The sequence below is a fragment of the Rhinoderma darwinii genome, chromosome 3 (assembly GCF_050947455.1).
Source record: "Rhinoderma darwinii isolate aRhiDar2 chromosome 3, aRhiDar2.hap1, whole genome shotgun sequence".
Taxonomy (NCBI): Eukaryota; Metazoa; Chordata; class Amphibia; order Anura; family Rhinodermatidae; genus Rhinoderma; species Rhinoderma darwinii.
In genome coordinates this window covers 429657622-429801800 of record NC_134689.1, presented here as the reverse complement: position 1 = coordinate 429801800, position 144179 = coordinate 429657622, and the positions used below count along the sequence as shown (strand labels likewise).

General features: G+C 43.0%; 3 protein-coding genes across 4 annotated transcripts in view; 1 reads left to right on the top strand and 2 right to left on the bottom strand.

Annotated features, from left to right (window-relative positions):
* Window positions 1-68184: 68184 nt before the first annotated feature.
* On the bottom strand, window positions 68185-70919 carry LOC142750772 (olfactory receptor 6N1-like). The gene is given in 3 exon segments (XM_075859749.1): window positions 68185-68847; window positions 68850-69113; window positions 70905-70919. Coding segments are annotated over 3 exon segments (942 nt in total).
* A 19100-nt stretch (window positions 70920-90019) lies between these two features.
* On the top strand, window positions 90020-140358 carry LOC142750296 (NACHT, LRR and PYD domains-containing protein 1-like). 2 transcript variants are annotated; one of them, XM_075859288.1, is made up of 15 exons: window positions 90020-90158; window positions 93617-93947; window positions 95975-96016; window positions 98766-99062; window positions 101011-101319; window positions 101413-101469; window positions 102649-102762; window positions 121671-121759; window positions 123827-123873; window positions 126759-126991; window positions 130504-130772; window positions 131555-131683; window positions 138389-138518; window positions 138600-138650; window positions 139776-140358. In XM_075859288.1, the coding sequence occupies exons 2-15, from the start codon at window positions 93671-93673 to the stop codon at window positions 140063-140065; spliced, it is 2334 nt and encodes a 777-aa protein (XP_075715403.1). In that variant the 5' UTR covers window positions 90020-90158; window positions 93617-93670; the 3' UTR covers window positions 140066-140358. The 2 variants fall into 2 exon arrangements, with proteins under 2 accessions (XP_075715403.1, XP_075715404.1); XM_075859289.1 differs by lacking the exon at window positions 131555-131683.
* A 3699-nt stretch (window positions 140359-144057) lies between these two features.
* LOC142750771 (olfactory receptor 1500-like) overlaps window positions 144058-144179 on the bottom strand; it is a 1369-nt gene continuing 1247 nt past the window's right edge. The window contains exon 2 of the mRNA XM_075859748.1: window positions 144058-144179. This exon is cut by the window's right edge and continues 36 nt beyond it. Within this exon, the coding sequence (XP_075715863.1) occupies window positions 144058-144179 (122 nt within the window).

The following is a 144179-nucleotide window of genomic DNA, read 5'->3' as shown; positions in this document are numbered from 1 at the left end:
GATCGGACGTCAATTATCAGTACGACACCGGCCAAACATCTATGAATTATTATTTATTTACCGCATTATTATACCCACTTATTATGCCCTGATGTTTTCCGCGCACATTATAAACTGAAATACCAGTGAAACCCCAAACAGAAATACTGCCAAGCAAAATCTGCGCTCCAAAAGCCAAATGGCGCTCCCTCCCTTCTGAGACCTGCAGCGTGCCCAAACAGCAGTTTACACCCACATATATGGCATCGCCATACCTGGGAGAACACGCTTAACGTTTTATGAGGTATTTGTCTTCAGGGGCACAAACTGGGCACAACATATTATGCACTAAAATGGCGTATCAGTGGAAAATCGCAATATTCACACCATCCGCTGTGCATTAACCCCTTTGCGCACTATGATTTAATAGCACGTCATGGTGCGGGGGTGATGTATGGAGTCGGCTAAATAAATACCAAAATTATCGACCACATGTTTTCACTAACATAAAATACAACATGTCACGAATAGAGATGAGCGAACTTATGAAAAGTTCGGTTCGGCTGGTTCGCCGAATTTCATGAAAAAGTTCGATTCGGACCGAACTAGTTCTGACCGAACCTGTAATTCAAGAAAGCCCCTAAAAATCGTGTATAACACTGTTTAAAAGCCCTAGAAGCCCTGTATAACACTCTTAGGTCACCCATGAGTGTATCCAAGTACTTTTGAGCTGTCTTTAAGGCAAAGTTAGTGTCAAAGTTACGCCAACATGTATGGCTATAGGAAAACGGATGGGACACTGTGATAACTAACAGAAACCACTGCACTTGTGCATGTTGTATGCTTAATGCATTGTTAAAAAAGGTACAAAAATTAACCATTTTTGGCGGCAGATGTCTGCCAGGGTTCATACATATAAGGTGGTAAAAGAAGAAGCAATGGCTTTTGACAAGCTCTCAAAAAATGTACCCTTTATGGTGGCAGATGCCTGCCGGGGTTCATCCATACATGGATGTAAAAGCAACAAGCAATGGCTTTTGAGTGGAAGCCCTCCAAAAATGTACCCTTTTTATTGGCAGATGCCTGCCGGGGTTCTTCCATACATGGATGTAAAAGCAACAAGCAATGGCTTTTCACAAGCCCTCCAAAAATGTACCCTTTTTATTGGCAGATGCCTGCTGGGGTTCATCCAAACATGGATGTAAAAGCAACAAGCAATGGCTTTTCACAAGCCCTCCAAAAATGTACCCTTTTTATTGGCAGATGCCTGCCGAGGTTCATCCATACATGGATGTAAAAGCAACAAGCAATGGCTTTTCACAAGCCCTCCAGGCCTGCTTGTAGCAGACGGCAGTGGAGGTGTATTGGTGGTAGTAGAGGTAGCCAACGGACAGCAAGGGTGGTGGTAGTAGTAGTAGCAGCACATTAAAACAGACTGGACAGTCACAGACAAAGCCCTGTGGTGGGGCAGGCCTGCTTGTAGCAGACGGCAGTGGAGGTGTATTGGTGGTAGTAGAGGTAGCCAACGGACAGCAAAGGTGGTAGTAGTAGTAGTAGCAGCACATTAAAACAGACTGGACAGTCACAGACAAAGCCCTGTGGTGGGGCAGGCCTGCTTGTAGCAGACGGCAGTGGAGGTGTATTGGTGGTAGTAGAGGTAGCCAACGGACAGCAAGGGTGGTGGTAGTAGTAGTAGCAGCACATTAAAACAGACTGGACAGTCACAGACAAAGCCCTGTGGTGGGGCAGGCCTGCTTGTAGCAGACGGCAGTGGAGGTGTATTGGTGGTAGAAGAGGTAGCCAACAGACAGCAAGGGTGGTAGTAGTAGTAGTAGCAGCACATTAAAACAGACTGGACAGTCACAGACAAAGCCCTGTGGTGGGGCAGGCCTGCTTGTAGCAGACGGCAGTGGAGGTGTATTGGTGGTAGTAGAGGTAGCCAACGGACAGCAAGGGTGGTAGTAGTAGTAGCAGCACATTAAAACAGACTGGACAGTCACAGGACAAAGCCCTGTGGTGGGGCAGGCCTGCTTGTAGCAGACGGCAGTGGAGGTGTATTGGAGGTAGTAGAGGTAGCCAACGGACAGCAAGCGTGGTGGTAGTAGTAATAGTAGCAGCACATTAAAACAGACTAGACAGTCACAGGGCAAAGCCCTGTGGTGGGGCTGGCCTCAGGCCTGCTTGTAGCAGACGGCAGTGGAGGTGTATTGGTGGTAGAAGAGGTAGCCAACGGACAGCAAGGGTGGTAGTAGTAGTAGTAGCAGCACATTAAAACAGACTGGACAGTCACAGGACAAAGCCCTGTGGTGGGGCAGGCCTGCTTGTAGCAGACGGCAGTGGAGGTGTATTGGTGGTAGTAGAGGTAGCCAACGGACAGCAAGGGTGGTAGTAGCAGTAGCAGCACATTAAAACAGACTGGACAGTCACAGGACAAAGCCCTGTGGTGGGGCTGGCCTCAGGCCTGCTTGTAGCAGACGGCAGTGGAGGTGTATTTGTGGTAGTAGAGGTAGCCAACGGACAGCACGGGTGGTGGTGGTAGTAGTAGCAGTAGCAGCACATTAAAACAGACTGGACAGTCACAGACAAAGCCCTGTGGTGGGGCAGGCCTGCTTGTAGCAGACGGCAGTGGAGGTGTATTGGTGGTAGTAGAGGTAGCCAACGGACAGCAAGGGTGGTAGTAGTAGTAGCAGCACATTAAAACAGACTGGACAGTCACAGACAAAGCCCTGTGGTGGGGCTGGCCTCAGGCCTGCTTGTTGTAGACGGCAGTGGAGGTGTATTGGTGATAGTAGAGGTAGCCAACGGACAGCAAGGGTGGTGGTAGTAGTAGTAGCAGCACATTAAAAGAGACTGGAGGGGGGGCGTGGCTTGGCGCACTGGAGAGCGGACGCACCTAAAGAGAGCTCCAGGCCAGGTCCGTGAATAACGGGAGATTACACCACTGAAATGGGGAAAGCTAAGACCCGCAGCTCCCTCAAATACTCACAGACACCGGGCACGTCGGACGTACCCATCCGCAACTTTTTTCAGCCGCTCCAGGAGCTGGCAGATCCGGACGAAGAGGGCGCCGGGTTCGTAGGCCTGCAGGCGCCATCTTGCCCGGAATATGAGAAAGAGGCGGAGGCGCCTCATCCGGAAATGGAGCCAAGCCTGGGGACAACCTCAGTGGAGGGTGAGTCGGACCAGGGCCCCTGCCCGGACGATCAGCCCTCAGATAGGGGGGAAGGAGAGCGGAGTCAACGCCATCACCAGCCCACGGGACAGCGAGACTGGGCAGTGGCGGTTACAGCTCCTCAGCCGCAGGACCACGTGGCAACCTCCCCTGCACATTTCCTGGTACAGCATATATCGCCTTCTCCTCCTGTTAGTCCAGCGCACTCCCCGATACGCCCAGGAGATGCCGACAGAGTCCTGAGCCCACCGGCGAAGAAATCACTGTCTACACCTAAACCAAGCCCCTTACCAGGCATTAGTAGAGAGAGGGGCTTTTCAGGTGTGGAGGCAGACCCCTTACCTGGCAGGGAGCCGGGTCGCGATCACCATGGTCACTGGCCACCTAAAATGGCCGTGGGAGCGAGATCCATGCAGGGGCTGCCCCCTCCTGATGAAGCAGCGCTTACCCTGAGGGGACACCCGGAGCTACAAGCACTACTTACCCTCCTACCCACAAAGAACGACATGTCTCTATTAGCTGCAGACCTTAAAGCAGCTTGGCGTCAGGATCTTCAAAGAGTACAAGGTGAGGTCACGACGCTACATGCCCGAGTAGACGACTTGGAGGAGTTTAAAAGCCATATCTCGCAATCCGTACAGGAGTTGGAAAGAGTCACTGAGACTCAAGCTGCGCAACAACGATTTCTGGCATCACAACAAGACGATTTGGAGAATAGAAATCGAAGGAATAACATACGAGTCCGCGGCCTTCCAGAAGCGACACGCACGGCTGACCTCCTTCCCACCCTTAGAGGAATCTTCAATGGCCTTATGAAGAAACCTGTGGAGTCCCACATCGAAATTGATCGAGCCCACCGAGCACTCAGAGCTCGCAGCAATGATCCCAGCAGACCCCGGGAAGTAATTTGCCGTATCCATTACTTCGCAGTCAAAGAGGAAATTATGCAGCAAGCAAGAGCTCTTACGACCATTGATTTAGATGGAGCAACGATCTCACTGTTTCCAGATCTCTCGCGGCGAACCCTGCGACAAAGAGCAATTTTGAAACCATTATTATCAGTTCTCCAGTCCCGGAACATTCCTTACAGATGGGGATTTCCTTTTGCTCTCCATGTAAAATGGGGAAACACGATGGCAAGCCTTGCGGTACCGGAAGAGCTTCCTACGTTTTTACAAGAATTAGAACTGCCGCGGATGTCCCTCCCGGCCTGGGAAGGCTTCCTTCGAGAGCCATCGGGCACGTCGTCTTCTGAGGATCTGAGGATTGCTCCTGAGCGACCATCATCGCCGAGACCACAGCGCCTGCGTCGCAGACCTGCCACTCCGCCGAGACGACCCCGCGATCGCTGACCCCTCACTTCCGCTACTTTATCAGCTTCCAGTGGGTGAATATGCTACGGTGATGTGATTGCATATTTATACCAATGTTTTTCTTTCTCCTTAAATGTCATTTGCATTCTCCTGTTTCATATGTTACTGTTTGACTTATAGGGTTAGACCTGGCCCTTCGGAGGGAATACTTGTTCTCTGGTCTAGTCTTCTGTGACCCCCCCCCCCCATAGGGTCTAAACTAGTTTACTAGTAAAGAATTAGCGCGAGTGTGCTTCACTGATAGATTATCCTGGTGACAGTATCTACTGTCGCTTATTTTTGTTCCTTTTCCTCACCTCTCCTTTTACCTTGCCCTTTTTGTTCCATTACTTTACCTTCCTATATTTTTTATTTTTTGTTTATTTTTGAAGAGACAGACATGGTTTAGGGTGCTCGCTTCTTAACAGGATGGCTGATATCAATGTGGCCTCGTTTAATGTACAGGGGTTCAATGTCCCCCAGAAGAGGTCACAAGTTCTTTATGCAATGCACAAGCAGAAAGCACATATTGTGTGCCTACAAGAAACCCACTTCCACACAGACCATTTTCCTGACATGAAGAACAGATATAAGGCCTCATTCACACGGCAGGGTTTCCCGGCCGGGTGCCGGCCGTTCATAAATCGGCCGGCACCCGGCTGCATTAGGAATAATAGACTCCTAATGGGGCTATTCACACGGCCGATTTTTTGACGGCCGGGAAAACCGCCCGTCAAAAAATAGGACATGCTCTATTTTCGCCCGGGTACCCGGCCGCCCGGCTCCCATAGAAGTCTATGGGGCCGGGTAATACCCGGCCATCACCGGGATGTGTCCCGAGTGACGGCCGGGTTTTCCGGCTCTTGCGCTCTATCTCCTCCTCCTCACAGCGCAGAGTGCATGTGAGGAGGAGGAGTTGATGCCATTCTGACGAATGGCATCGCTGTACACGGTGTGGCAGGGCCGGGGTGTACAGCAGGTGGAAGGGAGCGCTGCGCTGGCTCCCTTCTCCTGCTTGTTAAAAGCACCCTGGCTCGGCGACACCTTCGATGGCGCCGCTAGTAGTAGTAGCAGCAGCAGCTGCTGCTGCGGCTGCTGCTACTACTGCAGCGACGCCACTATAGCAGAGCGGGGAGGTATCTGCTATGTGCTAGCCGCACTTAGCTCCTTGAAGGAGCGGAATCCCCGTGTGTTCGGGGATTCCGCTCCTGGACAGAGCGCTTGATGTCTCTGTCCATATCTGGGCAGTGACATCAGGGGAAACTCCAGAAGCGGAATCCCCGAACACATGGGGATTCCCCTTCAGGAGTTGCCGATGATGTCACTGTCCGGATCTGCCCGGCCCGGCACGGATGCATAACTTTATGCAAACCGGCCGGGCAGAATGGCCGATTTTACCGGCCGCCACTCGGGCTCGGACGCGACCCGGTCGTGTGAATCCCGCCTTATACATCCATGTATCATAGTACTAATCCAGAGGGTAAAACAAAAGGGGTCTCCATTTTTATTCACAAATCTCTCCCCCACAAAGTCCTTGAGGTCCAAACGGATCCCGACGCACGTTTCCTCTTCCTTACCTGTGAGATGGGGGAGCAAATATACACGATTGCGAGTTTATATGCCCCAAATATAAATCAGGTTGCATTTTTAATTAAGACACTAGAAGCACTGCATGTCTTCAAGAAAGGGAGCCTGCTTTTATGCGGTGACTTTAACATACCCCTTAACACATCCTGGGACACCTCATCTGGGAGATCTAGCATTGCACATAATAAGATGAATAAGATCAAAAAACTCTTCCATGACATGCAGCTCTGCGATGTATGGAGATTGGCGCACCCGTCGGACAGGGACTACACCTTCTTTTCCCATGTTCATAACTCTTATAGTAGGATTGACTACATTTTGTCAAACCATAGTTTGCTTCCTCAAATTACCTCGTCACGTATTGGGAATATTTTGTAGTCGGATCATGCACCTGTCTTCTGTGCGATCACCTTACTCCCCAAACAGAGGGGTTCTTTCACATGGAGGCTCAATGAGTCACTCCTACAAGACCCCTTATGTAAGCTTGATCTTGAGAGAGCAGTGACGCACTTTGAACAGGATCATGCTGACGATTCTACCTCCCCGCCAATTAAATGGGAAGCACTCAAATGCGTGTTGAGAGGGATCCTTATAAAGCATGAAGCGCGAATCAAAAAAGAGGCGAGCGCTAAACTCATCTCCCTGCTTGCCGAACTGCACGCGCAGGAAACCCAACATAAACGTACACTGCAGGCAGATGCACTACAAAAATTACTCCTAAAAAGACAGGAAATTCAGCATTTGCTCAATAAAAAATATGCTCGCTTGCGCCAAATATTTTCCCGCTCCATGTATGAATGGGGAAATAAACCCGGAAGAACATTGGCCCTAGCGCTTAAAAACCGAATGTCAGCCTCCTATATCCCTTCGATCAAAGATGAGGCGGGGGTAGCAGTACATACCTCGGAAAGAATAGCACAAGCTTTCCTGCAGTATTATAGAGCATTGTACAACCTCCCCGCTCCGACGGAACCCCAGAGCCCATTTGGGGAACCTCGCTCACTGACGAAGTACGTGCTGGACACAGCTCTTCCCACATTGGCCACTGCAGATATTGAGCTATTAGAGTCCCCCTTTACATTAGAGGAATTAACGACTGTAATTAAACAGTTGCCAATGGCTAAGAGCCCGGGTCCAGACGGGTTCACAGCAGCTTTTTATATGTCTCTGTCCGACGGGATTTCTCCAACATTGTAACGTTCCTTACAGGCGCTGTCTGGAGGGGCGCTGACACCACCTGAGTTTTTACTAGCTCATATCACCGTTATTCCCAAAGAGGGCAAGGATCCACAATCGTGCACTAGCTACCGACCTATCTCCTTGATAAACACAGACGCAAAAATATACGCAAAACTCTTGGCGAATAGATTGGGAGGCCTGCTGGGATCCCTAGTCCACCCGGATCAGGTTGGCTTTGTCCCCACCAGAGAGGCCCGAGGCAACACTCTGAAATCTTTCTCTCTTATAGACCATGCAAAACGGACTTCACTCCCCTGCATGTTGCTCTCACTTGATGCTGAGAAGGCCTTTGACCGAGTGGACTGGGGATTTATGTGGAAGACTCTGGAGCAGATTGGAGTAGGCCCATCCATGCTGCAAAGTATAAAAGCGCTGTATTCGGGTCCGCAAGCTAGGGTCAGGATAAACGGTCAGCTATCCTCTACTTTTAAAATAAACAACGGTACCAGACAGGGCTGCCCCCTATCTCCCCTTCTCTATGCCTTAACCATGGAGCATCTTCTACAGGCGATTAGGCGTAACCCGGACATCAGCGGCATACCGGTCGGGGCACATCACGTCAAATGCTCCGCTTTCGCAGACGATGTACTGGTATACATCACGCAACCTCGTATCTCCCTGCCGGTATTGATGTCCACTATTGAGGAATATAGCCGACATAGCAATTTTAAGAGCAACCTCACTAAGAGCACGGCGTTGAAGGTATCTCTTGATAGCAGCACCCTACAAGACTTGCAGTCCTCTTTTGGCTTTACCTGGCAACCCAGGGCGATTAAATACCTGGGTATAATGATACCCTCGGACATAACACAAACATATGCCATGAACTATGTTCCCCTCTTACAAATTATAAGACGAGACTTGAACACATGGGAGGGAAAGTGGCTGTCCTGGCTAGGGAGAATCCATGTCTTGAAAATGAATGTACTACCCCGCTTACTGTACTTATATCAAACGCTACCCTGTACCCCTCTGTTGTGGAAATCCATCGCTCAAAATATATTAGACTGAAATTTATACGAGTCCCAACAGACTCTCAAGGCCAGACTCCATTAGTCAGTATCCTAATTAGGATATTTCACCGATATATATCGAGAGAGGAGAAGAAAACACACAGACACGCTGAAATGTTCAAAATGCTCCTCTGAAGGATTTATTACCAAACTCAAACTGTTAAACTGAAATTCAGAAGGGGTGTAGGCTTGAGGTAAACCAATCAGAGACAATGTAACAATATTTGTTATTCAGTAAAAAGCATATCATAACGTACATCCCAGATACATCATTATAATTCTTCACACATTAGGTTTACAGGTTTCTTATCTCTCTTTTGGACTGAATGTCCTCGTGGAGATGGGGGGAGACCTTCCCTCACGCATACTTGCCATCCTCCCATCTCACTCCCTGTCCATCTTCGCATGGGAACCAAGGTCAAAGATAAAACATACGAAATCAACATTAATTGTATTAACCCTTTCACGACCAAGGACGAAAATGCACGTCCTGGTCGGCTGCTAATTCCCGCACCAGGACTTGCATTTTCGTCCGCATTTCAAACTGTCACTCTGTGTAAACACAGAGTGACAGACGCGCGCTGACAGCTGTCCTAGACAGCTGAGACATCAGTCTCGCCGGACAGCAGACCATCGCCGCTGCTTTCGGCAGTTAACCCCTTAAGTGCGGCGACGGATTGCCGTCGCCACATTTAAGTGGTTTGAAGCACATCGGCAGCCCCCACGAAGTGATCTTGGGGGCTACCGATGCTTGTCATGGCAATCGGAAGTCAAATAATGTACGGAAGCCTCCGGCCGTTCCTCCTCTGCTTCCTGTCAGTGTGACAGTCACGTCACAATGACAGTTAGAGTACATTACACTACGTGTGTAGTGTAATGTACTCTAGCAGCGATCAAAGCTGCAAGTCTCAATGTCCCCTAGTGGGACAAGTAAAAAAAGTAAAAAAAAGTAATAAAAATGTTTTAAAAAAAGTGTAAAAATAACAGTTAGAAGTGATATAAACACAAAATGCTTTTTTTCCTATAATAAGACTTTTATTATAGAAAAAAAATCAACACGTTAAAAAAGTGACGACCCCAACTATAAAACTGTAATGTTATTTTCCCCGCATGATGAACACTCCCAAAAAAATCAATAAAAAACGACGACAGAATCACAATTTTTTTGGTCACCACCGCTCCCTTAATAAAGAATAAAAAGTGATCAAAAAGTCGCATGTACCCGAAAATAGTACCAATAAAAACTTCTATCCGTCCCGCAAAACACAAGCCCTTACACAGCTTTTTTGACTAAAAAATAAAAAAATGATGGCTCTCAGAATATGGTGACACAGAAAATTATTATTTTTATAAATAAGTCATTTTATTGTGCAAACGCTAAAAAAAAGGACCAAACCTATATGCATCTGGTATCGCCGTAATCGTACCGACCCGCAGAATAAAGTAAAAATGTCATTTAAAGCGTACGGTGAGCGCCGCAAAAAGAAAACCTAAAAAACGGTGTCAGAATTCCTGATAAAAAAAAAAATCACACGTACCCCAAAATGGTACCAATGAAAACTACAGATTGTCCCGCAACAAATAAGCCCTCACATGACTCCGGTGGTGAAAAAATAAAAAAAGTTCTGGCTCTCAGAATATAGCGATGCAAAATGTGCAGTGTCCAAAAGTGGATAAGATCAGGCGCCATTTATCAGTGCAACACCGGCCACTTATCTATGAAATATTATTTATTTACCCCATTATTATACCCTCTTATTATGCCCTGATGTTCTCCGCACAGATTACACATGCCCCCACATTATAAACTGAAATACCAGCGAAACCCCAAACAGAAAAACTACCAAGCAAAATCTGCGCTCCAAAAGCAAAATGGCGCTCCCTCCTTTCTGAGCCCTGCAGCGTGCTCAAGCAGCAGTTTGCGCCCACACATATGGCGTCGCCATACCCGAGAGAACCCGCCTAACGTTTTATGAGGTATTTGTCTTCTGTGGCACAAACTGGGCACAACATATTATGCACTAAAATGGCGTATCGGTAGAAAATTGCAATTTTCACTTTGAACCATCCGCTGTGCATTAACCCCTTTGCGCACTATGACTTAATTGCCCGTCATGGTGCGGCGGTTGATGTATGGAGCCGGCTTACGCTGCGGGTGTCGGCTGTGTATTACAGCAGGCCCCCTCGGTACTAACGGACAGGTACAGCGATCGCGCTGTTACAGAAGCCTGTAAGAATAACAATATACTGCAATACATTAGTATTGCAGTGTATTGTACCAGCGATCCAATGATCGCTGGATCAAGTCCCCTAAGGGGATTGATTAATAAAATGTGTAGAAGAATTATAGTTATTAGTAGTGAGAATTATTTTTTTTTAAAGTTAAAAAAACAAAACACCTTTTCGCATTTTTCTTCTAAAGTAATGTAAAAAAATTGACAAAATTGGTATCGCTACGTCCGGAAAAGTCCGAACTATTACAATATACCATTATTTAATTTGCACAGTGAACACCTTAAAAAAATGTAATAATTGAAACCGCCAAAATCGCAGTTTTTTTTTTTTGTCACCTTCGCTCTAAAAAAAAAATGTAATACAACTTTTGAATCACTTTTTATGTACCAAAAAATGGTACCAATAAAAACTGCAGCTCCTCCCGCAAGAAATAAGCCCTCACACCGCTCTATTGATGGAAAAATAAAAAAGTTATGGCTCTTGGAAAGCGGGGAGTGAAAATCTAAAATATGAAAGCAAAAAATGGATCAGTCCTGAAAGGGTTAATTCATTTCTAATGAAAAAACGTATGACCCCATTTGGGGTATTTCCGTACTCGGGAGAAATTGCTTTATAAAAAATGGTTGTTTTTTTTCCTCCTTTATCCCTTGTGAAAATGAGAATATTAAACATTTTAGTGGAAAAAATGTTGATATTAATTTTCGCGCCCTAATTCTAATAAACTCTGCAAAAGACCCGTGGGGTGTAAATGCTAACTATACCCCTAGAAAAATTCCTTGAAGGTTTTTCAAAAATGGTGTCACTTTTGGTGGGTTTCCACTGTTTTGGTCCCTCCAGTGCATTGCAAATGCGACATTGCACCAAAAACCATTCCAGCAAAATCAAAAATCCAAATGGCGCTCCTTCCCTTCTGAGCCCTGCTGTGGGTCCAAACAGCAGTTTATTACCACATATGGGGTATTGTCGTAATCGGGAGACATTGCTTTACAAATGTTGGGGTGCATTTTCTTCGTTATTCCTTGTAAATAATAAAAATTTCTATGTTGTTTCAGAAAAAAAGTACATTTTAATTTTTACAGACTAATTCCAATATATTTAGCGAAAAACCTGTGTGGTCAAAATGCTAACTATACCCCTAGATAAATACCTTAAGGGGTCTAGTTTTTGAAATGGGGTCATTTATGGGGAGTTTCTATCGTTCTGGCAGCTCAAAGCTTCTCCAAATGTACAGTGGGGCCTAAAACATTTTCAAGCAAAATATGAGACCTGAATGCCTCCGGTTGCTCCCTTCCTTTGGGGCCCTGCCGTGTGTCCAAACAACGCATTAGGGCCACAATGTGGGTATTTTTGAAAACAGGAGAAAGAGGGTGATAGATTTTGGGGTGTGATTCTTCATTTTCATGTTCGCTTTACAAAGAAATCGTTCTTCAAACTGATACTTTTATGAAAAAAGTGAAATAATTTTTTTTTTCACCTGATATGCATTAAATTTAGCAAAAAACTGTGGGGTGAAAATACTTACTATACCCCTAAATAAATACCTTATGGGGTCTAGTTTTCTAAATGGGGTCGTTTATGGGGAGTTTCTATCGTTCTGGCAGCTCAAAGCCTCTCCAAATGTACAGTGGGGCCTAAAACATTTTCAAGCAAAATATGAGTCCTGAAAGCCTCCGGTTGCTCCCTTCCTTTTGGGCCCTGCCGTGTGTCCAGGCAGCGCATTAGGGCCACAATGTGGGTATTTTTGAAAACAGGAGAAACAGAGTGATAGATTTTGGGGTGTGTTTCTTCATTCTCATGTTTGCTTTACAAAGAAATCGGTCTTCAAACTGATACTTTTATGAAAAAAGTGAAATAATTTTTTTTTTCACCTGATATGCATTAAATTTTGCAAAAAACTGTGGGGTGAAAATACTTACTATACCCCCAAGTAAATACCTTATGGGGTCTAGTTTTCTAAATGGGGTCGTTTATGGGGAGCTTCTATCGTTCTAGCAGCTCAAAGCCTCTCCAAATGTACAGTGCGGCCTAAAACATTTTCAAGCAAAATATGAGTCCTGAAAGCCTCCGGTTGCTTCCTTCCTTTTGGGCCCTGCCGTGTGTCCATGCAGCGCATTAGGGCCACAATGTGGGAATTTTTGAAAACAGGAGAAACAGGGTGATAGAGTTTGTGGTGTGTTTCTTAATTCTCATGTTCACTTTACAAAGAAATCGGTCTTCAAACTGATACTTTTATGAAAAAAGTGAAATAATTTTTTTTTCCACCTGTTATGCATTAAATTTAGCAGAAAACTGTGGGGTAAAAATACTTACTATACCCCCAAGTAAATACCTTATGGGGTCTAGTTTTCTAAATGGGGTCGTTTATGGGGAGCTTCTATCGTTCTAGCAGCTCAAAGCCTCTCCAAATGTACAGTGCGGCCTAAAACATTTTCAAGCAAAATATGAGTCCTGAAAGCCTCCGGTTGCTTCCTTCCTTTTGGGCCCTGCCGTGTGTCCATGCAGCGCATTAGGGCCACAATGTGGGAATTTTTGAAAACAGGAGAAACAGGGTGATAGAGTTTGTGGTGTGTTTCTTAATTCTCATGTTCACTTTACAAAGAAATCGGTCTTCAAACTGATACTTTTATGAAAAAAGTGAAATAATTTTTTTTTCCACCTGTTATGCATTAAATTTAGCAGAAAACTGTGGGGTAAAAATACTTACTATACCCCTAAATAAATACCTTATGGGGTCTAGTTTTCTAAATGGGGTCGTTTATGGGGAGTTTCTATCGTTCTGGCAGCTCAAAGCCTCTCCAAATGTACAGTGGGGCCTAAAACATTTTCAAGCAAAATATGAGTCCTGAAAGCCTTTGGTTGCTCCCTTCCTTTTGGGCCCTGCCGTGTGTCCAGGCAGCGCATTAGGGCCACAATGTGGGTATTTTTGAAAACAGGAGAAACAGGGTGATAGATTTTGGGGTGTGTTTCTTCATTTTCATGGTCGCTTTACAAAGAAATTGGTCTTCAAACTGATACTTTTATGAAAAAAAGTGAAATTATTTTTTTTTTCACCTGCTATGTATTCAATTTAGCAAAAAACTGTGGGGTCAAAATACTTACTATACCCCTAGGTAAATACCTTTCTAGTTTTCTAAATGGGGTCATTTGTGGGGGTTTCCATCACTCTGAGACCTATGAGCCTCTGAAAACCTGGCTTGGTGCAGGAAAACAAAATGTACTTCAAAATTTATAAAATGATTTTTCAATTTGTAAGTCCTCTAAATTGCTGAAAATTTATTTTATTTTTTCAAAAGTGCTGCCAAAATAGAGTAAAGAGATAGAAATATATATTTAATTAAAAAAATTGTACTCTATGTGTGTACATATGTGACATATTGCAGTTAAAAATAGGGGAAAATGGTAATTTTTACAAAATTTCTTCCATTTTTCTATTTTTTTATTAATTTCCGCAAATCGTATCAGTCTACTTTTACCACTAAAATAAAGTACAACATGTGACGAAAAAACAATGTCAGAATTACTTGGATATACAAAACTTTCACAGAGTTATTCTCTGATAAAGTCAGACATACCAGATTTGACAAATCTGGCTTGGTCATTAAGGTACAAACATGCCTGGTCATTAAGGAGTTAAAGGAACAATGACTTTTCTATTTACTACAAAAGAACCAAGATGGGAACTCCAGACAAGATGGGAACTCCAGACAAGATGGGAACTCCAGACAAGATGGGAACTCCAGACAAGATGGGAACTCCAGACAAGATTGGAACTCCAGACAAGATGGCTGCTGCACGAAACTAAATCATTTAAACATTATCATCACTTTCACATAATACATATCTTAGTAATTCGGCCTCCTGCTTGATAATTCACAATGTAATTTCATACAGAGAATATAAGCAAATAAATCATCCTTCACACCTCCTAAGACGCTATTTCAAGATTTTACCCGTTAGTGACCGACCCATCGTGTTTCTACGTCGGTCACTAACGGGCCTTATTCCGATGCCATAGACTTTTTACGTCGCGGCATCGGAATAAGTTTACAGAGCAGGGAACTGTCAAATCTCCCTGCTCTCAGCTGCTAGAGGCAGCTGAGGGCTGGGGGCGTCCCTGCTCTGCCGGGTGAGATCGATATTAGTATCGATCTCACACGTTTAACCCCTCAGATGCGGTGCTCAATAGCGAGCACCGCATCTGAGTGGTTTTGGAGAGAGGGAGGTAGCTCCCTCTCTCTCCCACCGACACCCGGCGATAAGATCGCCGAGTGTCTGTGTCTGTAATGGCAGCCGGGGGTCTAATAAAGGCCCCCAGGCTGCCTGGAGTGAATGCCTGCTAGATCATGCCGCAGGCATGACCTAGCAGATGCCTGTCCGTGTTAAACGGACAGGCAGTAATACACTGCAATACAAAAGTATTTCAGTGTATTATAAATGCGATCGCAGAATCGCATATTATAGTCCCCTAGTGGGACTAGTAAAAAAGTGAAAAAAAATTAAAAACCCAGCTTTTCCCCTTACAAAATGCTTTACTATTAAAAAAACAAAATAAAGTTACACATATTTGGTATTGCCGCGTCCGTAACGACCCCGACTATAAATCTATTACATTATTTAACCCGCACGATGAACGCCGTAAAAAAAATAATAAAAAACTATGGAAAAATTGCTGTTTTCTGTGAATACTGACTTTAAAAAAATGTAATAAAAAGTGATCAAAAAGTCGCATCTACTCCAAAATGGTACCAATAAAAACTATAAGTCGTCCCGCAAAAAAAAGCCCTCATACAACCGCATCGGCGAAAAAATAAAAACGTTACGGCTCTTCAAATATGGAGACACAAAAACAAATAATTTTGAAAAAAAAGCGTTTTTACTGTGTAAAAGTAGTAAAACATACAAAAACGATACAAATTTGGTATTGTTGCAATCGTAACAACCCGCTGAATAAAGTTATTGTATTATTTATACCACACGGTAAACGGCGTAGATTTAGGACGCAAAAAAGAGTGGCGAAATTTCAGATTTTTTTCTATTCCCCCCCAAAAAAAACTTAATAAAAGTTAATCAATAAATAATATGTACCTAAAAATGGTGCTATTAAAAAATACAACTTGTCCCGCAAAAAACAAGACCTTATACAGCCATGTCGACGCAAAAATAAGAAGGTTATAGCTCTTGGAATGCGACGATAGAAAATACGTAAAAAATAGCTTGGTCATTAAGGTCCAAAATAGGCTGGTCATTAAGGGGTTAAATGTTTGCTTTAAGAAATTTGTCTGGGCTTCGAGAGGGCCAAGGGTGGCACGCCACATCCTGGTACAACGGAAAAATAATGGGGGGTTGGCTTTACCGGATTGCTTCTTCTATTACATGGCTGCAACCTTGGCGAGGTTACTTGACATCGCTTATACCCCATCGGACAAGAGGTGGATACAGTTAGAAGCAGCCCAGATGAAACTACCATTGATCTCCCTTCCTTGGGCGCCTAGGCCACCAGGCAGTAGGAGGGCATCCAAGTCCTTACCTATGGTAGTAGGGGAGCTATTGCGTACCCTGGACAGGTACCTCGCCAGGACTGGCCTGTTCTCTAGAAATGGGCCGTTGACGCCAGTAGTAGGGAACAAGGATTTCGCTCCGGGATTGCAGCCATCCATTTTGGGTAGACTAGGAGGTGATGGGGACTTAGGTGTCCCGTTTAAAAATGTGATGGTATCGGGTCAACTAAGACAGTATGAAGATTTGGTCACAGTAGACGCCAGGTCCTTACGGTCGAAGTGGGACTATCTTCAGCTGCAGCACTATTTTAGCAAAAATAAACACTCCCTACATCTGTCCAGGGAATTGACCCCTTTCGAGTCTCTGGTCTCCTCGTACTCCGTAGCGTCGAGACCGATAGCGCTGGTTTATGCTCTTTTACTGGAATAGAAGAGGGTATCCAAACCTTCCTATGCCCGAAGTTGGGAAAAAGAACTGGGGGCATCTATTCCACCCGTTGACTGGTATAGGGCATTTACTTTATGCCATAAATTCTCAATCTCATGCAAAGCGCAAGAAACTAACTTTAAAATCCTGTCTCGGTGGTATAAGGTGCCGGCAGTCCTGAATCGGATATACCCGTCTACATCGGATCGGTGTTAGCGCTGTGGACTAGCGAGGGGAACGATGACCTATATATGGTGGTATTGCCCTATCCTCCGCCCATATTGGGGATCGATTGTAAAGGATCTGCCAGGCACAGCTTCTGTGTCAACGCCCATAGGTAATCAGTCTGCACCTGCTTCTATGTCTGTGAAACTGACTCCATCTTCCACCACTCAGGATGGCAGGCTTAGGAGTGGGAGAGCCTATCACAGCCTGGCCAGACGGAGCTAGCTCCCGCCCTCTGTCTATTTATACCTGCCTTTCCTGTTCCTCCTTGCTTGTGATTCTTCTCTGTTGGTTTCCTGGCCCTGCTGCAGCTTCTTGTACCATTGTCCTTGCTTCGTATTGACCCCGGCTTGCTGACTACTCTCCTGCTCTGCGTTTGGTACCTCATACACTCCTGGTTTGACTCAGCTTGTTTACTACTCTTCTGCTCTGCGTTTGGCACCTCGTACTCTCCTGGTTTGACTCGGCTTGTTCACTTCTCTTGTTGCTCACGGTTTTGCTGTGGGCAACTGCCCCTTTCTCCCCCTAGCTCTGTGTACCCTTGTCTGTTTGTCTGTCGTGCACTTATTGAGCGTAGGGACCGTCGCCCAGTTGTACCCCGTCGCCTAGGGCGGGTCATTGCAAGTAGGCAGGGACTGAGTGGCGGGTAGATTAGGGCTCACTTGTCTGTTTCCCGATCCCCATCATTACATCGATACTATCTTTGATCAAGAACATCCGCGACATAACCTTAGAAGACAGCCCAGAAGTATTACTCCTATCCATAATACCGGGGGCAACCAAGGGATGGGCCCGCACGTTATTGGGCTACATCCTGGTTGCAGCTAGAACGGTGATTCCCAGACGTTGGAAAAGTACTGTTATCCCTACGGTGTCGGAATGGATCAGGGAAGTGTCACATATACATGGAAGAGTCGATAGCTATAGTCCACCAGCGCTCTGTCTCTCACTTTCAGACTTGGCAGAAGTGGCATGATTTCCGTACCACTCCAGAGTTTGGAGCGCTTAACTCTTAAACATACGTCTGTCTGGTGCATTTTATCCTGTTCTTTGTCTTTTTCTTTTCTCTTCTCTTTCTGATTTATCCACGCCGAAAGGTGCCTATTCCTGCCTACCCCCTAAGGGTATGTTCACACGGCCTATTTACGGACGTAATTCGGGCGTTTTTGCCCCGAATTACGTCTGAAAATAGCGCCTCAATAGCGCTGACAAACATCTGCCCATTGAAAGCAATGGGCAGACGTTTGTCTGTTCACATGAGGCGTATATTTACGCGCCGCTGTCAAATGACGGCGCGTAAATAGACGCCCGCGTCAAAGAAGTGACCTGTCACTTCTTTGGCCGTAATTGGAGCCGTTATTCACTGACTTCAATGAATAGCAGCGCTAATTACGGCCGTAATGGACGCGGCGTTCAAGCGCCTGCACATGCCGGTACGGCTGAAATTACGGGGATGTTTTCAGGCTGAAACATCCCCGTAATTTCAGCCGTTACGGACGCCCTCGTGTGAACATACCCTAACCCTATGAACAGTAGGTACCTGGATTACTCCTGTTAGTAAATTTTAGTAGACTCCACGAGAGTTGTCGTTGATTTTAGGATGTTGGTTCTCTGCAAAATAACAGCCTATCAGATGTAATGTTAGGAATATTTTATGAGAACGCATGATATTTGCTATATATGCATCTATGTACTCTTGATAACTTGCTTTATGCTATGACAAATTTGAGATATGTAACTACCCCCCTTACTGTGTATTCCCCTTTTTTTTTTTTCTGTATCCCCTTTGCATATGTTATAAAAAACTTTAAAATAAAGAATTTATAAAAAAAGAGACTGTACAGTCACAGGACAAAGCCCTGTGGTGGGGCAGGCCTCAGGCCTGCTTGTAGCAGACGGCAGTGGAGGTGTATTGGTGGTAGTAGAGGTAGCCAACGGACAGCAAGTGTGGTGGTAGTAGTAGTAGTAGCAGCACATTAAAATAGACTGGACAGTCACAGGACAAAGCCCTGTGGTGGGGCTGGCCTCAGGCCTGTTTGTAGCAGATGGCAGTGGAGGTGTATTGGTGGTAGTAGAGGTAGCCAACGGACAGCAAGGGTGGTAGTAGTAGTAGCAGCACATTAAAAGACACTGGACAGTCACAGGACAAAGCCCTGTGGTGGGGCAGGCCTGCTTGTAGCAGACGGCACTGGGGGTGGATTGGTGGTAGAAGTAGTAGCAGCACCAACAGCGGCACATTAAAAAAAAGAGTGGACAGGACAGAATCCCGTAGTAGCAGGCGGCAGTAGCAGGCGGCAGTAGCAGCAGCAGCAGCAATGTCAGATCTAATCAGTGGCATCAGGCACAGGGTTTTTAAAATCCTCACCGATCCACGCTTGATTCATTTTCCGAAACGTGAGGTTCTCCAAGCTGTTGGCGGACAATCTTGCTCACTTAGGGGTGACGAAGCCCCCTGCCGCACTGAATACCCTCTCTGACGCCACACTGGAGGGTGGACAAGACAGTACACCCATGGCAAACTGGGCCAGTTCTTGCCAATGATCCAATCTGCTGACCCAGAAGTCCATGGGGTCTGGGATCAGGATTTCTGACGGAGTAAGGGCACAGTCCAGGTACGAGTGAACCTGGTTGTTTAGGTGCTGGTGATGGTGAACATCCCTTTGGTGACTACGATGTGTGTCAGATCGGGGTATTGGATGTAAAAATGTTGTCATCATATTTTCCAAACTGAATTGGCTGCTGCTGCCGCTTATTGCAGAGGTAGCTCTGCCAGAGGCGGTGGAACGATAAGACAGTGGGGAGCGGAGAGTGGCCCCCCGATCAGACATGCTTGCAGCAGGTGTTTGCCGTTTGAAAGCCGTGACAAGCTGGCTGCATAGCTTCTCTCGATAATAAGCCAATTTAGCCTCCCTCTCGGAAGGCGCAAAAAACTCCCCCATTCTGGCTTTATACCGAGGGTCTAAAAGTGTGGCTATCCAGTACTCATCTCTTTGCTTCATTCTAACAATACGACAGTCAGCGCGCAAGTAACGAAGCATACAGCTCGCCATCCTGGCCAGCGTTTCAGAGGGCCCGGTTGGTTCCATCTCCGCCCCATACTGCCATGGTTGTCCATCATCAAGGTCGTCGTCAGACTCGTCATCACCATCACTGTCATGTTGTGCGGCTGCCTCGTCCCCTATCCCTTCCTGTGATTCCATCTCCAAATCCAGCTCCTCTTCAGGTCCTGTTTCCTCATCCTCCTCCTCCTCCTCCTCAACATCCACAGCCAGATGTGATCCTTCCTCCATCCTTTGCTGAATCATCGCTGTGAGCGTTTGCTCCATAATGAATGTCAGCGGCATAACATCGTTCATTCCGCTAGCGTCGCGGCTCACAAATCGTGTGGCCTCTTCAAAGGGCCTCAAAACGCGACATGCGTCTCTAACCAGCTGCCAGTGCCTGAGCTCGAAATTACACTGGCTCCAAACGCTGCCCGTAAGCTGCATCAGGAAATCATTCACGGCTTTCCGCTGTTCGTACAGACGGTCCAACATGTGCCGGGTGGAATTCAAGCGTGTTGGAACGTCGCAAATCAGGCTGTGTTCTGGGAGATTGTTTGACGCTGCAAGTCCAGGAGGGCGTGCTTAAATGCATACGAACGTCTAAAGCGAACACAAACCCTCCTGAACATGGCCAGCACACCCTTCAAACCAACATATGTCTTTAAGAAGCGTGTTATGACCAGATTGATCACATGTGCCATGCAAGGAGCGTGTGTCAGGTGACCTAGACGCAGTGCAGCCACAATGTTCTTCCCGTTATCAGAGACAACATTGCCCAGTGTGAGTTTCAGAGGAGACAGCCAGCGTGCGATTTCCTCCTTGATGCACAGCAGCAGCTCCTGCCCTGTGTGGCTTTTCTCGCCCAGGCTCAGCAGGTGTAAGACAGCGTTGTGGCGCTTCACCTTGCACCTATGAAAATAGGAGGGAGGAGGAGTGGAAGATACGCTGTGTCCTGTCAGGGACGGGAAGACCTCCATTGAGGAGGGCAAGGAGGAGGAGGAGGATGGTAGGCGCCTGGTGTCCGGAGTTGAACCAGAAAGATACAAGCGTGGAGGTGGTAATGCCTGGCATTGCTGCGGTGGTGCATCGGACTGCAAAATATTGACCCAGTGAGCCGTGAAAGACATGTACAGTCCCTGCCCATAGTTGCTGCTCCACGTATCGACGGTGGCATGTACCCTGCTGCACACGGATAATTGCAAGGACTGGCCCACCTTTTCCTCCACGTGCTTGTGCAAGGCAGGGACAGCTGTTTTGGAGAAGTAATGGCGTCTAGGTATTCGCCACCTAGGCTGAGTGCACGCCATCAATTGCTTGAAGCCGACGGAGTCGACCAGGTGGTACGGCAGCAACTGCACCACCAACAACTTAGCCAGGTGTGAATTAAGCCGCACGACAAGTGGATGACTGGGTATATATTGTTGCTTATTGGACAACGATTCCGTAATGGATAACTGACGGGACATAGGAGGAGCACTAGATGACAGTGATGATTATGACAACGAGATGGTGGATAAAGCCTGGCTACTACTTAGATGACAGGGACTCAGAGCAGCAGCAGCAGCGGCAGAGGGTTCTTCAATAGATGTACATGATGGTGGGGCATGTCGATTGTCCCACATGGCCTTGCGATGCAGCTCCATGTGTATACGTAGAGCGGTAGTTCCTACATTGCTGCCCTGTCCACGCCTTACTTTCTGCTTGCAGATACGGCACTGTGCCATGTTTTCGTCCTCCGGGAAGGTACAGAAAAATTGCCACACGGCAGAGTACCGTAAAGAGGTAGTACCACGTCCACCACCACCACCACCACCACCACCCGAGCTTGCCCCTTGTCTGGCAGGCTTTTTTCGGGAGCCTACACCAGTAGCATCAGTATCGCCATCAACGGCTCCTGAGCTGACCCTACCGCTGCAACGTTTTGCAGATTTACTTCTGCCCCTACCTCGGCTTGGCTGTTTATCACTGCCAGTGCCGCCACTACTAACCTCCTCCTCTGACGCCGTCATCACCTCGTCACCTGGTTCCCACGTCCTGTCTAAAACAACATCATCATCATAGCCTTCCTCATCATCCCCGCCACTTCTGTCACTGTGTTGTGAATGTGATGTGATATCATGGCGGGCTCCATGCCCCCCCTCATTACTGCGCCTGCCACCACGGCTACCACCAACACCCCCACTACCACAGCTATGCGTCTCGGACACCGCATCCACCTCCACCGCCGCAACACACTCTGTTGGCTGACTCGCGGAAAACAAATCATCATCACTATGTTGTTCAGTATCTTCCTTCGCACCCAAGGAGATGTCTCTTAGGACTCTCAGGAAAGATGGCTTCCCGCTAGGAAGGCGGAGTGAAGACAAAGATGATGGAATGGAAACGCTAGAAATACTCATATTACTACTGTCACTGTGCCAAGGAACTGTAGAGGATCTGGAATCCAACGAAACCTGGCTTGAAGCCAGATCGTCAGAGTCTTCCTGCTGAGATAACCGCGAGCCAGCCAACCAGTCCACAATGGCCGTATTGTCTAAAATAACCCGCCCAACGGAGGAGATGGACAAGTCTGGCTTGCTGATACTGCTACTACTACCAGCAGGCACATGGCTGCTGCTACTAGTAGAACTGGGCACATGTCTTGTGCCAAAAATGCTGGTACTGGGTCTGGCACCAACAGATCCAACATTTGGACTGGAAGAGGACATGGCATGGGTGTTTTTTCCTCTACCCTGTCCTTTCACAACCTTTTTTTTTACCAGACATTTCACTGCTGGAGTGCAGCAAGTTGAATCAAAACCCCTTCCCCTACTAGAGGAATAAGGCCCTTATAAAATCTTATTTAGACTGGCTGAAAATGAGTGACTGTGAATAGGTGTCAGTTAGTGTATGCTGTGACTTGTATAATAGCACCAAAGGCACCAGCTGTACTTAATTAGCACGTTGAATTAAACCCTTAGACAGAAATGAGGTCCTTTTAAATTGTTATTCGGACTGGCGGAAAATCAGTGACTCAAAAGGTTCCAGTCAGTCAGGGAATGCTGGGTGTTGTAGTAGTACAAAGGCTGCCTGTATTGCAAGTTGGATGTTAACCCATGCAACGGGGATGAGCCCCTACTAAAAGCTTATTCACACAACACTGGCTTGGCAAATGGCAATGAACAAGAATTTCTATCAGCCACTGTGCACTCAGGGAATGCTGGGTGTTGTTGTACTACAAAGGCTGCCTGTATTGCAAGTTGGATTTTTTAACCCATGCAACGGGGATGAGCCCCTTCTAAAAGCTTATTCACACACTGGTTTGGCAAATGGCAATGAATGTGAATTTCTATCAGCCACTGTGCACTCAGGGAATGCTGGGAGTTGTAGTACTACAGCTGCCTGCCTGGATTGCAAGTTGGATGTTAACCCATGCAACGGGGATGAGCCCCTTATAAAAGCTTATTCACACACTGGCTTGGCAAATGGAGAATTTGTATTGCAATTTGGATGTAGAGAGTAGACTAACTCCCGCTGTAGTGGATGAGCCCCTTATAAAAGCGTATTCACACACTGGCTGAGTAGTGAGTAGTGGATGAGCCCCTTCGATTGCTGGATTCCTGCCTTTTAGATTCCTAAAGCTTTCCCTTACTGCACAGAGATGCTATCCCTACAGCTCCTGTCTGTAAAATGGCCGCTGAGCTCCGTGCATAGACTTTTATTGCAGGCTAGAGCCCGCCCCTATGCTGCCTCCCGATTGGCTGGGAGAGCCGTTTGCAAGGCATTATGGGGTAGCCTGATGTCAGGTGATATTTTGAAATCCTCCATTTTAGATCTAACATGTGGCAGGCGCCAAAATGTAGCCGGGTTCAGTCAAAACGTGTTCGTCCGAACCTGCTGAAGTTCGGATTCGCTGCGAACCGAACTTTTCACGATGTTTGGACCGAAATCGGGTTCGGTTGTCCCGGTACGCTCATCTCTAGTCACGAAAAAACAATCTCAGAATCGCTTGGATAGGTAAAAGCATTCCCAAGTTATTACCACATAAAGTGACACATGTCAGATTGGAAAAAATCGGCTGTGTCCTGAAGGGGTTAATCTTTACGTGTAAGAGCTAGGTGACAACTAACATGGCTGCCATATCGCTCCTACAGGGGTTGTCACCCAAGTTTACAAGACTCCTGAATGGTAGAAACAACAAAACAGCAGAAGGGGATTTACAGTGAAGGAAATAAGTATTTGATCCCTTGCTGATTTTGTAAGTTTGCCCACTGTCAAAGACATGAACAGTCTAGAATTTTTAGGCTAGGTTAATTTTACCAGTGAGAGATAGATTATATAAAAAAAAAACAGAAAATCACATAGTCAAAATGATATCTATTTATTTGCATTGTGCACAGATAAATAAGTATTTGATCCCCTACCAACCATTAAGAGTTCAGCCTCCTCCAGACCAGTTACACTCTCCAAATCAACTTGGTGCCTGCATTAAAGACAGCTGTCTTACATGGTCACCTGTATAAAAGACTCCTGTCCACAGACTCAATTAATCAGTCTGACTCTAACCTCTACAACATGGGCAAGACCAAAGAGCTTTCTAAGGATGTCAGGGACAAGATCATAGACCTGCACAAGGCTGGAATGGGCTACAAAACCATAAGTAAGACGCTGGGTGAGAAGGAGACAACTGTTGGTGCAATAGTAAGAAAATGGAAGACATACAAAATGACTGTCAATCGACATCGATCTGGGGCTCCATGCAAAATCTCACCTCGTGGGGTATCCTTGATCCTGAGGAAGGTGAGAACTCAGCCGAAAACTACACGGGGGGGGGGGGAACTTGTTAATGATCTCAAGGCAGCTGGGACCAGAGTCACCAAGAAAACCATTGGTAACATATTACGCCGTAATGGATTAAAATCCTGCAGTGCCCGCAAGGTCCCCCTGCTCAAGAAGGCACATGTACAGGCCCATCTGAAGTTTGCAAATGAACATCTGGATGATTCTGAGAGTGATTGGGAGAAGGTGCTGTGGTCAGATGAGACTAAAATTTAGCTCTTTGGCATTAACTCAACTCGCCGTTTTTGGAGGAAGTGAAATGCTGCCTATGACCCAAAGAACACCGTCCCCACTGTCAAGCATGGAGGTGGAAACATTATGTTTCGGGGGTGTTTCTCTGCTAAGGGCACAGGACTACTTCACCGCATCAATGGGAGAATGGATGGAGCCATGTACCGTCAAATCCTGAGTGACAACCTCCTTCCCTCCACCAGGACATTAAAAATGGCTCGTGACTAGGTCTTCCAGCACGACAATGACCCAAAACATACAGCCAAGGCAACAAAGGAGTGGCTCAAAAAGAAGCACATTAAGGTCATGGAGTGGCCTAGCCAGTCTCCAGACCTTAATCCCATCAAAAACTTATGGAGGGAGCTGAAGAACCGAGTTGCCAAGCGACAGCTTCGAAATCTTAATGATTTACAGATGATCTGCAAAGAGGAGTGGGCCAAAATTCCATCTAACATGTGTGCAAACCTCATCATCAACTACAAAAAAACGTCTGACTGCTGTGCTTGCCAACAAGGGTTTTGCCACCAAGTATTAAGTCTTGTTTGCCAAAGGGATCAAATACTTATTTCTCTGTGCACAATGCAAATAAATATATATAATCTTGACAATGTGATTTTCTGTTTTTTTTTTAAATATAATCTATCTCCCTCTGGTAAAATTAACCTACCCTAAAAATTCTGTACTGTTCATGTCTTTGACAGTGGGCAAACTTACAAAATCAGCAAGGGATCAAATACTTATTTCCTTCACTGTATCTCTGTATTACTACATAGACTTGACATACAGGGTCCTGGGAAAGCTGGGTGCGGCCCCTGTGGGAGGAGTAACGGGGGCTGTACTAGTTGTCACCTCACTAGTTGTCACCTCCAGGACCTGTAGGTGCTCCTCCAGCTGTGGTGACACTACAAGTACCAGCATGCACACACTTCTATACCATGACTATCCCCAGCAGTGGCCATTACTTAGCTACGCGCCTGGACAGAGCTAAAGGGGTTGGGGGGTCACTTATTATGACAGGGTGTGGTCATTGTAGTGATGTCACAGAGCTAATATCAGGTGTAAAGGTCACTTATTATGACAGGGTGTGGTCACTGTAGTGATGTCACAGAGCTAATATCAGGTGTAAAGGTCACTTATTATGACAGGGTGTGGTCACTGTAGTGATGTCACAGAGCTAATATCAGGTGTAAAGGTCACTTATTATGACAGGGTGTGGTCACTGTAGTGATGTCACAGAGCTAATATCAGGGTTGGAGGTCACTTATTATGACATGGTGTGGTCACTGCAGTGATGTCACAGAGCTAATATCAGGGTTGGGCTTCACTTATTATGAGTGGGTGAAGTCACACTCACATATGATGTCATAATGACAAAAAGTTATATAATCCCGGAGCACTGTGACATCAGCGCCATTTCCTGAGTTGATGCTTTTGCTGAAACTTTATTTTGGTTCCGGAAGAGCGAACTAGTTTGTATTACACATCTAGTGTTTACTTCCCGAGCATCTCCTTGATCAAGGCCCAATAACACCGGGGCCACCTGAGAACTTAGTTCTCTAAATTTCCATCAATCCAGTCTCAGGTAACTAAGCCACGAGTTCCCGAGAGCTGCGTCAGCTGACTGCTGACAATGATGCATGGCTGAGCCGGCCCGAAAATCAAGGTAAGTGACATGTTTGGAAAGAGAGGGACAATATTCCCCCCTATAGGAACATTCCTGGGAGGGGTTATCCCTGGGGTCTGTTGGGCAATGTTTTAGTTAGACAGTGCATTTTCCAACTTCTATGTCTTTTCCTTGGGGGCGGTTTTACCTTCAGACGAGTTCCACCCCTACCTTGTGACATCTATACTCAGCAGCTTTACTCAGACCATAGTTGAACTGATCTTTGCAAGGGTTCCCCTCTCCCTAATTCCCATAACAGCAATAAGGTCCATCCCAATGACCCAAAGTTATTGATAAAAATGTGTAAAATTCTAAGAAATTATAACCTGTTTATAGGTCAGGCCATTATTATCCAAAGACTCAGGTCTTCCCAAAGAGAACAGGGAAGACCTTCTACCATCGATGATGTCACTGGCAGGAGAGAGAGATGGGTCAGAGCTCCTCTGCGGCGCAGGGGACAAGAAGAGAGCAGGGAAAGAAGCCACTCTCCACTAAGACCCGTCCCAGCGGAGCCCTCCAGAATAACTGGAGAGAGCAGCAGGGATGACGGCCGTCAAGCAAGTGGATCTGCAATCGGCAACACTGGATTTGAATTCAGACTGCCAAATGCCATTCCTCCCCTCCGCAGACCCATAGAGGTACCAGCTCCGAGCAGACCTCCTGTCGTCATGACACCACCGCCACAGGCAATGCCACAGGTGCAGCCACCACCACAACCTGCACAAAACCTACCTCTGCAGGGAAGACGGCAGCCTAGGCACAGAGGGAGGGCACTGCAAATTCAGAACCTCCCAACACAAAATCTATCATCTCCAGAGGAGGCCGAGTCATGTGTCATCTGCATGACTGAGTATGAGAGCGGGGAGCTGGTCACAGGGCTACCATGTAGCCATCCCTTCCATCAGGGCTGCGTCTCTACCTGGCTCCGCACCAACCCTCAGTACTCTCTGTGCCGTAGCCACTGCTTCCAATGAAGCACCAAAGAAACAAAACTGAAAGCTTCAAGAAGGAGGAGAAGATCCTGGCACTGGCAGGAGAAGAGAACATCTTGTATTTATAGGAACACTGATCCCATCATGTGCAGTGATCCTGAGAACTGCCACATCTCCAGACTCGCATGTTGTCATATATTCCATCCATTGTCAAATTATTCCTAAATATAACAACTATTTACCATCTTTATATCTGGTGTGTGGAGTTATTGTTTACTATATATATATCATATTACACCTCAGCTGCTGCAGAACCTCATACCACAGAATACACACCTCAGCTGCTGCAGAATATCATAATACAGAATACACACCTCAGCTGCTGCAGGACCTCATAATACAGAATACACACCTCAGCTGCTGCAGAACATCATAATACAGAATACACACCTCAGCTGCTGCAGAACATCATAATACTCTAGAACCTCATAACACTTACACCAGATCCTGAAGAACCTCATAATATAGACTTCAGAAGCTGCAGAACATCATAATACACACCTCAGCTGCTGCAGAACTTCATAATACAGAATACACACCTCAGCTGCTGCAGAACATCATAATACACATCTCAGCTGCTGCAGAACATTATAATACACATCTCAGCTGCTGTAGAACATCATAATACACACCTCAGCTGCTGCACAACATCATAATACACACCTCAGCTGCTGCAGAACATCATAATACACACCTTATCTGCTGCAGAACTGGAAAATACACTCTTTAGCTGCTGCAGAACCTGAAAATACAGAATATATACAACAGCTGCTGCAGAACTTCATAATGCACATCTCAGCTGCTGCAGAACTTCATAATACACATCTCAGCTGCTGCAGAACTTCATAATAGGAGTCCCCTGTGGCCTTGTGCTTTTATATGGTCACAGGTGATCTTAGGCTTGCGTGCAGCGACCATGGAAACTCATTTTATGAAGCTCTGGACGCTGCACAGATCTGGTGCTGATGTCACTTCTAGAAGTCGTGTGGATCTCTGTAGTGAGTGATATACCAGAGGACAGGGGATTGTTACACTCCACGATTCAGCACTTGGCGGCCCTGCTTTGCGAGTTTGCATGGTCTACCGCTTTGTATCTGAGCTATCGTTACTCCTAAACACTTCTACTTTACAATATTAGAGCTTAACACTGACAGAGCTAGCAGATAATAATAATAACACTTACATGTCACCGGAAAAGGAGAAAAAGAAAACACACGGCGCCACATAGTGCGGATTATCCACGAATCATTGATCAAAGATAAGGTGAATTATACTCACCTAGAGAAGTTATGCTGATCAGGCACAACACTGATGAAAGGTATGAATCTGCCTACACGTTATTCGCCGCTGTTTGGGATGTGATGAAAGCAGACACACCCTGGGTGTGTGTAGGCATATCAAGGATACAGCTGCTGCCCAGGTCCAAACCGGTAAATGGAAATTCACAGCCAGGTATAGAGTAAAAAAGGAAGGAAAAAAAGGACCAAAATTGCTAGGCGCTGCTATAATTAACTTATTTAATGGATGACATGAAATATAGGCTACGCGTTTCGACGCCGGACATGCGTCTTCATCAGGCCAAAAATACGCGTAGCCTGTATTTCATGTCATCCATTAAATAAGTTAATTATAGAAGCGCCTAGCGATTTTGTTCCTTTTTTTCCTTCCTTTTTTACACTTACAGGTCACCGACGCAGAGCCAGCAGATAATAATAACACTTACAGGTGACCAGGGCTGTTCTAGCAGATAATAATAATAATAATAATAATAATAATAATAATAATAACACTTACAGTTGACCAGGGCAGATCTAAAAGATAATAATAACACTTACAGGTGACCAGGGCAGATCTAGCAAATAATAATAATAACACTTACAGGTGACCAGCGCAGTTCTAGTAGATAATAGTAATAACACTTACTGGTGACCGGGGCAGAGCCAGCGAATTTGCGGCATATTTTACGGCCGTTTGTGGAGCTGTTTTTCAATGGAGCCAATGAAAAACGCCTCCAAAAACGTCCCAAGAAATGCCCTGCACTTCTTTTGACGCGGCGTCATTTTACCCACGGTATTTTGACAATGACGCATAAAATTATGCCTCGTAGGAACAGAACACAGTAAATCCTATTGCAAGCAATGGGCAGATGTTTGGAGGTGTAATGGTGCCATTTTTTCAGTCGTAATTCGAGGCATAAACGGCCCAAATTACGTCTGAAACCACAGCGTGTGAACATACCCTTACAGGTGACCGGCACAGATCTATCAGATACTGTTTCCAACAGTCACAGGTAGCGGAGGTAGTGGTGCTGGAGCTAATTTCCAGCTAGTTTCGTGGAGGAATCAGGTGTTTGTGGAGAGCTGCTTTCTTTCCAAGAGGGAGTGGTTTCTCCAAACTGAAGGGGGCTGGGGGGTTCTGCAAACCAACTAATCCGTTTTCAGAATCACAGCATATCTACAGGAATATGGGGATACAGGCAAGAAACTAAGACTGCTCGGAGAGCAGCTAAATGGTGCCCGTTCACGAGCAAATAATTCATCCAGAGCTAAGAGGGCGATTAATAAGGAGATAATCTCTCTAAGAGAACATAGTGAGTTGTTGAAAGAAAGGAGAGAATACATAATGATTAACAGCGGTCCCTTGTGGGTAGGTGCACACGCAAAATAAAAAACGGCTGAAAATACGGAGCTGTTTTCAAGGGATAACAGCTCCTGATTTTCAGGCGTTTTTTAATCAAACTCGCGTATTTCACTGCATTTTTGACGGCCGTTTTTGGAGCTGTTTTTCTATAAAGTCAATGAAAAACAGCTCCAAAAATGGCTGAAGAAGTGACATGCACTTCTTTTTCACGGCCCTTTTTTTACGTGGCCGTTTTGAAAAACGGCCGTGTAAAATGCGCCCCGTCTGAACAGAACGCAGTTTTTCCCATTGAAATCAATGGGCAGATGTTTGGAGGCGTCCTACTTCCGATTTTTTCAGCCGTTTTCCAGGGATGTTTACGGCCCGAAAAACATTTGAAAACACTCCGTGTGAACATACCCTTAAAGAAAAGCGATGTAATGATGATCGTTTTTTTTCGAGGTGGCAAAAGAGAAGGCTCGCCAAGCCAGGTCGTTTATTAAGAACAAGACTCACCTGGCTTCCTGCAAGTCAATCTGCAGGCATCACACAATGGAATTTCCCCCAGAGCAGACACCACTACCCTCCACCTCAGAGTCCTGCTCTGATTTAGCTGGCGAAGGACCTGACAGCAGCGGCCCGGGAGGGAGACTCATCGCCACCATCAGGACTCCGGAATCCCCCATGCGGCTCAAGGCTTTCTCCTTTGGAGCCGATCTGCCGAGGAAGGGACAAGACAGAGGAGAGAGAATAACAAAGGTAAAAATAAAGAAGTGGTGAGCATGAACTTTGTCCCCTTCCCAGTGGCCCCCGAGCCGGCCGAGGCGGTAGTACGTTGTGTGACACCCGTAGCCCAACCTTGCATGGAGTCTGAAGTGGGTCTAGTGCACACACCTGCTTGTGATAGCAAAAGTGGTGCAGTGATGCAATCATCCGAAAGGCCGAACAGTGGTGTAAAAAAAATGATGTTCACGGTGGTGTTTGCAGTGTTCCCAATAAGGACCCGGACGTCTCTATGGCAGGCAGTAGGGAGACTGTCGAGGCGGCGGGTGTGGGAACAAATGAAGAGTTTGCGGTTGTGGCGGCTCCCGAGGCCGGGGCCCTTCTTGGTCTGGCCAAGGGAGTTACCAAGAAAGGAGGGGACTCTGGGCGGCAAGTCCCCCTCTACAAGTCAAAATATTCAGCAAAATGGACCGAGATAATCGATGCCTGGGCGGAGATAAGCGGCATCTAGCAGACAGTGATCTGAATCAGCGTGTACTTGCTAAAGCCAGAGCAATTAAAAGGCACCCCCTCCTGGTGATTCTCATACGCAGATTGAATATGGTGGAGATCAGCGGCGCCGATGATCAGCAGCTAATGAGGTGGAGAGTGCAGAGGGGACAAAGAGTAACCCTATCCTAAGTATGATGGGAGTATCTTGGTCCTCCACATTCAATGAAACTGAGGCTCCCAAAATGTCTGGTCCAGCGGCGGCAGCTCCGGCTAGGAGCTATGCGTCTATCACCGCTGGGGTGTCCTTGTCTTCTAGCTCTGTGGACGGTGCTTTACAGCAGCATTTCTTGGAGGCTTTGAAGCGTGGGGAGAGATCAATTATGGTAGAGGGTAGAGAAGTCCAGATATCCTTTTGGATAGAGAAGCACAGACTCTCAACCTTCCAAGAGCAATGGAGGAATTTGTCCTTGAATTTTTTTGCATGAACTCCTCAGAAACTTTCTTTTTTAATTTGTTATATATTTAAATTTTTCACTAATTCTTCTAGCAATTTTTTCAAAATCCCCTGATGAGTCATGTGAGGGATGAAACGCGTTGGGATAATGCGTGGGTTTATGTAGGGTTTGTGTAGTATAAGGTGAGGGCCCCCAGGGACCACTTTCCTGTTTAGGGTCAGATAAACCGCTCTGAATGTCTGCCCTGTTGTTCTCTTAGTTTTAGGGTGAGATAGGGACGGCTATGACTGTCTCCCCTTTCCACAGACTAACGCCGGCCACGCTTCTGCTCTGTCTCCATGTAAACGCTTTGAGCGCAGACAGCCGGCAATGATTCTGGTGAGATCCAGCCATTTTTCTGTAAACATGAACTCATGGTTTGATGATTTTGTTAGATTTCCTCTGCATCTTATCTCATTGCTGCCGGTGGATTCTTTAGGGGTCTTCCAGTTATCATACACTGGAGGTCTGCACGTACGTTTATTTTTCTTGTTTGTCCTGAGGGTCTATACACCTGATTTTAGGGGTAATTATTACAGGTTATATTTTATAGTCGCCATCTCGGCTTTTTTCCACTTTCTGTAATATTGAGGTGACTTTCCATGCACAATTCCCATCTGATGCATGGTACTTTGGACGGGCTTGTCTATTTACCTTCTTAGATGTAGGTTATTTATTTATAACCTACAGGGCCAGCAGCCCAAAAATATTTAAGTGCAACCTAAGAACATGTGATATTTTTATTATCTGATTCCTTAATGTCTGTATTTCTCAGACTGTATATAATGGGTGTACGAAATGAAGGTGTAATGACGGGGGTGGGGAGACAGACAAGTGAGCCCTAATCTACCCACCACGCAGTCCCTGCCTACTTGCAATGACCCGCCCTAGGCGACGGGGTACAACTGGGCGACGGTCCCTACGCTCAATAAGTGCACGACAGACAAACAGACAAGGGTACACAGAGCTAGGGGGAGAAAGGGGCAGTTGCCCACAGCAAAACCGTGAGCAACAAGAGAAGTGAACAAGCCGAGTCAAACCAGGAGAGTACGAGGTGCCAAACGCAGAGCAGAAGAGTAGTAAACAAGCTGAGTCAAACCAGGAGTGTATGAGGTACCAAACGCAGAGCAGGAGAGTAGTCAGCAAGCCGGGGTCAATACGAAGCAAGGACAATGGTACAAGAAGCTGCAGCAGGGCCAGGAAACCAAACGAGAAGAATCACAAGCAAGGAGGAACAGGAAAGGCAGGTATAAATAGACAGAGGGCGGGAGCTAGCTCCGTCTGGCCAGGCTGTGATAGGCTCTCCCACTCCTAAGCCTGCCACCCTGAGTGGTGGAAGATGGAGTCAGTCTCATAGACATAGAAGCAGGTGCAGACTGATTATCTATGGGCGTTAACCCTGAAGCTGTGCCTGGCAGATCCTTTACAGAAGGTTTTGAAAAATGAAAGCCTTATATAATGTTATATATTATATCATGTCGTGTATTTTAGTTGAATGAATCAAAGATGGAGGATCATGGGTATAGTTGAATGTCTCAATGAAATGCATCTCATTAGTATGCAAGACACCTATTGTTTAATCTGATTGTCACAAGAAAGGAGCCGGACATTCACAGGTATCTCTTACTAATGTCAACCAGTAGTGTGGACAACACGCATTATACAAGGACCAACTCAGGATCTCATAAATGATAAAGTAACAAATAGAGAAAAAACCACGGCGCCACATAGTGAAGTAGGTTAGGATAGGCTAATGGAGGATAGAAGATACCATGCTCACCAGAAAGCCATAGGTAATGTGCGAGGAAACAGAGTCCACAGGTGCTGCTGCCAGATCCGGACCGGTGACCAGAGGTACCGCTGGTGTATAGTGGATAAAGGTAAAAAAAAGAGGGGATCTATATTGGCGCTGCTGAGTGGACCAGGTACGATGGAGAAACGAGTAGTCTCTTCCTTGGTTTAAATAGGTGCTTTATTGCAACGCGTTTCGACGCCGAACTGGCGTCTTCATCAGGCATAAAATTTTAGTTTAAAACATGCTGGTATATATATACAACACTGGTTACTGATTGGCCCAGTTCAGATGGAACAGAATTAGCAAGAAAAACCGCCAAAACATGGTGGGTCAAAGTTCAAACAAATATCAGGCAAAATAACAGAAATAGTCAAATTGAATTACGATTAGAATAGGAACATATAGTTAAATGAATAAAAACTCTGGATATTAAAATACAGAATAAAAGATGTTTTACGTGATTTTTATATAAGTCAAATGTTGTAGCGGCACCGAGAACGTAAATATTTTAAGTAGAGAGATTTTTCTCATAATGTGGTCGGCAAAGGTTTATTTTCCGTTAGTGATACTATAGCATAAATTTATTACTTTTATTCAGTGTTTTTATTGATGTAGTAGATGGGGATTTGTTTAGGTCAATGCGGGCCGTAGTCATGGAGATTATTTAAACTACGGAAGCCGAGGCGGGCCAAAACTAGGTGGTGGACCGCATACGGTGGAGCGCATGGTGGAACGCAAAATGGCACGCAAAGTCCGGGGAATAGTGTGGGATGTCATTACGTACAGGGATGGACCGAACTATTGCTGAAAAGGTAAGTAGAGATTTGTCTGAACGAATTTTACTTCACAATATATGTAAACTGACGATAAGTAATCTGTGAGTCAGAAGTTTTTTTAGTTGAGACGATTTGAATGGTTTATTCACATATAGAGGTTAATTAGAAGATCGGGAGAAGACGGTATTTGATTGTGTATGTGATCGCTAGGTTATGATAAGGAAATCATGAAGGTATATGTATGTGCGTCTTGGTGTGTTTACTAGACGGGTCAAGGCATATCTTAATTAGGAGAATTAGTAACTATTGGTAGGACTAGTCCAAGGACGACTCTGAGATGTCGTTCAGGCCTCTGGGGTGTAATGTATCCATTTTAAATATCCAAAAATTCTCTCTTTGTTTCAACTTATTGAACCTGTTTGGGACATCGGGGTGAATATGTTCAATAGGAGTAATGCGGATTTCATTAAATTGGCATTTGTGTATTTGAGCAAAGTGGCGAGAAACACTGTGTTTTAGAAAACCAGTTTTGATATTGAAACGGTGGTTATTAACCCGGGTCCGTAGGCATTGCGTAGTCCTGCCTATGTACTGTAGTTGACAGGGGCATTCTATAAGGTAAACGACATACGAGCTGCCGCAGTTGAGAAACGTTCTGATTGGAAAATTTTCATCGGTAACTGAGGATGTGTATGTATGTTTGTTATGATTAATAATGTCACAACATAAACAGCGTGGCCGACCGCATTTGTATGAACATTGAAAAAGAAAAAGAAAAAAATGATCCAGGAATATAGCTAGGCACTCTTGGGTTGGATAAAATTTAACAAAATATTTTATTCATAAATCCAGATAGTACCGGCAGTATAAGTTTATACAACAATAATTTAAAACATTTTTCTCCTGGCCAGGAAAAGAGACATATAATAACACCTCTATGCTTCTATACTGTCACCTCATGAGTATGTATATAAACATCATATATGCACAGAACAAATTTGAAAAGATAACAATTTTCAAAGCAAAAACGCTGGGTTATGTTCACACTTGCGATTTTTGACCATATATGCTGTTTTTGTCACAAAGTGGCCAGAGTTCCTATGTAGAGTGATTAGTAATGAAATTTCGAAGACATTCTTTTTATAAGAAGTATAGATCTCAAAATAGGAAGACAGTCACCCCTGGAAAAGAATTTGAGATATGCAAAGATCTTCACCTTTTTCTCAGAAAGATTCTTTTGAGACTTTGGCATGGGGAAAAAAACGAGGGGAATAGTCAAAATGAGAATATTGCATCTCAGCTACAGAAAGACATAATGGAAGTTGATATGATCCCTAACTTAGAAATGTCTGATTTGGATACCTTGGCAGATTTAAATGAGTTATGGAGAGAAGGTAACACATTGGAGAATACAAAAGATCCTGAGGAGGATCCTATTGATATAATCCCAGAATATACGGGTCTGCGGAAAAAAAGTAGTACCATGCCAAGTGCATATTCCAATAGATACACACATGCATTCTTGGAGGCTATGCTCAGAGATATAAGTGTTATTGATTGGTCCTCGTTTCTGTGTGAGGACAACTTAACTGGAAGGGAACGGAAAGCCCTAAAAGAATTGCAGAATATTAAAAACATTGTAATTAAGCCCAGTGATAAGGGTGGAAATGTTGTCCTCCTCAGAGAGGAGGACTATGTCAGTGAAATTAAAAAACAATTGGAAACAGATGCATATTCTCTTTTGAATGACAACCCATCGGATAACATAATGACAACTTTAAATAGAAAATTAATTTTTGCGTTGGATGAGGGCTTAATTAACAAACATGAGTTCCAATATCTGGAAGTAAGGGAACCTCGCATGCCTACTATATATGTGCTTCCCAAGGTGCATAAAAATAGAAATTCACCTCCAGGTAGACCTATTATTTCGGGGTGTGATGGTCCAACAGATCACCTTGGGAAATACATAGATGAAAAATTGAAACCCTTTGTTCGTACACTCCCCTCATTTGTTTTGGACACAGGAGATCTTTTAAATAAAATTGACAAATTGACCCTAGAGGAGGATTTCATTTTGGTAGGTCTGGATGTGGAGTCATTGTATACTTCCATCCCACATGATGTTGGCCTAAAAGCGGTTGCACATTTTCTGGAGAGGAGAGGAGGAGATTGGGCTCACCAGAATGAATTTATTATTGAAATGTTGGAATTTGTTTTGAATTATAATTGTTTTTCTTTTGATGGCAAATTCTATCGCCAGATCCGTGGAACAGCCATGGGATCCTCCTGTGCACCATCCTATGCCTGTTTACATCTGGGATGGTGGGAAGAATTTATAGTATACCCACACCCCCTCTTTAGAAAATGTGCTTCCGCTTGGCTTAGATACATGGATGATGTTCTCTTATGTTGGAGGGGATCATTGGATTTGTTGGAAAGTTTTATTAGAGATCTAAATGTCAATGAGCTAAATATTCTCCTGACCTTCACTTATAGTGAAGACCATATTAGTTTCCTTGATCTTAATATCCACAGGGAGGGAAATAGACTAAAAACGACCACATATCGAAAACCAACATCAGGTAATACCCTGTTGGCAGCAAGCAGCCATCATTTTCCATCTCAAATTAAGGGGATCCCGATAAGTGAATTTCTTCGAATTCGTCGCAATTGTACTGATTTTGGGGATTTCAAAAGTGAAGCACAAGATCTGTCTTCTCGTTTTGAAAATAGGGGATACTCCAAAAAATTGATTAAGAAAGGATATAATAGGGCATCCAGACAAAATAGAGAGGAAATCCTCAAAAGAGGTAAAAAAGACGACAGTGACAACAGAGTTAGATTCATTTCGAGATATGGGTCCCATTGGGATATACTTCGAAATTTGATGATAAAAAATTGGCCACACCTGACTTTGGATAAAAAAATCAAATCAATAGTAGGGAATGTACCGAGCATGGTCCCAAAAAAGGCCCCCACATTGAGAGATATGTTGGTGAGCTCGGAGTTTAAGAGAAGGACCCCAGGGAATGAGAACTGGCTACAAAAACGTCCAAAAGGAATGTTCATGTGCGGCTCTTGCAAATGTTGTAAGTATGTGTCAAAATCAGACACCTTTTTCGATAGTGAACATAGAAGGGAATTTAAAGTCCTTAATTTCATCAATTGCCGTTCGACTATGGTCGTCTACTCCATTGTTTGCCCATGTGGGAAACAATACATTGGTAAAACGAAGCGAGAGTTACACATTCGTATCAATGAACATGTCCGGGACATTATTAAAGGTGAAATAACAAATCCCCTAGCTGCACATTTTAAAACATATCATGCTCAATCACCGACTGGCCTAAAATTCATGGGGATCTACCAATTATTTCAAGATAGAAGGGGAGGTGATCTTAACAGAATACTTCTTCAAAAAGAAACCATGTGGATTTATACATTGGGAACCTTGAATCCTAGGGGACTTAATAATGAAATAAAATTTAATATGTTCCTCTGAGACTCTATCTATTGGGAGCTAATGGACTTCCACTGGGATGACTGTTTTACCAGCGCCCGCAGTGGTCTCCAGTTGCTCCTTTTGAATCTTGGGACAAGCATGCTGAGTGGTCTTATCTTTGTGGTACGGTGCTCTTCCTTCGATTTTCTGTATTTTTCGAGCTACATAGTATTAGCAAACAATATAAATATATATATGTATCCCTCTGAGAGCTCCATATTAAAATCGAATTTGAAACTCGTAGGTGACCTTATATATAGAAAACTCTTCCTTGGAATCGGACATTAATGTCAACAGTTGCCTCTGGTCTGGATGTCCCATTTCGTTTACATAATAGGATCTATTCTTTGTAGAATGAATGTGAATGGTTTTCTCTTAATATAAAATATTTAATCAATTGGGTGAATGTAATAAAATAAAATACTATATACCCCTTGCAATCCTTTACAGTGGGAGGGGTTGCTTATAGGTCCGCTGTGGGTGGTGGGGACTAGGGACCTGGTGCCCTTCGGGCATCCCTTGGGCATATGATCCCTCTCCCTGCCCCCCCTAGGGTTCCTTGGTGGCTCCCCTCATTAGTAATAGCTATATACATTTTACTAAACGACCACGAGATCTAGTGGTGAAAGTGTTCCTATTGGATCCTGCCACTATATCGATGGATCATTGTTTTTGAACATTTTCTGGGTTTAAGTGGGGACTCAGGTCCTGATGCCTTAATGGATATGGGTCCTTTCTCCCTGCTTCCCCTGAAATATACTATGAATTCCATATATATATATATAAAGATAGCTGCAAAATGAACAAATTATTTGTTCAGTTTCGAAATAGTGATCAATTTAGCTAATCAATTTTCTTTTTTTATATATAACTTATGATATAGCATGATTACATTAACTGTGTAGCAAGGGATTTCATTTTTAAAAAACTTATTTCTCCATAATTCCGCCACAAGGTTTAAATAAATAGCAATTTTGGCTAATTATGTTCTTGGATAAATTAATATTGATAATTAGACCTAGGGAATACTAATATTCTTATGGAGGATTCATACTCAATTGATATTATTGTTAAAACTATATGGGGATGTAATATTAATTCTTCTCCCTATGAGAGCACTAAACACATTGTCTATACATATATATAAATTAATGGACAAATGTACTGTTTACTTGACCCAAAAAAATACCTCTATCTTTTATTGAAATTGGTCATTGTACTTTTTGAAAGATCTATATATGACTCCTATAATGCTTTTTGGATTATCCCCATGGAAGATTACTTGTACAACCATGGAACCAATGAATGAACTTTGGGATACTATAAAGGTATCAGGTTTGGCAGTATCTGTCAAACGGCTCTGAAGAAATCCTGTACTGGATGAAACGCGTCAGCTGTCTCAATTAGACAGGGCGGGTAGTGACGTCTACACTTTGCCCTGTGAATTCCTGTCCAGTGTTGGAGATACCACGTGGAAGGAGACATATGATTGAAATTTTAAACTTACCTGGCTGCCAGCGTGTGATCCTGCATTGCCGGGCCCGTGTCTCTCTGACTGCAGTGGCGAATGCCCGTGGAGACCGAGGAGAAAAATCCTCAACTGATATGATGATGGAGATTTGGAGGCGTAAATGAAATGTATGGCCATACAGGTGAATTTTGCCTTTTGTGAAGATCTTGACCTTCCATCTATTGGACCGACTGTTTTCATGCAAGGATTCCTGGCATTCGCTGGCTGTTCAAGGTAAAAACCTCTAAGGCTTAAGTCTAAGGGCTACATATTGACCCTAAAGGTCAGTGAAAAGACCATCTATCACTATAAGATCTATATGTTACATATCTGACCTTAAACAGGTCTGTGAAAGGACTCTCTATCATTATAAGATTTATAAAAATCAGGATCCGCCTAGGAGGGAAAAAGATATGTTGTAAACTATATCCCCTTAACATATGGGACTGTCTTCCTATTTTGAGATCTATACTTCTTATAAAAAGAATGTCTTCGAAATTTCATTACTAATCACTCTACATAGGAACTCTGGCCACTTTGTGACAAAAACAGCATATATGGTCAAAAATCGCAAGTGTGAACATAACCCAGCGTTTTTGCTTTGAAAATGTTTATCTTTTCAAATTTGTTCTGTGCATATATGATGTTTATATACATACTCATGAGGTGACAGTATAGAAGCATAGAGGTGTTATTATATGTCTCTTTTCCTGGCCAGGAGAAAAATGTTTTAAATTATTGTTGTATAAACTTATACTGCCGGTACTATCTGGATTTATGAATAAAATATTTTGTTAAATTTTATCCAACCCAAGAGTGCCTAGCTATATTCCTGGATCATTTTTTTCTTTTTCTTTTTCAATATTCTTTATCAGGAATGGCACCGTGCTATATTATATTGCAAATTTGGGTATGTTTAGGTATGGTTTTCAATAACCACATCTTTTTTCTATAAGCATTTGTATGAACCTTTGAGATCCGAGAGGAAGTTAGTTTTGGGTATTAGAGGTTTTTTGATTCTACTAGGAGCCAGGATATTTTTAAGGGTGGAGGACCGCCTGAAGGTAATAATCGGTTTTATGGGGACCAGGTCTTTCAAGTAAGGGTCATTTTTGATAATGTGCCAATGCTTACCTAAGATAGCTCTGATAGACTTATTACCTTTGTTATAGGTGGTAATAAAATTGGTATTGAAATTCTTACTAGGTCCAGGATTTCTAGGGGGCGGGTTTAGGCAGGAATCTTGTGTTAGTTCAGTGGCCCTCTGTCTAGCACCTTTTATTAATTTCAGAGGGAAGTGTTTGTCCTTAAATCGTTGCTCAAGGACATTGCACTCCTTGTGATAGTGAGTGTCCGTACTGCAATTTCTCCTGATTCTTCTAAATTGTCCGAATGGTATGTTTTTCAACCAAGGGCGGTAATGGGCGCTTTTAAAATCGATGTAACTGTTTACATCTACCAGTTTGAAATGTGTTTGGGTAATGAATTTATTGTAAATGCTATCATAACTAATTGTGAGGTCTAAAAAATCGATGGAAATCGGGGAGAAGGTGTGCGTAAATGTTAGTCCATACTCATTATTATTCAAAGTCTTGATGAAAAGGGAGGCTTCATCGATACTTCCTCTCCAAACAAGAAAAAGGTCGTCAATAAAGCGTCGGTATAATATTATATTGTCTTTAAATTGGTGTGAGCCATGAATGTGTGTTTTTTCAAATGAACCCATGTAGAGGTTTGCGTATGCTGGTGCAAATCTGGTGCCCATGGCGCATCCTTTAACCTGGTTGTAAAAGTTATTGTTGAAACTGAAAGTATTGTGGTAGAGGATGAATTTAATGCAATTGATTAGAAAAAGGACTTGTGAATCAGGAATTAGGGTATTGGATGAAAGATAGGAATGGATAATTTCTAAGCCCTTGCTATGAGGGATATTACTGTACAAAGCGGTAACATCTGCTGTAAGGAAACCAATTTGGGGTAGGGAGGGGTCAAAATTCAAATTATTCAGATCTCTAATTAATTGTGTAGAGTCTTTTAAGTATGATGGTAGGGTCAATACAATGGGCTGGAGATGGAGGTCAATAAAATGGGAAAGGTTACTGGTAAGTGAACCTATCCCAGAAATAATAGGGCGTCCTGGGGGGTCAGTGAGTGACTTGTGTATTTTAGGTTAGTGGTATATGAAAGGCATATTTGGGAATGGGACAGATAGGAACTGTTTTTCTTTTTTGGTAATTAGGCCTTCAATGACAGCAGATTCAATAAGATTTTGATATTCTGATATATAGGAGGACAGTGGGTTGGTGGTTAATTTATTGTAAAATGAGGTATCACTTAAAATCCTCATAGTTTCGCCCAAGTAGTCGGTTCTATCCTGGATAACTATGCCCCCTCCCTTATTTGCCGGGCGGATAACTATATTTGTATTATTCTGGAGGGTTTTTAATGCCTTTCTTTCGTAGGAGGTCAGGTTGTCTGGGTGATGTGATGGTGTTTCAAATGACCTAAATTCGTTGCTCACTAAGGTGGAAAAGGTTTCTAGCATAGGTCCTTGGTGATAGATTGGGTAGAATGTTGATTTGGGGTGGACTTCTACTGGAACAGCGCTTGGAGAGGCCCTGTTTGGGGGTTCTTCGGTATTGTAAGTTGAAGAGGTGGTGTGTTTAGCGATAGCAAAATGTCTCGTCAAAGTCAGTTTTCGTATAAACCTATTCAGGTCCATAAATAACTCAAAGGTGTCGACTGGTGCTGTTGGACAGAAGGAAAGTCCTCTATTTAGTAGGCTACATTCATGAGTGTTTAGTGTATAAGATGATAGGTTAAATAATTTTATTGTGGGACAAGGTTCCTCTTTTTGCTGAGAGATAGGTGTTGATTTGTTTCGGTTCTTTCCCCCTCTCCGTCCTCTAGGTATGTAGCCAGCTTCCTTTTTGTAGAGATTTTTTGTAGTTTTGGAAAAAAGTTTGTGATCGACTGAGCTTTGGGGCTCATAATGAAAGGGATCAATATGTCTTGACTCATGATCGTGGGGGTTAGAGGTGGCCTGACTAGTTGTGAGGGGAGCCCTAAAAAGGATAAGGGAGGGGGCATAGTTATCCAGGATAGAACCGACTACTTGGGCGAAACTATGAGGATTTTGAGTGATACCTCATTTTACAATAAATTAACCACCAACGCACTGTCCTCCTATATATCAGAATATCAAAATCTTATTGAATCTGCTGTCATTGAAGGCCTAATTACCAAAAAAGAAAAACAGTTCCTATCTGTCCCATTCCCAAATATGCCTTTCATATACCACCTACCTAAAATACACAAGTCACTCACTGACCCCCCAGGACGCCCTATTATTTCTGGGATAGGTTCACTTACCAGTAACCTTTCCCATTTTATTGACCTCCATCTCCAGCCCATTGTATTGACCCTACCATCATACTTAAAAGACTCTACACAATTAATTAGAGATCTGAATAATTTGAATTTTGACCCCTCCCTACCCCAAATTGGTTTCCTTACAGCAGATGTTACCGCTTTGTACAGTAATATCCCTCATAGTAAGGGCATAGAAACTGTCCATTCCTATCTTTCATCCAATACCCTAATTCCTGATTCACAAGTCCTTTTTTCTAATCAATTGCATTAAATTCATCCTCTACCACAATACTTTCAGTTTCAACAATAACTTTTACAACCAGGTTAAAGGATGCGCCATGGGCACCAGATTTGCACCAGCATACGCAAACCTCTACATGGGTTCATTTGAAAAAACACACATTCATGGCTCACACCAATTTAAAGACAATATAATATTATACCGACGCTTTATTGACGACCTTTTTCTTGTTTGGAGAGGAAGTATCGATGAAGCCTCCCTTTTCATCAAGACTTTGAATAATAATGAGTATGGACTAACATTTACGCACACCTTCTCCCCAATTTCCATCAATTTTTTAGACCTCACAATTAGTTATGATAGCATTTACAATAAATTCATTACCCAAACACATTTCAAACTGGTAGATGTAAACAGTTACATCGATTTTAAAAGCGCCCATTACCGCCCTTGGTTGAAAAACATACCATTCGGACAATTTAGAAGAATCAGGAAAAATTGCAGTACGGACACTCACTATCACAAGGAGTGCAATGTCCTTGAGCAACGATTTAAGGACAAACATTTCCCTCTGAAATTAATAAAAGGTGCTAGACAGAAGGCCACCGAACTAACACAAGATTCCTGCCTAAACCCGCCCCCTAGAAATCCTGGACCTAGTAAGAATTTCAATACCAATTTTATTACCACCTATAACAAAGGTAATAAGTCAATCAGAGCTATCTTAGGTAAGCATTGGCACATTATCAAAAATGACCCTTACTTGAAAGACCTGGTCCCCATAAAACCGATTATTACCTTCAGGCGGTCCTCCACCCTTAAAAATATCCTGGCTCCTAGTAGAATCAAAAAACCTCAAATACCCGACACTAACTTCCTCTCGGATCTCAAAGGTTCATACAAATGTGGTCGGCCACGCTGTTTATGCTGTGACATTATTAATCATAACAAACATACATACACATCCTCAGTTACCGATGAGAATTTTCCAATCAGAACGTTTCTCAACTGCGGCAGCTCGTATGTCGTTTACCTTATAGAATGACCCTGTCAACTACAGTACATAGGCAGGACTACGCAATGCCTACGGACCCGGGTTAATAACCACCGTTTCAATATCAAAACTGGTTTTCTAAAACACAGTGTTTCTCGCCACTTTGCTCAAATACACAAATGCCAATTTAATGAAATCCGCATTACTCCTATTGAACATATTCACCCCGATGTCCCAAACAGGTTCAATAAGTTGAAACAAAGAGAGAATTTTTGGATATTTAAAATGGATACATTACACCCCAGAGGCCTGAACGACATCTCAGAGTCGTCCTTGAACTAGTCCTACCAATAGTTACTAATTCTCCTAATTAAGATATGCCTTGACCCGTCTAGTAAACACACCAAGACGCACATACATATACCTTCATGATTTCCTTATCATAACCTAGCGATCACATACACAATCAAATACCGTCTTCTCCCGATCTTCTAATTAACCTCTATATGTGAATAAACCATTCAAATCGTCTCAACTAAAAAAACTTCTGACTCACAGATTACTTATCGTCAGTTTACCTATATTGTGAAGTAAAATTCGTTCAGACAAATCTCTACTTACTTTTTCAGCAATAGTTCGGTCCATCCCTGTACGTAATGACATCCCACACTATTCCCCGGACTTTGCGTGCCATTTTGCGTTCCACCATGCGCTCCACCGTATGCGGTCCACCACCTAGTTTTGGCCCGCCTCGGCTTCCGTAGTTTAAATAATCTCCATGACTATGGCCCGCATTGACCTAAACAAATCCCCATCTACTACATCAATAAAAACACTGAATAAAAGTAATACATTTATGCTATAGTATCACTAACGGAAAATAAACCTTTGCCGACCACATTATGAGAAAAATCTCTCTACTTAAAATATTTACGTTCTCGGTGCCGCTACAACATTTGACTTATATAAAAATCACGTAAAACATCTTTTATTCTGTATTTTAATATCCCGAGTTTTTATTCATTTAACTATATGTTCCTATTCTAATCGTAATTCAATTTGACTATTTCTGTTATTTTGCCTGATATTTGTTTGAACTTTGACCCACCATGTTTTGGCGGTTTTTCTTGCTAATTCTGTTCCATCTGAACTGGGCCAATCAGTAACCAGTGTTGTGTATATATATACCAGCATGTTTTAAACTAAAATTTTATGCCTGATGAAGACGCCAGTTCGGCGTCGAAACGCGTTGCAATAAAGCACCTATTTAAACCAAGGAAGAGACTACTCGTTTCTCCATCGTACCTGGTCCACTCAGCAGCGCCAATATAGATCCCCTCTTTTTTTTACCTTTATCCACTATAAATGATAAAGGTGGTTGATAAGTGGGACCAGTATTCTATATTTCCTGTAACACGAGGATGTTCTTTGTTTAGGAAGGTCAGACTATGTGTCTCCAAGAGGGGCAGACAAAGGGCTATATAAGCATGACTCATGAGGTGGAACTTGGGGGGCCACTTGTGGGGGGATCCATGGAGGGACATACTGGAGAGGAGACTTACTGGAGTGTGTGGAAAGTCCATGTATGTAACTATAATGTGCAATGTAATTATTGTTGATGAAAAGGCAAAAGTGTCTATGGAAAGTTTACTGCTTATGATTGTCTTTGTACATATCTCCATATAAATCTCAGAATACCGGTAACAGTCATTTCACTCTTTACACAATATACATTTTTATACGCTCACTCTTGTATATCACTTATTGCGCCTGACCTTAGAATCTAACCCAGAGAGAGGGTGGAAGTGAAAATTCTTACATGGGGTTGATCAAAGGGGTAAGCGCAGTGTAGAGAAGGGATATAATCTTACTGATGGTCGATGTCTGTCCTCTTGTTGGAGCGACATAAGCAGTGAACAGAGAGCAGTAATATATGGAGACCACAGGTGGGAGCTACAGGTGGAGAAGGCTTTCTGTCTACCGGTACTGGATGGAATCCTTAAGATGACAGACACAATTTTACCATACGATACAATGATTATTATGGTCGGCATGGTGACTACAGGTATATCTAGTAAGGAAGCTTCAAGATGGACCATGAAGGTTTCAGAACAAGTAATTTCCAGCAAAGGGACGAGGTCACAGAAAAAATTGTCAATAATATTTTGTCCACAAAAAGTCAATGTCAATATCATTACAGTGTTAACGAACAAACAGGAAAAACCCAACAACCAGCAGATGACGACCAGTTTCATACAATACGGACATGTCATGATAGAGGTGTAACGGAGGAGGTTACAGATGGCCACATATCTGTCATAAGACATCACTGTGAGGAGGAAACATTCACAAGCTTCTGAAGTACAAAATAAATAAAACTGAGTGATACAACCAGTAAAAGTGATGATCCCCACATTATTCAGTAGAATGTGGAGCATTTCGGGGACAACAAAAGCCTTGGACCACAAAAGCCTTTTGAGCGACGGCAGTGTTCTGAGCCTTCACATGGAATTTGGGGGGCATACTCACATTTTGGGGTGACCGCCCCAAATTTCAAAGCACTCTGGGTGCTATGAAAGCACTATGGCTTTACAGTGATGGGGCAGAAAAAAGTACATTGATGTTTGATGGTTACAGGATGAAAGTACTGAAGCACTGAAACCAGCAGGTCTATTAGTAACTGCCAGGTTCACTCATGGATCTCAGGCGATTGACATAGAGCTCACAGTAAAATAGCACATAAAGGTACTTACTGGTGAGGTACTCACAGCAGTGTTCTGAGCCCTCACAGTAAACTTGCACTCTGGGTGCTATATGTGCCCAGGGGCTTAAAATATCTTTCTCATGTGATTATACCATGTCAAATTTGTTTTCAGATGGATCTGTGGAAAAACACAGTGAAAACGATACTGCACTTATTTTATATTCATCGGTGGATTTTCACGAAAAAACGGTCATTCACATCCAAACAGCTCTTGCATGCATGCCTAACACCTCTTCCTAAGCCCTGTTATGGGATACACTCAAAGAAGTGTTACAAACCCTCACAGGAGACTAGGGGGGGGACGACTGACTCACATCTTGGGTTCACTACCGCAACATTTCAAGAAATGCACTTTGGGTGCTATATGGGTCTAGCATCTTTGGTGATCCCAAAAGACAAACCTGGCATCACCATAGATGTCAAAAGAGGAAACTGGCACCGTCAAAGATGTAAAGTCAACCTATGCCAGCTTCACTCCAGCGTTTTAGGGTTCAGGTGGCGAAAAAATTCTGAGGGCGCTAGAGTGTGTTTTAGAGTCTATTTTACCTTTTGGGACCAAAAGTTTTGTATGGACGGACGCGGTCCATTAAAGCATTTTGCCGTCACCGCCGGTGGTGAAAAGTGAAAAATGAAATCTTCAGGGAAGCGACTGGCATCGTTTCTGACTCCGCAAGTTTACCACTAAAGGTCTAAGCAAGAAAAATGTGCAATTTCGTGGCAGTGGCACGCACTGTTCACGCACAGCAAAAACATTCAAAGCGAGTTGGCAAACATTTTCACAGAGTCGAAATCTAAAACGTGACTAAAACGTGACAAAATTTGCAGACTTCAAAAAAACATCCAGACACCTTATTAATCAGGAGCTCCACAGTGCCATACCGGCCGAACATATTAAGGTTGAAAGGATCCTGAGGGGCTTACGCATGCCCACGAGACCGACCATTTTTAAGGATAATCCAGAATATTGAACTCAGTTTGACCACATTCTGAAGAAATGCTCTTTTGACCTCATGCGCCTCACGTTTTTTATCTTCAGACCAATATCTCAGATCTCAAAAGCAAAATTTCTACAACTGAACAACAACTCAAGACCACTCTATCCAACACCGAACACGTGGAGTTTGAGAAAAATCTCAAATCCAACCTCAATAATAACCAAAGCGAAATTGAAGCCCAGAAACAGAAGAAATTCCAAAGGGGCATAGAGGATTATCATAACATTCAGTATATAAATGGCAGGAAGGATACATCACATCAACAGCTGGCTATCCAGCCCAGTATGCATCAGAGTGTTCACTATCTGGTTCTGGAAGCGAAGGATCCAACTCATAACCTCAGCGATACAGGGATTTTTTTAGTTCAACGTCGGGGACGCCACCAAAAATGAGGAAGAGGACGAGGAGAGGTGGCAGGCACAATAGACGAAGGAGGTCGGACCATGTCGTGTATCGCAGGTAAGAACACCCCAACACAGTCAATTGTGGTCAACATATCATCTATACTACTAGGTCTGGTCCAACTTTGTCGACTTGAGAAGGGCCTATCATTTGCCCCTCTTACAGATACGACCACTTCCAATTAGATATGGACCTCAATCACTTCTTCAGATACCTGCGCCTTTGAGAACATTTCTCCGGGCAGGGGGATACCAGTAGACCAGTGATATTAGATCCACAACCTGCTCTACGAACCATGATTACTGCCCAAGCATTGGGACTGAGAAATATACGTTTTTTTCTCCCCTCCCAAGAACTCACCACCACTCGAGACCTTTATTAATTTGGTGCAACGGGAAATGGAGATGTTCCGGCATTACTTTGACCTGGGACTTTACATGTGCCAGTCTAATCTGGACAACAATGACATTCCCCTCTTATTGGGGACAAGGATCTAATCATAAAACCAGCCGACAAAGGGTGAGCTCTAGTGGTTATGGACAGGGCATATGATCATTAGACAGCTCCAGGATACTGCAGTATACTCTCCCATAGGACAGGATCCCATGGGTAGGATTGCTGAGAATATTCACACAATATTGGAATTACACTTGAGTCAAGGTACCATAAGCCAAAAAACCGCTATTTGTCTCACTAACCAACACCCCATTACACCCGTTTTCTACACATTACCAAAGATCCACAAGACACTTAACAGATCACCTGGTTTCCCCATCGTGGCATCCACAGACTCCATACTATCCCCTCTGTCTATCTTTCTAGAGAAAATATTGACCCCTCTAGTTAAAGAAACCTGATCCTTCCTATTGGATACTTCTGGATTCCTAACAACTATCCGCACATTGGGGCCCATACCCCCCGACAAGATACTAGTCACACTAGATGTATGTAGTCTCCACACGTCAATCACAAATGAGAAGGGTCTTTTAGCTATCAATGAGATACTTTCAGCAACAGGCAAAGACGACAGGGTTATCGGGCTATGCATGGACCTAATCAACACTATCCTCCCTGAAAATGTTTTACTCTTTGAGGATACATATTATCTGCAGAAACAGGGAACAGCTATGTGGTCTAATGTGGCACTCCCCTATGTAAACTGCTAAATGTCTTCCTTCAAGGAGCATATGATTTATCCCAACACACTTTTCAAAGATCATGCTCTCCTATGGAAGCGTTATATTGACAATATCTTCTGCCTCTGGCATGAATAAATTGATTCTCTTAACAATTTCAAATCCTACCTCAATTCCATCTGAGAAGTATGGTATGAGAAGTGCGTGTTTGAGAGAAATGTTCTACCTTTACTGGGTTACTATCATCTCGGATCAAGGCCTCAAGATTTATCCTGAGAAGGTAAAGGCCATCCTGGTATGGCCACGTCCTTAAGGCTTAAGGTTCATACAGCGTTTCCTGGGATTCACCAATTTCTACCTGCAGTTCATCCCAAACTTCTCCTCACTGACAGCTCCCATCTCCACCCTCACCAAAAAAGACATGAATGCCAAGGTGTGAACTCCAGAAGCGAATCCACATTTAATAACCTGATGAGTGCCTTCACCTCAGCCTTTACCCTGCATCATCCTGATGTATCTCAACAGTTTTCATTGGAGGTGGACGTCTCCTCTATTGGTGCTGGAACACTTCTGTTCTAGAAAGGTCCCAAGGGCAAGGCAGTGGTATGTGGCTATTACTCTAAACTTTTCTCTTCCACAGAGCGCAAGTACTCGATTGGGGATTGGGAGTTACTCACCTTCAAATTGGCCCTGGAGGAGTGGAGACATCTGCTAGAGGGCGCAGTTTATCCCATCCTGATATTTACTGACCCCAAGAACCTCACCTATCTCCAGACGGCTCAACGACTGAACCCCCGTAAAGCCACGTGGTTTCTATTCTTTGCCCAGTAACCAGTTTGAGCTTCACTACCGCCCTGCCGACAAGAATGTGAGGGCCGATGCCTTGTCCAGGTCATTCGAGACAGATGACACCATGGAGTCTCCACAAAATATCATTCATCCGTCCTGCATTATCTCTGTCAACCCTCTGCACGTTAGAGTGGAAATAAAAGCGAAAAAACGTCACCACATAGTGCGGGTCAATGAGTTGAGGCGAGTTGGAAGTAAAGATGTATCGTGCTCACCTAAGGACAAAGGTTGGTCGCAGGGATAATCCACAGATGCTGCTGCCAAGATCCAGACCGGTTACCACAAAGATAACCGCTTAACGGAATAAATGAAGCAATGGAAGAAGAAAAAGGATCTTTCCGAGGCGCTGCTGCGTGGTTACGATCACAGAAATACCAAACGGGGTATTCTGAAATAAAATCTGTTTTATTCGAACAATGAGTGGCTATGCGTTTCGACACTGCACTAGCGTCTTCCTCAGGCCATATACACATTACAATTAAACTCCTTATATATCATAATGTATGTGGATTCTCAAAAAAACCGCCAAGACTGGAAGGGTCAAAGTGTGATCGTGACGTCACAACCGTTTTTTTTCAGCGGGCCTTACAATTTAAAAAGGCATTTGAACAAAAGGGAAAAAATGACATTGCTAGAGGTAGATACAATTGTAAGATGTTTGAGAAACATTGAAACTTAGTAGTAATAATACATAAAAAGAATACATATAAAATAATGCATAAATTAGCGGATCGATAAAAAATGTATGTAAAAGACAAATATTGTATACATGCAATATAGCTCAATAGAAGGTAATAAGAAGCTTATTTGCATGTTAAAAACATAAAGGTATGACAAAATTAATAATTATAAAACATTGAAACTTTCAAAGCAAAGTTGCCGTTGGTTGTTAGGTTACATAGAGGACGCTTGAACGCGTCCCTGTGACCTAGACAACCAATTTCAAGTTACGGAAGCCGAGAATGATCATATAGAAGCAGCAAAACGAAGGAACGTGACGTGTCCTGAGGACCGCAGGTGGGTGAGTTACAAGAGGATGAATATATATATGTATATATACATATTCATCAGCACATATGTATGCAATATTTTAATGAATGTATTTAGATAATTGAATGACAATATTTGCGCGTAAGAATTAGTGTTACTATTTTAATGTGATCAATGGACACAAGTGGAATGATAGTATTTGCGCATAAAAATTGTTATTGGTATTTAGATATAATCAGTGGGCACATATCCGTACAGTATATATGGGAAATATATATATATATGTGTTTATGGGCTGCTTCTTTCTCTCTTGTTTATAAGAAGATAAAATTGACACTAGTGTCTACCAAGACCTAAATGGATGGAAGAATGTATCAAGGTGTACGTTAATCCAGCGATGACTCTGAAATATCGTTTAGGTTTGGGTTTAGTGTTTGGATCCAGTAGTTTTCTCTCTGTTTTAATTTTCTAAACCTGTTGGGAACATCAAATGGTATATCTTCGATGGGGGTAATGTTAATTTTGTCGAATTGACAGCTATGTGCATGTGCACAATGACGGGAAACGCTATGTTTCAAAAAGCCGGTATTTACATTGAATCGGTGTTTATTTATTCTAGTACGCAGGCATTGTGTGGTCCTGCCTATATACTGTAGGTGACAGGAACATTCTAATAAATAAATCACATAGGAACTGCCACAGTTAAGGAATGATTTGATGGGAAACGATTCGTTAGTGACTGTGGATTTGTAAGTGTATTTCCTATGTGTAATATTGTTGCAACACAGGCAACGTGAATGACCGCACTTATATGAGCCATTAAGGTTAGGAAGAAATCTCATATGGGGTATTTTGGATTTTCGTATTCTGCAGGGAGCTAGAATATTTTTTTAGGGTTTGAGAACGTCTGAGTGTAATGCTCGGTTGGGCTGGTAGTATATTTTTTTAGTACGGGTCATTTTTTATGATGTGCCAGTGTTTGAATAGAATGGCTCTGATTGCTTTATTCCCATTATTGAATGCAGTGATGAAATTGGTGTTGTATTTTGTAGGTTCTAGTTTTTTATGTGTTTGATTTATACAAGAATTCTGGGATAATTCAGTGGCTTTTCGGCGTGCACCTTTAATGAAAAAAATTTCCCTGAATCTTTTTTCCAAAATATTGCACTCCTTATTAAAATTTAGTCTGTGCTGCAATTTTTTCTAACCCTTCTAAACTGCCCGAAGGGTAAGTTTTTTAACCAGGGGCGATAGTGGGCACTCCTAAAATCAATATAACTGTTAACGTCCACTGACTTGAAGTGTGTTTTGGTAGTGAAATTATTATTACTAATATCGTAACTGATTGTCAGATCTAGGAAGTCTATAGATGTAACGGAAAAAGTGTGTGTGAAGGATAAGTCATAATCATTTGTATTTAGAATTTCGATGAACCGAGAGGCTTCTTCTTCATCTCCTTTCCACACGAAGAATAGGTCATCAATGTAACGTTTGTACAGTAGGATATTATCTTTAAAAGGATGTTCTCCATAAATGTATTTTTCCTCAAAGGCTCCCATGTAAAGGTTAGCATATGCGGGTGCGAAACGCGTGCCCATTGCACAACCTTTGATTTGATTATAAAAATTATTGTCAAAACTGAATGTATTGTGTTGGAGAATAAATTCAATGCAATTGATTAAAAACAAAACCTGCCTGTCAGGAATTAAAGGGCTGGACGATAAAACGGAATTAGCTACTTCTAAACCTTTGTCATGTGGAATGTTACTGTAGAGCGCAGTTACATCGGCTGTCAGGAAATGTATTGTAGATATAGATGAATCTATTTTCAAATTAATTAAGTCTTTGATTAGTTGAGTGGAATCTTTTAAATATGATGACAGGGTAAGCACGAAGGGTTGGAGATGTAGGTCCACAAAATGGGAAAGGTTACTGGTAAGTGAACCGATCCCCGAAATGATGGGACGTCCAGGGGGGTTAATGAGTGACTTGTGGATTTTTGGAAGGTGGTAGATGAAGGGCATATTGGGAAAGGGGACATGCAAAAAACGTTTTTTTTTCTTTTTTCGTGAGCAGTCCATCTTTAGAGGCTGCCTCTATTAGCGTTTTATAATCACTTTTATAAGTGGGGAGTGGGTTAGCAGCCAATTTGAGGTAAAAAGTATTATCACTTAGGATTCTCAGTGTCTCTTCTAGATATTTATTTTTGTCCTGAATTACAATGCCACCCCCTTTATCTGCGGGGCGGATTACAATACTCTCATTTTTTTGGAGTGTTTTAATAGCCCTTCTCTCATGTGATGTGAGGTAATCTTGATAAATAAATGGATTGTCTAATGTTCTAAACTCATTGCTTACCAGAGTAGAGAACGTATCTACAAGGGAGCCTTGATGATATGATGGGTAAAAATCTGATTTGGAGTGAACATCTACTGAAATAGCAGTGGGAGTTAGATTGGTTTCATGATGATCAAATGTGAATAATGATACTGGGGTAGATTTCTCAATAGCAAAATGTCTAACTAAAGTGAGCTTCCTAATGAACCTATTGAGGTCCATAAATAATTGAAAATTATCTGGTGAGGCTGTTGGGCAAAAAGATAGACCTTTATTCAATAAACTTAGTTCGTATGTGTTTAAAGTGTAGGATGAAAGATTAAAGAGTTTTACTGTCTGATCCGATTTCTCTTTGTGTTGAGTGACAGGCATTGGTTTGTTGCGTTTTTTGCCCCCTCTCCGTCCTCTGTATCTGTATCTAATTTTCTTTTCGTGGAAATCTTCTGGATTTTTGGAAAGAAGTTGGTTATGGTTTGTGCTTTCGGGCTCATAATGAACAGTATCAGTACACCTTTGCTGATGACTGTGGGAGTTAGTGGGGGCATGGTCAACTGGGAGGGGAGCCCTAAAAAAGAAGCTGCAGCATAAGTGATATCCATAGAGGATGTAACAAAATCTGTTTTGGGATTGACGGTAGTGTACCTCTGCTCATTACCATCAGATTTAGTTTGGCTCCTATATGAGCTATTTGGAGAAACATTGGGTGAGGTACAGTTAGAAAGAAAAGGGGTGTTATGTATGGATAACTCTAATAGGGACGTCGGACTGTCTTCAATTGAATGACTGGGTGCAGCATTTTCCTTGGGCTGAGTTTTCCTATAATAACCACACAAGTGAGTCCACTACTTCTACACCGTCCTTTATTGTCTACAGCCAACATCCACAAATTCCTCTGTCCGCTACATCCCAGGTGCCTGCAGCTGACTCTGCATTCAGGGAAATTTCCTACAGATCTGGCAGTAAACCGGATCCTCTATTCTGCTGGCAGTCAACCACAAGAAGCGAAAGGCAGACACAAGGAGAAGAGAACCTCAGAGGTTTTAACTGCATCTCTGGAGATGCCGGGTTGATCTTTTGCATCTCTAGAGGTGCAGGCTTCATCTTTTTTGCATCTCCTGAGGTGCTAGATCCTTGTTTTTTTGTGGATTTTTACAGGTGTAAAGGCATTTTACACACTCTGTGTGGTTAAAAATAAAAACACTGATGCACCATTGATGAAGTGGAGTGTTCTGAGTCCTCACAGGGAATTTGGGGGCATACTCACATTTTAGGGTGACCACCCCAAAATTGCACTCTGGGTGCTATCTAAACACTATGGCTTTACAGTGAGGTGGTAGAGGTGGCATAATGTACAGTACCCGGACCCCTCTAGTCTTCATTTCAGGTACACTAACTGTTTGGCGCTACGTTGATTTGGTCATGGATCCAGTGGTACGGCCATTTTTCCAAAGTGCCCAAGAAGCCGTTTTTCAACAGAGCAACGCCGGGCCGCATGTTGCGCAAGCTACTGTGAGCAGCCTGCATGGCCTAAACATGCTACCATGGCCTGCAGCGTCTCTGGACTTGTCTCCCATCGAGCACATCTACGACGTCATTGGTCAGCAATTGCAATGGGAGCTGCCAGCTGCTAATCTTGATGATTTGCATGGCCAAGTGCATTCAGCGTGGCATAACATTCCTCCAACAACCATTAATAACCTCATTGATAGCCAAGGCGTGGAAGTGAGTGGATTTTTGCACGTGTTGATTATACTCGATACTGAATAAATCAAGATGTTTGAAATATTTTGTTTTCATTTTTTATCATTTAAATATCAATAACATGTCCATCCATCCTGTGATCTACACAATTCCAAATGTTTGCAGTTTGATGTTGCAATTTCAATGTTGAGGAGTGTATGAGTGGGCGGGGAAGCAGGACTTACAATTTTCCAATATTCTTTCTGTTTTATTTCTTAACCGTTTTCAAGATCTCTGCTTGTTGTTACTCAGTAGGAACATTCATTGTTTGCGTTCAGTGCTAGCATCGTTATAAGACACAGCTTGGAAACACGTAGTGTATCTGTAACGACCCCAGCACCTGTGTGTCCATCACATGACCATGGACAGAATTGTATTCCCTGGAAGTAAACAATGAATGTTTGTAATATATATACATATATATATTGCTCTGCACGCATGGGTCCAAATCCCATCCTCGTCAGTACATTTTGACATTACTTTAAGGGAATGTGTCGCAAATGACATTAGTTTTTTTTTAAATAAAATTGTTTCCGAGAATTATGCGGGGTAGTTTTTATGGTTCAATCTTTTTATTAAAGTTTTTCATATATAACAAGCATGACATTAAGCATATTGATTTCTCATGCAGGATACTCAATTCGTCATACATAAAATAAAGTGAAATATATAGCAAAAAAGCATTGAGAAACATATAAAATAAACACACGTACATACAGATATTCCGCAAAGTTGACAGCGAAGTGTATCATTTAGCATACAATTACGTTCATAGTGCATACATCTTTAACATTACTGTCTCAGAATAAATTAAATCATCCTCGCTTTCTTCAGTACCAAGTGTCCCTCAGAAACCAGACCACCCAAAACATTTAAGGATGTTAAGGATTACAGTTGGAGTTATTTCTCCATGCGTCCCATACGTTCGAAAAGGATTGAGGAGCGGGCGATCCATACGCCACTATCTTTTCATATAAATATGTATTGTTTATTTCTGGAATCACTTCTTCAATAGGGGGAGTAAAGGTGGATTTCCAATACCTGGACAGAACAATTTTAGCTATAACCAATATCTTACATATCAGAGCTCTGAATCTCGGGGGAATAACATGAAGCTCCAGAAATAAAAAAGCTAACTGAGGCGATCCAACGATAGTTGTCTTCATAGTGTCAGAAATTAGATTGAAAATTAATCGCCAGTACCCCAATATGCAAGGGCATGTCCACAGAATATGCAGTAAAGTACCCCTTTGACCACAACCCCTCCAGCACAAGTAAGAAGACGTTGGATACATTTTACTTAAACGTTCTGGAGTATAGTACCATCTCAATATAGTCTTCATTGCAGATTCGTAATGTGAACTGCAACTTAGAGATTTGTTAATCCATCTAAAAGCTTTGGACCACTCCCCGTTTTCAAAGGTAATACCTAAATCTTTTTCCCATTCCCGGAACGGGTAGGTCTTAACAAAGAGATTCTGTCCCTCAATAAGAGAATATATAGACTTTAAACCCTTGTTTCGCTGTGAGAACACCTGAAAGATAGATGTATTACCACAAATCTCCTCCTGACGTCGAGCTGCCAAGAAATGTTTAATCTGTATATATTTCTATCTATCCGCCTCCGTGGGAAAAGTGTTTATATCTAAAACGGTATTTGGGATTGAAAGCTCGTGAAATTTTGACCAAATATGTATTGAGGCTTTAGTCAATGGAGAAACGCATGAAGAAATAGGTATCTTCCAATATGAAGCCAACAGCAACAGTTTTAAGTTAAAAGGTTGTGCTCCGTAGTTTTAAATTTGTACCCAATGTTTATGGGTGTCCAGTCGCCACCATGACACCAACGGAGATATTAGAGAAGCCATATAATAGTGGTATATGTCCGGTACTCCAACCCCCCCTGCTTTCCTGTCTTTAGTTAGCAATGCATATTATGTCCTAGGTTTACTCCCCGCCCATATGAATTTCGAGATAATCTTCTGTATAGAAGCAAAGAATGACCTAGGGACCGAGATAGGGAGAGTGCGGAATAAGTATAGGAGCTTAGGAAGTAACATCATTTTAAAAGCTGCTATCCGTCCTATCCATGAAATCTCAAATTTGGTAATTCTCTGAGTCTCAAGTTGAATAACATTTAACATTGGTATATAATTGCATTTATAAAGACCTTTGTGAGATGAAGTCAAGACTACCCCCAGATAATCTATACCATCTGATTGCCAATCAAAAGAGAACCGACTTTTCAGGAAAGAAAGCGAGTGCCCGGGAATATTCATGGGGAGAACCTGTGACTTGGAGGTATTCAATTTGTAGTGTGAAATGTACCCAAATTTTGTGATGATTTCTACCACTGCTTCAAGAGATTCCTCTGGATCTGATAGCGTGAGGATGACATCATCTGCATATAATGAAACGGTATGTTCCCGATCCCCTATCTTTACCCCTTTAACAAAAGGAGCTTCCCGTAATGCCTGTGCCAGTGGTTCTATTGAAAGAACAAATATCAGGGGAGACAACGGACATCCCTGCCTGGTCCCATTAGAAATGGAGAACGCGTCCGAGAGAGCTCCATTTGTAAAAACCCTGGCTGAGGGTGCAGAGTACAGTGCCGTAATGGCTGTCAATATGTTACCACTAAATCCCACATGTTTAAACCCCTTAGTGACTACTAATACGCCTTTTTACGTCGGTCACTAATGGGTTTTAGGCTAGGCTGACGCCTTTTCACGTCAGCCTAGTCTAAGTCCTGCACGGGTCTCCCGTGCAGGCAGGAGCCGGGGCTCTGCTGTCTGATGACAGCTGAGCTCCTGCTCCAAAGCCCGCGATCGAAGTTTACTTCGATCGCGGCCGTTTAACCCGTTAAATGCCGCCGTCAATAGCGACTGCGGCATTTAACTTTGTTTACAGAGGGAGTGCGCTCCCTCTGTCACCCATCGGCGGCCCGTGAATGCAATCGCGGGTCTCCGATGGGGTGTCATGGCAGCCGGGGGCCTGATAAAAGCCCCCAGGTCTGCCCTGGACATATGCCTGTTAGGACGCGCCGGAGGCACGTCCTAACAGATTGCCTGTCAGATTTACACTGACAGGCAATAATGCTCTGGTATACGAAGTATACCAGAGCATTATAGCAGCGATCGAAACATCGCACAGTAAAGTCCCCTAGTGGGACTAATAAAATCAGTCATCAAAGTGAAATAAAGATTATTAATAAAAAGTACAGTAAAAAAATAAATAAAACCATTTTTTTCCATAAAAAGTGGTTTTATTTAGTAAAAGTGTAAAAAAAATAAAAGTACACATATGTGGTATCGCCGCGACCGTAATGACTCCATTAATAAAGTTAATATGTAATTTAAACCGCAAAGTGAACACCGTAAAAAAAAAAACCGCAAAAAACCATGGCGAAATTGCAATTTTTTTCCATTGCCCCCCAAAAAAGTCATAATAAAAATGAATCAATAAGTCCCATGCACCCCAAAACAGTACCAATCAAAACTACGTCTCGTCCCGCAGAAAACAAGCCAAAAAAATCACTACATTGATGGAAAAATAAAAAAATTACGGCTCTTGGAAAGCGACGATGCAAAAACAAATAATTTTAGTTCAAAAGTGTTTTTATTGTGCAAAAGTCGTAAAACATAAAAAACCCCTACATATGTGGTATCGCCGTAATCGTACCGACCCATAGAATAAAGGTAACATGTTATTTACGTCGCATAGTGAACGGTGTCAATTTAAAAACGCATAGAACAATGGCGGAATTTCAGTTTTTTTTATAATCCCCCCCAAAAAGGTTAATAAAAGCTAATATAAAAATTATATGTACCCAAAAATGGTGCTATTAAAAAGCACAACTAATCCCGCAAAAAACAAGTCCTCATACAGCTATGTAGACGAAAAAATAAAAAAGTTATAGCTCTTTGAATGCGACTATAGAAAAACGAATAAATTAGCTTGGTCATTAAGGCCTAAAATGGGCTGGTCACTAAGGGGTTAAGGACCGAGAACGCGTACATCCAGTTAATGCGATCGAATGCTTTTTCAGCATCCAATGAGACCAGCACCGAAGGTATGCCCCCCGACTCCAAATAATGTCAAATGTTTAGGATGCGCCTTGTATTGTCCGGGGCTTGTCTATTTTTAACAAATCCAACCTGGTCAGGGTTCACCAGATCAGGTATCAGAGGAGCCAAACGAACAGCCAATAATTTAGCATAAATTTTCAGATCCGAATTAAGTAATGATATAGGCCTAAAATGTTGTGGAACATCTGGAGGCTTCCCTGGTTTGGGCAAGGTTACTATTAATGCTTCCTGGTTTTCCCTCGGGAATGAACCCGATTCCATAGCCTTATCAAAAACCCCTTGCAGGTGTGGGGCAAGAATAGATTGGAATCTTTTGTAGTAATCATTTGCCAGGCCATCTGGTCCCGGAGATTTATATGCAGGAACAGAAGCAATAATCCTAGAGATCTCTTCCTTTGTTACGGGAGAGTTCAACGTCCCTAGTTGGTCTTCAGTTAATTTGCTAAGGTGTAATTTGGACAAGAACTGTTGAATATCTGCTTCTAGTATTGGGAGGGAAAAAGGATCTGAACGCAAATCATAAAGCATACTATAATAGTCCTTGAATCTATTGGCAATGTCATTAGGGCTATATAATTTGCCAGTGTCCGCTTTATTTTTCAGATAAGGAATTATATTTTTAGTGTGCTGCACCTTAATGCGGGAAGCTAAGAGTTTAGTTGCTTTATCGTTCTGGGAATAGTATTTGGCTTTCACCTTTTTTAAATTATGTTGATAGCGAAATAGGAGAGAGGTACGGAGTTTCTGCCTAAGATTCGCAAGGTCAGCTATTTGTGCTGACGTTTCTTGAGCTTTATTAAGTACTTCCAGTAGTTTGATATCTTCAAGAAGCTTAGAGATCTGTTCATTCCTTAATTTTTTGTCCCTATGCCCCAGCTTAATAAATGTTCCCCTTATAAAAGCTTTATACGCATTCCACAAGATGTATGGATCAGTTACAGAGTCAACATTAGCCTCAAAATATTCCGTTAAATTGGTCTCGAAAATAGGTCGATATTTTGATTGATTCAAAATGTATGAATTACTTCTCCATACATATGCCTGTTTGGAATTATACGTCTCCTCTACCGACAGTAATGGTTTCAATCGTGGACGCCTGAGAAACTAACAAACTTTCTTTGTCTACCACAAACATGTCTATTCTTGAATATGTTTTGTGTGCTGCCGAGAAATACGAATAGTCTCGCTCCGTGGTATGATGTGTTCTCCAAACATCATACAACTCCCTCTGCCACAGTACTCTGCCCAGGGACCATGCATTTCCTCTGGCAGAAGAAGTTGCATCCACCGCAGAGTCCGATACAGTGTTAACCCCTTCCCGCTCCTCGACGTACTATTAGGTCATGGCAGCTGTATCGTTCGCGCTCCATGACCTAAGAGTACGTCTCGGGAGTAACGGCCGTTTCGGCCGTCCTCCCGACACATACAGGAGCTGTGACTCTGCTGTCTTGTTCAGCAGCTGTCACAGCTCCTACAGCGGGGACCGATCGCTGTGTCCCCGCTGATTAACCCCTTAAAAGCCGCGTTCTATAGAGGGTCCTGACCACTATGCTTGCTGTCAGTGAGTAGCTGACAGTTCTAATACACTGCACTACGCATGTAGTGCAGTGTATTAGAATTGCGATCAGGGCCTCCTGCCCTCAAGTCCCCTAGTGGGACAAAGTAATACAGTAAAAAAAAAGTTAAATAAAGATGTGTAAAAATAAGAAAATAAAAGATTTAAAAGTAATAAAAGTAAAAATCCCCCTTTTTCCCTTATCAGTCCTTTATTATTAATAAAAATATATAAACAAACAAATAAACTATACATAATTGGTATCGCCGCGTCCGTAACGGCCTGAACTACAAAATTATTTTGTTATTTATGCCGCACGGTGAACGCCGTAAAATAAAATAATAATAAACCGAACCACAATCACAATTGTTTGGTCACTTCACCTCCCAAAAAATGGAATAAAAAGAGATCAAAAAGTCGCATGTACCTAAAAATGGTGCTGATCGAAACTACAGTTCGTTACGCAAAAAATAAGTCCTCGCACGGCTTTATTGTTGGAAAAATAAAAACGTTCTGGCTCTTAGAATAAGGAAACACAAAAAGTGAATGATTGTTTACAAAGCGTATTTTATTGTGCAAACGCCATAAGACATAAAAAAACTATAACCATCTGGTATCGCCGTAATCGTATCGCCCCGCAGAATAAAGTGAATATGTCATTTATAGCGCACGGTGAACGCTGTAAAAAAAAAGAATAAAAAAACAATAGTAGAATTGCTGTTTATTAGTCACCACGTCACCTAAAAATAGAATATAAAACTGATCAAAAAGCCGCATGCATGACATGAAATCTGCAATGGATTCCTCAAGGGGTCTAGTTTCCAAATTGGGGTCACTTTTGGGCGGTTCCCAATGTTTTGGCACCACAAGACCTCTTCAAACCGGACATGGTGCCTAATAAAAAGGAGGCCTCAAAATCCACTAGGTGCTCCTTTGCTTCGGAGGCCGGTGCTTCAGTCCATTACTGCACTAGGGCCACATGTGGGATATTTCTAAAAACGGCAGAATCTGGGCAATACGTATTAAGTTGCGTTTTACTGATAAATATTTTTGTGTTCTAAAAAAATGGTATAAAGAGGATTTTCTGACAAAAAACAAAATGTAAATTTCACCTCTACTTTGCTCTAAATTTTTGTGAAACACCTAAAGGGTTCATAAACTTTCTACATGCTGTTGTGAATACTTTGAGGGGTCTAGTTTCTAAAATGGGGTATTTGATAGGGGTTTCTAATATATGGGCCCCTCAAAGCAACTTCAGAACTGAACTGGAACCTAAAAAAATAAATAAATGAGGCAATACTTCGCTTCTTACATTATACTGATAATGAGCCGTGCCCACCCCGAGATGACCCCAGTTTTGACCGTTTGTATAAACGGAGACCCCTATTAGACCGTTTCAGTGCCCGGTTTTCCCAAGCATTCACCCCCGACAAGTGTATTTCTATTGATGAGTCCCTGGTACATTTTAAAGGGAGGGTTCAATTCCGCGAGTACCTGCCGGGTAAGAGGGCAAGGTATGGCGTGAAGATGTATAAGCTGCGAGAGTGCATCAGGGTATAACTACAGGTTTAGGATATATGAAGGAAAGGCCACCCCCAAACCAGACTGCATCCTGGACTACAATAAGTACATGGGAGGGGTGGACTTGTAAGATCAAATCCTGAAGCCCTACAGCGCCATGCGGTGTGGTATAAGAAGCTGGCCGGGCACATCATACAGATGGCATTGTACAATGCGTACGTGCTACGTCGATGTGCAGGCCAGAGGGGAACTTTCCTGGAATTTCAAGAGGTGATTATCAAGAACCTAATCTTTAGGGACCAAGAAGGGGGGGCACCCAGTACTTCTGGAAGCGGGGCCACACGCATCGTACCAGGGCGGCAACACTTTCCAGGAGAAGTTCCCCAAACTGGCAAGAAGGGAAAAAGTCAAAAGAGGTGCAAAGTCTGCTATAAGAGGGCGATAAGGGATGACACAATATATCAATGTGACACGTGTCCCGAATAACCAGAGCTCTGTATGAAAGAGTGTTTTAAAATGTATCATACATCCCTTGGTTTATAATTTACCCCAGTTTTACTTACCCTGATGCACTCCGCACAGCTTATCCCCCCTCGTCTTTCCCCTCTGGGCCCTGCTGTGTGTCCAGACAGCTGATAACAGCCGCATGTAGGGTATTGCCATACCCGGGAGAACCCACATTACAGTTTATGGGGTGTAGGTCTCTGGTCAAAATGCTCACTACACCTCTAGATGAATGCCTTAAGGGTGTAGTTATTAAAACGGGGTCACTTCTTGCGGGTTTCAACTGTACTGGTACCTCAGGTGCTTCTACATACATGACTTCGTACTAGAAAATCCCCAGTAGGCCAAATGGTGGTTCTTTCCTTCTGAGCCCTCCCATGGGCCCAAACGGCAGTTTATCACCACAAATGGGGTATTGCGGCACTCAGAACAAATTCGGCAACAAAATGGAGTATTTTATTTCTTGTGAAAATAAGAATTTTTAAGCTAAAACGACATATTATTTGAAAATATATATTTTTTTAATTCCCAGCCCAATTCAAATAAGTTCTGTAAAGAAACTATGGGGTCTAAATGGTCACATTACCCATAAATGAATTCCTTGAGGGGTATAGTTTCCGTAATGGGGTCACTTCTGGTGGGTTTCCATTGCTTTGATACCTCTGGGGCTCTGCAAATGCGACATGGCAGCCGAAAACCAATCCAGCAAAATCTGGACTCCAAAGAACACACAGCGCTCCTTCCCTTCTGAGGCCTCCCATGGGCCCAAACGGCAGTTTATTGCCACAAATGGGGTATTGCTGCACTCAGGAGAAATTGGGCAACAAAATTGAGTATTTTGTTCCCTGTGAAAATAAGAAATTTTGATAAAAAATTACATCTTATTGGAAAAAATGTCATTTTTTTAATGTCACAGCCCAATTGAAATAGGTGCTGTGAAAAACCTGTGTGGTCAAAATGGTAACAACAACCATAAATGAGTTCCTTGAGGGGTGTAGTTTCCAAAACGGGGTCACTATTGGGGGATTCCTACTGTTTTGGCACCTCAACACCTCTTCAAACCTGGCATGCTGCCTAAAATATATTCTAATAAAAAAGAGGACTCAAAATGCACTAGGTGCTTCTTTGCTTCTAGGGCTTGTGTTTTAGTCCACGAGCGCACTAGAGCCACATGTGGGACATTTCTAAAAACTGGACAATACATATTTAGTAGTGTTTCTCTGGTAAAACCTTCCGTGTTACACATAAAAAATTGAATAAAATTGAAATTCAGCAAGAAAAATTAAATTTGCAAATTTCACCTCCACTTTGCTTTAATTCCTGTGAAATGCCTGAAGGGTTAAAAAAACTTTCTAAATGCTGTTTTGAATACTTTGAGGGGTCTAGTTTTTAAATTGGGGTATTTTATCAGGGTTTCTAATACATAGGCCCCTCAAAGCCTCTTCAGAACTGAAGAAGTGCCTTAAAAAAAAGGCTTTTGAAATTTTCTTAAAAAAAAGAGAAATTGCTGTTTATGTTCTAAGCCTTGTAACGTCCAAGAAAAATAAAATAATGTTCAAAAACGATGCCAATCTAAAGTAGACATATGGGAAATGTGAACTAGTAACTATTTTGGGTGGTATAACCGTCTGTTTTACAAGCAGATGCATTTCAATTCTGAAAAATGCAATTTTTTCAAAAATGTCTCTAAATTTTGCAATTTTTCACCAATAAACACTGAATATATCGACCAAATTTTACCACGAACATGAAGTTCAATGTGTCACGAGAAAACAGTTTCAGAATCGCTTGGGTAGGTTTAAGCATTCCGACGTTATTACCACATAAAGTGAAATATGTCAGATTTGAAAAATGGGCTCTGAGCCTTAAGGCCAAAACTAGGCTGCATCCTTAAGGGGTTAAAATCTCCACAGATGATATGCCTCCCCTGCTTGACCTTATTCACCCGTCTCAATAGTTTATGAACAAATCTTATTTGACCTTTATTCGGAGCATATATAGACGCTATTGTGTATATCACACTATTGATGGAGCAGACCAATATGACAAATCTACCCAAGGGGTCAGAGACCTCAGTGATAAGTTGAAAAGCGAGGGAATCCCTCATGGCAATAAGCACCCCTCTAGATTTAGAATGATAGTGTGCTTGAAACACAAATCTGAAATTTGGATGTTTCATCCTAAATGCATCCTTCTGGACAAGATGCGTCTCTTGAGCACATATAACATCACACGATAAACTTTTAGCTTCAGCCCATAAAGATGCCCTTTTTTGTGGGCTGTTCAGCCCTTTTACATTTAAGGAGAGGATTTTAAGTACCATTATAAAATACAGCGAGATTGATATATTTTAAAGATGCACCTATCAACAGACGAGCTGCCACATAGCAGTGTGCCATCAGCATACCTGGACGTAGTATCATACCTTGTGGAAAAACAGACATACAATAAAACAGCATAACCATGGATAAACATGAATTTGTGAATGATGCCCCTGTGGGCAGAAGAACAAAAAGGTCTAGCATATTAGCTAACCTCAAAACTTCGGGTGTAGAGAACATTGTCCCTGAGTACCGAGTCTGCAGGAAGTAGCCACTCAATTCACCCGAGATCACGGTTAGGAACCTCTTGTCCCTTCTCCGCGGTTTAACGGACTGCCATCCATCCGATATAGGTCTCGGAACTTGTCGCTGTGAGGAAGCTGCATTCGGAACTTTCAAGTTCCATTTGCGCAATAAGGCCACCCCTTCTTCCAGATTCCTAGCAGTGTGGAACTCGTTGTTTTTGGATATAATCAGCCGCACTGGAAATCCCCATTTGTATACAATCTTGTTTTCTCTCAACACTGAAGTAATCGGATTCAATTGTCGACGAAGCTGAAGCGTTGCCGCTGATAGATCCGTGAATAACAACAGCTTCCGGTAGGGCTTTGGTAGGTTTCCTAGCATTCTTGTTGCCGCCATTAAATTCTCTTTGGTCTGATAAAAATGGATCCGAGCCAATACATCTCTAGGGACTGATTCTTCCAGATGTCTAGGGCGAGGAACCCTATGGGCTCTATCTATCAGCATATTAGATGGCAAGCACGTGGGAAGCATAATTTGCATAAACTTCTGAATAAACTGCTCCAGCTCTTGGGGGGGCTACACTCTCAGGTATACCCCTAAATTTGATATTATTTCTCCTCGATCTATCCTCCAGGTCTGCCACCTTGGTGCGGAGAAACTGCACCTCTGTATCCAGTTGGTAATGGGCATCGATTAAATTATTGTGTGAGCTTGCAAAATCTCCCATCTTAGACTCTACAACATGAACCCTCTGATCCACTTCCTGTACAGCCACATGGAGAGGGTTAATCAAATGGCCAATGTCTGTTTGTAAGGAGCGTCTCAACGCTTGTAACATGTGTTTCATGCTAGAATCAGTAAGTGCCATGCCAGATGTAGGAATGCCTTCAAACGTATCTGCAGTCTCCAGGACCCCCAGCCCTGGAAGAACATCTTGGCTTACCTCAGTTATGAGGACAGACAGAGGTTGCAGCTGCTGTATGTGGGTCTTCGGGCTAGTGGGGGATGGCGACGCCGGAGCAGAGGAGGAGATCTCCCTGGAATGGCATCTCAGTGGTAGGTCTGTGTCGGCATCCCTCACATCCTCTCTCTCTTGGCTCCGATCAGCTGAAGGAGATAGTACCGGAGGACGAGGAGGTGCTGAAGTGCTGCGTCTCGGCAGCTCTGATGTAGCACGTGCGTCCCGATGTCCGGGCCGGTGCTCAGACAGCAAGGAGCCCGCACATGTGCCTGCGGCCGCGCCATCTTGGCTCCTCTCGGAGGCTGAAGAAAAGAAGAAGTCCATCAGCTTCTCCAGTTTAGACGCCAACTTCTTCTTCTTGGGCATGTCGGCAACTGTTTCCCACGAACGAACCGCATCTTTTGAGGTATGTAGCTGTCTCTGTCGTCGCTTTTACAGGATCTCGGGGACGGAGCTAAACTCTCATGCAGCCTTCTCCGTCAACAGCCAGGCCACGCCCCGTGTGGGGTAGTTTTTAATTCAATAAAAAAATATTTTCTTAGGGTGCATTTACACAGTGTGGTTTTGACAAGTTTTCACGAAAACTGCATTGAAAACTGAGGTAAAAACATATTTGTTTACTCCATTGCATGACAGCAACGTTTTAACTCCAAAGAGCCTTTCTCCACAGGTTTTGATCTACAGTACATACAGTGCATTTGGTGGTCTTAGAATTCGCAGAGTCCTGTTGTAATGTGTTTTTTTCTTTGTATTGTTTGCAGTCACAGCGTACGGGCACCTGCAAATTTTTCATTTTGTTAGGATGTTACATAGTTACATAGTTATATAGTTATATTACATAGTTACATAGTTACATAGTTTGTACGGTTGAAAAAAGACACATGTCCATCAAGTTCAACCAAGGGACAGGAAAAGGGAAGTAAAAAATTTCTACACATAGGAGTTAATATTTTTTTGTTCTAGGAAATTATCTTTGCCTTTTTTGCAGCATCTACTGTCCCTGCTGTGACGGCTCCTGTGGTGACTATTCCATAGATTCACAGTTCTTACAGTAAAGAAGGCTTGTCACCTCTGCAGGTTGAACCTTTTTTCTCTAGACGGAGGGAGCGCCCCCTTGTTTTTTTAGGGGGTTTTACATGGAACAGGATTTCACCATATTTTTTGTATGTGCCATTCATATATTTATATAAGTTAATCATGTCCCCCCTTAGTCGTCTTTTTTCAAGGCTAAATAGGTTTAGTTCTTTTAATCTTTCCTCATAACTTAGATTCTCCATGCCCCTAATTAGCTTTGTTGCTCTTCTTTGTATTTTTTCCAACTCCAGTTCATCCTTTCTATGAACTGGAGCCCAGAACTGAACTGCATATTCTAGATGAGGCCTCACTAATGCTTTGTAAAGTGGTAATATTACATCCCTGTCCCGCGAGTCCAGGCCTCTTTTAATACAAGACAATATCTTGCTGGCCTTTGAAGCAGCTGATTGACACTGCATGCTGTTATTTAGTTCATGATTTACAAGTACACCCAGATCCTTCTCAACAAGTGAATCCGCCAGTGTAGCTCCCCCTAGGACATATGATGCATGCAGGTTGTTGGTACCCAGATGCATAACTTTACATTTATCTACATTAAACTTCATCTGCCAAGTGGACGCCCAAACACTTAGTTTGTTTAAATCTGCCTGCAATTCACGATTCATGTGCTGACCAACTTTTTTGTATTTTCATATCATAACTCATAGTGGGCCCTGGTTTACATTTAGGTCTAATTTCAATAACTCAAGTTTTATATTTTTTAATTGTTTTATCTATGGCTTGTTTGATGTCTGTATTTCTCAGACTATATATAATGGGGTTGATGAATGGGCTAAATACAGTGTAGAGCAGGGATAGGATCTTTCTAATGGTCGATGATTCTCCTTTTGCTGGAAACATATAAACAGCAAATAAAGTCCAGTAAAATATGGAGACCACAGTGAGGTGGGAGCTGCAGGTGGAGAAGGCTTTCTGTCTACCTGTACCGGATGGAATCCTTAAGATGGCAAATAAAATATTAACATAAGATGAAATTATTATCAATGTTGGTATAAATACTAGTGGAATGCTAAGTAAAAACATTTCTAGTTGAACAATGAAGGTATCAGAACAATAAATTTCTTGTAAGGGAACAAAATCACAGTAAAAATGGTCGATAATATTTGGTCCACAAAATTTCAGACTTGACATTGTTAAATTGTCAATCAATACCATGGAGAAACCGATCAACCAACAGGTGGCAGCACATTTCCCACAATGTTCATGTGTCATGATAGAAGTGTAACGGAGGGGGTTACAGATGGCCACATATCGGTCATAAGACATCACTGTGAGGAGAAAACATTCAAATGCTTCAGGGGCACTGAAAAAATACAACTGAGCTATACAGCCAGCAAATGTAATGCCCCCTCCCCATTATTCAGTAGAAGGTGGAGCATGTTGGGGACAATGTCGGTGGTTAATAATATGTCACTGATAGACAGTTGTGAGACGAAGAAGTACATTGGAGTGTGGAGGTTCTTGCTGGTGGACACCAGGGTGATGATCAGGAGATTCCCACATATTGTCCCACAGAAGACAACAAGGAGAAGACAGAACAGGAAAATACGCAACCATTGACTACCCTGAAATCCTATGAGGAAAAATTCTGTAGCCGTCGTCAGATTGTTTCCCTGAATATTCAGAATAAAAGTAAAGAAAAAGTAAGAACACCTTAAAGAATGTGCTCTAAATTTGTGTGCAAAAAATATTCTACAGCATGAGGATAAAATCTGTTCAAATCTCATCCACTTGGCTGACACTGAAATCCATTGCAGATTTTCCATGCACAAATCCACATGGAAAATCTGCAGCATTTCCGTCTTGTGTGCCGGGTTCTAAATGCATAAGTCTAAGACGCAGAGATGTTTCTACAGCACCAGAACCTTATTCCTAAGGACTATTGGATAAATTAGCTCATAACAACCAATTATGTTTTTTTCTAGAATTTATCTTAACTATAATTGTTATTGTGGGGCCCATCAGTGATTTATGGAAATCTATATGAGATATAGGGTTAGAGAAAGCCATTGGGGAATGTGAATGGAGATTCATAGATAATGTTATTGAGGATTCCTCAGCTATCTTTTAACATTGCATCTTCTTGATTAAAGGCTATGTACAGCTTTGAGGGCATTTATTTGATATAAGTAGCTTAGTCAGTGTGATTAGTGTAACTTTGTAAATAGTCTCTATACAGAACAGCTGTATCATTTGCTTTTCACTGAATCTGTCAGTCCCGCGGACCTGACGGTTACAATGACGGCCACGCAGGATCCACCTGTAAATGATCCCATCCAAGTTATGAACTAGGTGTACATAGCCTTCAGGCCTCATTTACACGAGCGTAATATACGCGCGTGCGACGCGCGTGCTTTTCACGCGTGTCGTACGCACCTATATTACTCTATGGGGCAGTTTAGACGATGCGTGAATTTTGTGCAGCGTGAGTGCGTTGCGTAAAACTCACGACATGTTCTATAATCGTGCGTTTTTCACGCAACACGCACCCATTGAAGTCAATGGGTGCATGAAAACAACGCATGCCACACGGACGCTACTGCGTTGCATGCGCGAAAATCACGCAAGAGCTGTCAAAAGGATGAATGTAAACAGAAAAGCACCACGTGCTTTTCTGTTTACAAACATCCAAACGGAGTGTCAAATTAGAGATGAGCGCACCGAACTTCACCGGGTTCGGCCGAACTCGTTTTGACCGAAACCCGGCAAAAAATGTTCGGGTACGCGACGTCAGGAGACAGTCACTGCCCACGGTGCTGAAAGACTTAAACTGTTTCAGCACCATGGACAGTGACTTTCGATCGCCATATACATATACGTGTAAAAAAAAACAGAAGTTCGGACTTACCGATAAGTCCCGGCTCCTTCCTCCAGTCCGACCTCCCGGGATGACAATTCAGGCCAAGTGACAGCTGCAGCCAATCACAGGCCAAGCACAGGCTGCAGCCAATCACAGGCTGCAGCGGTCTCATGGACTGCCGCGTCATCCTGGGAGGTGGGGCCGGATGACAAGAGAGGGACGCGTCACAAAGGCAACGGCCGGGAGACCGGACTGGAGGAAGCAGGCAGATCCTGGTAAGTTTGAACGTCTTTTTTTATTCACAGGTTGCTGTATATTGTGATCGGCATTCACTGTCGAGGGTGCTGAAAGAGTTACTGCCGATCAGTTAGCTCTTTCAGCACCTTGGACAGTGACGGGTGTCGACTAGCCTCATCTCTATGATGGCGGCTGCGCGAAAATCACGCAGCCGCGCATCATACACGGATGACACACGCAGCTGTCAAATGCCTTTTGCGCGCGCAAAACGCAGCGTTTTTTTGCGTGCGCAAAACGCACACGCTCGTGTAAATCAGGCCTTAAGATAAGTGTGGACTACCTAAGAAGCTCATCTGTCTGTACTTACATTGGGGGTTTCCATGTTCTTGTGGAAATATTGTCCTAGTGATGAACATGTAATCACTTTCCGACATTACTCTCAAACTCTCAATCCTGTTCTCAGAAAAGTTCCAGAATGCCGGAGGTTAAACACAATCCCTCAGAATACAAGAGCGCACACATGAATAGTTCGTATGACATAAGCCACGCAGTGACTACCAGTATATATTCACCACACCAGGGCGAGAAACTGTGAGAAGTAACTCTATGGAGATTGTTTTGTCATTAGCTTCCTCGTCTCTTGGGTTTCCGGCTTCCTCGTCTCTTGGGTTTCCGGCTTCCTCGTCTCTCGGGTTTCCGGCTTCCTCATCTCTTGGGTTCCGGCTTCCTCATCTCTTGGGTTCCGGTCCATTGAGGGGTAGTTACATTACATTATTATTGGTAATTTATTATTTACCAAGAAGATCACAAAATGTAAAAGAAAAGAAATAAAAGATATAGAGAAATAATGATCAATAATGATGTGCCGCCAAGTAGTAGAACATATTGTAATTTTAGTGAAGTATTCACCATATTTATCATCACGGCACATAGTAATTGATCAGTAACATGCATACATATATACAAGCATGCACATATATACATGCAAACATACACACATATATACATACATACATACATGCAAACTATCATACATACATGCATACACACACACATGAAAACATACATACATACAAACATGCAAAGATACATACATATATACAAGCATGCACAAATATACATGCAAACATAATTACATACATGCACATATATATATATATATATATAAACATACATGCAAAAATAAAAACATGCAAACATACATACATACATGACAACATACATACATACATACATACATACATGCAAATATATACATGCAAATATACATACAAACATGCACATATATACATACATGCCAACATACATGCAAACATACATGCAGATATATACATACATACATGACAACATACATAAATGACAACATACATAAATGCAAACATACATGCACATATATACATACATACATGTAAATATACATTCATGCAAACATACATAAATGCAAACATACATACATACATGCAAATATATACATGCAAATATACATGCACATATATACATACATGCAAACATACATGCACATATATACATACATACCTGACAACATACATACATGACAACATACATACATACATACATGCAAACATACATACATAAAATGCAAACATACATACATACAAACATACATTCATGCAAACATACATACATGCAAATATATACATGCAAATATACATGCACATATATACATGCATGCCAACATACATACATACATACATACATGCAATCATACATACATACATGCAAATATATACATGCAAATATACATGCACATATATACATACATACCTGACAACATACATACATGACAACATACATACATACATGCAAACATACATACATACATGCAAACATACATAAAATGCAAACATACATACATACACACATACATTCATGCAAACATACAAACATGCAAATATATACATGCAAATATACATGCATATATATACATACATGCCAACATACATACTTACATACATGCAAACATACACACATACAAACATACATACATGCAAATATATACATGCAAATATACATACAAACATGCACATATATACATACATGCCAACATACATGCAAACATACATGCACATATATACATACATACATGACAACATACGTACATACATGCATACATACATACATGACAACATACATACATGCAAACATACATTCATGCAAACATACATTCATGCAAACATACATACATGCAAACATACATTCATGCAAACATACATTCATGCAAATATACATACACACATGCACATATATACATACATGCCAACATACATGCAAACATACATGCACATATATACATACATACGTACGTTTGTACGTACGTACGTACGTACGTACGTACGTACATACATACATACATACATACATGACAACATACATACATGCCCAAAAAAATAAATAATACGTGCATACTTACTTTCCTCCAGTCCGGCCTCCTGCGATGACGTTTCATCCATGTCGCCGCTGCAGCCTGTGATTGGCTGCAGAGGCGGTCACGTGGGATGAAGCGTCATCCTGACGTAAGTGACCGCCACTACAGCCTGTGATTGGCTGCAGCGGTGAAAGGGATGAAACGTCATCGCTGGAGGCCGGACAGGAGGAAAGTAAGTATGAACGTATTATTTTTTTATTACATTTAAATTGTATTTTCCGCGCGCCGAGCATGTACTGTCAAGGTTGCTGAAAGAGTTAGTGCAGCCCATTAACTCTATCAGCACCCCGGACAGTAGCATGCTCGGCGCACGGAAGTGACAGGTTTGGTCAGAACTAGTTCGGTCCGAATCAAACTTTTTTGTGAAATTCGGCGAACTATCCGAACCAAACTTTTGATAAGTTCGCTCATCTCTAGTCCTGTATGTGACATCATTTACTTTCACTTTCATCTTCTCTGGAATTTCCTTTCTTCTCCGTCATTTAGGATCTTATAAGAAGAGAATGTGTCTGGACCTGAAAGAGAAGGTGGGAATTATTAAACATCACCAAGGCAAAGGAAAATAATAAAACTTCTGGGACTCTTACCGTCTGGGGTCATGTATGAAAACTGTGATCAGGGGGTAACTGAATACATAAAACCTGAGACCTGTTTATAGAAAATGCTGCATGAAGAATATGACAAATCCAGATCCACTAATTTGATTACACATCTCAGCCATTACCACCTACCGACTCCATACATGACTGCCATGATCACCTGATACCTCCCCACACGTAATTCTCTGTTCACAACCTGTCCTCTCCATACATCTCTGCTCTAATCTCCTGTCCACAACCTGTCCTCTCCATACAACTCTGCTCTAATCTCCTGTACACAACCTGTCCACTCCATACATCTCTACCCTAATCTCCTGTCCACAACCTGTCCTCTCTATACATCTCTGCCCTAATCTCCTGTCCACAACCTGTCCTCTCTATACATCTCTGCCCTAATCTCCTGTCTACAACCTGTCCTCTCTATACATCTCTGCCCTAATCTCCTGTCCACAACCTGTCCTCTCCATACATCTATGCCCTAATCTCCTGTCCACAACCTGTCCTCTCTATACATCTCTGCCCTAATCTCCTGATACCTTCCCTACATATTATCTCCAGTCCACAGCCTGTCCCCTCCATACATCTCTTCCCTAATCTCCTGTCCACAACCTGTCCTCTCCATACATCTCTGCCCTAATCTCCTGTCCACAACCTGTCCTCTCCATACATCTCTGCCCTAATCTCCTGTCCACAACCTGTCCTCTCCATACATCTCTGCCCTAATCTCCTGTCCACAACCTGTCCTCTCCATACATCTCTGCCCTAATCTCCTGTCCACAACCTGTCCTCTCCATACATCTCTGCCCTAATCTCCTGTCCACAACCTGTCCTCTCCATACATCTATGCCCTAATCTCCTGTCCACAACCTGTCCTCTCCATACATCTCTGCCCTAATCTCCTGTCCACAACCTGTCCTCTCCATACATCTCTGCCCTAATCTCCTGTCCACAACCTGTCCTCTCCATACATTTCTGCCCTAATCTCCTGTCCACAACCTGTCCTCTCCATACATCTCTGCCCTAATCTCCTGTCCACAACCTGTCCTCTCCATACATCTCTGCCCTAATCTCCTGTCCACAAACTGTCCTCTCCATACATCTCTAACCTAATCTCCTGATACCATCCCTACATATAATCTCCTGTCCACAACTTGTCCCCTCCATACATCTCTGACCTAATCTCCTGATACCTTCCCTACATATAATCTCCTGTCCACAACTTGTCCCCTCCATACATCTCTGACCTAATCACATGATACCTTCCCTCATGCAATCTTCAGTCCACAACCTGTCCGCTTCTTGTATTTCTGCCCAAATATTCCAATACCTGCCCACACGTAATATCCAGTAATCAACCTATCCAACCAATAAATCTGTACTCTAATGTCCTGATACCTACCCACACGTAATTTCCATTCCACAACCTGTCCTCTCATACATTTCTGCCCAAATCTTCTGATATTTGCCCACACATAATCTCCAGTCAACAGCCTATCCACATACATCTCTACTCTAATCTTCTGATACCTAACCACACGTGATCTCCATTCCACACCCAGTCACCTTTATACATCTATGTCCTGATCTCCTAATACATCCCCACATGTATGCTCCAGTCCACAAACTGTCTCCTCCATACATCTGTACCTTAATCTCCTGATATCTCCTCACAATTAATCTCCATTCCACAATTTGTCCCCTTATACATCTATGTCCTAATATCATGATACCTACCCATGTGTAATCTCCAGTCCACAACCTGTCCCCTTTATACATATATGTTCTTATCTCCTGATACCTACCCATGTGTAATCGCCCGTACAAACCCCCCCCCCATACAGATGTAGCCATCTTTATCTCCACTCCGATAACTTGCTGGAGCATAGTATCACAGAACAAAAGCCATTGAAAAGTCATTGATAAAGTCAAGATAAAGGATCTTGCCACTGTGTATTTAATGCAGTAAAAGTCAAGATAGAGATGGCTACATATGTACATCTCTACCCTAACCTCCAGATACCTACCCACATGTAGTCGCCAGTCCATTACCCGTCTCCTCCATACATTTCTGCTCAAATCTTCCTATACCTGCTTACACATAATCTCCAGTCCACAACCTATCCCCCATATAACTCTGCTCTAATCTCCTGATACCTACCCACACGTAATCTCTGATCCAAAACCTATCCCCTCCATACATCCCTGCCCTAATCTCCTGATACCTACCCACAAGTAATCTCTGATCAAAAACCTATCCCCTCCATACATCACTGCACTAATCTCTTGATACCTCCCTTATGTAATCTCCAGTCAACAACCTGTCCCCTTCAAAAATCTCTGCTCTAATCTCCTGATACCTACCCGCACGTAATCTTGAGTCCACAATCTATCCTTCCCATACATCTCTGCACTAATCTCCTGATACCTACCCACACGTAATCTCCAGTCCACAACCGGTCCTTCCCATACATAGTTACATAGTTACATAGTTAGTACGGCTGAAAAAAGACACATGTCCATCAAGTTCAACCAAGGGAAGGGAAAAGGGAAGGAAAAATTTCTACACATAGGAGCTAATATTTTTTTGTTCTAGGAAATTATCTAACCCTTTTTTAAAGCCATCTACTGTCCCTGCTGTGACGGCTCCTGCGGTAGGCTATTCCATAGATTCACAGTTCTCACAGTAAAGAAGCCTTGTCGCCTCTGCAGCTTGAACCTTTTTTTCTCCAGACGGAGGGAGTGCCCCCTTGTTTTTTGAGGGGGTTTTACAAGGAACAGGATTTCACCATATTTTTTGTGTGCCATTAATATATTTATATAAGTTAATCATGTCCCCCCTTAGTCGTCTTTTTTCAAGGCTAAATAGGTTTAATTCTTTCAATCTTTCCTCATAACTTAAATTCTCCATGCCCCTAATTAGCTTCGTTGCTCTTCTTTGTATTTTTTCCAACTCCAGGGCATCCTTTCTATGAACTGGAGCCCAGAACTGAACTGCATATTCTAGATGAGGCCTCACTAATGCTTTGTAAAGTGGTAATATTACATCCCTGTCCCGCGAGTCCAGGCCTCTTTTAATACACGACAATATCCTGCTGGCCTTTGAAGCAGCTGATTGACATTGCATGCTGTTATTGAGTTTATGATTTACAAGTACACCCAGATCCTTCTCAACAAGTGAATCCGCCAGTGTAGCGCCCCCTAGGACATATGATGCATGCAGGTTGTTGGTACCCAGATGCATAACTTTACATTTATCTACATTAAACTTCATCTGCCAAGTGGACGCCCAAACACTTAGTTTGTTTAAATCTGCCTGCAATTCACGAACATCTTCCATAGACTGAACTATATTACATAGCTTGGTGTCATCTGCAAAAATATAAATAGTGCTATTAATCCCATCCTCTATATCATTAATAAATAAGTTGAATAATAGTGGTCCCAGCACTGAACCATTGGGTACACCACTTATTACCGGTGACCATTCAGAGAAGGAATCATTGACCACAACTCTCTGGATACGGTCCTTGAGCCAATTCTCAATCCAATTACAAACTATATTTTCTAAACCTATAGTCCTTAATTTACCCATTAGATGTCTATGAGGGACAGTGTCAAATGCCTTAGCAAAGTCCAAAAACACTATATCCACAGCGGCCCCTCTGTCTAGGCTTCTGCTTACCTCTTCATAAAAACAGATTAGGTTAGTTTGACAACTTCTGTCCTTAGTAAAACCGTGCTGGCTGTCACTTATAATGCTATTTATTGTCACATAATCCTGTATATAGTCCCTCAATAGCCCCTCAAACATTTTCCCCACGATGGATGTTAAGCTTACTGGTCTATAATTACCCGGGGAAGACCTAGAGCCCTTTTTGAAAATCGGCACCACATTTGCGCTGCGCCAGTCCCTTGGCACTATACCAGTCACTAGAGATTCTCTGAATATTATGAAAAGGGGGACAGAAATAACTGAACTAAGCTCTTTAAGAATTCTAGGGTGTAACCCATCTGGTCCCGGGGCCTTGTGCACATTTATTTTATTTAATTTAGCTTGGACCATATCTACATTCATCCAATTCAGTAGATCAACTGATATATTAACAGCACTGGCACCGGCTACATCAGCTGCTCTTTCTTCTGTTGTATATACAAAGCGGAAGAACCCATTTAGTAACTCTGCCTTCTCTTGATCCCCTGTGATCAACTCTCCATTACCATTATCTAGGGGTCCTACATGTTCAGACCTTGGCTTTTTTGCATTTATATGCTTGAAGAATTTTTTAGGATTTGTTTTACTATCCTTGGCCACCTGCCTTTCATTTTGTATTTTTGCTAATTTTATTACTTTTTTACAGATTTTATTAAGCTCTTTATATTTTACAAAGGCTGCAGATGTACCCTCATATTTGTATTTTTTAAATGCCCTTTTTTTGTCATGTATTGCCCCTTTCACAGAAGGTGTAAGCCATGTGGGGTTTAATTTGAGTCGTTTATACTTGTTACCTATAGGAATAAATTTTGCACTATAATAACTCAAAGTAGATTTGAAAATCTCCCATTTATCATTTGTCCCATTATTTGACATTAGTTCTTCCCAGTCTATATCCTTAATTGCAGCCCTCATCCTGGGGAAATTGGCTTTCTTAAAATTAAATGTTTTTGCCCTCCCAGCCTGCGTTTGTTTTTTACAGTATAGGTAAAATGTAACTATATTATGATCACTGTTACCGAGGTTTTCACGAACATTGACATTCCCAACAAGCTCTGCATTATTAGAAATGACCAGATCCAACAGAGCTTCACCTCTAGTCGGGTCTTCCACAAACTGGCCCATAAAATTTTCCTGCAACAGGTTGAGGAAATGTCTCCCCTTTGCAGTTGAAGCTGAACCATGACACCAATTAATATCCCGGAAATTAAAATCTCCCATTATCACTACTGTACCCGCCTGTGCAGCCCGCTCCATCTGTTTATATAGCTGACATTCCATCTCCTCAGTTATATTGGGGGGGTCTAAAGATTACACCAAAAGTAATTTTTTCAGTGTTTACCTCCCTTTCTAGTTCCACCCACAAGGTTTCAACCTCCTCACAGTATTCACCCACTATTGTCTCTTTCACACTCGCCTTCATATCATTTCTCACATACAGACATACACCACCACCTTCATATCACTTCTCACATACAGACATACACCACCGCCTTTCCTATTTGTCCTGTCTTTCCGAAAAAGTGTAAAACCCTGTAGATTTACAGCCCAGTCATGTGAAGAGTCCAGCCATGTTTCAGCAACACCAACTATATCTATATTTTCTTCCAGTATCAAGGCCTCCAGCTCCCCCATTTTGCTTGCTAGACTTCTGGCATTTGTGAACATACACTTTAACTTGCCTGTCAGTTTTTCACTTTTATTATCAGAAATGTGATTTGATATTAATTGACATCTCTGCACTAATCTCCTGATACCTTCCCTACATAAAATCTCCTGTCCACAACCTGTACCCTCCATACAGCTCTGCCCTAATCTCCTGATACCTTCCTTACATATAATCTCCTGTCCAAAACTTGTCCCCTCCATACATCTCTGACCTAATCACCTGATACCTTCCCTACATCTAATTTCCTGTCCACAACTTGTTCTCTCCATACATTTCTACCCTAATCTCCTGATACCTTCCCTACATATAATCTCCTGTCCACAATTTGTCCCCTCCATACATCTCTGCCCTAATCTCCTGATACCTTCCCTACATATAATCTCCTGTCCACAACTTGTCCCCTCCGTACATTTCGGCCTTAATCTCCTGATACCTTCCCTACATATAATTTCTTGTCCACAACTTGTCCCCTCCATACATCTCTGACCTAATCTCCTAAAACCTACCCACACATAATCTCCCGTCCACAACTTGTCCGCTCCATACATCTCTACCCTAATCTCCTGATACCTTCCCTACATAAAATCTCCTGTCCACAACCTATCCTCTCCATACAACTCTGCCCTAATCTCCTGATACCTTCCCTACATATTATCTCCAGTCCACAGCCTGTCCCCTCCATACATCTCTGCTTTAATCTCTTTATACCTTCCCTACATATAATCTCCAGTCCACAGCCTGTCCCCCATTCATCACTGCTCTAATCTCTTTATACCTTTCCTACATATAATCTCCAGTCCACAGCCTGTCCCCCCATACATCTCTTCTCTAATCTCCTACTACGTACGGTACCCACATCTAATCTCTATTTTATAACCTGTCCCCTCTATACATCTCTGCTGTAATCTCCTGATACCTCATCACATGCAATCTTCAGTTCACAACCTGTCCCCTTCATGTATTTCTGCCCAAATGTACCAATACCTGCCCACACGTAATATCCAGTAATTGACCTATCCAACCAATAAATCTGTACTCTAATGTCCTGATACCTACCCACACGTAATTTCCATTCCACAACCTGTCCCCTCCATACATTTCTGCCCAAATCTTATGATATTTGCCCACACATAATCTCCAGTCAACAGCCTATCCACATACATCTCTACTCTAATCTCCTGATACCTAACCACACGTGATCTCCATTCCACACCCAGTCACCTTTATACATCTATGTCCTGATCTCCTAATACATCCCCACATGTATGCTCCAGTCCACAAACTGTCTCCTCCATACATCTGTACCCTAATTTCCTGATACCCACCCACATGTAATCTCCATTCCACAACTTGTCCCCTTATACATCTATGTCCTAATCTCCTGATACCTATCCATGTGTAATCTCCAATCCACAACCTGTCCCCTTTATACATATATGTCCTTATCTCCTGATACCTACCCATATGTAATCGCCCGTACAACCCCCCCCCCATACAGATGTAGCCATCTTAATCTCAACTCCCCGATGCTGGAGCATAATATCACAGAACAAAAGCCATTGAAAAGTCATTGATAAAGTCAAGATAAAGGATCTTGCCACTGTGTATTTAATGCATTAAAAGTCAAGATAGAGATGGCTACATCTGTACATCTCTACCCTAACCTCCCGATACCTACCCACATGTAGTCGCCAGTCCATTACCCGTCTCCTCCATACATTTCTGCTCAAATCTTCCTATACCTGCTTACACATAATCTCCAGTCCACAAGTTATCCCACATATAACTCTGCTCTAATCTCCTGATACCTACCCACACGTAATCTCTGATCCAAAACCTATCCCCTCCATACATCCCTGCCCTAATCTCATGATACCTCCCTTAAGTAATCTCCAGTCAACAACCTGTCCCCTTCAAACATCTCTGCTCTAATCTCCTGATACCTACCCACACATAATCTCCAGTCCACAACTGGTCCTTCCCGTACATCTCTGCACTAATCTCCTGATACCTACCCACACATAATCTTCAGTCCACAACTGGTCCTTCCCGTACATCTCTGCACTAATCTCCTGATACCTACCCACACATAATCTCCAGTCCACAACTGGTCCTTCCCATACATCTCTGCACTAATCTCCTGATACCTACCCACATATAATCTCCAGTCCACAACCGGTCCTTCCCGTACATCCCTGCACTAATCTCCTGATACCTACCCACACATAATCTCCAGTCCACAACTGGTCCTTCCCATACATCTCTGCACTAATCTTCTAATACCTACCCACAAGTAATCTCCAGTCCACAACCGGTCCTTCCCGTACATCTCTGCACTAATCTCCTGATACCTACCCACACATAATCTTCAGTCCACAACTGGTCCTTCCCGTACATCTCTGCTCTAATCTCCTGATACATACCCACACATAATCTCCAGTCCACAACTGGTCCTTCCCGTACGTCTCTGCACTAATCTCCTGATACCTACCCACACGTTATCTCCAGTCCACAACCGGTCCTTCCCGTACATCTCTGCACTAATCTCCTGATACCTACCCACACGTTATCTCCAGTCCACAACCGGTCCTTCCCGTACATCTCTGCACTAATCTCCTGATACCTACCCACATGTAATCTCCAGTCCACAACCGGTCCTTCCCGTACATCTCTGCACTAATCTCCTGATACCTACCCACACGTAATCTCCAGTCCACAACCGGTCCTTCCCGTACATCTCTGCACTAATCTCCTGATACCTACCCACACGTTATCTCCAGTCCACAACCGGTCCTTCCCGTACATCTCTGCACTAATCTCCTGATACCTACCCACACGTTATCTCCAGTCCACAACCGGTCCTTGCCGTACATCTCTGCACTAATCTCCTGATACCTACCCACATGTAATCTCCAGTCCACAACCGGTCCTTCCCGTACATCTCTGCACTAATCTCCTGATACCTACCCACATGTAATCTCCAGTCCACAACCGGTCCTTCCCGTACATCTCTGCACTAATCTCCTGATACCTACCCACACATAATCTTCAGTCCACAACTGGTCCTTCCCGTACATCTCTGCTCTAATCTCCTGATACCTACCCACACATAATCTCCAGTCCACAACTGGTCCTTCCCGTACATCTCTGCACTAATCTCCTGATACCTACCCACACGTTATCTCCAGTCCACAACCGGTCCTTCCCGTACATCTCTGCACTAATCTCCTGATACCTACCCACATGTAATCTCCAGTCCACAACCGGTCCTTCCCGTACATCTCTGCACTAATCTCCTGATACCTACCCACACGTTATCTCCAGTCCACAACCGGTCCTTCCCGTACATCTCTGCACTAATCTCCTGATACCTACCCACACGTTATCTCCAGTCCACAACCGGTCCTTCCCGTACATCTCTGCACTAATCTCCTGATACCTACCCACATGTAATCTCCAGTCCACAACCGGTCCTTCCCGTACATCTCTGCACTAATCTCCTGATACCTACCCACACGTTATCTCCAGTCCACAACCGGTCCTTCCCGTACATCTCTGCACTAATCTCCTGATACCTACCCACACGTTATCTCCAGTCCACAACCGGTCCTTCCCGTACATCTCTGCACTAATCTCCTGATACCTACCCACACGTTATCTCCAGTCCACAACCGGTCCTTCCCGTACATCTTTGCACTAATCTCCTGATACCTACCCACATGTAATCTCCAGTCCACAACCGGTCCTTCCCGTACATCTCTGCACTAATCTCCTGATACCTACCCACATGTTACATAGTTACATAGTTACATAGTTAGTACGGCTGAAAAAAGACACATGTCCATCAAGTTCAACCAAGGGAAGGGAAAAGGGAAGGAAAAATTTCTACACATAGGAGCTAATATTTTTTTGTTCTAGGAAATTATCTAACCCTTTTTTAAAGCCATCTACTGTCCCTGCTGTGACCAGCTCCTGCGGTAGGCTATTCCATAAATTCACAGTTCTCACTGTAAAGAAGCCTTGTCGCCTCTGCAGCTTGAACCTTTTTTTCTCCAGACGGAGGGAGTGCCCCCTTGTTTTTTGAGGGGGTTTTACAAGGAACAGGATTTCACCATATTTTTTGTATGTGCCATTAATATATTTATATAAGTTAATCATGTCCCCCCTTAGTCGTCTTTTTTCAAGGCTAAATAGGTTTAATTCTTTCAATCTTTCCTCATAACTTAAATTCTCCATGCCCCTTATTAGCTTCGTTGCTCTTCTTTGTATTTTTTCCAACTCCAGGGCATCCTTTCTATGAACTGGAGCCCAGAACTGAACTGCATATTCTAGATGAGGCCTCACTAATGCTTTGTAAAGTGGCATTATTACATCCCTGTCCCGCGAGTCCATGCCTCTTTTAATACACGACAATATCCTGCTGGCCTTTGAAGCAGCTGATTGACACTGCATGCTGTTATTGAGTTTATGATTTACAAGTACACCCAGATCCTTCTCAACAAGTGAATCCGCCAGTGTAGCGCCCCCTAGGACATATGATGCATGCAGGTTGTTGGTACCAAGATGCATAACTTTACATTTATCTACATTAAACTTCATTTGCCAAGTGGACGCCCAAACACTTAGTTTGTTTAAATCTGCCTGTAATTCATGAACATCTTCCATAGTCTGAACTATATTACATAGCTTGGTGTCATCTGCAAAAATAGAAATAGTGCTATTAATCCCTTCCTCTATATCATTAATAAATAAGTTGAATAATAGTGGTCCCAGCACTGAACCCTGGGGTACACCACTTATAACCGGGGACCATTCAGAGAAGGAATCATTGACCACAACCCTCTGGATACGGTCCTTGAGCCAATTCTCAATCCAATTACAAACTATATTTTCTAAACCTATAGTCCTTAATTTACCCATTAGGCGTCTATGGGGGACAGTGTCAAATGCCTTTGCAAAGTCCAAAAACACTAAATCCACAGCGGCCCCTCTGTCTAGACTTCTGCTCACCTCTTCATAAAAACAGATTAGGTTAGTTTGACAACTTCTGTCCTTAGTAAAACCGTGCTGGCTGTCACTTATAATGCTATTTATTGTCACATAATCCTGTATATAGTCCCTCAATAGCCCCTCAAACATTTTCCCCACGATGGATGTTAAGCTTACTGGTCTATAATTACCCGGGGAAGACCTAGAGCCCTTTTTGAAAATAGGCACCACATTTGCCCTGCGCCAGTCCCTTGGCACTATACCTGTCACTAGAGATTCTCTGAATATTATGAAAAGGGGGACAGAAATAACTGAACTAAGCTCTTTAAGAATTCTAGGGTGTAACCCATCTGGTCCCGGAGCCTTGTGCACATTTATTTTATTTAATTTAGCTTGGACCATCTCTACATTCATCCAATTCAGTATATCAACTGATATATTAACAGCACTGGCACCGGCTACATCAGCTGCTCTTTCTTCTGTTGTATATACAGAGCTAAAGAACCCATTTAGTAACTCTGCCTTCTCTTGATCCCCTGTGATCAACTCCCCATTACCATTATCTAGGGGTCCTACATGTTCAGACCTTGGCTTTTTTGCATTTATATGCTTGAAGAATTTTTTAGGATTTGTTTTACTATCCTTGGCCACCTGCCTTTCATTTTGTATTTTTGCTAATTTTATTACATTTTTACAGATTTTATTAAGCTCTTTATATTTTACAAAGGCTACAGCTGTACCCTCAGATTTGTATTTTTTAAATGCCCTTTTTTTGTCATGTATTGCCCCTTTCACAGAAGGTGTAAGCCATGTGGGGTTTAATTTGAGTCGTTTATACTTATTACCTGTAGGAATAAATTTTGCACTATAATAACTCAAAGTAGATTTGAAAATCTCCCATTTATCATTTGTTCCATTATTTGACATTAGTTCTTCCCAGTCTATATCCTGAATTGCAGCCCTCATCCTGGGGAAATTGGCTTTCTTAAAATTAAATGTTTTTGCCCTCCCAGCCTGCGTTTGTTTTTTACAGTATAGGTAAAATGTAACTATATTGTGATCACTGTTACCGAGGTTTTCACGAACATTGACATTCCCAACAAGATCTGCATTATTAGAAATGACCAGATCCAACAGAGCTTCACCTCTAGTCGGGTCTTCCACAAACTGGCCCATAAAATTTTCCTGCAACAGGTTGAGGAAATGTCTCCCCTTTGCAGTTGAAGCCGAACCATGACACCAATTAATATCCCGGAAATTAAAATCTCCCATTATCACTACAGTACCCGCCTGTGCAGCCCGCTCCATCTGTTTATATATCTGACCTTCCATCTCCTCAGTTATATTGGGGGGTCTATAGATTACACCAAAAGTAATTTTTTCAGTGTTTACCTCCCTTTCTAGTTCCACCCACAAGGTTTCAACCTCCTCACAGTATTCACCCACTATTGTCTCTTTCACACTCGCCTTCATATCACTTCTCACATACAGACATACACCACCACCTTTCCTATTTGTCCTGTCTTTACGAAAAAGTGTAAAACCCTGTAGATTTACAGCCCAGTCATGTGAAGAGTCCAGCCATGTTTCAGCAACACCAACTATATCTATATTTTCTTCCAGTATTAAGGCCTCCAGCTCCCCCATTTTGCTTGCTAGACTTCTGGCATTTGTGAACATACACTTTAACTTGCCTGTCAGTTTTTCACTTTTATTATCAGAAATGTGATTTGACATTAATCGGTCCTTTTTATTTACACTGATGTTTTGTAACGAAAGGATCTCCTTATCTTGTTGTCTAGTCCTCTCCCCACATTCTGTTTCTCCCCCCACCAATATAGTCTGACCCCTCTCTAACCTGGCTACCCCTTTTTTTTCTACATTGACCTCCCTCCTCAGCCCTAGTTTAAATACTCCGCCACCCCAGCTAGAATTCTCTCCCCCAGCACAGCGGACCCCCTTCCATTTAGGTGCAAATCATCTGCAGAATACAGTTTGTACCCCAATGAAAAGTCAGCCCAGTGCTCTAGGAACCCAAATCCTTCTCCTCTACACCAAGACTTCAGCCATGCATTTAACTCCCTAAGCTCCCGCTGTCTTTCCTGTGATGCGCATGGCACAGGCAGTATTCCTGAGAATACAACCTTGGAGGTCCTTCCCTTCAGCTTGTAGCCTAGTTCTTTAAAATTATTCTTAAGGCTCCTCCACCTACCATTTATTCTGTCGTTGGTACCGACATGGACCACGACAGCTGGATCATCACCAGCCCCTCCCAGCAATTTGTCCACCCGTTCCACCACATGCCGAACCCTGGCACCAGGGAGACAGCAAACCATTCGGTTGAGGCGGTCTTGGCGACAAATTATTCTATCCGTCTTCCTGATTATAGAATCCCCTACAACTATCAATTGTCTTGGCTTGCCTGCATTACCATCCCGCCGACTACTAGCTGGGCTGTTCTCCCGGCTGTTAGGGAGATCAGTATCCACTAGGGCTGCCTTTTCTGAGACTGACACCCTCGCATCATCACCCAACCTGGCAATTTTGCTTGGAATGCCAGAAACCGGATCGGCCTTCCTTGTCTTTGACCCCTTTCTACTGCCCCTAACTACATTAACCCAGCTACTTACCTGATCCTGCTCACCCATGTCTTCACCCTCCAGTTCTAACCCACTAACTGCATGCTCTGTGAGCAGCAAGCTCCGCTCAAAATTGTCTATCCTCCTCAGTGTTGCATTCTGCTCCTCCAGATCTCTAATACGAGCTTCCAGGTGAACAACATGCTCACATCTGCCACAGAGATATTCACCCTGGAACCCCGGCTCCAGTCGTGTATACATATGACAAACTGTGCACTGAAGAAAACCTCCAATCTTGCTATCCATTATCCAAGTTACACCAAAACAGCGAACAATTGTCAAAGAAAAAGAAGAGTACTTACTGGGGCTTCAACTCCTCTTTTCAACTCCGGTTTTAGAACTCCACTTAGTTCACAAGCCACTTAAACCACCAAGCTCAGAAAGAGCAAGCTCAAAATGAGGTCTGATGACTAATTTATACCACCTGTGTCCAGTTAACCCCTTCCCCCTCGTCAACTGCTCAGCTGGAACGAATCTGTGTCCAGTTAACCCCTTCCCCCTCGTCAACTGCTCAGCTGGAACGAATCTGCAAGGGAAAAAAAAATAAAAAATTACTAATTTTTTTTTAAAATTGTGTGAGTTTTTGCTATCTTCTATTTGCTGGCAATCAAAACAGATTCACAAACACAGAAATACAGCAACACAATACAGAAGTACAGCAATACAATCCGGTTTTAGAACTCCACTTAGTTCACAAGCCACTTAAACCACCAAGCTCAGAAAGAGCAAGCTCAAAATGAGGTCTGATGACTAATTTATACCACCTGTGTCCAGTTAACCCCTTCCCCCTCGTCAACTGCTCAGCTGGAACGAATCTGTGTCCAGTTAACCCCTTCCCCCTCGTCAACTGCTCAGCTGGAACGAATCTGTGTCCAGTTAACCCCTTCCCCCTCGTCAACTGCTCAGCTGGAACGAATCTGTGTCCAGTTAACCCCTTCCCCCTCGTCAACTGCTCAGCTGGAACGAATAGAAGTACAGCAATACAATCCGGTTTTAGAACTCCACTTAGTTCACAAGCCACTTAAACCACCAATCTCCAGTCCACAACCGGTCCTTCCCGTACATCTCTGCACTAATCTCCTGATACCTACCCACACATAATCTTCAGTCCACAACTGGTCCTTCCCGTACATCTCTGCTCTAATCTCCTGATACCTACCCACACATAATCTCCAGTCCACAACTGGTCCTTCCCGTACATCTCTGCACTAATCTCCTGATACCTACACACACGTTATCTCCAGTCCACAACCGGTCCTTCCCGTACATCTCTGCACTAATCTCCTGATACCTACCCACACGTAATCTCCAGTCCACAACCGGTCCTTCCCGTACATCTCTGCACTAATCTCCTGATACCTACCCACACATAATCTTCAGTCCACAACTGGTCCTTCCCGTACATCTCTGCTCTAATCTCCTGATACCTACCCACACATAATCTCCAGTCCACAACTGGTCCTTCCCGTACATCTCTGCACTAATCTCCTGATACCTACCCACACGTTATCTCCAGTCCACAACCGGTCCTTCCCGTACATCTCTGCACTAATCTCCTGATACCTACCCACACGTTATCTCCAGTCCACAACCGGTCCTTCCCGTACATCTCTGCACTAATCTCCTGATACCTACCCACATGTAATCTCCAGTCCACAACCGGTCCTTCCCGTACATCTCTGCACTAATCTCCTGATACCTACCCACACGTAATCTCCAGTCCACAACCGGTCCTTCCCGTACATCTCTGCACTAATCTCCTGATACCTACCCACACGTTATCTCCAGTCCACAACCGGTCCTTCCCGTACATCTCTGCACTAATCTCCTGATACCTACCCACATGTAATCTCCAGTCCACAACCGGTCCTTCCCGTACATCTCTGCACTAATCTCCTGATACCTACCCACACGTAATCTCCAGTCCACAACCGGTCCTTCCCGTACATCTCTGCACTAATCTCCTGATACCTACCCACACGTTATCTCCAGTCCACAACCGGTCCTTCCCGTACATCTCTGCACTAATCTCCTGATACCTACCCACACGTTATATCCAGTCCACAACCGGTCCTTCCCGTACATCTCTGCACTAATCTCCTGATACCTACCCACATGTAATCTCCAGTCCACAACCGGTCCTTCCCGTACATCTCTGCACTAATCTCCTGATACCTACCCACATGTAATCTCCAGTCCACAACCGGTCCTTCCCGTACATCTCTGCACTAATCTCCTGATACCTACCCACACGTTATCTCCAGTCCACAACCGGTCCTTCCCGTACATCTCTGCACTAATCTCCTGATACCTACCCACACGTTATCTCCAGTCCACAACCGGTCCTTCCCGTACATCTCTGCACTAATCTCCTGATACCTACCCACACGTTATCTCCAGTCCACAACCGGTCCTTCCTGTACATCTCTGCACTAATCTCCTGATACCTACCCACACGTTATCTCCAGTCCACAACCGGTCCTTCCCGTACATCTCTGCACTAATCTCCTGATACCTACCCACATGTAATCTCCAGTCCACAACCGGTCCTTCCCGTACATCTCTGCACTAATCTCCTGATACCTACCCACACGTAATCTCCAGTCCACAACCGGTCCTTCCCGTACATCTCTGCACTAATCTCCTGATACCTACCCACACGTTATCTCCAGTCCACAACCAGTCCTTCCCGTACATCTCTGCACTAATCTCCTGATACCTACCCACATGCAATCTCCAGTCCACAACCGGTCCTTCCCGTACATCCCTGCACTAATCTCCTGATACCTACCCACATGTAATCTCCACATAATTATTTCTTAGGGGCGTTATTAGCGGTATTCCAGCAGATGAAGCCTTCTCACTATATCATTATATAAATTTTACATATGGCCAGATATCTCCTAGTAATTGACTAATACTTCAGCACTTTTCCTTGTGTTTGTATTTGTATAAATACAGACTGTATAAACACTTATCTAAAAAATATAAAAACACACATAATCTGGAACATGTCTGCACAATAAAAGTGGCAACAAACTAAAACAGACTCCACCTGTCATAGTTTAGTAATATGTGCCCTATCTCTACATAGATATGGGCTGTGCTGTAGAATAGCATGCAGGTCACCCTGTGATTAGTAATTATTACTACATGAGTCATATATTGTTTTTTTAAAAGATCAATTACAATTTCAGCTCTTTTAGATTGTCATATAACACACACACACACACACACACACACACACACACACACACATTAAATTACCCCGTATAAGAATAAAAGATAAATTAAAAAAACTCATCAGTAAAATAAAATCAATAAAATAATTTAATTATGCCTTCACCTTTAAGATCAAGAACTAAATTCAGTAACTCAGATTTAGCACCTCCCACTGGGCGTGGCTCATTTAAAGAGGAAGTATCTCTGGAACGGAAGACAAGGAATGGTATATTATCAGCAGATGTTATACTGTACAGTATGAGATAATCTCCGGTACATCCAGTGCAGGTCTGTCCCCGGTCAGTGACTTGTCCTGGAGTCTCCTCTCGGATTCTCCTCTTTATGGTAAGTTCATTTACTATCACTTTCTTCTCCAGAGTCCGGATAAATAAGGTGGAGTAATAGGAATTCATACCAGGAGAACGAGTCTGGACCTGAGAGAGGAGGGGACTCCTACATATTGAAGCGCTCACCTCTGGGGTCATGTATGGAAACTGTGGTCAGGGGGTCACTAAATATATGAAATCTGAGACCAGCTTATAGGAAATGCTGCGCGAGGAATGTGACTAAACCGGATCTACAGGTGGTATTATGAGATTGTATGTGGAGAACAGATCAGGGGCCGGCGTAAACTTCTACCTTTTAAAAAAGAATTTTTATAAAAGTTACAAAAATAAAAGATGTTGTGGATTTTCTATCTTTTTGTTCTTGTGATTGCAGAGTCTTATGTCGTGTCTTCACCTTCTATGAGAAGTTGTGTTTTTGTTACATGTTTTCCTTTATTATAATTGTTCACGATATCGTCACGTTCTTTGTTAATTATTTTCTATTTTTGAGACGCTTTGTTTATTTTTGGACATATAAATGTCTGTCTAACAATTCATGCAGTCACTGTGTACTATAAATCTACGTGTATCTAACCATGATCCCGGCGGGGCCGCACTCCCTTTAGTGTCTCCTTTCCTGGAAGCAGATGTGCTGGAGATATTCTGTGTGCTGCAATAAAAACTCCAAACTCCAATATCTATTTACTTTTGTTACTTAACCCCTTCCCGCCGCAGACATTTTTCAGATTTTCACTTTTGTTTTTTCCTCCCCACCTTCCAAAAGCCATAACTTTTTTATTTTTCCGTCGATATTGCCGTAGAAGGGCCTTTTTTTTTGCTAGACGTGTTGTAGATTTTCAAGGCACCATTTATTTGACCATATAATGTATTATTATGTATAATATAATGTATTGGGAAAATGGAAAAAATATTTGTGGGGTGGAATAGGAAAAAAACAGCAATTCCTCAATTTTTTGGGGGGGGGTTTTGTTTTTACGGCGTTCAACGTGTGGTAAAAATAGCAAGTTAACTCTATTCTGCAGGTCATTATGATTACGGCGATACCAAATTTATATATTTTTTTATGTTTTACTACTTTTACAAGGAAAAAAATTATAAAATGGGTGTTTTGTGAGACGACTTTATTTTCCGTCGATTGAGCATTGTTAGGGCTTATTTATTGCAGGGCAAGCTGTAGCTTCTATTGGTACTATTTTGGGGTACATGAGACTTTTTGTGGGAGACAAAGTGACTAAAAAACAGCGATTCTGATGGTTTATTTTATTTTTTTTCTGCGTTTTTAGTGCAGACTAAATAATGATATAATGTAATAGTTCAGACTTTTACGGACGCGTTATAATCAGTTATGTCAATTCTTTAATTTTTTTACATTGTACCTGGGGGAAAATAGGAAAAGTCTTTTTTTTTTTCCAACTTTTAATATATATTTTTTAATATACAGTATATTAAAAAAAAACTTTATTGTACTGTATTCAACTTTTTTTGTACTTGTCCCCGGTTGAGCTGAAAATCAAAATATTTATCTTTATAAGCTTAGTATGAAAGGAAAAAGAGACCATGCAGTTACATGCAGATATTACCTGTTCATGTGTAGGGCTCCAGGACACAGTCATTATTTGTTAGTTCTTGTAGACTGCTCTTATTTCCCCCCCACTTCTCACACAGACTGCTCTCCATATCTCCTCTCTCACACAGACTGCTCTCCATATCCCGTCTCTCACACAGACTACTCTCCATATCCCCTCTCTCACACAGACCACTCTCTATATCCCCTCTCTCCCTCTCTCACACAGACTGCTCTCCATATCTCCTCTCTCACACAGACTGCTCTCCATATCTCCTCTCTCACACAAACTGCTCTCCATATCCCCTCTCTCACACAGACTGCTCTCCATATCTTCTCTCTCACACAGACTGCTCTCCATATCCCCTCTCTCACACAGACTGCTCTCCATATCTCCTCTCTCACACAGACTGCTCTCCATATCTCCTCTCTCACACAGACTGCTCTCCATATCCCCTCTCTCACACAGACTACTCTCCATATCCCCTCTCTCACACAGACCACTCTCTATATCCCCTCTCTCCCTCTCTCACACAGACTGCTCTCCATATCTCCTCTCTCACACAGACTGCTCTCCATATCTCCTCTCTCACACAAACTGCTCTCCATATCCCCTCTCTCACACAGACTGCTCTCCATATCTTCTCTCTCACACAGACTGCTCTCCATATCCCCTCTCTCACACAGACTGCTCTCCATATCTCCTCTCTCACACAGACTGCTCTCCATATCCCCTCTCTCCCTCTCTCACACAGACTGCTCTCCATATCTCCTCTCTCACACAGACTGCTCTCCATATCTCCTCTCTCACACAAACTGCTCTCCATATCCCCTCTCTCACACAGACTGCTCTCCATATCTCCTCTCTCACACAGACTGCTCTCCATATCCCCTCTCTCACACAGACCGCTCTCTATATCCCCTCTCTCCCTCTCTCACACAGACTGCTCTCCATATCTCCTCTCTCACACAGACTGCTCTCCATATCTCCTCTCTCACACAGACTGCTCTCCATATCTCCTCTCTCACACAGACTGCTCGTCATATCTCCTCTCTCACACAAACTGCTCTCCATATCCCCTCTCTCACACAGACTGCTCTCCATATCTCCTCTCTCACACAGACTGCTCTCCATATCCCCCTCTCTCACACAAACTGCTCTCCATATCCCCTCTCTCACACAGACTGCTCTCCATATCCCCCTCTCTCAAACAGACTGCTCTCCATATACCCTCTCTCACACAGACTGCTCTCCATATCCCCCTCTCTCACACAGACTTCTCTCCCTATCCATGCTTCACCCTCTCTTACACAGACTGCTCTCCATATCCCCCTCTCTCACACAGACTGCTCTCCATATCTCCTCTCTCACACAGACTGCTCTCCATATCCCCCTCTCTCAAACAGACTGCTCTCCATATACCCTCTCTCACACAGACTGCTCTCCATATCCCCCTCTCTCACACAGACTTCTCTCCCTATCCATGCTTCACCCTCTCTTACACAGACTGCTCTCCATATCCCCCTCTCTCACACAGACTTCTCTCCCTATCCATGCTTCACCCTCTCTTACACAGACTGCTTCCCCTGCCCACCCCTCTCACACAAACAGCTCCCAATGCCTATTTTTTTTAGTTGGTAGGCCCACTTCTTGGTTCAGGGGCCCACCAAGAGGTTTCACTGGCTCCCCAGTGGGCCAGCAGGTGCCTGTAGGTAATGATGTAGGAATATATATTACTTCCACTATGTCCTGTTGCCAAAAAAGGACATCTCATCAGGTTGCAAAAAATATAATTTGAACTCATACACGCTGAATATATCCCTAAAATTAACAAGGTAAAATATTTGTTCTAAAAAAAAGAGTTCTGATAATAACACATTCATTTTCTCAGAGGAAGACATGATATCAGAGTCCATATCAAAAAAGGCCAAACTCTGACCTAAGAATGGTGCTGACAGTACAAGAGGTCCTGGTGAGGGCTCTGAAGAAGCTGGAGGATTCAAGTTTCCAGAGATTCATAGAGAAACTGAGTGTCTTGGAGGTCAGAGAACAATATAAAAATATTCCAAAAGATGAGCTGAGTGGGAAAGATCCAGAACACATTGTTGGTATGATCAATGAATACTACAGATATGCCTATGGGGCTGAGGTGACCTTGGATGTCCTAGAGGACATAGATGAGAAAAATGTTCGGGAGGAACTCCAGCATGAACTGATGGAAGGTAAGAAGTGATAATCTAAATGTAAACTTATATTATGGCTGATAGTTCATTAAAGTAGCCACAATATAGATCCAAAGATCTACTATCTCCTCTTCCCCATCCTCCCCTATGAACTACAAGGAGAACATCACCAGGTTCTGTTTCTAGTCCTTCAGGCACAGGCGTACCCAAACCTTGTTCCCTAACAGCAAAGTGGCAAGAAGTCAGGCCGGGAGTACTGCTTCCCTCTCTGTTTTGCCAAAACAAAGCAAGGTGCTGGTGGAGGATGGGAGGGCGTACATTGTGGATGCAGGTGTCAACTAGACGTAAATATGTCAACTAAACTCAACTGCTTGAAAGGTCTAAGCAGAAGTTAGGCATCCATGAAGAGCTTGTTTTGTCTGAGCTTCAGAGACACGTTCCTTAATTTTCTGATGTGGAGGTCATCAATAGCTCATCGCTGCTTGTACGACCTGAAGAGCACGAATAGGGTGGAGATCCACCGTATGGCCACATGACATACTTAGTAGATGGTAATGCTTATGCTACCTATACAATACATTGGGGTGGCAGATCTTCAGCACAGAGCACATGTCATCTGAAAACTCTGTTGTTGTTTTCATTACTCTTTACCTTTTATAACCCAGATGAACCTCTGGAATTGAGAACGCAAAACGCGTAGGAAAGATTTTGTGATTGGATGAGATAAGTGTCTCCCCAAGGTCTTTTCAATGTGGTCCCTCCGCAGATAGGTTAGTGTGTATAAAATAGCAAAAATAGGGTCAGATAATTTTTGGACCGGACGGTACAATTACTGAGCGTGACTATGAGAGATATTAAACTATCTGTGTCCTTGTGCAAGTACATCCAGTATTGAGCGTGCTATCTTGATTTTTATTAGGTATAAATTAGTATTTGTTACATTATTTCATACATATTATCCGGTCTATTGTACCTCTATTACATTAGGCTATGGGCGTGGACCAATACATGATGTCACCCTTATCTGTAACATTCATCTAGTTGGATTGAGTGTTTAGATTATGTAATTAAATATATTTTTTATTATAGTTTTTTTTTTCTCTAGTGTGTTACGTTTTATTGCCCTTTTAGCATATAGATTCCCTGTGCCCTAAATCTTCTACACAGGGACAGCACATTTTTCAAAAAGACACTTAAAAATTTCTGCACCACAATGCATGAGCAAAGCAAGGAACGTTTGAAAGGTTGCCCGGATATAAGGTAGCAATTTGGTTTTTACCGTTGCCCCACACCACATTGCCCAGTTGCAAAAGTTGTGGGAGGGAGGGAAAGCAGTGGACGACCTGACACTAGATGCAGGCCAGCAATCTGCCTGAAATCTATAGACAACCCCAAAAAATTGCATCTCTACTCCACACAGTCCCTGGTGTAGAAAAAAGTGCTATATTTACAAAAGTATTCTCCGGTATTGTGTTAAAAACAAACAGTTACTTTGCCCGATGGAGCCTGTATGGCAGCACCCGGACGTTGTATGGGCCAGTACTAAGCACAACCTCTGTCATGTACATGACCCCCTAGGTGCGTCACGATAGGAAAATAAAAAACTCTAGCACTTGGAATGCAGCGATGCAAAAACATTTTTTTATAGTACAAAAATTGTAAAACATTAAAAACAAATTATACATGTTTGGTATCACAGTAATTGTATCAACCCGTGGAATTATGGAAACATGTCATTTACACCGCACAAGGTACGGCATAAATTTAAAACGCAAAAAAACAGTGAAGGAAAAGTTGTTTTTTCCAATTCCCCCTATATAAAAGTTAATGAAAGTTAATCGGTAAATATATGTACCCCAAAATAAAGCCAATAAAAAAATATAACCCCTCCTGCAAATAACAAGCCCTTACAGCTATGTCAATGGAAAAATAAAAACTTTTTGGTTCTTGGAATGCGAAGATGAAAATACTAAAAAAATTGCTTGGTCATTAAGAGGTTACCCGGATATAAGGTAAATACCGGTTCTGATAGATTAATATATGACTTTTGTGGTTTTATATTTCAGTGGATATTTCAGGATATGGTCTTGGAACAAAAATGTTTACAGGTAAGAGGACCGGCAAATAGAAGTGGGAATGTCACCTCCCCAGGTGCACAAAGCAAACCGCGATCTCCACGCCACAGTTTTCCACCCCCTCTGATACGCCTTTCTAGCTCTAAGGAGCCATTACTCATAGATAGGGAAGGAAAGGGGCCGGAATAAGTACCTCCTGCTACAATCAGCTGTATACAATCATAAAAAAGTAAGAAACATGTGAAACAACACATTTATAATAGTTACAAAAACGTACAAAAACATTCAATAATTCATAATAAGATCATTTAAGAACATTGGGAACTATAGTATTTAAAGGGCTTGTCCACTACCGGACAACTGATGATCTATTCACCAGATAGGTCATCGGTTCATTATTGGTGTGGTCAGATTCCCGGACCCCACACTGTTAAGCCGCTCCGGCTGCTTCCGTGCACCAGACGTACAGCCGGAAACAAAAGGCTCCAGCCGCGGAATAGTGGCCGAGCCAACTGCTATGTGCAGAGACAACTGCTTCCAGCTTCATACATCGCATAATAGGCAATAACACCCGATGCCCGCAGGCCACCGGAGCGGCTGATCAGTGCGGGTGTCCGGTGGATAGGTCATCAGTTATCAGGTAATGGACAACCCCTTTAACATGAGAATCCAGTGTCCGTTATGATTTAACAGAGCTCTCCTATGGTCACTGGTTTATTAACCCTCTCAATCCCTGAAAACTGGAAGTTGCTAGTATTCTCCTGATGTGTGTGGAAAAAGTGTCTAGATGCACTAGAAGGATTTCTTACCTCGGGATTGGTAGATACATTGAGATGTTTTCTAATTCTGGCTTTTAGTGGGCGACTCAGACACCCAACGTAAGTCAGATTGCAAATGGTACAATTTATCTGAGACACTACATGTCGTGTGTTTCCATTTTTCAGATTTTTACTTTTGTTTTTTCCTCCCCATCTTCCAAAAGCCATAACTTTTTTTTTATTTTTCAATCAATATTGCCGAGGGCTTGTTTTTTGCCGGACGAGTTGTAGATTTTCACAGCGCCATTTATTGTACCATATAAGGTAGTGGGAAATGAGAAAAAGATATATGTGGGGTGGAATAGGAAAAAAACAGTGATTTCTCAGTCTTTTCGGTAGTTTTGTTTTTATGGTGTTCACCGTGCAATAAAAACGGCATGTTCTGCGGGTCAATACAATTACAGCGATACCAAATTGATATAGTTTTCTTTACAAGGAAAAAACTGATTGCTAAAAATTTAATTTAAGCTTTGTCGCCACATTCTGAGAGCCATAACTTTTTTATTTTTCGGTCAATTTAGCGGTGTGTGGTCTTATTTTTTGCGGGGGCTTATTTTTCTGTCGTTTATATTAGTACCATTTTAGTGTACATGAGACTTTTTGATCACTTTTTATTTCATGTTTTGTGGGAGATGAAATGACCAAAAAACAGCAATTCTGATGTTTTACTTTTTTTACGGCGTTCACCGTGCGGACTAAATAACGCTATATTGTAATAGTTCAGACTTTTACGGATGCGTCTATACCAGCTATGTTGGCTTTTTATTTTTTTTACATTGTGCTTGAGGAAAAATGGGTTAAAAAAAACGTTCTTTTTTAATTTTTTTATTTATTAAAAAAAACTTTTTTTTTTACTGTTTTTTTTAATTTTTTTTACTTGGCACCCTAGAGGACTTTAACCAGCAATCGTTAGATCGCCTGCACGATATACCGCAATACTAATGTACTGCAGTATATCGGGATTCCAACAGTTTCTTATGAAGCCCTGCAGGAGGGCCCATGCCAACCAACGGCACCCCCCGATCTCGCTGATCTACTTTTATGGACAGTAACTGATGAGATCTTATTAAACAAATAATATATATGTAGATGCAGTTCTTTGTGTTCTCCAGCGCCAATAGCTGTTGAATCAGGAACAGTAAAATGATGTGATAAAAAAAAACAACATCCCGGGAGACGATGGAAAAACTGTGTGATCTGATCAGACACTGGGAAGTATACGGCTTATATCGTACAGAGCTTAAAACACACATTAACCATTAAAAACATAGAAATGGAGGACAGGATGCAGATAAAACTCCCATCACACAGGGATTCGTGTGTCATTATAGAACATTTTATATCCCATACACTGGTATAGGATCCACTCTCCATTCAGCCAGAATATTATCTCTGAACTAGAACTCGCCATAAGCCAAGCCTCATATGAGCAATGGTTCCTCTCTTTATCGTTATAATTAGGCTGGGTTCACATGAGCATGTTACGTCTGTAATGGACGGAACGTATTTCGGCCCCAAGTCCCGGACTGAACACACTGCAGGGAGCCGGGCTCCTAGCATCATAGTTATGTACGACGCTAGGAGTCCCTGCCTCTCTGCAGGACAACTGTCCCGTACTGTAATCATGTTTTCAGTACGGGACAGTAGTTCCACGGAGAGGCAGGGACTCCTAGCGTCGTACATAACTATGATGCTAGGAGCCCGGCTCCCTGCAGTGTGTTCGGTTCGGGACTTGCGGTCGAAATACGTCCGTCCATTACGGACGTAACATGCTCGTGTGAACCCAGCCTTAATATCAAGGTTCGTGATCGCTGATGTTTTGGTTGATTATCTCATTTATTTGTGTCCGGTGGGATTTCAAAGCTGAAAAAAAATTCTTAATGTGGAATAGTACATAAAACATAGTGAAAATTTGCAGACGTAATGATGTGTCTTTCTCTCGTACTTCGTTCCTCACTTTACAGACAGAGTAGATTTTATAGACCGTCACCGATCAGATCTTATTAGAAAGTTATGGTCTGTAGATCTGGTCCTACGTGATCTCCGGGACCAAGATCTACTGACTACGGAACAGTACAAAGATCTGATGAAAAAGAGAACAACCCGGGAGAAGATGAGAGACCTGTGTGATATTATCAGATACTGGGAGGACACTGGGAAGTATACAGCTTATAAAGTGATCCAAAAACGCAATAAAAGCATCATCAAAAGCTTGGAAGCAAAAGACTGGATAAGAATAAATCCTCGGTCCTTTGTCTGGAGTAAGTCTAGAACATTGTTTGACACTTTTTATGCAATTGCCCTTAGATGTTATCATGAGGCTAATGAAATCTCTGCAACATCTGTAGCGCAAAGAGGAGAATCATTACAGGGGTTTTCTTATGAATGTATGATCGCTATGGTCCTGATCCCGGTGATCGGCAGAACCCCTTCACTAGAGTAACCTACATATTGCTCTCTAGGTCCTTGCCTGGTACTGCAGTACAGCCCCATTGAAATATATGGTGCTGATCTAGAGCCAAATTGCATATCATACACAGCATTATGGAGAGGGGCATTAACCTCTTGGGCCAAGGCCCCTTCTCTCCACTGATCAGTGGAGGTACCGGAGACAAAACCCTCAGCAATCGGACATTTATGTCTTGTTAAAAAAAAAAAAAAAACCTTTTTAAAGACGACCTGTCACTCCTGACATCTTAGTAAATAAATGTATTCCCCATGAATTAACAATTCTGGAACATCTTCTTTTAGAAATCTGCGTTGTACCATTCCTGTTATTTGTCCTGAAAATGTATGAATAAATTACCAACTGGGTGTACCATTCCCTTTATTAAAAAGGTGTGTCCCTATAGTCTCACTCTATCAAGTCTGATTGGACAGTACCAGTTTGTATAGGAACACGCCCCAATTGGTAACAACTTGTTAATTTATTCCTACATTTCTAGGAGGGATAACGGAGTAATGGTAAAAATTAGAGTTCTAAGAAAATCTGTTCTAGAATTGTTATTTCATGGGGAACACAAGTATTTTCTAAAACAGCCATGACAGGAGAGGTGGCCGATCCAATTGCAATACATTTTTTGAAAAAAAAAAAATCCATACGATGTAGTAAATTGTTCCTTTATAAGTACATTATTGTATCTGAAGGAACATTCTGAACCAAATATCTTTTTTTAGCAGCATTAGCTGGATATTTTCCTTAGAAGTCTCTTGACACTGTGTATTTAATGAGTTAAAACTTAAGATAAAGGCGGCTACATCTGTACATATAATTTATTGGTTACAATTCCCGCAAAAATTTTGAGGGCTATGAAAACAACCCTCAACAAACCACTTTTTTTTGTCTGTGTTACAAATAATTATTAAGTATTTATTATGGTAAATTATTTTTTATTAAAAAAAGGGATTTATTTATATTTTTTGAAAAATTTTATTATTTAAAACGTTATTAAAGGGGTTGTCCACAAACAGACAACTAATGCCCAAGTGACAGGTCCTCTTTAACTGGTTCGCGACCGCTGGCTGTATTTTTATGGCCAGCGGTCAGGGACGGGTCCTTAGAACACGCGCCATAGACTTTCTACGGCTCGGGTTTTTACTTGCTGCCCGCGCGATCGGGCAGCTGAATGTCGGGTCTCCGGCTGTCAGTGACTGCCGGGGACCCTGAGGAGAGGATAGAAGCAGCTTTCGCTGCTTCTGTCTTCTCTGATCACTTGTACACAGCGCTGAATGCGCGCTGTGTACAGGAATAGAGGCAGCAGCAGCGCTGTCTCTATTCCTCCCGGTGATCATGTGACTGGTCACATGATCGCCGGATACCGTTACTGAGAGACTGCTGCTAGGTCTTACTAGACCCAGCACAGCCCTATTAGTGACAATCGTCACTATGAGAGGGCTGATTTCTCCTGTAACTGTGCAGCTCCAGTTACAGTGGAAAAACATGGTGCAGATTTTTACTTCCCCATTAAAGTCAATGGGAATAAACCCTTGACCTTCCTGCAGTGATTGACTAAATTGGCACAGAGATTTGTTACCACTTCTTCCACTTTGCTGCAAGTGCCGCATGGAAAATCCGCAACAATTCCGCTACGTATGAACTTAGCCTTACAATAGGTTGACTTGGTGTCCAATCATTGAAGCTCAGGACTTTACTGTTCTTTATGTTATAGGGTTTGGGTTACAATTGTGACATGTCTCTTGTCTCTGTAGGTAGAGATCACTTAGTGAACAGACACAGATCTCATCTGATTTATAATATAAATAAAGTGAATCCAGTATTAGACGATCTCCGATCCAATCATCTACTGACCCAAAAACAGTGTGAAGATTTCCAAGCAATGACCACATCAAAAATAAAGATGAAATATCTGTGTGATCTGCTCCAGCATCAGTCGGACTCGGCCAAGGATCAATTCTACGTTTCACTCTGGAAATACAACTACACAGTCATCAATAACTTGGAGAAATCAGATAAGAAAAAAAAAACGTCAGAATCTTTAACCAGATGCATGCCAGAAGGTATAACTCATAAATGTACTGTATGTAATATATTAGATCCGACATTTGTTTTTTTTTTGCATTTATACAACTATTATGTGATTTGTTTTTCAGTGGGACAAATAAGCTACAGAAATGTATCAGAAAATGAACAGAAACCTCATCCACTAAGTATAATGATATTCAGCTATCAGTAATTCCTTTCTCCTCTGTCACTATAAGGATATGTAGTGGCGTGACAAATTTCTGCGACTAATAATCAGTTCCATACATGTGAATGTGGATGTGCATGGATTACTGCAAACCCCAATTAGATGAATGGGACAGTCACAGAATTTATACGCTAATTCTGCCACGAGTGGACCTACCTAATATTCCCATATCTGCACTCTTAAATTTGAGTCTCCGCTGTGTCATCACAGGTGTCTCTTATTTTATGTTAGGCTTGAAAGCCTTAAACGAGCCACTAATGGCACCAATGGCTGCATGCATCCGAAATCACGCCGCCATGCTTTGGCAAATCCACAAAGATTTTGATGTTGAGACCTTACCCATGGCAAAATTTACCTTTAAGCTTCATCCATATTTTTTGTATTACTGATTAATTTCTGAGCTGTACAGATGTAGCCAAGTTTATCTTGACTCTGATAACTCGCTGCAGCGTGATATCACACAACAAAAGCCATTGAAAAAGTCATTGAAAAAGTCAGATAAACTTTCCTACCACTGTGTATTTAATGTGTTAAAAGCCAAGATAAAGAGATCAGGAATATCTTTCCGAAGGAAGGCTTTGATCTGCTTCTTTATGCACAACACAGTAATATGTTCATGTGCAAAAGACCTATCATTTATAATAGCACTACAAAGAAGCAGTTCAAGGGAGTGGCGAAGTGGGCAATTGCAACGCCCCCAAACAACTGCATCATAAAATTATTTTTTTAATCGGTCACTATCTATTGGTTTAAACCAATAAATAAAAGCTGGTTATACTCCTCCTCCTCGCTCCAGCTTCCACTTCATCTCCGTGTGCCTCCACACTGGGTCCTGACACTGCCGGCATTAGAACTCTGTGTGCAGCGGCGGCTGGAGTTTAGAAGGAGCCTGGGAGAAAGTATATGAGTTTGGTCTGGGGTGTAAATATTTTTTCTTGTCTGAGTCCTAAATTTATTTAGGTGTCTGGTCTGGAGTCTGCATTAATTTTGGGGTCTGGTGTCTGCATTAATTTATAGGCTAGGTCTGGGTCCTGCATTAATTTAGGAGTTCGGTCTGGGTTACTGTAGAGGTCCACGATGGAGTCTGAATTGATGTAGAGGTCTGGTCTGGAGTCTGAATATATTTGTGTTTCTATAGGAGCTGGGGTTGGATACAAGAGCAATGGGCTAAGTAAAACTTGGATGAAAACTGTGCGGTCCAAATGGAGTAGAAAAAGAACTAGAAAGTTTACTGCCAGAAAATATGTCACCCGTGAGTAACTGTATTTATGGAGAACCTGTAACCTGAGAATACCTTTTGCCCCATGAAATAACAATTCTGAAGCAACCTTTCTTAGACCTATGTTGTGCCGTTTCACTTTTATTCCTGCTAGAAATTTTTAAATGACGCCTGGGCTACATAGAGACATTTTGATTATAATTATGGAGCTACAGCTGTAGTACAAAGACAAACATTGAGTTGCATGCAATTTCGTGGTCTGCACCTGTCACTCGATCAAAACGTTTCCGTGTAGGCCAGGCATAAATGTGTCAGGACTTGATCCCAGAAACGTTACTATTCTAGGTAGTAGCAGTCCTCACTGGGCTTTCTGGGATGCTGGACAGCCCCCTTTCCAGTGTCAGTGTCCAGTTGAATCAAGATCTGCTAATTAGAAATCTGGTCTATTAATTGACATCCTCTGAATACCTATAAAAAACTTGCCCTTGCATGTCCTGCATGCCAGATTATTGAGCTTCTTGCCTATAGACTAGCTCATTACCTCTTCTCTGCCTAACACTACATTTGCTTGTCTGTGTACCATACTTGGATTGCTTCTGACCATGATTCTGAATTGCTGTACAAACTGTATCTGCTTATCTGTCCACCAACTTTCGATTGCTTCTGACTAACTCTCTGCCTTATACTACAAACTGTTGTTGCTTATCTGTTGACCGAACTTGGAATGTTTACCTACTACATCTCTGCCTTATACTACAAACTGTAGTGCTATGAACTTGGACTGGTACTTGACTACTTTTGCTTAAAGGCATGGTGTTGCCAGAAAAACATGTTTGTTTTTTTTTTAATTAAACATTTAGTGTGTGGGTGATTAAACATTGTTCAAATTTTTTTTATTTTTTTCACGAGTCAGGAAATATTATAAATTATTTCTAATTTATAATACTAACCATTTTTGGTCACTAGATGGAGCTATTTCCCAAAATTGCAGCATTGCAACATTGGGTTAAAAGCCCTCGCTCTAGTGAGCTCTCAGCATCCCCCCCTCCTTTATCCTGGCTAGTGCCGGGATAAACGAGGGGTTTGAACGGTGTAACCTCCTACACTGTGTGTCGCCATTTTTTGAGCTAACACACAGCGTAGTAGGTTTACATACAGTAGTAAACACACACAAACACGAACATACATTGAAATCTCTTACCTGCTCCTGCCGCCGCGGCTCCCTCCGGCCCGTCCGCTCCGTTTGCTGCCGCTGGTCCAAGTGCACAAATCCGGAAGCCGCGACCGGAAGTAGTAATATTACTGTCCGGCCGCGACTTCCGGTCCACAGGAAAATCGCGCCGGACGGCGCCAATTTCGAATTGGACTGTGTGGGAGCGGCGCATGCGCAGTTCCCACACAGACGCCGTACACTGAAGTCAATGGGACGGGAGCCGTTCGCAGTCCCTATGGGACTGTGGCTGCCGTATTCCATGTCTGTATGTGTCGTTAATCGACACAGACAGAAATGGAACAAAAAATGGCAGCCCCCATAGGGAAGAAAAAGTGTAAAAATAAGAAAAAGTAAAACACAAACACACAAATGAATATAAACGTTTTTAATAAAGCACTAACATCTTTAACATATAAAAAAATAATTTGTGATGACACTGTTCCTTTAATATCAGCATCCTTCCAGATTGTTTCATCTACTGGACTCTGAACCTGCTTCCTCTCCATGACAGAAAAAGGCCATACTGACACAAGGGAGGGTTAATCCCCAATTCTCAGCAGGATGCAGATAAGCCACATTGTTATATGAGGGAGGTCAAACAGGTGCATAATATTGATGAACAGCCAATCACTCACTAACCATTCATGAGGAGGTGCCTGCTTAGTGTTATAATTACACACAGACAAGGCTTCTTGACAGTCACACGAATAAATCCACATACTATTAGAGCAGAGAAACTGTCCAACACCTTCTAATTGCACCACACAAAATGCTGACACCCCATCGCTCAGGGTCTGGAAGCAGGTCAGAGTCCAGTCTTTGAGGTAGCAGATCCTCTATACTACACCACAAAGGAAAGCTGACAGCTCCTCTATACTACACTACACAGGAGAGCTGACAGCTCCTCTATACTACACTACACAGGAGAGCTGACAGCTCCTCTATACTAAACCACACAGGAGAGCTGACAGCTCCTCTATACTACACCACACAGGAGAGCTGACAGCTCCTCTATACTACACCACACAGGAGAGCTGACAGCTGCTCTATACTGTAACATACAGGAGAGCTGTCAGCTCCTCTATACTACACCACACAGGGGAGAGCTGACCACTCCTCTATACTAAACCACACATGAGAGCTGACAGCTCCTCTATACTACACTACACTACTCAGTAGAACTGACTGAGCATCTTTACTACACCCCACAGGAGAGCTGACAGCTCCTCTACACTACACCACACAGGAGAACTGACAGATCCTCTATACTACATAATACAGGAAACTGACAGATCATCTATAGTACACCACACAGGGGAGCTGACAGATCTTTTATATGACACCACACAACAGAGATGACAGATCCTCTATACTACACCACACAGGAGAGCTGACAGATCCTCTATACTACACCACACAGGAGAACTGACAGCTCCTCTATACTACACCACACAGGAGAGCTGACAGATCCTCTATACTACACCACACAGGACAGCTGACAGCTCCTCTATACTACACCACACAGGAGAACTGACACCTCCTCTATACTACACCACACAGGAGAACTGACAGCTCCTCTATACTTCACCGCACAGTGGAACTGACAGCTCATTTATACTATACTACACAGGAGAACTGAAAGATCCTCTATACTAGACCACACAGGAGAGCAGACAGCTCCTCTATACTACACCACACAGGAGAGCAGACAGCTCCTCTATACTACACCACACAGGAGAACATACAGATCCTCTATACTACATAACACAGGTGAACTGACAAATCATCTATACTACACCACACAGGAGAGCTGACAGATCCTCTATACTACACCACACAGGAGAACTGACAGCTCCTCTATACTACACCACACAGAGGAGAGCTGACCACTCCTCTATACTAAACCACACATGAGAGCTGACAGATCCTCTATACTACACCACTAAGGAGAACTGACAGCCCCTCTATACTACACCACACAGGAGAGCTGACAGCTCCTCTATACTACACCACACAGGAGAACTGACAGCTCCTCTATACTACACCACACAGGAGAGCTGACAGCTCCTCTATACTACACCACACAGGAGAGCTGACAGCTCCTCTATACTACACCACAGAGGAGAGCTGACAGTTCCTCTATACTACACCACACAGGGGAGAGCTGACCACTCCTCTATACTAAACCACACATGAGAGATGACAGATACTCTATACTACACTATACAGGAGAGCTCACAGATCCTCTATACTACACCACACAGGAGAGCTGACAGATCATATATATTACACCACACAGGAGAACTGACAGATCCTCTATACTACACCACACAGGAGAACTGACAGATCCTCTATACTTCACCGCACAGTGGAACTGACAGCTCATTTATACTATACTACACAGGAGAACTGAAAGATCCTCTATTCTACACCACACATGAGAGCTGACAGATCCACTATACTACACTATACAGGAGAACTGACAGATACGCTACACTACACCACACAGGAGAGCTGACAGATCCTCTATACTACACCACACAGGAGAACTGACAGCTCCTCTATACTACACCACACAGAGGAGAGCTGACCACTCCTCTATACTAAACCACACATGAGAGCTGACAGATCCTCTATACTACATCACTAAGGAGAACTGACAGCTCCTCTATACTACACCACACAGGAGAGCTGACAGCTCCTCTATACTACACCACACAGGAGAGCTGACAGTTCCTCTATACTACACCACACAGGAGAACTGACAGCTCCTCTATACTACACCACACAGGGGAGAGCTGACCACTCCTCTATACTAAACCACACATGAGAGATGACAGATACTCTATACTACACTATACAGGAGAGCTCACAGATCCTCTATACTACACCACACAGGAGAACTGACAGATCCTCTATACTACACCACACAGGAGAACTGACAGATCCTCTATACTAGACCACACAGGAGAGCTGACATATCCTCTATACTACACCACACAGGAGAGCTGACAGCTCCTCTATACTACACCACACAGGAGAACTGACAGATCCTCTATACTACATCACACAGGAGAACTGAAAGCTCTTCTTTACTACACCACACCACACAGGAGAGCTGACAGCTCCTCTATACTACACCACACATGAGAACTGAGAGATCCTCTATACTACACCACACAGGAGCGCTGACACCTCCTCAATACTACACCACACAGGAGAGCGGACAGATCCTCTATACTACATCACACTGGAGAGCTGACAGCTCCTCTATACTACACTACACTACACAGGAGAGCTGACAGATCCTCTTTACTACACTACACAGGAGAGCTGACAGATCCTCTATACTACACCACACAGGAGAACTGACAGCTCCTCTATACTACACCACACAGGAGAGTTGACAGATTCGCTATACTACACCACACAGGAGAGCTGACAGATCCTCTATACTACATAATACAGGAAACTGACAGATAATCTATACTACACCACACAGGAGAGCTTATAGATTCTCTATAATACATAACACAGGTGAACTTACAAATCATCTATACTACACCACACAGGAGAGCTGACAGATCCTCTATACTAGACCACACAGGAGAGCGGACATATCCTCTATACTACACCACACAGGAGAGCTGACAGATCCTCTATACTACACCACACAGGAGAGCTGACAGCTCCTCTATACTACACCACACATGAGAACTGAGAGATCCTCTATACTACACCACACAGGCGAGCTGACAGATCCCTCTATATTACAACACACAGGCAAGCTGACAGCTCCTCTATACTACACCACACAGGAGAGCTGACAGATCCTCTATACTACATCACACTGGAGAGCTGACAGCTCCTTTATACTACACCACACAGAAGCGTTGACAGCTCCTCTATACTACACCACACAGGAGAGCTGACAGATCCTCTATACTACATCACACTGGAGAGCTGACAGCTCCTTTATACTACACCACACAGAAGCGTTGACAGCTCCTCTATACAACACCACACAGGAGAACTGACAGCTCCTCTATACTACACCACACAGGAGAGCTGACAGCTCCTCTATACTACACCACACAGGGGAGAGCTGACCACTCCTCTATACTAAACCACACAGGAGAGCTGACAGAACCTCTATACTACATCACACAGGAGAACTGACAGCTCCTCTATACTACATCACACAGGAGAACTGACAGCTCCTCTATACTACATCACACTGGAGAGCTGACAGCTCCTTTATACTACACCACACAGAAGCGTTGACAGCTCCTCTATACAACACCACACAGGAGAGCTGACAGAACCTCTATACTACATCACACAGGAGAGCTGACAGCTACTCTTTACTACACCACACAGGAGAACTGAAAGCTCCTCTTTACTACACCACACAGTAAAGCTGACAGATCCTCTATACTACACCACACAGGAGAACCGACAGATCCTCTATAGTAGACCACACAGGAGAGCTGACAGCTCCTCTATACTACACCACACAGGAGAGCTAACAGATCCTCTATACTACACCACACAGGAGAGCTGACTGCTCCTCTATACTACACCACACAGGAGAACTGACAAATCCTCTATACTACACCACACAGGAGAACTGACAGCTCCTCTATACTACACCACACAGGAGAGCCGACAGCTCCTCTATACTACACCACACAGGAGAGCTGACAGCTCCTCTATACTACACCACACAGGAGAGCTGACAGCTCCTCTATACTACAACACACAGGAGAGCCGACAGATCCTTTATACTACACCACACAGGAGAGCTGACAGATCCTTTATACTACACCACAAAGGAGAACTGACAGCTCCTCTATACTACACCACTCAGGAGAACTGACAGATCCTCTATACTACACCACACAGGAGAGCTGACATCTCCTCTATACTACATCACACAGGAGAACTGACAGATCCTCTATACTACACCACACCACACAGGAGAGCTGACAGCTCCTCTATACTACACCACACACGAGAACTGACAGATACGCTACACTACACCACACAGGAGAACATACAGATCCTCTATACTACATAACACAGGTGAACTGACAAATCATCTATACTACACCACACAGGAGAGCTCACAGATCCTCTATACTACACCACACAGGAGAACTGACAGCTCCTCTATACTACACCACACAGAGGAGAGCTGACCTCTCCTCTATACTAAACCACACATGAGAGCTGACAGATCCTCTATACTACATCACTAAGGAGAACTGACAGCTCCTCTATACTACACCACTCAGGAGAGCTGACAGATCCTCTATACTACACCACACAGGAGAGCTCACAGATCCTCTATACTACACCACACAGGAGAACTGACAGCTCCTCTATACTACACCACACAGAGGAGAGCTGACCTCTCCTCTATACTAAACCACACATGAGAGCTGACAGATCCTCTATACTACATCACTAAGGAGAACTGACAGCTCCTCTATACTACACCACACAGGAGAGCTGACAGCTCCTCTATACTACACCACACAGGAGAGCTGACAGTTCCTCTATACTACACCACACAGGAGAGCTGACAGCTCCTCTATACTACACCACACAGGAGAGCTGACAGCTCCTCTATACTACACCACACAGGAGAGCTGACAGCTCCTCTATACTACACCACACAGGAGAACTGACACCTCCTCTATACTACACCACACAGGAGAGCTGACAGCTCCTCTATACTACACCACACAGGAGAGCTGACAGCTCCTCTATACTACACCACACAAAAGAGCTGACAGATCCTCTATACTACACCACACAGGAGAGCTGACAGTTCCTCTATACTACACCACACAGGAGAACTGACAGCTCCTCTATACTACACCACACAGGGGAGAGCTGACCACTCCTCTATACTAAACCACACATGAGAGATGACAGATACTCTATACTACACTATACAGGAGAGCTCACTGATCCTCTATTCTACACCACACAGGAGAACTGACAGATCCTCTATACTACACCACACAGGAGAACTGACAGATCCTCTATACTAGACCACACAGGAGAGCTGACATATCCTCCATACTACATCACACAGGAGAGCTGACAGCTCCTCTATACTACACCACACAGGAGAACTGACAGATCCTCTATACTACATCACACAGGAGAACTGAAAGCTCCTCTTTACTACACCACACAGTAAAGCTGACAGCTTCTCTATACTACACCACACAGGAGAGCTGACAGATCCTCTATACTACACCACACAGGAGAGCTAACAGATCCTCTATACTACACCACAAAGGGGAACTGACAGCTCCTCTATACTACACCACACAGGGGAGAGCTGACCACTCCTCTATACTAAACCACACATGAGAGATGACAGATACTCTATACTACACTATACAGGAGAGCTCACAGATCCTCTATTCTACACCACACAGGAGAACTGACAGATCCTCTATACTACACCACACAGGAGAACTGACAGATCCTCTATACTAGACCACACAGGAGAGCTGACATATCCTCCATACTACATCACACAGGAGAGCTGACAGCTCCTCTATACTACACCACACAGGAGAACTGACAGATCCTCTATACTACATCACACAGGAGAACTGAAAGCTCCTCTTTACTACACCACACAGTAAAGCTGACAGCTTCTCTATACTACACCACACAGGAGAGCTGACAGATCCTCTATACTACACCACACAGGAGAGCTAACAGATCCTCTATACTACACCACAAAGGAGAACTGACAGCTCCTCTATACTACACCACACAGGAGAGCTGACATCTCCTCTATACTACATCACACAGGAGAACTGACAGATACTCTATACTACACCACACCACACAGGAGAGCTGACAGCTCCTCTATACTACACCACACACGAGAACTGACAGATACGCTACACTACACCACACAGGAGAACATACAGATCCTCTATACTACATAACACAGGTGAACTGACAAATCATCTATACTACACCACACAGGAGAGCTCACAGATCCTCTATACTACACCACACAGGAGAACTGACAGCTCCTCTATACTACACCACACAGAGGAGAGCTGACCTCTCCTCTATACTAAACCACACATGAGAGCTGACAGATCCTCCATACTACATCACTAAGGAGAACTGACAGCTCCTCTATACTACACCACACAGGAGAGCTGACAGCTCCTCTATACTACACCACACAGGAGAGCTGACAGTTCCTCTATACTACACCACACAGGAGAGCTGACAGCTCCTCTATACTACACCACACAGGAGAGCTGACAGCTCCTCTATACTACACCACACAGGAGAGCTGACAGCTCCTCTATACTACACCACACAGGAGAACTGACACCTCCTCTATACTACACCACACAGGAGAGCTGACAGCTCCTCTATACTACACCACACAGGAGAGCTGACAGCTCCTCTATACTACACCACACAAAAGAGCTGACAGATCCTCTATACTACACCACACAGGAGAGCTGACAGTTCCTCTATACTACACCACACAGGAGAACTGACAGCTCCTCTATACTACACCACACAGGGGAGAGCTGACCACTCCTCTATACTAAACCACACATGAGAGATGACAGATACTCTATACTACATCACTAAGGAGAACTGACAGCTCCTCCATACTACATCACACAGGAGAGCTGACAGCTCCTCTATACTACACCACACAGGAGAACTGACAGATCCTCTATACTACATCACAGGGGCGGACATACCGCATGTGCAGCCGGTGCAGCTGCACAAGGGCCCCGCGTGGGAAGGGGGCCCGTTCAGTGGCGTAACTACCACAGTAGCAGCCGTAGCAGCTGCTACGGGGCCCGCGGCATGGGGGGGCCCGTGTCGCCCTGACAGGCACATTACATTTTATGTACCAGGCCTGGCGGCACGGGCCCCCTCATGCCTAGTAGCATCACAACACTAGGCATGAGGGGAGGGAGGGGGCGGGGGCCCGGTGATAGCCGCCACACTGCACTACCAATCGGGAGGGAGGGGGCGGGTGCCCGGGCCCTGTGATAGCCGCTACACTGCACTGCCAATCTGGCACAGATGAATAGGACAGGACGGCGATGCTGGTGGTAGGAGGAGCGCTCAGGCAGGGGAGAGGACAGGGGGCGGTGCGACGTAAGACTTCGGGCGGCTGGACAGTACAGTCAGGACTGCCGGAGAACTCATAGGATGAGCGGAGGACAGACACAGGACGAGTGGAGGACGTGCAGACTGCAGAGGACAGGTAGATGAAGTTAAAAAGTTCATGTCAGAAGGGAGAAGTTTTTATGTAGAAAAATCTGCCTCATAATTCCTTCCGGAATTTTGAGGCATATTTTGACCTGCCGGTAGAACACTTCCCGCGTTTTTCATTGCGTTTTTTTGTGGCGTTTTTCGGCCATCGGGCCGTGGGCAGGGAAACGCAGCAAAAAACGCATTTTCTGCCTGCCATTGTTGTCAATGGGAAGTCAGAGACAGAAACGCCCGAAGAAAGGGCATTGCGCTTCTTTTTCCCGCATGCGGTTTTTACTGCTCGCAGGAAAAATTTCATGGATTTCAATGGGAGGCACTTTCTGACGTTTTTCGCGAAAAAAACCTCAGTGTGAACTCCCCCTAACACAGGGGCGTAACTACTGCTATAGCAGCCGTAGCGGCTGCTACGGGGCCGCGGCATGAGGGGGCCCGCGTCACCTGCCGGCACGGGCCCCCACCTTGGCCGGAATCTCCGCTAGCTGCCGCTATGGCTGCTACAGCGCGATGCCACGGAACACTACGGCAGAGCAGGGAGTATCTCCCCGCTCTGCCATTAAACATAAGACATGTATCCCCTATCCACAGGATAGGGGATACGTGTGTGATCGCTGGCATTGATAGGGAGAACGGGGGACCGAAAGTCCCCTGAAGTTCTCCATCACAAACCTCGGACTTCCGGGGTCTGTGTCGGCAGCTCCGTAGAAATGAATGGAGCGCCGGTCACACTTGAGCTGCGCAGACACCGGAAGTCAGAGGTGAGTGATGGAGAACTTCGGGGGACTTTCGGTCCCCCGCTCTCCCTATCAATGCCAGCGATCACACATGTATCCCCTATCCTGTGGATAGGGGATACATGTCTTTTGTCTTTTCACACTGTAGGTCGCATTTTTTTGAGTGATTGGGGGTGTATGGCGTTCCCTACAGGGGGGGGGCTGTATAGCGTTCCCTACAGGGGGGGGCTGTAAGGCGTTCCCTACAGGGGGGGCTGTATAGCGTTCCCTACAGGGGGGGCTGTATAGCGTTCCCTACAGGGGGGTCTGTATGGCGTTCCCTAAAGGGGGGTCTGTATGGCGTTCCCTACAGGGGGGGGCTGTATGACTTTCCCTACAGACCCCCCCTGTAGGGAACGCCATACAGAACCCCTGTAGATAACGCCATACAGACCCCACTGTAGATAACGCCATAAAGTCCCCCCTGTAGATAACACCATACAGCCCCCTGTAGATAACGCCATACAGCCCCCCTGTAGATAACGCCATACAGCCCCCTCTGTAGATAGCGCCATACAGTCCCCCCTGTAGATAGCGCCATACAGTCCCCCCTGTAGATAGCGCCATACAGTCCCCCCTGTAGATAGCGCCATACAGTCCCCCCTGTAGATAGCGCCATACAGTCCCCCCTGTAGATAGCGCCATACAGTCCCCCCTGTAGATAGCGCCATACAGTCCCCCCTGTAGATAGCGCCATACAGACCCCCCTGTAGATAGCGCCATACAGACCCCTCTGTAGATAGCGCCATACAGTCCCCCCTGTAGATAACGCCATACAGCCCCCTCTGTTGATAGCGCCATACAGTCCCCCCTGTAGATAACGCCATACAGCCCCCTCTGTAGATATCTTGAGATTCAGTCCTGCTTGATAGGTAACAGTGCAGTAAGCTAAGCATGATAAGATCATCTAAATTATTGCATCTCAGTTGCATGAGTGCTTTGTGTTATATTCAATGATTCAATTTAACCTAAGTCTCTAAATGTGGGCAAAGAAAATAAAAAAACTATACTCACCTCCTCCCTCGCCTCCGTTCACCCGCCGCAGCCCCCATCCTCCTGTCTCGGTCTGTGTTACAAGTGTACAAGGCTGCACTGGTGACGCGCTGCCGATGGCACGTGACCGCTGCTGCCAATAACTCCTCATTGGTGTGCTGCTGAGGACAGTAGTTCCACAGCAAATCGCTGTTGAGGGCATTGATTGGCTGCAGCGGTCATGTGCCATCGACCGCGCGTCACCACAGCAGCTTTGTAAACACAGAAAGGGATAGGGGCTGCGGAGGGGGAACGGAGGCGCCGGAGGAGGTGAGTATAGGTTTTTCATTTTCTTTGCCCACATTTAGGGACTTAGTTTAGATAAGAATTTAACCCGGAAAAAAATGTGTTACTTGTGTTCTAAACTGGTAATAAAATGTACAATATAGATCTTCCTTCATAATTTTTATTAGTAAGGTTTATTTTTATATGCATATATATGTTTAGGTAACTTTGTCGGTATTGGGGGGGGGGGGCGGGGGGGCCCTGGCACATTATCTGCACAGGGGCCTTTTGCAGTCTGTGTCCGCCACTGCTACATCACACAGGAGAACTGAAAGCTCCTCTTTACTACACCACACAGTAAAGCTGACAGCTTCTCTATACTACACCACACAGGAGAGCTGACAGATCCTCTATACTACACCACACAGGAGAGCTAACAGATCCTCTATACTACACCACAAAGGAGAACTGACAGCTCCTCTATACTACACCACTCAGGAGAACTGACAGATCCTCTATACTACACCACACCACCCAGGAGAGCTGACAGCTCCTCTATACTACACCACACATGAGAACTGAGAGATCCTCTATACTACACCACACAGGCGAGCTGACAGATCCCTCTATATTACAACACACAGGCGAGCTGACAGATCCTCTATACTATACCACATAGGAGAGCTGACAGCTACTCTATACTACACCACACAGGAGCGCTGACACCTCCTCAATACTACACCACACAAGAAAACGGACAGATCCTCTATACTACATCACACTGGAGAGCTGACAGCTCCTTTATACTACACCACACAGAAGCGTTGACATATCCTCTATACAACACCACACAGGAGAGCTGACAGAACCTCTATACTACACCACACAGGAGAACTGACAGCTCCTCTATACTACACCACACAGGAGAACTGACAGCTCCTCTATACTACACCACACAGGAGAACTGACAGATCCTATATATTACACCACACATGAAAGCTGACAAATCCTCTATACTACACCACACAGGAGAGCTGACAGCTCCTCTATACTACAACACATGGGAGAGCTGACAGCTCCTCTATACTACACCACACAGGAGAGCTGACAGCTCCTCTATACTACAACACACGGGAGAGCTGACAGCTCCTCTATACTACACCAAACAGGGGAGAGCTGACCACTCCTCTATACTAAACCACACATGAGAGCTGACAGATCCTCTAAACTACACCACTCAGGAGAACTGACAGCTCCTCTATACTACACCACACAGGAGAGCTGACAGCTCCTCTATACTACACCACACAGGAGAGCTGACAGCTCCTCTATACTACAACACACAGGAGAGCTGACAGCTCCACTATACTACTCCACACAAGAGACCTGACAGCTCCTCTATACTACACCACACAGGAGAACTGACAGATCCGCTATACTACACTACACTTCACAGGAGAGCTGACGGCTCCTCTACATTACACTACATAGGAGCGCTGATAGCTCCTCTATACTACACCACACAGGGGAGAGCTGACAGCTCCTCTCTACTACACCACTCAGGAGAGCTGACAGCTCCTCTATACTACACTACACAGGAGAGCTGACAGATCCTCTTTACTACACTACACAGGAGAGCTGACAGCTCATCTAAACTACACTTCACAGGAGAGCTGACAGATCCTCTATACTACACCACACAGGAGAACTGACAGCTCCTCTATACTACACCACACAGGAGAGTTGACAGATTCGCTAAACTACACCACACAGGAGAGCTGACAGATCCTCTATACTACATAATACAGGAAACTGACAGATCATCTATACTACACCACACAGGAGAGCTTATAGATTCTCTATAATACATAACACAGGTGAACTTACAAATCATCTATACTACACCACACAGGAGAGCTGACAGCTCCTCTATACTACACTATACAGGAGAGCTCACAGATCGTCTATACTACACCACACAGGAGAACTGACAGATCCTCTATACTACACCACACAGGAGAACTGACAGATCCTCTATACTAGACCACACAGGAGAGCGGACATATCCTCTATACTACACCACACAGGAGAGCTGACAGATCCTCTATACTACACCACACAGGAGAGCTGACAGATCCTCTATACTACACCACAAAGGAGAACTGACAGCTCATCTATACTACACCACTCAGGAGAACTGGCAGATCCTCTATACTACACCACACAGGAGATCTGACATCTACTCTATACTACATCACACAGGAGAACTGACAGCTCCTCTATACTACACCACACATGAGAACTGAGAGATCCTCTATACTACACCACACAGGTGAGCTGACAGATCCCTCTATATTACAACACACAGGCGAGCTGACAGCTCCTCTATACTATACCACATAGGAGAGCTGACAGCTACTCTATACTACACCACACAGGAGCGCTGACACCTCCTCATTACTACACCACACAGGAGAGCGGTCAGATCCTCTATACTACATCACACTGGAGAGCTGACAGCTCCTTTATACTACACCACACAGAAGCGTTGACAGCTCCTCTATACAACACCACACAGGAGAGTTGACAGAACCTCTATACTACATCACACAGGAGAACTGACAGCTCCTCTATACTACACCACACAGGAGAGCTGACAGCTCCTCTATACTACACCACACAGGAGAGCTGACAGATCCTCTATACTACACCACACAGGAGAGCTGACAGATCCTCTATACTACACCACACAGGAGAACAGACAGCTCCTCTATACTACACCACACAGGAGAGCTGACAGCTCCTCTATACTACACCACACAGGAGAACAGACTGCTCCTCTATACTACACCACACAGGGGAGAGCTGACCACTCCTCTATACTAAACCACACAGGAGAGCTGACAGAACCTCTATACTACATCACACAGGAGAACTGACAGCTCCTCTATACTACATCACACAGGAGAACTGACAGCTCATCTATACTACATCACACTGGAGAGCTGACAGCTCCTTTATACTATACCACACAGAAGCGTTGACAGCTCCTCTATACAACACCACACAGGAGAGCTGACAGATCCTCTATACTACATCACACAAGAGAGCTGACAGCTACTCTATACTACACCACACAGGAGAACTGAAAGCTCCTCTTTACTACACCACACAGTAAAGCTGACCGCTTCTCTATACTACAACACACAGGAGAGCTGACAGCTACTCTATACTACACCACTCAGGAGAACTGACAGCTCCTCTATACTACACCACACAGGAGAGCTGACAGCTCCTCTATACTACAACACACATGAGAGCTGACAGCTCCTCTATACTACACCCCACAGGAGAACTGACAGATCCGCTATACTACACTACACTTCACAATAGAGCTGACAGCTCCTCTACATTACACTACATAGGAGTGCTGAGAGCTCCTCTATACTACACCACACAGGAGAGCTGACAGCTCCTCTCTACTACATCACTCAGGAGAGCTGACAGCTCCTCTATACTACACCACACAGGAGAGCTGACAGATCCTCTTTACTACACCACACAGGAGAGCTGACAGCTCCTCTCTACTACATCACTCAGGAGAGCTGACAGCTCCTCTATACTACACCACACAGGAGAGCTGACAGATCCTCTATACTACACTTAACAGGAGAGCTGACAGATCCTCTATACTACACCACACAGGAGAACTGACAGATCCTCTATACTACACCACACCGGGGAGCTGACAGATCCTCTATACTACACCACACAGGAGAACTGACAGCTCCTATATACTACACTCCACAGGAGAGCTGACAGCTCCTCTATACTACACCACATAGGAGAGCTGACATATCCTCCATACTACACCACACAGGAGAGCTGACAGCTCCTCTATACTACACCACATAGGAGAACTGACAGATCCTCTATACTACAGCACACAGGAGAACTGACAGATCCTGTTTACTACACCACACAGGAGAACTGACAGCTCCTCTATACTGCACCACACAGGAGAGATGACAGTTTCTCTATACTACACCACACAGGAGAACTGACTGATCCTCTATACTACACCACACCGGGGAGCTGACAGATCCCTCTATACTACACCACACCGGGGAGCTGACAGCTACAATATACTACACCACACAGGAGAGCTGACATCTCCTCTACACTACACCACACAGGAGAGCGGACAGCTCCTCTATACTGCACCACACAGGAGAGCTGACAGCTCCTCTATACTTCACCACACAGGAGAGCTGACAGCTCCTCTATACTACACCACACCGGGGAGCTGACAGATCCCTCTACACTACACCACACAGGCGAGCTGACAGCTCCTCTATACTACACCACACAGGAGAGCTGACAGATCCTCTATACTACACCACACACGCGAGCTGACAGCTCCTCTATACTGCACCACACAGGAGAGCTGACAGCTCCTCTATACTACACCACACCGGGGAGCTGACAGATCCCTCTACACTACACCACACAGGCGAGCTGACAGCTCCTCTATACTACACCACACAGGAGAGCTGACAGATCCTCTATACTACACCACACACGCGAGCTGACAGCTCCTCTATACTGCACCACACAGGAGAGCTGACAGCTCCACTGTACTAGACCACACAAGAGGGCTGACAGCTCCTCTATGCTACACCACACAGGAGAGATGACAGATCCTCTCTACTACATCACACAGGAGAGCTGACAGATCCTCTATACTACACCACACAGGAGAGCTGACAGCTCCTCTATACTACACCACACATGAGAACTGACAGATCCTCTATACTACGCCACACAGGAGAGCTGACAGCTCCTCTATACTACACCACACAGGAGAGCTGACAGATCCTCTATACTACACCACACAGGAGAGCTGACAGCTCCTCTATACTACACTACACAGGAGAACTGACAGCTCCTCTATACTACACCACACAGGAGAACTGACCGATCCTCTATACTACACCACACATGAGAACTGACAGATCCTCTATACTACACCACACAGGAGAACTGACAGATCCTCTACAGCACACAGGAGAGCTGACAGGTCTTTTTTACTACACCACTCGACACAGATACAGACTGGCAGAGAAGGAGAGGAAACCCTGTATATTATACACAAACAAATGTCAGACTCCATTAATAAACCATGTCCTTTTTGTACTTTCATCGAACTATCACGTGAGTGAATCTTCTGAAAGTTCAACAACATGTTTGCTATGCATCTAAAGGTCCCGTTAGCCCTTCATCCTGCTTCTAAACTATCTGCGGGCAACATTTTGTATTCCCAAGTCTAGAAGGTTTGGAAGCCAACGTGTTATTTCTGTAACTTGTACAACTTACCACTTGCTACTAGAAACGTGCAGATAAAAATCCATAGGACTCCTCTCTAATACCCTCTCAGGAGACAAAGTGTGGCTGTCCTTCAAAGACATCTGTCTTACAAGTTTTCTCCCTAAGTCCCTATTTGTCATGCAACTGATGAACCCTGGGGCCTATCTCTAGTGCTGAATCCATATTCCTGCACCACAAAGAGCCTGTCATTTCCTCTAAAAGAGCAAGAATATGAGATAAAACAAATACTTGATGCCTAAAGTATCAGAGGTAAACTGTTTTATTCACTTGACAGGAAAGGCATTGGCCGAGAGAAAAGAATATTGGATCCTGTACAAAACATGAAGGCTCTTGCTCTAATCAGCAGTTTTCATTTACACTTCCCGAACAAGCCATAAAAGAGGAGGTGCAACAAAGGAGGCCCTATAATATACCACCGGCCACCCTGCTTACCGATGCAGCCAACATCTCGCTCCTTGTCCCACTTATGTTATTGTCAGGCTCTCCTTAGCAGCGTGTGCCGATTGTCATCTTAAAGGGCAAGGAGAATATTAGTGCTCGGCTTATGGCTAATCACCTCTGATTATTTATACCCGCTGAGAACTGCCACACCTTGCCTGAGCAACAAGGTTTTAGGTTCCTAACCATTTTTGAAGATGTTTGTTTGCTATTTTGGATGTTATGTGGACTGATTCCTGACTCTTCTTTGCGATCACTGCTTGCCCTGACCGGTATCTGCCTAATTGTGTTGAATGAACTCTGCCAGCGCTGACCTTGGATTTGTATGATCATGCTTCTGCTTATTGCTACTTCTGGTTCCTCGCTTTGAAATAAATCATCTGCATGCTGTCAGCGGTTGCTGTTAGATATTGCTCTGGGGATGCCAACTTGACTATTCCCTGCACAAAGTCCATACCCCCATGAGGGGCATTTCTAAGGTGATAATCGCACAATCTTCAGACTCCACCCCTAGACGATCCATTAGCCAAATCTTATAGTGACACAATGGGTCTAAGCTCTGTAGAGAGGCCTGAAAGAGACACCATCTTATATCAGTATAGAAGTAAGGCCGTGTTCACATCTGCATTTGGGTTTCCATTGCTCTGCTCCGTCATAGGAGCAAAGCAATGAAAATATCGTAAGCTTGGGACCCTTTGCATGACGGAACCCATTTACTTTAGTGGGTTCAGTCGGGTCTACGTCACGGTTTACGTCATTATGCCGGACATAACACCGCATCGTGCTGCACTATTTTGTCTGGCAAAAACAATGGACTCTATGACGGAGCCTCCAATGCAGATGTCAACAGCCCCTTACACATTAAAAATATTTTATTAAATGTTTTTATGTGTATACTAAAGACCCTTTTTAAGCCTAACAGGTCCAGTTTTAAGTATTAACTCAATATTTCACAATATTTCATGAACATTACTGCGTCATTATTTCCTACAAATCTTTCTTTTATTTTTAACACATGGATTATTTATTTTTCTTGCAGAAGAGAATAGAGAAACATTACTCTTTGGTAGCAATTAAATTGGTATTCCCCCCTCATAACAAATAGGCCATAAATGTCTGATTAATGTGGGTACCAACTGAGGGGGCCGCAACTATGTTGAGAACGAACGTCTCCCCGACCCCTGTCCTAATTCACTTCAATGAGAGTTATGGAAACAGCCAAGCATGCTTGATTCTAAATCTCCCATAGAGCTGGAGAGAGTAGTCACCTCTGTATTCTTTCTCTAACTAGCTGGACGGAGGTCAGGGGACCTCTGTTCTCAACATAGATGCGGTCCCTGAGTTGTGACTTGTATCTATCTGACATTTATGCCATATACTACATATACTACGCATGCCATAACCGTCTGAGATGGCAACACCCATGCACCACAGATTCCTGATAAAACATGTAATGCCCTACCCTTCACCTGGGACTACCATAAAACACAGAGCCTAGTGCCTGCGTACAAGGTGGCTCAGTTTCTTGCTTCACGTCAATCAAGTCAAAATATCTAACTCGAATTTATCCACATTTACAGAGGCAAGTCAAGAAATTGAGGAGACTCAGATGAGTTGCGTGAAGAGGATGATGACTGTAGACAATATGAGCTGTAAACTCTGTGGCACGGTAACATTATAATAACCAAACGTTACCCTATTAAATCAAAATGTTATCATCAAAGATATTAAAGATCCCATAAATAACATATTGACATATGGATTTTTAAAACATCTCATCCCCTCCATGATTAATGATGAAAAAAGGTTTAATTTAGTTTCTAACTCCTTCCTGCATCAAATCATACATGTATGACACAGTGTTGGTTCAGGCACAGACACAGAATATGTGCCCGAGCCATCAACCTCGGAAATGACAGCTGGCATCGTGCGATAATGGTAGCCTTTTAACCATTTAAATACCATGGCAGGGCCTAACAAGTGCTTGTCTGTACTACACTGACAGACAATAATGTGTAATATAGGCAATATTGGTGTAAGGTTCATGTGTACAGGATAGTCATGAAAAGATGGAACAAATGAATTGATGGCAAAAACAAAGCCTCTTTACTTAGGCCGGCGTCCTACTCACACAATATAGCAGACAGCAACACACCACTTCTCCGATCACACAGTCCCTTTAACAAGTTTCACTTCAAGTAGGTTAAACTTGGTTCAGGCAATGAAGGCTCCTCACCACTCAGTTGCAGGACAGTGTCTCAGCGCTCCTCCCTGATATGGGGGTAGGTCCTCTCCAAATGTAGGGCCTAGCTTGATCTTCTAACTTGATCTATCCAAATTTGCTTGCTTGAGGATCGGCTACTGTCCGTTCACCCGCAAATAAATGCTGTCTTTCACAGGGAGCTTACTGACTGTCACCCAACGACACCCTGGACCCACTCTAACTATGGAAATAAAAATAGGCTACCCATTTGTGACAATTAGAGAGCAAGTATGTTTTCTAATTTATAAGGGGGAATGATAAAATTAAGAGATTAATCGTCCCCCTGGGATCATCTACAGCCTTGCAGGGACAGGAGGAGGCTTACAGTTTACAGTTTCTCCTCCTTTTCCTGCACGCTGCCAGCATGTCCGCCGCTCCTCTTCCATAAAGGTTGAATCGAGAGCTGCAAACACCACTACTATGCCTAAGCACAAAGGTCCCAGTTTAATTTCCGCCTCCTTATATAAACTTGTGCACGCTGCACAAGTAAGTGTCATCACTTATCAGAGCCAATCATGGCTAGTCCCATAAGATGGGCCTGGGACTGGGACTAGCCATGATTGGCTCTGATAAGTGATGACACTTTCTTGTGCAGCGTGCACAAGTTTATATAAGGAGGTGGAAATTAAACGCGCGCTCCGTAGCCCCGAATTATCCCCTGAGGACGCTGCTTATGCAGCGAAACATGTCGGGGGGGGGGGCTATCGTCATTTTAATGCTCACTGACGTCCTAGCAATCTACCTTACTTCAGTGTGACTGTATGAGTAAACGGCAGTCTGCAGCTGCCGAATAAGCCTGTCACACTGCACTGTAGCGACGTGCTACACACACATATCCGACTTCCTATGATATGCTGGCCGTCTTTGGAAAATGTTTAACTCTTTGTTTGTTGTACGTCACTTATTTAGTTACATTAATAAAAGTTATATTTAATCATTACAATTTAACTAGTGGTTGGGAAATTGGGGCCTTTGTGCTTAGGCACAGTAGTTGTTGTTAATAATATATCCCTGCCAACCACTAGGGGTCTTCCCTTGCCTCTTCTGCAAACACCACTATCTCTGGCTGCATCTAGGCTTTAAAACAAGACCTGGATTGCAGCTCTGGCTTTGATCTGGATTCTGCTACAGTCTTTAAAAGTATGGATTGAAGTGAGAGCTGCAAGTATATATATCTCTTACTTCAACCTGCTCTAGCTACGACTAGATTGCTGCTAGAGCTGATGTAGTTATTAATCTTAGCAAAAGTTAGAATGGGGAAAAAAGTAAATAAGGGTATATTATATTCACATGGTGTGGTGAAATTGTGGTCTATTGCCACGATTTTGTGTCCGAGCCCTCATACAGCATCTGTGAATGGAGAAATTTCAAAAGTAGTATCTTTCAGAATGTGGTGAGGCATGTACTCAGAATTCACTGTAATAACACCAGCCACTTTATCTAAATATTATTATCACGTATTTTATTTGACAGGCACAGGATTTGACAGATTTGGTCATCCCTATTGGCAGCATATACAAGTAAGTTCTACCCAGATTTTGGCTTCTGCTACAATTTGGTTCCACATTCCAAATAGGAGAAACGGGGGGAAAATTATCTTGCTACATTAGTTTTACGACATAGAAATATCTCAATAGGGGGTGGATAGGGGTGTGGCTTCACCAAAGGGGATGGGGCCACAGCGGCCCAACAGATTTATTATAATTTATGCCAGAAAACTTGGGTTAATTATAAGGGAAATCTGCACCAACTCCTCGCTAGTTTAGAATTCACTCTGTGGGGAGTATAAAGGTAAAGGCCTGTGTTGGGCCTTGTACCTTGCCCCCCCCCCCCTCATGATCAGACTACCCACCCAACCCCAATCAGACCATTAAAGAATAATAAAAATGAATGCTCATCTCACAGCTCCTTTCCTCCCCTCCTGGTCCCCTTTGCATCACGCGGCTCATTCAACGTACTGACGCCGGGCAGCCTTAAACACTGAGTGCTGCGTAGCGTATAAGGCCCTGATGCTGCTCGGTGTCAGAACCTTGTATGGGACCCGAAGGGGAGAAGAGGTGAGGTAAATATCATTTTTTTATTCAATTGGGGGGAATAAATGGCGCACAACCGAGACGCATGACAATGGTCTCGGGCAACGGGAATATGCTCCTCTTAAAATTAGTTGTATCTCACTCCAGCGGAGCAGATAGCATAAAACACCAGTCGTAGTAAATCTTCTCTGCATAAGGCTTATTTAAGAGTATGAAATCTAGTTTTGTACAATAATATCATGAAACAAAATATACAGTATACACATGAGAATTGCTGACCGTTCTCTGATCGCTGGGATCCCACCGATCATTAAAACAGTGGTTTTGAGCTTCCTCTTCCTCCTTACTGCTCGATCACAGTGAAGAGGATAATAAATGCAGTGGTGGTCGCGCTTGCGCGTTGCCGCTCCATTCAAAGTCTATGGGAATGATGGAAACAGCCGAGCCAATGCTTGACTTTTTTTTAGCATTCTCAAAGACATTGAATAGAGCGGCAGGCACATGCTTGACCACAGCACCATTCAATCTCCTCCTCACTTCTAAGAATGCAGTGAGGAGGAACGGGGCTTTGGGACCCCCGTTCTTGAGATCAGTGGGGGATCCAACGGTATGACCCCCAGTCATCAGACAATTATTACCTATCTTGTGGAAAGGGGATCATTTTTGATTCTAGGAATTTCCATTTAAGGCAGATATCAAATTTGTAGATTATTTTTGGATTTTTTAAAATATTTTGCTCCACAATTCATTTTTGAGAGTACATTTCCCTCCGATATTTTTATTATTTTGAGCAATAAACTTTAATGAGAGAGTTTTTATTTGCTAGTGCAGGTGCAGACACACCATAAGTCCAACCTGTGTAGCTGTTCGGGCCCTGCAGAAAAAGGAAGTTCCTTTCTACCTTGAAAAAAAAATAAAATGCCCCCATTAGATGACATTTATCGGACTACCATAATTTCCATCCATGTCTCACAATTGCTGGTGGATTAGTACATTGATGAGCCATGAATTAGATGGTTTATGTCTAGCACTAAACTAGCAGCTGGAAAACAAGGGGTTCATATACTGTACTTGCACAGGGGCGCTCTGTTTTTGGTGTAGGCCACTGTTCTATTACTTCTATATGGCTTAATGGAAATCGGGAAAAATCACTAGTATATCCTTCCTCATGGAAGTACTGTTGCCTTTTAGAATATTTTTGTGGAGCCAGGTGTCCATTTCATTGGTTTTACATTGGAACTAAGCATAAACTCAAGATCTGTTACATGGATATTTTTGACTTTTGATGCTTGATAAGTGAAACTTAGGCTGCGTTCACATCTGCGCTGTGGCTTCCGTTCTAGCGTATCCATCAGAGGATCACAAAAACAGAAGTTATCGTATCCGTAAAAAAAACATTGATTTCAATGGGTTTTTATTTTTGCATCAGTTGTGCTCAGTCAGGCTCCTTTCCATCAGGTTTCTGCTGCGCTATTGTTTCCGTCAAAAATGTCTGAAATAAGCTTTCCGGTTTCTTTTAACATTGAAGTCAATGAATTATGGATACAAACTGATATGCCATCCCTTTGCATCAGTTATGCAGTACATTTTACGGATCCGTTTTTTCCTGCAGACTAAGGCTCCGTTCACATCTGCATCAAGGCTCCGTTCAGGTGTTCCGTCGGAGCTTCCCGTCAGAACAGAACCCTGACTGAAACAAACGGAAACCATAGGTTTCCGTTTGCATCACCACTGATTTCAATGGTGACGCATTTGCTGCAAATGGTTTCCGTTTGTCACCGTTGAGTAAGGGTTTCATCATTTTGACAGAATGAACAGCGCAGTCGACTACGGTATTGATTCTTCAAAACGATGGAACCCTTAAAACAACGGTGACAAGCGGAAACCATTTGAACCGGATCTGTCACTATTGAAATCAATGGTGATGCAAACGGAAACCTATGGTTTCCCTTTGTTTCAGTCAGGGTTCCGTTCTGATGCAAAGCTTCGACAGAACGCCTAAATGGAGCCCTAATGCGGGTGTGAACGAAGCCTAAAAATGAAAGCAAGAAAGATGCAAAAATAAAAACGGATCCATTATAACTGATGACGAACTAAAAGAAAAGCGTCAGATTTTTTTTCACGGATCCGGTAAAGTGATCTGTTAAAAACAGACATATTTTACCTTCCGTTGCATTCAGTCTGGCATCAGACTGTCCATTTTTTTTTTTTTTAATTCCAACGGATCCGCTAAAATGGATGCCACGCAGATGTGAACGAAGCCTTACTGTCCACAAACAACAAAAAGTTGCAGAATCCTTGCTAATTATGACATTTTCAAGGATGTTAACTTTAAAGGAGAAATCATAATTTTACCACTTCACATTCTCTAGGTCTCTAAGATTAGAGCTTCAATTTCCGGGCCTCTACCGCTGCCAGAAGACTGGAATCAAGTTCCTGGTGAAAAGTCCAGTTACTATTGAATATAAACTTGATTCTTGGAGCGATCACTCGAAAGCCCTTCCAAACTACTCGTATGAGATTTTGGGTCCTCTGTTTAACATAACGTGTGAAGAACCTAATGCTGTGTCAGCTGTGTACCTACCTCATTACCTGTGCTTAAAGGGTAAGTCCATTGTCATATCAGGTTACTGCACATGTTTTATAGTCTTTCAATTTCAAAATAAAGAAAGAAAAAGAAGAATCACAAAATCTTATCAATGTAATTAAAAAAACATATTGAAGGCAAAGGGTGGTAACACCAAATATTGATTTGTTTTAGATTTCTCTTCTGTCCATTCACTTTGTATTTTGTTAATTGATTACAAAAAAAATCTATTAGCACTTCTGTTTTTGAAAGTATTTTTACGTTGCATCATTTTTCCACAACGACCTAAAACTTTTGCAAAGTACTGTAAGTGACAGGCTTAATAAATGAAGATTTGGTACTTTTAAGGCTGGGATCACACAGAGTTAAGGTGCATTTTTCACTTTAGCCAAAATGCTGCGTCAACATGGTTGCTGTTAGGACTCATGTACACGGCCGTATTATGACTACATTTTCATTCTGAGACATAGGGAGATATAGCATTGCTTCTAGGGGAGAATATGCTCGATCGTACGGAAGCCAGTATGACACGGAGGTGCATGGTGGCCGCTTTGCTCCGTACTAAGAAGCCATACAGCACCCATGCACTGCCATATATAGAATATTGCATTTGGCTTAGTGGACTATTGTTAGCGTTTTTTGTAGTTGTGGTGTTTTTTCACAACACAGCATGCTCACAGTCAGAGTGTGACGTTGTTTTGCTGCATAGGCTTCAATAGGTTTTTAATATGCATCAAAAAACGGATAAAGAAAACACCACAAAATATCACAAAAAATGCATAAAAATGCATCATTTTTTAAAATAACTAAAAAAACACTGTGTGAATCCTGCCTAAGAGTCACGCCCATGGCACTAGTGCTTTAAAGCTATTCACTAATCCACTTGTCATACAGGTAGCCATCCAATCACTGGTCACTTGTTTGATGATAATACGGCTTATAATTCTGCAAGTCCTGTCATCAGTTCTCCCATATTCCTGCGGCTTGTGTGGCATTTCATTAAAAGGGTTTTCCCATCTTAAAAAGTGATGTCATATCACTAGAATAGTCCATTACTTTTTGATCAGTGAGGGTCTGACCTCTGAGTACCCCACTAAACCTGAGAATGAAAGGGCCAGAGCGCTGGTGTAGCACTGCAACCCCTTCACTGTTTTTCCCTGCACAGCTGCGTCTTTCCGGCGCGGGTCAGCCGTAGTCTCCTGCAAAGACAGGTGGGAAATCTTAGAAGGGGACACAGCGCTAAATCAGTGCTGCACCCCCTTCCTTCTCAGTATCGGTGGGGGTCCTAGAGGTTCATTTATGTTTACTTTATAGCAAACTAAACAGTATTTTCTCTGTGCTAGTGATTAACCCCTTAGTGACCAGCCCATTTTAGGCCTTAATGACCAAGCTATTTTATTCGTTTTTCTATAGTCGCCTTCAAAGAGCTATAACTTTTTTATTTTTTCGTCTACATAGCTGTATGAGGACTTGTTTTTTGCGGGATTAGTTGTGCTTTTTAATAGCACCATTTTTGGGTACATATAATTTTTATATTAACTTTTGTTAACCTTTTTGGGGAGGATTATAAAAAACACCTGAAATTCCGCCATTGCTCTATGCGTTTTTAAATTGACGCCGTTCACTGTGCGACGTAAATAACATGTTACCTTTATTCTATGGGTCGGTACGATTACGGCGATACCACATATGTGGAGGTTTTTTATGTTTTACGACTTTTGCACAATAAAAACACTTTTGAACTAAAATTATTTGCTTTTGCATCGTCGCTTTCCAAGAGCCGTAACTTTTTTATTTTTCCATCAATGTAGTGATTTTTTGGGCTTGTTTTCTGTGGGACGAGACGTCCTTTTGATTGGTACTGTTTTGGGGTGCATGGCACTTATTGATTCATTTTTATTATGAGTTTTTTGGGGGGCAATGGGAAAAAATGGCAATTTCGCCATGGTTTGTTGCGTTTTTTTTTTACGGTGTTCACTTTGCGCTTTAAATTACATATTAACTTTATTAATGGAGTCATTACGGTCGCGGCGATACCACATATGTGTACTTTTTTTTTTTTTTTTTTACACTTTTACTAAATAAAACCACTTTTTATGGAAAAAAATGGTTTTATTTATTTTTTTACTGTACTTTTTATTAATAATCTTTATTTCACATTTATTATTTATTTCATTAGTCCCACTAGGGGACTTTACTATGTGATCTTCCGATCGCTGCTATAATGCTCTGGTATACTTCGTATACCAGAGCATTATTGCCTGTCAGTGTAAATCTGACAGGCAATCTGTTAGGACGTGCCTCCGGCGCGCCCTAACAGGCATATGTCCAGGGCAGACCTGGGGGCTTTTATCAGGCCCCCGGCTGCCATGACACCCCATCGGAGACCCGCGATTGCATTCTGTAAACAAAGTTAAATGCTGCGGTCGCTATTGACGGCGGCATTTAACGGGTTAAACGGCCGCGATCTAAGTAAACTTCGATCGCGGGCGTTGGAGCAGGAGCTCAGCTGTCATCAGACAGCAGAGCCCCGGCTCCTGCCTGCACGGGAGACCCGTGCAGGACTTAGGCTAGGCTGACGTGAAAAGGTGTCAGCCTAGCCTAAAGCCCATTAGTGACCGACGTAAAAAGGCGTATTAGTGGTCACTAAGGGGTTAATATACGCTATCTTCAACTTGTCTGTTTGGAACGGTATGAAGGAAGTAATTATGAGTGAGGTCGGGTAATGTAGACTGCAAAAAATTCACCCAATAAATGAAGCTCTGTTTTTTGTTTTTTTACTAAATATGTTTAAAACTTCTTATAGCAAAAAGTGCATATAGTGCCCAGATAGCACCATACAGTGCCCAGATAGTGCATATAGTTCCTAGATAGCGCCATACAGTGCACAGGTAGAGCGTACAATGCCTAGAAAGTGCATATAGTGCCCAGATAACACCATACAGTGCCCAGATAGTGCATATAGTGCCCAGATAGTGCAGACAGTGCCCAGATAGTGCATACCATGCCTAGATAGCACCATACAGTGCCCAGGTAGAGCGTACAATGCCCAGAAAGTGCATATAGTGCCCAGATAGCGCATACAGTGCAAGATAAGTTGTGTTTAAACTACACAGCCCCCACTTTTATCAAGTCCCACACACTTCTCATTTTCTAGTATGGTAGTGACATTTGTGTTTCAATTGTTCTTTATTAAAAAACTGGAGAAATACACAGCATAGCAATCACAATGTACAAATGCCAAGTCACAAGTATAAAGCAGAATACACAGTATACAAAGGGACATGTAATATATTCAAGTGTTGACATTTACAAGACCTGAGAAAAGGTAAAAGACAACAGTTAAACTGAGACCAACAATTGTCAGATGAGCAGGAGCTGTACTGGCTGTGATGCTTGTGTGGAGGTTGCAGTGATTATATCTATTGTGTTTCGTTTTATTGTTACATTGTAACAGTCGTTTCATACAGAACTTCTAAGTCTTTTTATAGTAACCACTTACAATACAACGTCATTTCTGTATGCTACAGGCTTTACTGGAAGAACAGACCTGATTAAATGTGCTCACTTTAGAGATGGAAACTTGTCATTGGAAACACCGACGCAGATTGAACCATTTTATATCACATTAGAAAATCCCACCTATTCCTGTCTCGGACCCATCCTGTCATTTAGAAAAAAAAAGATCCCGATACATGGAATTGTCCTTATTTACTTCAGGATACTGTGTAAAGGTGAACCAGAGGAGGAACTCAAAATCCATCTCTATGTACTGCCCTATATGACAAATGCAGAAGAGGTAACAAACGTGAGATATTATCTCCCCTAGATGAAGCTTTATGTCTGAGTTTACACTGTTCTTATGTGCATTTAAAAAGCTTGAAAAATAGCTACTAAAATGCCGGCATTTTTGTAAATTTAGAAGCATTTTATGACTTGCCATTTCTTGCCGTTTTCTTTTTGGTGTGGTGTTTTAACCCCGTATTTACCATCTTTTTTGGTGCCTTGGAATAAGCCCTGCACGGGTCTCAGAATGTGTTACTTATAAGACTTTACAGGTTTTTTTTTACTCTTCTTAACAAATATTTTTCTAATTTTTACTAGTTGAAGGCATCATTTTGAAAAAAAAAAATATTCAGTTCCACAGACCCAATGAATCTGTCTTTAGTATATATATATGTATTTATTTATTTATATTCGTAGTGGCAACTTCAGACACTTAAGGGTTATTATCCAATGATAATTATATAAAGCTAGATGACAGTATAATAAAAAGTTCTACAAATTTTAAATATAATTTCTTACATTTCAAAATCTCTGTTTGCTCTTGGTGGAAATACTATTTTTTACATGCTGAAGCTAAATGCCTGTCCCGACCTAGTCCTGCTATCAGAGTTGATGGGATTGATATGATGTGTCAGTGTAGATTGTAGCTAGCAGCTTGAAGTGGCTGTCATAGAAAATTCTCTACATTAATACATTGTAAAAAAAAATCTTCATGAACTGTGCGGGCAGGACTGTCCATATGTTTTTTGTTGAGTGAGTTTCTCTTAAACTATGTGATTTATTTCCCTATTTAAGAATCTTGACAAAGAAAACAAAAAATTTGGATTTCAGAGAATCAAGAAACCTCAACAGACCACTGACACTGTATATAATAAAATAAAATACATTGTCACGGGTCATCCAGCAGTATCGGCTCGCCCTAAGGTATTTTTGTAGGAAAAACCTGCACATTGTATTTATTGTTTGTTTTTTTAGGCATTTGTTGCTAATGATGATAAGAAAATAACATGATAACTTTTTGTTGGGATCAAATTTGTTGCTACATTGATTTCAGGAGAAAACGGTCTGAGGCGAGTGGCGTGTGGAATGCTGGATAAGGACCTGCCCCTGACCCACATTATTTCCGGCAGCCATGCACGCCTCTTGGCTGCCCACTTATAGATCCAGCCTCTTGGCTTCCCACGGCCAGCAGTTGGTCATCCCAGATCAACCTGCATGACTACCCAGATCCATCTGACAGGGAACATACCAGTCGGTTTGTCCCCACTGATGAAAAACTCTGCCGTAAGCCGGTAGTTTACTCGCCATGGCCCATAGTTACCAATCCCAATCATGTAAAGTGCCACAATCCTGACTTACAACAAAACCAATAATGGCTGACTATTTTTCTACCATTTCGACCACTACTTCCTTTCTGAAATTGCCCCCGAGACCACCAGGCGTTGCCATCCATGTAGACAGCACCATATTCCTCCCCTCCCAGTGCCTACCAAAGTGTATTTTTCTGTAGTATAGTAATTCTCTATTTATAGTCTCTGTGGATCGCTAATATGGTACAACACTAATTTGGTTCTATACTAATTTTAGAAGAGCCGGTTCACATTTTTACAATCTTAACTAATGGGCTCTCATAAGTTTCCTAGAATAAGGGCTCATGCACACGACTGTAGTTTTGCAGCCACATATTATCCGCAGTACTATAGGACAGACATACTATCCTATGTGACAATGCACACAACCATGGTTTCCATGGTCTGTGCATTGTCTAGAAGAGCAGACCCTAAATAAATAAGACCAGTAATTTTTTGGTATTTTTTTTTTGTATTTTTTTTTTATAACATTTTTCAAAAGTAGAAAAACACAACAATGACAAACAGAGTTCCAATTTACAAGAACAAGTAATTTTAAGGGCCACAATTACGGTCCGGGCTTCTTGAAGTCAATGCACATCTTGTGTTTGCCCGGTCCGTGATTGTGGATGGCCCGTGGATGACACTCCTTTTGGTCGTCCGTGCCGTAATCACAGACTGTGCACATGGCTACGGTCGTGTGCATGAGGCCTAAGAGTTTGACTTGTCCTTTTATATACAGTATATTATATATATTGAATGTGCTGAGCTTGACCATGTTTTATATATTGCTATATTCAGTTACAAAGTTTTGACGTCTCTGTTTGGCCACTGATTACATCTTTTTATTAAAAAAGTAATTTTTATTCTTTGGGCTCCACAACATTTCTTGTCTTTCAAATATTGTTTAGAATATTAAAAATATTTTCAATGAATAAAATAAATCAAACGAGGAAAACAAATTGTAACAATGAATATATAATATAAAGTTAACTAAATGACTTCAAGGACGATTGACTTGAAATTTTTACCTAAAGTTTTAATAAGGCCTCATCTAGAATATACCGTTCAGTTCTGGGCTCCAGTTCATAGAAAGGATGAAAAATACAAAGAAGAGCAACGAAGCTAATAAGGGGCGCGGAGAATCTAAGTTATGAGGAAAGATTAAAAGAACTAAACCTATTAAGCCTTGAAAAAAGACGACTAAGGGGGGACATGATTAACTTATATAAATATATGAATGGCGCATACAAAAAATATGGTGAAATCCTGTTTTATGTAAAACCCCCTCAAAAAACAAGGGGGCACTCCCTGCGTCTGGAGAAAAAAAGGTTCAACCTGCAGAGGCGACAAGTCTTCTTTACCGTCAGAACTGTGAATCTATGGAATAGTCACCGCAGGAGCCGTCACAGCAGGGACAGGAGATGCTGCAAAAAAGGCAAAGATCATTTCCTAGAAAAGAAAAATATTAGCTCCTATGTGTAGACATTTTTACCTTCCCTTTTCCCATCCCTTGGTTGAACTTGATGGACATGGGTCTTTTTTGAACCGTACAAACTATGTAACTGTGTAACTATGTAACTATGTAACTGTCTAGCTATATAACTATGTAAATATGTGACTATGTAACTATGTAACTATATGTAACTATGTAACTATATGTAACTATATACACTACCGTTCAAAAGATTGGGGTCACCCAGACAATTTTGTGTTTTCCATAAAAACTCACACTTATATTTATCAAATGAGTTTCAAAATGACTAGAAAATATAGTCTAGTCATTGACAAGGTTAGAAATAATGATTTTTATTTCAAATAATAATTTTCTCCTTCAAACTTTGCTTTCGTCAAAGAATGCTCCATTTGCAGCAATTCCAGCATTGCAGACCTTTGGCATTCTAGCTGTTAATTTGCTGAGGCAATCGGGAGAAATTTCACCCCATGCTTCCAGAAGGCCCTCCCACAAGTTGGATTGGCTTGATGGGCACTTCCTGCGTACCATACAGTCAAGCTGCTCCCACAACAGCTCTATGGGGTTGAGATCTGGTGACTGCGCTGGCCACTCCATTACAGATAGAATACCAGCTGCCTGCTTCTTCCCTAAATAGTTCTTGCATCATTTGGAGGTGTGCTTTGGGTCATTGTCCTGTTGTAGGATGAAATTGGGTCCAATCAAGAGATGTCCACAGGATATGGCATGGCTTTGCAAAATGGAGTGATAGCCTTCCTTATCCAAAATCCCTTTTACCTTGTACAAATCTCCCACTTTACCCCAGACCATCACATTACCTCCACCATGCTTGACAGATGGTGTCAGGCACTCTTCCAGCATCTTTTCAGTTGTTCTCACAAATGTTCTTCTTTGTGATCCAAACACCTCAAACTTCGATTCGTCTGTCCATAACACTTTTTTCCAATCTTCCTCTGTCCAATGTCTGTGTGCTTTCGCCCACATTAATCTTTTCCTTTTATTATCCAGTCTCAGATATGGCTTTTTCTTTGCCACTCTACCCTGAAGGCCAGCATACTGGAGTCGCCTCTTCACTGTAGACGTTGACACTGGCGTTTTGCGGGTACTATTTAATGAAGCTGCCAGTTGAGGACCTGTGAGGCGTCTATTTTTCAAACTAGAGACTCTAATGTACTTGTCTTGTTGCTCAGTTGTGCAGCGGGGCCTCCCACTTCTCTTTCTACTCTGGTTAGAGCCTGTGTGTGCTGTCCTCTGAAGGGAGTAGTACACACCGTTGTAGCAAATCTTCAGTTTCTTGGCAATTTCTCGCATGTAATAGCCTTAATTTCTAAGAACAAGAATAGACTGTCGAGTTTCACATGAAAGCTCTCTTTTTCTAGCCATTTTGAGAGTTTAATCGAACCCACAAATGTAATGCTCCAGATTCTCAACTAGCTCAAAGGAAGGTCCGTTTTATAGGTCCTCTAAACAGCAAAACTGTTTACAGCGGTGCTAACATAATTGCACAAAGGTTTTCAAGTGTTTTCTAATCATCCATTAGCCTTCTAACACAGTTAGCAAACACAATGTACCATTAGAACACTGGAGTGATGGTTGCTGGAAATGGGCCTCTATACACATATGTAGATATTGCATTAAAAACCAGACGTTTGCAGCTAGAATAGTCATTTAGCACATTAACAATGTATAGAGTGTATTTCTGATTAATTTCATGTTATCTTCATTGAAAAAAAACTGTGCTTTTCTATAAAAAATATGGAAATTTCCAAGTGACCCTAAACCAATAGTCCAAATTTAGGAATTCAAAAAATAGGCAGCACTCCACAGCATAGTAGTCAAAAAAGTGAAAAACGTTTATTCACCCATATGTAAGATTGCTACGTTTCAGTCCCAATCTGGACCTTTCTCAAGCAGGTGCTTGAGAAAGGTCCAGATTGGGACTGAAACGTAACAATCTTACATATGGGTGAATAAAAGTTTTTCACTTATTTGACTACTATGCTGTGGAGTGCTGCCTATTTTTTGAATATGTAACTATATAACTATGTAACTATATAACTATGTACAGTAACTATATGTAACTATATAACTATGTAACTATATAACTATATAACTATGTAACTATATAACTATGTAACTATGTAACTATATAACTATGTAACTATATAACTATGTAAATATGTAACTATGTAACTATATAACTATGTAACTATGTAACTATGTAACTATATAACTATGTAACTATGTAACTATGTAACTATATAACTAAATAACTATATAACTATATAACTATGTAACTATGTAACTATGTAACTATATAACTGTATAACTATGTAACTATATAACTATGTAACTATATAACTATATAACTATGTAACTATGTAACTATGTAACTATATAACTGTATAACTATATAACTATGTAACTATATATCTATGTAACTATGTAACTATATGTAACTATGTAACTATGTAACTATGTAACTATATAACTGTATAACTATGTAACTATATGTAACTATGTAACTATGTAACTATATAACTGTATAACTATGTAACTATATAACTATATAACTTTATGTAACTATGTAACTATGTAACTATATAACTGTATAACAATATAACTGTATAACTATGTAACTATATAACTATGTAACTATATAACTATATAACTATATAACTGTATAACTATATAACTGTATAACTATGTAACTATATAACCATGTAACTATACAACTATGTAAATATACAACTATGTAACTATACAACTATGTAACTATATAACTATGTAACTATGTAACTATATAACTATGTAACTACAGTGAAGGAAATAAGTATTTGATCCCTTGCTGAGTTTGTAAGTTTGCCCACTGTCAAAGACATGAACAGTCTAGAATTTTTAGGCTAGGTTAATTTTACCAGTGAGAGATAGATTATATAAAAAAATAAAAATAAATCACATTGTCAAAATTATATATATTTATTTGTATTGTTCACAGAGAAATAAGTATTTGATCCCTTTGGCAAACAAGACTTAATACTTGGTGGCAAAACCCTTGTTGGCACGCACAGCAGTCAGACATTTTTAGTAGTTGATGATGAGGTTTGCACACATGTTAGATGGAATTTTGGCACACTCCTCTTTGCAGATCATCTCTAAATCATTAAGATTTCGAGGCTGTCGCTTGGCAACTCGGATCTTCAGCTCCCTCCATAAGTTTTCGATGGGATTAAGGTCTGGAGACTGGCTAGGCCACTCAATGACCTTAATGTGCTTCTTTTTGAGCCACTCCTTTGTTGCCTTGGCTGTATGTTTCGGGTAATTGTCGTGCTGGAAGACCCAGCCACAAGCTATTTTTAATGTCCTGGTGGAGGGAAGGAGGTTGTCACTCAGGATTTGACGGTACATGGCTCCATCCATTCTCCCATTGATGCGGGGAAGTAGTCCTGTGCCCTTAGCAGAGAAACACCCCCAAAACATAATGTTTCCACCTCCATGCTTGACAGTGGGAACGGTGTTCTTTGGTTCATAGGCAGCATTTCTCTTCCTCCAAAAACAGTGAGTCGAGTTAATTCCAAATAGCTCAATTTTAGTCCCATCTGACCGCAGCACCTTCTCCCAATCACTCTCAGAATCATCCAGATGTTCATTTGCACACTTCAGACGGGCCTGTACATGTGCCTTCTTGAGCAGGGGGACCTTGTGGGCACTGCAGGATTTTAATCCATTATGGCGTAATGTGTTACCAATGGTTTTCTTGGTGACTGTGGTCCCAGCTGCCTTGAGATCATTAACAAGTTCCCCCGTGTAGTTTTCGGCTGAGCTCTCACCTTCCTCAGGATCAAGGATACCCCACGAGGTGAGATTTTGCATGGAGCCACAGATCGATGTCGATTGACAGTCATTTTTTATGTCTTCCATTTTCTTACTATTGTACCAACAGATGTCTCCTTCTCACCCAGCGTCTTACTTATGGTTTTGTAGCCCATTCCAGCCTTGTGCAGGTCTATGATCTTGTCCCTGACATCCTTAGAAAGCTCTTTGGTCTTGCCCATGTTGTAGAGGTTAGAGTCAGACTGATTCATTGAGTCTGTGGACAGGATTCTTTTATACAGGTGACCATGTAAGACAGCTGTCTTTAATGCAGGCACCAAGTTGATTTGGAGCGTGTAACTGGTCTGGAGGAGGCTGAACTCTTAATGGTTGGTAGGGGATCAAATACTTATTTCTCTGTGCACAATGCAAATAAATATATATCATTTTGACTATGTGATTTTTTTTTTTTTTTTTTTATATATAATCTATCTCTCACTGGTAAAATTAACCTAGACTGTTCATGACTTTGACAGTGGGCAAACTTACAAAATCAGCAAGGGATCAAATACTTATTTCCTCCACTGTATATAACTATCTATAACTATGTAACTATATAACTATGTAACTATATAACTATGTAACTATATAACTATGTAACTACGTGACTACGTAACTATGTAACTATATAACTATGTAACTATATAACTATGTAACTATATAACTATGTAACTATATGTAACTATATAATTATATGTAACTATATGTAACTATATAACTATATATAACTATGTAACTATATGTAACTATGTAATTATGTAACTATATAACTATGTAATTATGTAACTATATAACTATGTCACTATGTAACTATATAACTATATATAACTATGTAACTATATGTAACTAGGTAACTATATATAATAGTCATACACAGATTCACTTCTACATTATTTTGACTTCCTAATAATTTTGACATTTCACATTTTTCAGACTTTGAAGTTTGATTCAGAACCGTATCAGTCTACAGAGATCAGACTTAAGGAAAAAGAAATTGATATTTGTTTGTATGTATCTGAAGAAAACTCTGAGGACACAGTCTGGGACACACACCTGACACAAAGTACTGCTTTTAGTTTACCATAATTACAATTTATGTAATTTATTTATTTTATGTATTTATTCATTTATTTTATATTTGTAGGTGATGTAAAGGACATTACACAATTACTGTCACAGATTGGAATCCATGAAAGTAGGTGATTCCTTATATATTTAAATATCTTTCTCTGCTGACTTTTCCATCTGACATTCTTCAATATTTTAATTAATATGACGGATGTTTCTACTATGCGATGATATCATTTATACTAAATTTGGTAAAACTTTAGTAATATTTTGGATCATTTGTATTTTTCTTCTGTCCTGTGCAATTCTCCTCTCAAAAGTTTTATTGTTGTTTTTGTCATTGTAATTATTATAATTAATAATTTTAAACATTTTAATTGATTTTTATTGCTTTTCATTGCCTTTTTTAGAAGAGAGAATGGACAAAATGTAGCAATTCCGGAAATGCTTTTTATTTCATTTGTACGGCGTTTAACGTGCGGGTTAAATACTGCCATAGTTTTAAAGTTAGGGTTGTTACAGACGCGGCATTATCAATTTTGTGTCGATTTATTTATTGTTTTTCATAATAAAGCAACATGGGTAAAAATGCCCATTTAATTTTTTTACTTGAAATTTTCATTTATTTATTAGTAACTTTATTACATTTTTTTAGTCCCGCTATGGGACTTTACGATGCGATCATTTGATCGCTTTTATAATACACATAAATATTTCTGTATTGCAGTGTATTATGCCTTTCAGTATGAAACTGCTTCTGGCATATCCTAATAGGCATACACTGTTGGCAGACATCGGGGCCTTTGTCAGGCCTCCGGCTGCCATACAAACCATCGGCCCTCTGTGATTGAGTCACGGGAGTGCTGATTGGGTGACAGAGAACCCCCTCTCCCCAAAAGTCCCTATATACTGCAGCATCTAAGGGGTTAAATGGAGGGGATAGAAGGTAACTTTGTTTCCGGACATTAGAGCAGGAGTCCGGCTGTCTTGAGACAACCCGATACTCGTTTTAGCCGGCATAGGACACCCATGTCAGGCTCATGACACATCGCTGTGAAAAGGTGGCGCTGTGTTATAAGTACCCCCAACAACTGCTGAGAACATGCATATTGGTGGCCATTTAGAAGCTTATATAGTGTCTGTACATCTTGGAATGTTTTCCCCATAGTTGACATGATAAGTTTAATAAATAATAAAGTATTGAATTTTGGATAACTAAGTTGATTTTATAAAATACATTTTGTGGTTGCAGATGCCCTTTCCCTATCCGAGCACTTTGTGGATAGACACAGAGAAGCTCTGATACAACGGACATCAAACATGAGTCAAGTCCTGGATAATCTACTGACCGAGAGATTGCTGACCCAGGAGCAACATGACACCGTGCGCAATACAAAACCTCACCAAGAAGCGATGAGGCAGCTCTATATATATATGACAATCTGGGGTTACGGGGACAAGGAAAAGTTTTTTCAAGCTCTAAAGAGTTACAACAGGCCTCTCATCAGAGATCTGGAAGATAAAGACACCATCAAGATGTAAAGGTCCAAAATTCTTAGGGGGTAAATATTTACCTTTGTACTCCCTCACTTCTCTCTTACATCTTCCAGCAGTGGATTGTGGGAGCTCAGATGGCAGTTGCACAATTGGGTCTCATGTCTAACAGCGAGCTGGAGCTAAACCGCTGAGCGTGACTGGGTTATATTTATATACTGTATATGATGTTGTTTAACTCATTTAATATTGAAAAAGAAAACCAAGTACAATGTACTATTTGTCCAATCGAAGAAATGAATAATTACATGACATCAATAATATAAACTACAACCATAAAAGTCAAATGTGATTATTGTATTGGGACAAATCCATGAATAATGCAGAGTGAGAGGTGCCACGCCACTTTCCACATACTTTTAATATTTTTTGAGGGCAAAAGACGACCGAGTCAGGTGTCGTATTGTTCGGCTTTGCAAGGCGAACGAATGGACACCTAGCTCGGGTCCATCCGGTCACGGTTCAGTTTTCGACTCTGTCAATGTTTTCGACTAGGTGCTTCGAGCGTTTTTGTTGGGTGTAAACCGAGCATGCTACCGCCACTAAACTGTACATATGTTTTGGTGAGACCTTTAGTGGTAAACTTCCAGAGTCAGATTTCATTTTTGACTTTGCACCACCGGTGGTGATGGCGAAAGTCAAGTCAGGTGGAGGCTGTTCCTTGTAGGCTTCAGGACATGGCACATTGTCTGACCTCCGGTTGCCATGCCAACCATCGTCAGCCCCCGATATCGCATTGCAGGGGCTACCAATGTGCTACAAACCCCTTAAATGCGGTGATCGCAATCGGTCGCCGCATCTAAGGGGTTATTTGCATCAATCAATGACGATGGGTCGCTGATCAGAAACAGGGAAAGCAGGGCAGACACCCTGCACATGTAACCGCAGCAGCGATGTAGCACCGCACTGCGGTTAACGGTTAAACTCCAGACGTAACTGCACGTCAAGGTCCGCTAACTAACTGCTTGTCTTGACATACAATTACGTCAAGGTGCGGGAAGGGGTTGAACCTGACTATAATCCTACAAAATCCATGACTTTGCAAGTTTAACTAGAAGAAATGATGCTGTATTGAAGGCAAAGGGTGGTCACACCAAATATTGATTTGATTTTACATATACAAAGATGCTGTTAAAACCTTCTGGTAATGATCTGCCAATAGGATTTTAAGATGAGCTGGCAGGTTCTTATTTACCCTCTTCTCTGGATGTCCTGATTCTGCTGACCACCCGCATAGACCTGAGGTTCCAAGAACACTCCCAAGAAGTGCCCCAAGTGAGAAAGTTCTCTATACAGGCGCCTACTTTTCAAATACCCCTGCTTTCTCCTTCCACACAGCTCTACTGTGCGCACACACACACAGCTCTGCTACGCGCACACTCACACACACAGCTCTACTTCGCGCACACACAGCTCTGCTCCGCGCACACACACACACACACACACACACACAGCTCTGCTACACACACAACTCTACTAGTGACAGAAAAATACAACCATACTATTACTGAATAAAAACCACTATACAAAGACCAATATTACCAGCATATAGTGATCATATAATGGTAGATGCCAGTTATACTCAGGAGCTCTGCAGACAATATAAGTGATTACAGCACCAGGGGCGTAACTAGGAAAGACTGGGCCCCATAGCAAACTTTTGACTGGGGCCCCCCCTCCCCCGGGTGTCACACAACCCGCCCTTGTAGATAGTGCCTTTTTTACAAACCCCCCCTTTTGATAACGCCATACAGCCCCCCTGTAGATAACGCCATACAGCCCCCTTTGTAGATATCTACAGAGGGGGCTGTATGGCGTTATCTACGGGGGGATTGTATGGCGCTATCTACAGAGGGGTCTGCATGGCGCTATCTACAGAGGGGGCTGTATGGCGTTATCTACGGGGGGACTGTATGGCATTCTCTACAGGGGGGACTGTATGGCGTTCCCTACAGGGGGGTCTGTATGGCGTTCCCTACAGGGGGTCTGTATGGCATTCCCCACAGGGGGGGCTGTATGGCACTATCTACAGGGGGGGTCTGTATGGCACTATCTAAGGGGGGCTGTATGGCGCTATCTACAGGGGGACTGTATGTTGCTATCTACAGAGGGGGCTGTATGGCGTTATCTACAGGGGTGACTGTATGGCGTTATCTACAGGGGGGACTGTATGGCGCTATCTACAGGGGGGACCGTATGGCGTTCCCTACAGAGGGGGCTGTCTGGCGTTATCCACAGGGGGGACTGCATGGCATTACCTACAGGGAGTCTGTATGGCGTTCCCTACAGGTGGGGTCTGTATGGAACGCCATACAGCCCCCCTGTAGGGAACGCCATACAGCCCCCCTGTAGGGAACGCCATACAACCGTCCCTGTAGGGAACGCCATACAGCCCCCCTCCCTGTAGGGAACACCATACAGCCCCCCCTGTAGGGAACGCCATACAGCATCCCCCCCTGTAGGGAACACCATACAGCGTCGTCCCCCCTGTAGGGAACGCCATACAGCGTCATCCCCCTGTAGGGAACGCCATACAGCATCGTCCCCCCTGTAGGGAACGCCATACAGCGTCCCCCCTTTAGGGAACGCCATACAGTGTCCCCCCCCTGTAGGGAACGCCATACAGCGTTCCCCCCCTGTAGGGAACACCATACAGCGTATCCCCCCCTGTAGGGGACTGTATGGCGTTATCTACGGGGGGCTGTATGGCGTTCCCTACAGAGGGGGCTGTCTGGTGTTATCCACAGGGGGGACTGTATGGCGTTACCTACAGGGAATCTGTATGGCGTTCCCTACAGGTGGGGTCTGTAGGGAACGCCATACAGCCCCCCCTGTAGGGAACGCCATACAGCCGCCCCTGTAGGGAACACCATACAGCGTCCCCCCCTGTAGGGAACGCCATACAGAGTCCCCCCTCCCAAAAAAATGCGACCTACAGTGTGTCCTAATAAAATACATGTATCCCCTATCCACAGGACAGGGGATACATGTGTGATTGCTGGCAGCGATAGGGAGAACGGGGGACTGAAAGTCCCCCTGAAGTTCTCCATGACTAACCTCTGACTTCCGGCATCTGCGCAGCTCACTAAAAATGAAAGGAGCGCTGGTCACACATGCGCACAAGCGCGACCGGCGCTCCATTCATTTCTCCAGAGCTGCCGACACAGACCCCGGAAGTCCAAGGTTTGTGATGGAGAACTTCAGGGGACTTTCAGTCCCCCGTTCTCCTTATCGCTGCCAGCGATCACACATGTATCCCCTATCCTGTGGATAGGAGATACATGTCTTTTGTTTAATGGCAGATCGGGGAGATACCTCCCTGCTCTGCCGTACTGTTCAGTGGCGTCGCGCTGTAGCAGCCATAGCGGCTGCTAGCGGAGCCTCCGGCCATGGTGGGGGCCCGTGCCGGCGGGCGACACGGGCCCCCTCATGCCGCGGGCCCCGTAGCAGCCGCTACTGCTGCTACGGCGGTAGTTACGCCACTGTACAGCACATTTATATCTAGTGACTCACAGGTGATGTTTTCTCTGATTAGAGTCATTCAGGGGACACATGGGACAAAGGACACATTGTGCAATGGACACATGGGGCAGAGGACACATGGGGCAAAGAACACATCGTGCAATGGACACAAAGGGCAGAGGACACATCGTGCAGTGAACACAAAGGGCAGAGGAAACATCTTGCAGTGGACACATGGGGCAGAGGACACTATAACGATGAGGAGGTTTCCACATACTGTAACACAGTAAATCATAAAAGGAATAAAAAATAGCAATATTCTAAAACTGCAGCGAGCTGGGAATCCTAACAGTTGGGTTGTGTTAGGGCTCATGCACACAACCGTTGCTTTCTACATCATCCTATTCATTGTGTTTTGAGAATAGCATACTAAACCATTCATTGCTATATAGCCATGCACACATCATTATTTTTTTTGCGGATCCGTGTGTATGTTCTGGCAAATTATAGATCAAGTTCTATTCTTGTCCATGCTTACGATCCATCTTACTTATTCTAGTGTATGGGTCCTCAAAAACATAGGACAGCACACGGAAGCCACTAGGATCTGTGCTTTCCTGTCCACAAAATGGAAACAGTC

What these genes read in the sequence shown, in the direction of transcription:
- LOC142750296 (XM_075859288.1), top strand. Translation starts at nt 93,671, where the DNA reads ATGGTGCTGACAGTACAAGAGGTCCTGGTGAGGGCTCTGAAGAAGCTG. An exon ending in TGGAACAAAAATGTTTACAG is followed by an intron (nt 96,017 to 98,765) that starts GTAAGAGGACCG and finishes CTCACTTTACAG; the next exon opens with ACAGAGTAGATTTTATAGAC. An exon ending in TCATTACCTGTGCTTAAAGG is followed by an intron (nt 126,992 to 130,503) that starts GTAAGTCCATTG and finishes TGTATGCTACAG; the next exon opens with GCTTTACTGGAAGAACAGAC.